This window comes from Lethenteron reissneri, chromosome 63, assembly GCF_015708825.2.
Source record: "Lethenteron reissneri isolate LAM-NWPU_2019-01 chromosome 63, ASM1570882v1, whole genome shotgun sequence".
Taxonomy (NCBI): domain Eukaryota; kingdom Metazoa; phylum Chordata; class Hyperoartia; order Petromyzontiformes; family Petromyzontidae; genus Lethenteron; species Lethenteron reissneri.
The window spans coordinates 7,927,109-8,069,874 of NC_083841.1; the positions used below are offsets into that span (position 1 = coordinate 7,927,109).

General features: G+C 44.7%; 1 protein-coding gene and 39 non-coding genes across 42 annotated transcripts; 1 reads left to right on the forward strand and 39 right to left on the reverse strand.

The window, feature by feature from the left end:
- Positions 1-39,533: 39,533 nt before the first annotated feature.
- TRNAC-GCA (transfer RNA cysteine (anticodon GCA)) lies at positions 39,534-39,605 on the reverse strand. Its single transcript has one exon. It is a non-coding gene; the product is annotated as a tRNA-Cys (tRNA).
- Positions 39,606-40,089: 484 nt separating this feature from the next.
- Positions 40,090-40,161, reverse strand: TRNAC-GCA (transfer RNA cysteine (anticodon GCA)). The gene has a single exon. It is a non-coding gene; the product is annotated as a tRNA-Cys (tRNA).
- Positions 40,162-41,288: 1,127 nt separating this feature from the next.
- TRNAC-GCA (transfer RNA cysteine (anticodon GCA)) lies at positions 41,289-41,360 on the reverse strand. Its single transcript has one exon. It is a non-coding gene; the product is annotated as a tRNA-Cys (tRNA).
- A 1,194-nt stretch (positions 41,361-42,554) lies between these two features.
- TRNAC-GCA (transfer RNA cysteine (anticodon GCA)) lies at positions 42,555-42,626 on the reverse strand. Its single transcript has one exon. It is a non-coding gene; the product is annotated as a tRNA-Cys (tRNA).
- Positions 42,627-43,111: 485 nt separating this feature from the next.
- On the reverse strand, positions 43,112-43,183 carry TRNAC-GCA (transfer RNA cysteine (anticodon GCA)). Its single transcript has one exon. It is a non-coding gene; the product is annotated as a tRNA-Cys (tRNA).
- A 570-nt stretch (positions 43,184-43,753) lies between these two features.
- TRNAC-GCA (transfer RNA cysteine (anticodon GCA)) lies at positions 43,754-43,825 on the reverse strand. The gene has a single exon. It is a non-coding gene; the product is annotated as a tRNA-Cys (tRNA).
- A 485-nt stretch (positions 43,826-44,310) lies between these two features.
- Positions 44,311-44,382, reverse strand: TRNAC-GCA (transfer RNA cysteine (anticodon GCA)). The gene has a single exon. It is a non-coding gene; the product is annotated as a tRNA-Cys (tRNA).
- A 1,125-nt stretch (positions 44,383-45,507) lies between these two features.
- TRNAC-GCA (transfer RNA cysteine (anticodon GCA)) lies at positions 45,508-45,579 on the reverse strand. Its single transcript has one exon. It is a non-coding gene; the product is annotated as a tRNA-Cys (tRNA).
- A 540-nt stretch (positions 45,580-46,119) lies between these two features.
- TRNAC-GCA (transfer RNA cysteine (anticodon GCA)) lies at positions 46,120-46,191 on the reverse strand. The gene has a single exon. It is a non-coding gene; the product is annotated as a tRNA-Cys (tRNA).
- A 1,299-nt stretch (positions 46,192-47,490) lies between these two features.
- On the reverse strand, positions 47,491-47,562 carry TRNAC-GCA (transfer RNA cysteine (anticodon GCA)). The gene has a single exon. It is a non-coding gene; the product is annotated as a tRNA-Cys (tRNA).
- A 541-nt stretch (positions 47,563-48,103) lies between these two features.
- Positions 48,104-48,175, reverse strand: TRNAC-GCA (transfer RNA cysteine (anticodon GCA)). Its single transcript has one exon. It is a non-coding gene; the product is annotated as a tRNA-Cys (tRNA).
- Positions 48,176-48,660: 485 nt separating this feature from the next.
- On the reverse strand, positions 48,661-48,732 carry TRNAC-GCA (transfer RNA cysteine (anticodon GCA)). The gene has a single exon. It is a non-coding gene; the product is annotated as a tRNA-Cys (tRNA).
- Positions 48,733-49,302: 570 nt separating this feature from the next.
- TRNAC-GCA (transfer RNA cysteine (anticodon GCA)) lies at positions 49,303-49,374 on the reverse strand. Its single transcript has one exon. It is a non-coding gene; the product is annotated as a tRNA-Cys (tRNA).
- Positions 49,375-49,859: 485 nt separating this feature from the next.
- TRNAC-GCA (transfer RNA cysteine (anticodon GCA)) lies at positions 49,860-49,931 on the reverse strand. The gene has a single exon. It is a non-coding gene; the product is annotated as a tRNA-Cys (tRNA).
- A 1,098-nt stretch (positions 49,932-51,029) lies between these two features.
- TRNAC-GCA (transfer RNA cysteine (anticodon GCA)) lies at positions 51,030-51,101 on the reverse strand. Its single transcript has one exon. It is a non-coding gene; the product is annotated as a tRNA-Cys (tRNA).
- A 570-nt stretch (positions 51,102-51,671) lies between these two features.
- On the reverse strand, positions 51,672-51,743 carry TRNAC-GCA (transfer RNA cysteine (anticodon GCA)). Its single transcript has one exon. It is a non-coding gene; the product is annotated as a tRNA-Cys (tRNA).
- A 485-nt stretch (positions 51,744-52,228) lies between these two features.
- On the reverse strand, positions 52,229-52,300 carry TRNAC-GCA (transfer RNA cysteine (anticodon GCA)). Its single transcript has one exon. It is a non-coding gene; the product is annotated as a tRNA-Cys (tRNA).
- A 570-nt stretch (positions 52,301-52,870) lies between these two features.
- On the reverse strand, positions 52,871-52,942 carry TRNAC-GCA (transfer RNA cysteine (anticodon GCA)). The gene has a single exon. It is a non-coding gene; the product is annotated as a tRNA-Cys (tRNA).
- A 485-nt stretch (positions 52,943-53,427) lies between these two features.
- TRNAC-GCA (transfer RNA cysteine (anticodon GCA)) lies at positions 53,428-53,499 on the reverse strand. Its single transcript has one exon. It is a non-coding gene; the product is annotated as a tRNA-Cys (tRNA).
- A 1,127-nt stretch (positions 53,500-54,626) lies between these two features.
- On the reverse strand, positions 54,627-54,698 carry TRNAC-GCA (transfer RNA cysteine (anticodon GCA)). The gene has a single exon. It is a non-coding gene; the product is annotated as a tRNA-Cys (tRNA).
- Positions 54,699-55,183: 485 nt separating this feature from the next.
- On the reverse strand, positions 55,184-55,255 carry TRNAC-GCA (transfer RNA cysteine (anticodon GCA)). Its single transcript has one exon. It is a non-coding gene; the product is annotated as a tRNA-Cys (tRNA).
- Positions 55,256-56,449: 1,194 nt separating this feature from the next.
- On the reverse strand, positions 56,450-56,521 carry TRNAC-GCA (transfer RNA cysteine (anticodon GCA)). The gene has a single exon. It is a non-coding gene; the product is annotated as a tRNA-Cys (tRNA).
- Positions 56,522-57,006: 485 nt separating this feature from the next.
- On the reverse strand, positions 57,007-57,078 carry TRNAC-GCA (transfer RNA cysteine (anticodon GCA)). Its single transcript has one exon. It is a non-coding gene; the product is annotated as a tRNA-Cys (tRNA).
- A 1,194-nt stretch (positions 57,079-58,272) lies between these two features.
- TRNAC-GCA (transfer RNA cysteine (anticodon GCA)) lies at positions 58,273-58,344 on the reverse strand. The gene has a single exon. It is a non-coding gene; the product is annotated as a tRNA-Cys (tRNA).
- A 485-nt stretch (positions 58,345-58,829) lies between these two features.
- On the reverse strand, positions 58,830-58,901 carry TRNAC-GCA (transfer RNA cysteine (anticodon GCA)). The gene has a single exon. It is a non-coding gene; the product is annotated as a tRNA-Cys (tRNA).
- Positions 58,902-59,470: 569 nt separating this feature from the next.
- On the reverse strand, positions 59,471-59,542 carry TRNAC-GCA (transfer RNA cysteine (anticodon GCA)). The gene has a single exon. It is a non-coding gene; the product is annotated as a tRNA-Cys (tRNA).
- Positions 59,543-68,332: 8,790 nt separating this feature from the next.
- TRNAC-GCA (transfer RNA cysteine (anticodon GCA)) lies at positions 68,333-68,404 on the reverse strand. The gene has a single exon. It is a non-coding gene; the product is annotated as a tRNA-Cys (tRNA).
- Positions 68,405-69,586: 1,182 nt separating this feature from the next.
- On the reverse strand, positions 69,587-69,658 carry TRNAC-GCA (transfer RNA cysteine (anticodon GCA)). The gene has a single exon. It is a non-coding gene; the product is annotated as a tRNA-Cys (tRNA).
- Positions 69,659-70,143: 485 nt separating this feature from the next.
- TRNAC-GCA (transfer RNA cysteine (anticodon GCA)) lies at positions 70,144-70,215 on the reverse strand. The gene has a single exon. It is a non-coding gene; the product is annotated as a tRNA-Cys (tRNA).
- Positions 70,216-70,756: 541 nt separating this feature from the next.
- TRNAC-GCA (transfer RNA cysteine (anticodon GCA)) lies at positions 70,757-70,828 on the reverse strand. The gene has a single exon. It is a non-coding gene; the product is annotated as a tRNA-Cys (tRNA).
- A 1,127-nt stretch (positions 70,829-71,955) lies between these two features.
- On the reverse strand, positions 71,956-72,027 carry TRNAC-GCA (transfer RNA cysteine (anticodon GCA)). Its single transcript has one exon. It is a non-coding gene; the product is annotated as a tRNA-Cys (tRNA).
- A 484-nt stretch (positions 72,028-72,511) lies between these two features.
- TRNAC-GCA (transfer RNA cysteine (anticodon GCA)) lies at positions 72,512-72,583 on the reverse strand. Its single transcript has one exon. It is a non-coding gene; the product is annotated as a tRNA-Cys (tRNA).
- A 1,769-nt stretch (positions 72,584-74,352) lies between these two features.
- Positions 74,353-74,424, reverse strand: TRNAC-GCA (transfer RNA cysteine (anticodon GCA)). The gene has a single exon. It is a non-coding gene; the product is annotated as a tRNA-Cys (tRNA).
- Positions 74,425-74,909: 485 nt separating this feature from the next.
- On the reverse strand, positions 74,910-74,981 carry TRNAC-GCA (transfer RNA cysteine (anticodon GCA)). The gene has a single exon. It is a non-coding gene; the product is annotated as a tRNA-Cys (tRNA).
- Positions 74,982-76,079: 1,098 nt separating this feature from the next.
- Positions 76,080-76,151, reverse strand: TRNAC-GCA (transfer RNA cysteine (anticodon GCA)). Its single transcript has one exon. It is a non-coding gene; the product is annotated as a tRNA-Cys (tRNA).
- A 570-nt stretch (positions 76,152-76,721) lies between these two features.
- TRNAC-GCA (transfer RNA cysteine (anticodon GCA)) lies at positions 76,722-76,793 on the reverse strand. The gene has a single exon. It is a non-coding gene; the product is annotated as a tRNA-Cys (tRNA).
- Positions 76,794-77,363: 570 nt separating this feature from the next.
- On the reverse strand, positions 77,364-77,435 carry TRNAC-GCA (transfer RNA cysteine (anticodon GCA)). Its single transcript has one exon. It is a non-coding gene; the product is annotated as a tRNA-Cys (tRNA).
- Positions 77,436-78,432: 997 nt separating this feature from the next.
- TRNAC-GCA (transfer RNA cysteine (anticodon GCA)) lies at positions 78,433-78,504 on the reverse strand. Its single transcript has one exon. It is a non-coding gene; the product is annotated as a tRNA-Cys (tRNA).
- Positions 78,505-79,500: 996 nt separating this feature from the next.
- TRNAC-GCA (transfer RNA cysteine (anticodon GCA)) lies at positions 79,501-79,572 on the reverse strand. The gene has a single exon. It is a non-coding gene; the product is annotated as a tRNA-Cys (tRNA).
- Positions 79,573-110,092: 30,520 nt separating this feature from the next.
- Positions 110,093-113,582, forward strand: LOC133358646 (uncharacterized). 3 transcript variants are annotated; one of them, XM_061577037.1, is made up of 3 exons: positions 110,093-110,262; positions 110,869-111,007; positions 112,796-113,582. In XM_061577037.1, the coding sequence occupies exons 2-3, from the start codon at positions 110,880-110,882 to the stop codon at positions 113,316-113,318; spliced, it is 651 nt and encodes a 216-aa protein (XP_061433021.1). In that variant the 5' UTR covers positions 110,093-110,262; positions 110,869-110,879; the 3' UTR covers positions 113,319-113,582. The 3 variants fall into 3 exon arrangements, with proteins under 3 accessions (XP_061433021.1, XP_061433020.1, XP_061433022.1); XM_061577036.1 differs by having other exon boundaries at positions 110,872-111,007; XM_061577038.1 differs by lacking the exons at positions 110,093-110,262; positions 110,869-111,007 and adding an exon at positions 111,507-111,600.
- Positions 113,583-142,766: the final 29,184 nt, after the last annotated feature.

Consider the following 142,766-nt stretch of genomic DNA (forward strand, 5'->3'; position numbering starts at 1 on the left):
AGTGTTTTCACTGAGCACGCGCATTGATCGGTCGATCGCTCCTATTTGTTCTCAATTTGTTCAACTTAAACATAATTGACTTAAAGCTTTCGTGACTGCAGGAATTCATATTATTTCGGTTTTTAGGTAAAGCCACGTAGATAGAAAAAATAATAAAAATATCACGACGTTTCGATCGCAACGCAAGCAATCGTCATCAGGTGAAAGATGTATTAAAGGTTTGAGATGGGTGTAGCCCAAGGGGCTAGTGAAGAAATTTGCATGTAAATATAAGATCGGAGAGAGCTGGGCAACCTCCATAACGACGATGCTGCGGGGGTGGCCATTGTATTGTGTATGAGCGAAGTGGGCCGGGCTAGTGATGAAATTTGCATGTAAATGTAAGATCGGAGAGAGCTTGGCTACCTCCACGCCGACAAAGCTGCGGGGGTGACCCTTGTATTGTGAGAGACAGCATGTCAATTTAAGATCGTAGATCTACCGCCACATCAAGGAAAACGAGCAACGGTGGCTGTGTTAGTGAGACATTTAACCTGTTAATATAAAGACATTTAACCTGTTAATGTAACACCAGAGAGTCGAAAATAACTACTAAACATCACAGCCAGTTATTACTTAACCTGGTTAATAACGTCCTTCCAATGATTTCTCTGTTTGTACCCATCTTCTCGATCTTACATTTACATGCAAATTTCTTCACTAGCCCAGCCCACTTCGCGTATGACCCTCGGGCTACACCCATCTCAAACCTCAGCAGCTATTTTTTCACCTGATGACGATTGTTTGCGTTGCGATCGAAACGTCGTGATATTTGTATTAGTTTTTCTATCTACGTGGCTTTACCGAAATACCCAAATAATATTTAAACATAATTGATATCTATGTTAGATTTGAAATTATCTGCGGCCATTCTCCCCGTCATGAGCGCGGACAATCAAGATTATACTCCATATATGCTGACCCAGCCACGGGTAGCCTCTAAACCCTGTATATGCACGCATGGAACTTCTGGAGTTTTCGAGGCTGTTGAAATGAACCTGGAGTGTAATATGAATTTTGAACGACAAAATGCAATTTTATCTCGGCCACGGAGGCCACGTAGGTGAAGCGAGCGACTTCTTGGTCGGAAGGTTGCGAGCTCAAGTCCTGGATCGCCAGTTCACCCAGTCTGGGGTTGATTAAATGAGTACCACCTTGTGGGGAACGTCAACGGTGGTAGTCCTATGGACAAACTCGTCCCCGTCATAGGAAATGGGAATGCCTATCCAAGGACATATTCTTGGTTCTTTCGGTTAAGTCACGTAAATAAAAAAATATATAAATTATAAAATAGACGTAAACAAAATTGTGTATTCAAATGTTTATTTTCTTGTTTTATATTTACGTGACTTAACCGAAAGAACCACGAATATGAATGATTGCAGTCACGAAAGTTTTAAGTCAAAATTTATCTAGTGACATTTGCGTAATGAGTATGTGTGCAATGCGGCTTTTGTTGTGTTCAACGAGATCGCGAATTTCTATATTTTTTACGTGGAGAGCTCGTGCCAACAACAGCTCGGTTTAACGAGTCTGACTACTGCTGCTGCTGATGATACCCAGGAGGGTCGACAGCGGTCCTGAGTTTCATTGCTGTTGTTGTTGCTACAAATAAAACGCCGCTCAGTAATTCCGAGTCTGAGTGAGCATTCATCGTGTGGGGAGGTTGAGTGCAGGACCCAGAGAAACACGACGACGGACTGGAGAGATCTCTCTCTCTCTGACTAGGGGCTTTCTCCGGGTCCTGCATCTCATCTCCCAACACACACAAACTATCCAAACAGCCCATCGCAGGAGCCTCCTGGGATGCATAGGCAAAGATCCCCCCTCCCCGTATAGCCTTTAACAGACTCTTGGGACAAGTGATGTTAGCGAGTAGCACTTATGAAGCCTGCAAGGCATACGAGGCGGTGGGTGACCATCACCACGCCCGACCGCCTTTGTCTCCCTAGTGGCGATGGACGTTACGACAAACAATATTTCGCCGAGTAGCGGTGGTGGTGGCGACGCTGCACATGCCTGCCTGTAATCCAGCGCTGTGGAGGCAGCAGCGAGGGTTGGTGGCTCACCGGGTACTGGTGTCGGCATCCTGATGGTGTCAGTGGCTTGCTAAGGTGGGTCGGCAACATTCATAGCAATGAATCGTCGACCTGAGCCGGAATTCACCGACAAAAACGCAAATAAAGTGAAGAGATACACGGGCGGTCAGTACTTCGTGGAACCAGACAGGGTAACATGCACTGGAGGTTCCTCCCCTAAGTGTTTACTCAGAGTTCTCTCGGTCACCGATCACAAACCAAAGAGCATGCACCTGGCTATACAATTGATCATCATCAGCCCTTTGCCAATACCATCAGCACCAGCCCCATTCCATCATCATTATCCTCAGTCCTTCATTATCACCAGGGGTCGGCAACCAAAATAACAAGAAGGAACATTTTTTTTTTATTCGGGACGAAATTAAATATATAAAGAGACGCACGGCACGTGCATTCATTACATCACGTCACGAAGCCGCAGGTTGACAACCCCTGATCATCACCGACCATTTGCCATCATCATCAGTCGTTTCTTATCACCACCTCCATCATCGTCTTGGGTACTCAAACTGACATTCGCAACATTTAAAGGTCCATTCGGACACGGAAAGAAAGCGCAGCCTAGTATCGTGGAGCAAACTCATCACGCGTAACCTCAAGAACGTTCAGTGTTTGCTGGAGCTGCGCTGCTTCTGTAGAGCCACGTGCAGCCCGGCCACGTGGCACTACAGCGGCATTATGCGAGCGACGGCCAATCGCAAGGATGCGAGTTCGAATCCTGGCTGGGATGTTTGGGATTGGGTTGAAACCAGGCCATCATTCCTCCTGGGTCAAATGTAAAATCGTTACCAATGCATGTGAGGGGGTGAGGGGGGGGTAAGAGGAAAGTCAGCAGTGTGTATCCTATGGTTTAGACTCCCTCGCCATAGGAGTGTAGAATTTCCACAAGTGGCACCAGGGCCGTGAACATGAGATGTATTTGAACTTCTTTAGCTCCGTACGTAGCAACCATGCTAATCGGACGTGTGGGGGTGAAGGAAACAAACTAAACAAACTAAACACAAAACAATTCTCATCGAATGCTTATTTGAGCAGGAAACTACTTCTGATTTTTTTACACCATGAAACGATCACGCGCAACTCGCTAATTAGGAGCCAGGACCTACCATGCACGCACGGAACATGTTACCACGTCTGGCTGCGGGGTATCGTCGAGAGCGTTCACTTTCACCTTGTTCGCGTTCGTCTTGATCCACTCGGCGAGGTACAGGATTCCATCACCATAAATCATCAGTCGTGAAAATTGACCGTGAAAATGCTGCTTATTCTTCTTCATCGTCGTGTTCTCCTGTCCAACCTATCAGTCGTTTTCCCAACATTCTGCACAGGCCACCACTTCTGGTGTTGGCATTGCCAAATCTTGAGGAGTGCATTGTGGTTGCTGCAGGGCATGTCAAGGTATGATCCATGGTTTGCTTCTCCTGAGAAGCACATTGGTCAGTTGTGGATAAACCGCCCCCCTCGTCCTCATTGATTTCATGAGAGAGTTGCATTTACTGAAACTCACTCTCATTCTGTTTAGGCTCTGCCATGCGAGCCATTTGGAATACGAGCCTGAGGCGAGCTCCTCATTCCATTCAGCAGTTTTAGCTTGGTTTTTCCCATTCTTTTTTTGCCAGAGGGAAGTTCTGGCCGATTCCAGTGATGATGTGGTCAGTGGTCTCAGAATAATAATGAGAATGTGTCAACTATATTAACTATGTAAAAACATTTAATACACTGGAGTTGCACATAAATCTGTAATAAAAAAAAACTATATTACCTATGCAAAAACATGTGTAGTGCGTCCAACTGAGTCGCAGACGTTCTTTAGAGGCAACACATTTATTTGTAACATCAACACGTAACACAAAGGGGTAACTGCCCCTTCACCAGATACAGCCTAGGGTAGTGGCCACCCAACTAACTACCCTATACGGAGGAGTTACAGCAACGAAGGGTCTGACCCTCACTCGGGTCCCGACCACGTGTTGATGCCTATAGAGCTTCCAGCGTGTAGGACGACGAGCTTCAGCTTGTAGAATGCAGCGACCCCGGTCCCTCTCGGGGACCAGCCTTCTATCCCCCCAGAGGTCGGGGCTGCTCCGCCCTCAGCCCTGCCCACCTTCTGGAACCTTCTAGCTCCCCCTCGATCCATCTCGAGAGCTCTCTCCGGACACGTGATCACCCCTAGTCCCCCCACATGGGTGTCTCTCTGTGGACACTCCAGATCACGTGTCTGCGAGGTCAACCAGAGTGCCATGGCCCAGGGCAACCCTGCCCCTGGGCTGACACTCTCCTACTCCCCCCTGTGGGAGCCCGCACGACACGCTATGCATGGTGCCCGCGCTATCCCAGCGCACGCCAAGCCCTGCGAGGGCTGGTACTCCACCCGCCTATGGGGTGAACGCGATTGCAGTGCATCGCGTGCCGTGGCCCTCTCAGGCCGGCACCATACAGTGACATCCCCGATGTCACTACACATGTAATATACTGTAGTTAAAGAGCAATCTGTAATGACAATTTATATCAATTGCACGATTTTAAGATGACGATGGAGGATACATGTACACGCCGAGACCTTGCATTTTTAATAAAGGCGCATTTTAAATAATTAAAATTTCATCGATTTAATTTACGTATTTAAATTGCGCAATGCGATATATATGACTGACGTGGACTCTGGAGTCTTAAGGACGCATAACAACCCTCACCTGGGCTCTGCCAAAGCAAGGACTTGACCTCCGTTCCACCTGGGATTCCCGCGGACACCAAGTCCCTGGACCTTAAGTACAACGCGTTCACCCAACTCCCCTCCAGTGCGGTTCCAGAGCCGCCACCGCGCACGCTCTAGCCCAGCGGTCGGGAACCTATGGCTCGCGAACCATATATGGCTCTTCCGGTGACGGCATATGGCTCCCAGACAATTTTGAGTTGAAAAAAATAAATAATAAAAAAATAGTAATAAAATCAGTTTGGAACTGATTTTAAAATATTTGTGATATTGCTTAATAATACTGTGTCATTTTAAAGTAAACAGAAATTAGTTTTGAAGATAAATTTCACGGGTCACGGGTCCCGTGACCAGAAGTCGCATTAAAAGTAAGACATTTAATTCATTATACGTTAAAAATACTATATGGCTCTCAATGAAAGATATTTAGAAATATTTGGCTTTTATGGCTTTCCCAGTCAAAAAGGTTCCCGACCCCTGCTCTAGCCGTTGCCTCTTGCTGGCGAGCGACTGCTGTGCTTAACAATGCCGGCGAGACATACATTATAATAATAACATTTTATAGAGCGTCATTCATGCAATTGCATCCCACAACGCCGCACATTGATTATCCAGTTCCGTACACATAATATAAAACAAAACCCCATAACATAGCAAAAACTAAATAATGAATACATAAATAACGAGAAAAAATGCACATAACAAGAAAATATAATCGCAGAGAAAATGTATAAACATATATAAACACACAGTAGACTCTCAATTATCCGCACATAGATTACCCGATTTGCGGATTAACCACGCACCTGATATTTTGACGTAAATCAACTCATGGATTTTCTCGGAGGCCCAATTCAATAAAAAAAACAGTCATACATTTGTAATGACAATAGAGCTGGAATGCGGTGTGAGGGGACTAGTGGCCACGGGAGGCAATGACAGGGAAATCAGCCTACAGGACGAGTGCACTAGTAGCCAGGGGATGTATTAACGGGGGTATAAATTGTGAGTATAAAGGGACTGGTGGCTATGGGAATGTTCGAGAAGGCAGGTGACGGAAGAGTATGCCGGTGGAGTGAGCGTCTAGAGTCGGCGAGAATGATCGAGAAGGGGGCGTGGCCTCGGTTTGTATATAAGGGAGATGTGCGGGAGACTCGACGCTGTTGCAGTAGGATCTCTGCCTGACGTCAAGTGAACGTGTCTTCAATAAAGTGCATCGCAAGAGAAGTGTGTCAAGTCGTCATTACACATTGTTATTCTCGGAAACGTGCTTAAACCGAACAAATGTGTGCTCCAGTTAATGCGAAATCCACACGATCGACTCTACATTGCAGTAGTTGCATTTCTTTATAGTAGTTTGATTGATGTCGATTGGCGTGGCACTGCTGCCCATTTAGTGGGCGGGCTCATTTGCACGGGAGCAGGAAAGTGTTTTCACTGAGCATGTGCATCGATCGGTCGCTTCTATTTGTTCTCAATTTTCTAAACTTAAACATAATCGATACCTATATGAGCGGTTTATGGCATAAATATCCACTGAAAATGTATATATTTTTGGATTATCCGCGATTTTGAATTATCCTTGGTCGTCCTTCGTATCATTAGCGCAGACAATCGAGAATCTACTCTATAGAGGCTGACAAAGCCACGGGTAGCCTCTGACACCTGTACATGCACGGGTGTAGCATCTGGAATTGTCGAGGCTGTTGAAATAAATGTGGAGTGTAATAGGAATTTTGAACGAGAAAATGCAATTTTATCTCAGCCACGGTGGCCACGTCCGTGGAGTGAGCGACTTCGCGGTCAGAAGGTTTCGAGCTCAAGTCCTGGTCGCGGGTTCACCCAGTCTGGGGTTGACTAAATGAGTACCACCTCGTGGGGAACGTCAACGGTGGTAGTCCTATGGACACAGTCGCCCCCGTCATAGGAAATGCGAATGCCTATCCAAGGACATATTCTTGGTTCTTTCGATAAAGTCACGTAAATAGAAAAAAAAATACGTAAACAAAAACTGTCATAAAATGTTTAACTTTTTATTATTACACGCTTTTATTTAACTCACTCTGTCTGTTGTTGTTGTCGTATCCTCAAAACTTGTAACTCAATTTTAACCCACTTCCCAATGTGGTCTCGACTGCAAACTTGGTATACTTATATCATACTGATGGCAATACTATAGTCTATCATTCAAAATAAAAATAAAACATTTAAACCATATTTTTTAGAGGTTATGTTTCGCCTTGGGTCTAATTGTCCACGCTTAACTGACGTTGGCTGTAAATCACCACTGTCCCTTACGTTATGCCAAGACTCGGGGCCACTTCCTGGAGTCGTAGAGTTCAGCCTTTACGAGTACGGTACATTTCATTAAAGCGTGTTTAAAAAAAAGTATTTTTAAATATTACTTATTTGTTTTATTTGTACGTGACTTAACCAAAAGAAGCAAGAATATGAATTACTGCAGTCACGAAACAACACACACACACATGCACATGCCTGCCTGTAATCCAGCGCTCTGGAGGCAGCAGCGAGGGTTGGTGGCTCACCTGGCACTGGTGTCGGCATCCTGATGGTGTCAGTGGCTTGCTAAGGTGGGCCGTCAACATTCATAGCAATGAATCGTCTATCTGAGCCGGAATTCATCGACAAAAACGCAAATAAAGTGAAGAGATACTCGGGCGGTCAGTACTTCGTGGAACCAGACAGAGTAACATGCACTGGAGGTGCCTCCCCTAAGTGTTTGGTCAGAGTTTTCTCGGTCACCGATCACGGAGCAAATAGCATGCACCTGGCTATACAACTGATCATCATCAGCCCTTTGCTATTACTACTCTTAGTTATTTCGGTAAAGTCACGTAGGTAAAAAATTAAATTAAAATTAATACAAATAATACAATTAAAATCACGACGTTTTGGAGGCAACACAAGTCTCCGTCATCAGGTGGGACCGTCACAGCCAGATTTGCTGCATCAAGGGAGGGAGGGATTCAAGATGTAAGCTCTTAAGTACCAGTTAAGGTGGGAGGGGCTTATCAGAATGTGGTAGCCAATGAATCCCTCCCTCACTTGATGCAGCAAATCTGGCTGTGACGGTCCCACCTGATGACGGAGACTTGTGTTGCCTCCGAAACGTCGTGATTTTTATTGTTTTATTTTTATTAACTTTAATTTCATTTTTTACCTACGTGACTTTACCGAAAGAACTAAGAGTATGAATCCTTGCAGTCACGAAAGCTTCAAATCTTTGCCATTACCATCACCACCAGCCCCATGCCATCATCATTATCCTCAGTCCATTTTTACCAGGGGTCGGCAACCAAAATAACAAGAAGAACCATTCTTTTTTCATTCGGTACGAAACTAAATATTTCAAGAGACGCAATGCACGTGCACGATTTACAGTTCTATTTAGATGTGGTGGTGATGTTGGAACACGCACACACCAAACCGGGCGACTTACAATACTTACCGGTGTGGGTGATTGTGTCATCCCTGACCAGGCCTCCTGAGGGGAGGGGGCTGTGGGGTGTGTGTGATCCCACAGAACTCCGCCCCTCGGTGGGAAGCTGTACAAACCCGTTCAGGGCGGTTGTGTTATCAAGCACCAGGGCCTCCTGAGGGGAGGGGGCTGGGGTTTGCGTGTGATCCCACAGAAACCTGCCCCTCGGTGGGAAATCGTATAAAAGATGGGACCCTGAGAGCAGAGAGGCACTTCGGCCAAGTCAAGACGAAGAACCAGCTGAAGACTGAAGTCCAGCTCGATAGACCCTGAGACACCTCTGACCTGCTGCCCTTCTCAGGGCCGGGCAAAGTAAGCCAGTGGTGCGACCCCAGAGCCGCGAAGGCCGATGTCCTTTTCAGGGCCGGATTCGTGTGGCTGTTGGTCGAGACCTGTGCCGAAGCTGGGCCAGGTCAGTTAGCCTCCTTGAGAGGAGGTCGTAGAATAGAGGGAAGTGGAGGAGTTTACTTGGGGTGTTAGCTGGGGAAATACTTCCCTCGGTAGAACGGGTGAAGAGGCCGTTACCTCTTCAAGTGTCAGGGTCGCTACGTGCTGTATTGAAGTTATTGTTAATACATACGTGTTGCCTTAAGTCAACCGTCTCTGTCGTCAAGCAAGCCACTACATAGACACGGAGAGCAAGCGCAGCCTAGTATCGTGGAGCAAACTCATCACGCCCAACCTCAAGAACGTTCAGTGTTTGCTGGAGCTGCGCTGCTTCTGTAGAGCCACGTGCAGCCCGGCCACGTGGCACTACAGCGGCATTATGCGAGCGATAGCCAATCGCAAGGATGCGAGTTCGAATCCTGGCTGGGATGTTTGGGGTTGGGTTTAAACCAGGCCATCATTCTTCCTGGATCAAATGTAAAATCGGTACCAATGCATGTGCGGGGGTGAGGGGGGGTAAGAGGAAAGTCAGCAGTGTTTATCCTATGGTTTAGACTCCCTCGCCATAGGAGTGTAGAATTTACACAAGTGGCACCAAGGCGGTGAACATGAGATGTATGTATTAGAACTTCTTTCGCGCCGTACGTACCAACCATGCTGATCGAACGTATGTGGGGGGGGGGGGGGTGCGGGAAGGAAAAAGAATAAACAAACCAAACACAAAAAATTCTCATCGAATGCTTATTTGAGCAGGAAATCGCTTCTGAAATGTTGACACCGTGAGCGAGGACCTGCTCGGCACACGTGGAGCATGTTACCACGTCTGGCTGCGGGGTATCGTCGACGTCATTCGCTTTCACTTTGTTCGCGTTCATCTTGATCCACTCGGCGAGGTACAGAATTCCATCATCATCAAGCGTGAAAATTAACCGTGAAAATATATTTCTCTTCGTCGTCGCCATGTTCTTCCGTCCAACCTATATGCGGTCTTTTCCCCAATATTCTGCACAGACCACCGCTTCTGGTGTTGGCATTGCCAAATCTTGAAAAGTGCACTGTGGGTGCTGCAGGGCATCTAAGGAGATTATCCATGGTCTGCTTCCCCTGACAAACACATTGGTCGGTTGTGTAGAAACCCCCCCCCCCCGCCCCCTATTATTTAATTAGAGAGTTGCCTCTGCTGAAACTCCCTCTCTCCAGTCTGTTCATGGTCCGCCATGCGAGTAATTTGTAATAGGAGCCAGATGCGAGCTCCTCATTCCATTCAGCAGCTATGTCGCTTGTTTTTTTCCCATTGTTTTTTTTGCCAGAGGGAAGTTCTGGCCGATTCCGGTGATGATGTGGTCAGTGGTCTCAGAAAATACTGAGAATGTGTCAACTGCAGTGTCCCTCACCCCCCCAGTGTGTCACTGCGTTTTGGTGTCACTTGTAGTTGCCACTGCTACTGTCACTATCTGAGCGTTTTCGTGACATTGCGATACCACGATAGATCATGTGATGGCACGATACATCACACCATACCATGATACATGGCGCGATATATTTTATTCTCAAATTGCCCATGGCGAGATTTTCAGGTTTTGCTGTTCCTCTTCATTCTCCTCCTCCTCTGTTGGAGAAGCACAGGTGACAGTGGTTTATCCAGAGTAGAGATTTTTATTTTGGGTTAGATAGCGTACGCATAAATCTGTAGTTAAACTCGCCACCACCCTGACACAGCCAATCAGTAATGTTTATCACTTAACAAAACGTGCCAATTCGTGACTAGTTCAGCACACCGTTGTAGTTGGAGAGTAAAACCAGCATTTATATGTAAACACACATTTATATTTACGCAATCTAACCCAAACAAACTCTATTATGGATAATATTGGTCGCGAAACCCTACTACGTTTGACAGTGGTTTACTCCATGAAACTATAAATACAATATATATTTACCCACCGAAGTCGAAAGACAACATTGCAATTGTCGTGATTTATTAAATTTATTTACAGCTTTTTGTTGTTGTTTACATTCTCGGTACAGGTTTGTAGTCACAATGACGCAAATAAAGTGAAGAGAGCAGCGGGCAGTGATTACATAAATGATGCAGACAGTGTAACATGCCCAGGAGGTCTGCCCGCTGTGATTGCTCGAGACCCTCACAGAGCTCTGGGTCATTCAACACAAATCAGCAGCTTGAACCTGCCTGAAATAAAACACAATGCATCATCGTCATCATCAGCAGTAGCAGCAGCAGCCCGAGCGTTTACACCATGAATGTCAGAAGATGTCTACAGGTTTCCCTCAATTATGCGGTGGTAGTAGATGCGTTCCAAAACAAGGGCACATGAAGCAAAACCGCACGAGACACGAAGCTGCCTGCCAAGTAGCGTACACATAGTTACACACACACACACTACACACGCAATGTTGTCCCACGTCCGACCACATAGCCGCATGTATTAGTGAATCCCAACCCGCATAGCGGAGCGAATTTAGGGTCGAAATAGCTTAGCCACAAACACAGCGCAAAATCGCACAAACCGAATCTGCGTAAAATAAGGAAAACCAGTATATGTATAACGAATCGTAATTGTGGTGCCACGACTGCGGAGCAACTCCGCAAGCACCGTGACTTCTTCCCGGCCCCCACACTAAACACACACCCGCACGCAGCGCACCCATGTAGTGTCCTGGTGGGGGGTTGCCTGGCACATCGGGTTTTAATCCGAAGGGCCCCTAGGGGGAGAGTCCCATGGTTTCCTGGTGCCAGGAGATTGGCCGACCCCTACAGGACAGGTTACATTGCAGTGCCCCTAAATTGGCTTAAAATTGTATGGGCGCAAAAAGAAAAGGTTTCCTGGGCCAACCGCAATGAGTTACACACAACATTGGGGAGGATGGAGGGTGGAATATTAGGCATAAAGAGCAGACCCGAAGACGCGAACTACTGGGCACGGGAAAATGATGAGGGAGCAAGGCCCCCTGAGGAAGGAACCCTGAGCAAGGGACAATGAGTGGGGGCGTAACGGACGCTCCAGGTGAGGGCGGGGCATCAGTTGTGAATTGAAAGGTAGACGCGTGATTGGCTGCGCGGCGCGATGCCCCCCGGGCCTTTGAAGTTGAGAGTATAAAGGTGGAAGCCCCGGGACGTCACGACCCACTCCATGCCTGCCGTCCTGACTCTTCAAGCCGCTCACAGCATCCGTGTGATGCCAGCGAGTGCTGCTGCGAGACAGTGATTGGGCAAGTCTTCTGTCGTCCTTCTCCCTCCGATTCTCTCAGCGTCTGTGGGACGCCGCGAGTCCAGTTTCAAGCTACAGTACTTGGTAGGACGTTTGAGTAGCTGGGTTCATAGGCAGAGTTACGCTAGGCTCTCCTCGTGAAATATTCCTCCTCCGGGTAATGTGTATTGGCGCCAATAATAAACTCTAATACAGAATATCGGTGTAGTGTGATTTCTGTGTGTGTGGGCAGAAGCTCGGCATAGCGTCTGTGATCTGTGTGTCGTATGTCTGTGTGGAGAGACTGTGTGCCTGGCGCGAGCGCAGGGCTGCAGCGTGGGGGTGGTGAGTGATTAGAGCGTGAGGCGCGTGAGGCGCATGTACTGCAGCATATACGGCCGCCGTCGCTTGCGCTCGCGTGCGTGTTTACACAGCGCGCTTTACACAGCGCGCTTTACACAGTAGAAAGCATTAACGGTGAGGAGTGTCCCATAGCCCTATCCCTGCCGTTCCTTTTCTGCTTGCATTAGCCTCTGTTTTCACATGCTTATTCACGGGGGGAGGGGGTGTGGGTGTGCATATTCATACCGCCGCCGTTCCGGTTGATTAGCGCTCGGCGGGTGCGGGATAACCTCGGCGGTGGTAAGCCGGCGGTTCAGCCATGTCCCTAAGAGAGGGCGCTGGCGCGGGGGGGCCGATCACCCGATCGGTGCGGGCCCGGCGAGAGACGGCCGAAGAGGAGGAGGTGGGAGTGGAGGGGTGGATGTCGCGCCCTGCCCGCTCACGGGGAGCGGGGAGGTGGACGTCGGCCGCCACATATTTTATTTTGATCAGTATTATTTACTGTAGGCACAGGTGTTGATGCATGTTTTAGGTCTGCGGTTGGATCTGAAACAACGTGGACTAAGTTGAAAAACGGACGGATGCGAACGTGTTGTACGTGGATCCAGACAGCGTAGATAGCCGCAGCAGCCTCCACCGTGGCTGGGACACCACGTGTCCTGGTCAGATTGCTTAATGGGCACAGAAATCACTTCCAGGTGACTTTCATTCACATTCCGTTGACGTCGCTTGGGGAGCGACTGCTGTGACGTTACTGCAAGTTGACGTCACGACAGCGCGCATCTGAAACGTCATTTGAACGTGCTTTACATAGTATTTATTTGGTCATGAAGGACGCTTCACGCTCGACCCGGGGGTCGGTTTGTGGGTGGCAAGTGCCCAGATTGAGTACGACTCGCGGTTACCAACTGGGAGATGGGTTCCCGAGGCATTAACATTGTGGGGAGGATATCTGTGTCCCAGTGGGCTCCCTGACATGGTGCAGACACAGATGTCACCTATCGTGCTTAAAGTTATTCACCTGGCTATAGGCCCCGTGATTTTTTTGTATTGGTTGTTTATGGAACCTTTATTGCCAGTATCAAAGTATGAAACATAATAACAGATTTAACTTTTTCTGGTAATTTAACAGGAGGTGTTAAGATGTTCAAACACCAAATAAATAACTTTTGCAAGGCATGAATGGAGCTCATTCATCCACCAATCTTTCCCGCCTCCCTTGGCTCCGTGTGCCGTTAGGAACTCTCTGCAGCTTATTCTGATACAGATTCAGAGTCTGCAGGTTTCTAAGCTCATCAAAGGCTCCTTTAGGAATACTCTGCAGCTGATTATTATCCAGCTAGGAATGTCTTGTACAAACAAACAGGCTCCCGTGTATTTGTATCAAACATTTATGTTTGGTCAGCCCCAGTTCCACGTACTAGATGATGCTGGAAATGTAAATGGCAGGATAAGTAAAAGGTACGAAACTTGGAAGTTGGAAAATCAACGTGGCAAGACTGTGTTGTCGACCGAGCTGCGGAATAGCAGCTGTGATGAGGTGGGGCGCGTGTGCAGACGGAGATGAGTTAAGTGTCATCAAAGATAACGTCTGCATGTATCAGCGTTAAAATTATGCTATTGCATTGTTGGTAACCGAATTTACAAAAAAGCACTTGCAAATATATTTCCAGTTTGGAGTACAAAGCAATAATGCCTCCAGCTGCAAACGTAACATTTTGACCATTTGAACTGAGCCAAGGAACTTGCAGTGCAGAGGTCGCCAGTTCGATTCCATCCCCTGGCATGGAAGTTTAAACAATGCCACAAAATTATGAAATACAAGAAAAGTTTCCACCATTTCTTATATATTTAGCAAGGAATCACATCTGCATTAACCACACGTACTTTTGGTGAACATTAAAACAACCATGCTTTGATAGTATATACATTGTCTTTTAAACTGATTGTCCGACACCAGGAGCAGCCTTCTTTATGGCCTTGTCTCACCAGTGACAGACCATAAATGCCAAAACGCAAACAGTGGAAAGACAATGCACGTATCAGAGCATTTATATCTGGGGTTGAGTTGTGATATCTTTGGGACCTTTTTTGCCAGTATCAACGTATGAAAAATGAGATGAGGTTTTACCCTTTCTGGAAATAAAACAGGAGGTGTTAAGATGTTCAAACACCAATTATAAATCTTTTTCAAGGAATCATGGCTGCATTAACTAAACATACTTGCGGTGAACATGCAAACAAACATGCTCTGATAAGATATATCCATTGTCCTTGTGGGTCAATCAGTTTGAATATCTTGTAGGCCAATCAGTTTTTTACCGGGAAAGATCAAACATATTATTTTTCATGTATTGTTTGTTGTTGTAACTTGCTGTACATACGTTGAACTTATTTCGCACTGTACGAAGCCAACCGTGCAAATCGAAGGTGCGGGGGAAGGACAACAGCACTAAACACAAAAAGCATTTCGCAAGAAATGAGTTTTCAATTTCAATTTAAAAGTGGATAGCTCCAGCGACTTATTAATATCGAAGGGAAGAGCCTTCCAGATGGCCGCAGAAGCGCATGTGAAAGTGCGCGATGCAGTGACCTTCTTCGATGGTTAGCCAAAAGCCATTGCGAGGATGAATGGAGTTTGCGTGATGTTTATGCTTTTTGACAAGATCTTGCTGATCCGCCCCTACTGGACATCTGTGAAAAAGAGCGTCATAGCTCATCGGATTCCTCCAGGATAGGGTGGCCAGATGTTAACTACCTCGCCTCGTATACAGGATGTCGTGGGCTCGATCCCGACCCTGACGCATGCTGTATATATTTGTAGCGTGCGTGTCTCTCTCCCCGTGGTCGCGTGTATTTTTCTCCTGGTCCTCTGGTTTTTTCCTCCACATTTAGCATCATCACACATTTAGAATAGTTGGCGGCTATAAATTTCCATGCGATGAGCCACTTCCTTAAGCTTTCATTTGTGGCCAGGCGGCTTCTGAAAAGGAGCTACATAGCTCAGTGGACCCTACACGGTAAAATAAAATAGTTATATAGTCCATATAAAATATTATAATTCAGATGGTTGGCCAGGAGACACGGCACACAGCAGCGCAGCAACAGCGCCACTGATATTCTTGGTTCTTTCGGTAAAGTCAGGTAGAAGGGAAATAATAAAATAATATAAATATAAAACAATAAAAATTCTCACGACGTTTCGACTGCAACACAAGCAATCATGAGGTGTAAAATCCACAGCAAGAAAATTTGAAAACAAGTGATGTTGTTGCGCGTGATGAGGTTGCTCCCACGAGGAGGCTGCGCTTGTTTACGTGTCTGAATAAACGTCTAAATCCTGCGAATGTCCATTTTAATATTCTTGATGATGGTGATGGAAAATGAATTATGACGATGCCAAAGGGTTGATGATAATGATGGAAAAGGGCTGAGGAGGATGATGACAAAGGGCTGGTGATGATGATGGCATAGTGCTGATGATGAAGATAGAAAAGAGCTGATGAAGATGATGACAAAGGGGTGATGATGACGGCATAGGACAGTTTGTAAATGTTGTAGCTCTCCAACACACCGGTGTGCTGTACTAGTGACGAAAAAGGGAATTGGCACATTTTGTTTACGCGAAAACCCTTACTAGTTGGCTGTGTCGGTGGTGGCGGGTTATAACGACACACTTATATATTTACAGGTTCTACCCTAAAAACCTCTTATGACATAGGACTGATGATAATAATAATATCGGGCTGTTTATGGTAAAGGGCTGATGAGGATGATGACAAAGGGGCTGCTGGTGATGATGACATAGGGCTGATAATGATGTTGATGGTGAAATAGGGCTGATGAGGATGATGGCAAAGGGCTGATAACGATGATGATAATATAAGGCTGATAATGATTATTGCATAGGGCTGATGGTGATGGGCAAGGGATGATGATCACAAAGGGCTGATACTGATGGAAAATGGCTGATGGAAATGATGACAAAGGGCTGATGATAATGATGATGGTGGCATAGGGCTGATGATGATGATAGAAAAGGGCTATTGAATATAATAATCAGTTGTCTAGTATTGTAGTCAGGCCTGTTGCATGCTCTTGGTCTGTGATGGGTGACCGAGAGCTCTGAGCCAACACAGTGAGGCGCCTTCAGGGCATGTTACCCTGTCTGGTTCCTCTACGTACTCACCGCCTGCTAATCTCTTCACTTTATTTGCGTTTTTGTTGATGAATTCGCTCAGGTATAGTATTATATATATTATTTTGGTCTTTGGGTTAAGCCACGTAGATAGAAATTTAATAGAATTATCACGACGTTTAGATCGCAACACAAGCAATCGTCATCAGGTTAAAAATATATCGAGATTCTCCTGCCTCGGCAGCTCTGTCGCTATATATTTTTTACCTGATGACGATTGCTTGTGTTGCGATTGAAACGTGATCATTTTATTATTTTTCTATGTGGCTTTACCGAAAGACCCAAAGAATATGAATTCCTGCAGTCACATGTTTTGTCAATATTTGGCCCGTCACGTGACCCTACGGTACGAACTAATACATTTGAAATGGAGCACCCCCAGTGTCAGCTGCCTCTGTGCTGCCACAAGGTGACCCAGAACCTGGCCTTGCAGACTGGCATTAATCTACCAGGATAGGGGGAGATATTTGCTATGTATTGTTCAATCCCTATGATCAACATGACATATATACGTATGTACATTTGAGTAATTTGTGCTTCATTTTTGTACTTGACAAATTTGCACCATGGCTCCGGCACACAATGGCCTACTCTTGCCAATGACATCACGGGGTCTTTAACGTTCACTGTGAATTAAACGGTGCATGCTTTTTTTTTTATGATCACTGGACTCGAACTGTGTACATCTGCAACAAGCGGCCAAAGTGCACTTACTACAAGGCCATGTGACGGGCCAAATATTTACCAAAACGAATATATATATATAATCCTATATCTGAGCGAATTTATCAACGAAAACGCGAATAAAGTGAAGAGATTAGTGAGCTGTGCTAGAAGCGCCTCGCTGTGTGGGCCCAGAGCTCTCTTGGTCACCCATCACAGACCAAGAGCATGCACCTGGTCTGACTACATACTAGAGAACCAATCATCATCAGTCATCATCAGCCCTTTTTGATCATCATCATCATCATCAGACCGATGCCATCGTCATTATCAGCCCTTTGTCATCACCATCATCAGCCCTATGCCATCGTCAGCCCTTTGTCATCATCTTCATCAGCTCTTTTCCATCACCATCCGTTCTATTCTATCATCATCCGCCCTATGCCATCATCATCATTAGCCCTTTGTCATCATCCTCATCAGCCCTTTTCCATCATCATTAGTCCTATGCCAGTATAATTTTCGGTGGGGCCTAAGAACTCAGGGGCCAGGCATAAAGAGAAAGGAGGCGGTACCTGCAGTGGATGAATGTCGTTATTGGTGATGTCAGGTAATGGAAATGTGGAAAAAACACGTGCAGGAGGCCACAGGCCGACTCCGTTTATAGGCCACGAGCAGGAAGTACCCGGCGTTGCCCGGGTCTTACAAATATTTCACAACTACTCTTAAAAATGTAACAGCAGTGCGTACTGACTGTGGTGGTACCTGCTATGATGACAGCAGTGCATATTGTGGTGGTACCTGCTATGATTGCAGCAGTACATACTGTGGTGGTACCTGCTATGATGACAGCAGTGTGTACTGACTGTGGTGGTACCTGCTATGATTACAGCAGTACATACTGTGGTTGTGGTACCTGCTATGATTACAGCAGTGCGTACTGACTGTGGTGGTACCTGCTATGATTACAGCAGTGCATACTGTGGTGGTACCTGCTATGATTACAGCAGTGCATACTGTGGTGGTACTTGCTATGATTAGAGCAGTGCATACCGACTGTGGTGGTACCTGCTATCACTACAGTAGTTCATGCTGACCCTAGAGCAGTATTTATCGACTCTACAGCACAAAGTACTCACCTGACAGAGTGGCGTGGTGAGGTCTAGTCCCGTGCAGTGGTACCTGCTATGATTACAACGGTGCATACTGTGGTGGTACCTGCTTTCACTGTAGCAATATATACTGTGTTGATAGCTGCTATGATTACAGCAATGCATACCGACTGTGGTGGTACCTGCTATGATTACAGCAGTGCATACTGTGGTGGTACCTATGATAACAGCAGTGCATACTGTGGTGGTACTTGCTATGATTACAGCAGTGCATACTGACTGCAGTGGTACCTGCTATGATTACAGCAGTGCATACCGACTGTGGTGGTACATACTATCACTACAGTAGTACATTCTAACTCTATAGCAGTATTTATCGACTCTATAGCACAAAGTACTCACCTGACAGAGTGGCGTGGTGAGGTCTAGTCCCGTGCAGAGCTTTCGGCCTTGCCTAGATTGTCCAGCCGGCCGTGGTGGCACCTTGGCAGTGTGGGGCTGGGCTGCTGCCCCTCCCCCCCCAAGGCACGATGTCTCCGGCCGCTCTGCAGTAATATCTACGGCCTATAGTGGTAGCATCTATCGACTGTATAGTAGTAATAACTGCATGCATCGTGGTGGGGGGAACATGAGACAGTGAAGAATTTACCTGAGCGTTTAGTGTATTTTTATCGGATTTTTTACACGACCCTCACTCCAACCGAAGGCATGTGACTTGGCATGGCCATCCTCCCCACCAAAGGCACATGAGTGGGTATGGTCGTGCACGCATCATAAATAAATAAAAACGAAGCGCACAAAAATCCCAGTAAATCGCTAATTAAACTAATTGAAAGTTGATGGATGTGAAAAAGGTATAGCGCTTGCTGACCGTGGGGCTTACGGCGTGGTGCCTGGCTATTTTTTTTTATGTAAACCCCGCCGTTGGTGAGCCAAGCGCGCGATCACACAAACCCACAATTTTTGACTTTTATGAAAATAGAGAAGAAGAAGATAGATTTCCAACTTATTTTTGTTCACTCAAAAATAAAAGAGCGTCACTACCGCAGCTTGAGCTGCACACAACATATCCTTCCTCTCGTGAATAAATTAATGAATAATGATGATGGTGATGTGAATATAGTCATGCGGTTCATGAACATAGTCACAAGGTTTCCTAGAGGACGCATTAATCAACTTACCGTATTATTGCCATCGATGTGGTGGTCCCTGTCTATCTCTCCCGCCCGGAGTGTTTGACCAGTTGACTAAACTCACCTGGCTGAGCCTGAGTAACAATCAGCTGCAGAGTTGTGGCTGAGCGTGGAGAGAATGCGCCTCTCGAACTAAAAACCATCGCAGTGGTGCCATGACAAACAGCGGGCGCAGAGCGGAGCCGAAGGATGGATGGTGACACACAGTGTCCACAGTGCCTCCCTCAGGGTCCACAATGCCTCCCTCAGTGTCCACGGTGCCTCCCTCAGTGTCCACGGTGCCTCCCTCAGTGTCCACGGTGCCTCCCTCAGTGTCCACGGTGCCTCCCTCAGTGTCCACAGTGCCTCCTTCAGTGTCCACGGTGCCTCCCTCAGTGTCCACGGTGCCTCCCTCAGTGTCCACGGTGCCTCCTTCAGTGTCCACAGTGCCTCCCTCAGTGTCCACGGTGCCTCCCTCAGTGTCCACGGTGCCTCCCTCAGTGTCCACGGTGCCTCCCTCAGTGTCCACGGTGCCTCCCTCAGTGTCCACGGTGCCTCCTTCAGTGTCCACAGTGCCTCCCTCAGTGTCCACAGTGCCTCCTTCAGTGTCCACGGTGCCTCCCTCAGTGTCCACAGTGCCTCCCTCAGTGTCCACGGTGCCTCCCTCAGTGTTCACGGTGCCTCCCTCAGGGTCCACAGTGCCTCCCTCAGTGTCCACGGTGCCTCCCTCAGTGTCCACAGTGCCTCCCTCAGGGTCCACAGTGCCTCCCTCAGTCTCAACCACGTGGTCGTCGATCTCTGGGCGCCACTGCAATTCTCCCATCTCGTGTAACGTGTCCCTCCTCCACCCGGCCCAACGCGTGTCCCACCCCCATCGCGACCACCATTCTCCCCTCGTTACATCCACAACGTTCTCTCGCCACATTCTCTTTCTGAACCTCCGAGTTACTTAACTGTTCTAAAAATCCCCATCGGATCCTCTGCAGGCAACTGCAGGCAGAGGCCACGCGTTGTGCAAATCAATTGATTGACTGCACTGTGTGCATTTGGCTGATGTCTCATGGGGATGTGAGCTGGTAGGAGGTGGTCGGCTTTCCCTGTGTGGGGCAGAACGCACAGCGTTGCTGTACCGAGACAGAGTCTGCAGGCTGCCAAGGCTGTCAAACTCTCCCTTAGAATCAAAACAAATAAGCAATGTCTCATACACGTGCCCGTCTTTTTACATAATATTATATATATTTCTTACACAATCCAGTAGCTGCATGTACGGCCTCATCCTGACAGCGCATCAGCAGTATTGGTATCAAGATAAGATGCATACAGCGTCTACACAAGTCGCTGGTACGCGTCGTGACGGGTCCTGCAAGATCCGACCGAGTCCGTCCGGTGCTCGCTGAGCTGCATTGGCTTCCGGTTGCTGAACGAATTCATTCTAAGGTCGTGCTCATTACACACAAAGTGATTGCCATAAATCAACCAAAATACCTTGCTGATCTCGTCAAGCAGCATAAACCACCACGCAGCTGCTTTTGGCTAACCATCAACAAAGACGATCACCGCATCATGCACTTTCAGATGCGCATTTGCGGCCGTCTGGAAGATGTCACTTCTGATATTAGGAAACCGCTTGAGCTATGTACTTTTAAATTATCTAGATTGACAAACTAATTTCTTCAGAACTGATTTTTTGTGTTTAGTTTGTTGTCCTCCCCGCACCTCCGCATTAGTACGGCTGTCTACGTACGTTGCGAAAGAAGTTAAACGTACACACTTACAATTGACTATACACTACACTATACATTATACTATACACTTGTAATATGAGGATGGGCCATGGTGATAGGCTCTGCCGGCCTCAGCCTGCAGCCAATGGGACGTCGAGCCAGGGGCGTAGCCCTGTGGCTGCACAGCAACATCTGGAAGGTTTCAGGGGGCAAGGCTGATGATTGGCTGCGTGGTATCACGTGGGCCAGGTGTTATAAGGGGTGGAGAGAGACAGCTCCGGGTCAGTGTGGAGAGGGGCTGAGGAGGGACCACGTCTGTGCCACCGGCACGCCAGCGGCCACGTGGCAGGCCGGAGGCTGTCTCCCACACACACCGTCAACCAGCGGTGTGAGGGAGCGAGGCAGCGAGCGAACGCCACGTTCCGGGAATGGAGTAACGGGGGAAAGAGGAAGAGAAAGAGGAACCCAGCATGTGAGGGAGCTGTGGAATGAGGAACGAATAAAGAAAAGACAAAAGACACGATATCGTGTCTTTTGTCTTATATCGTCCGGAGCGGATTTCTTACACACTACACTATTATACACCACACTATCTACTAGACTATACACTCTAATACTACACATTGCGATTAACACGGTTGGTTACGTATGTAATGCGGGCGTAAATGGGCGGGGCGGATATGACGATCCGAGAGGGAGGAGTCAGGGTCACGTGGGGGAGAAGTTATAGCGGGGAGACAGGAAGCCATCTGGGTCAGTCGGGGGAGTAAAGGGTGGTGAACACGTTGGGTGGTCGCCGTGCCTCAGCCTGGTGGCTGAGGGGCTCATGACGGCGCCAGCCAGCGGGGTGGAAGAGAGAGTTGGGGATAGAGACAGAGAGTGGCGAGATAGCCACAGAGGCCACGCAGGGCTGAGGTTGGAGATGGCGAGATAGCCACAGAGGCCACGGGGTCTGAGATTGGGGAGTGCCGAGATCGCCACACACGGTAAGACTCGGCACCGCCGGCCAGCGGTGACCGAGCACGGAGGAACAGGGAGCAGCGGTGGAGCTGCTGTGAGAGCAGCTGGAGGGCTGCACCAAGAGCCTGCAGCGGAGCTGCAGGAGCGCGGAAGGCTACGGGAGCGAAGGCAGCTGTGGAGCTGCCAAGCAGAGAGTCTCAGGAGGAGAGCCGTGTGGGAAAGAGAACGCGAACCCAAATAAAGGACACGGAGACAGAACCAGGGTCGAGTCCTTTATTACACTGGTGTCAGAAGTGAAACGGCATCTCAAAACAACTGAGAGGAAGAAAAAAAGAATATTCCTGCGCCATCATCTGCTACATCATCCGACGACGACGACCTTCCTCAGACGGTGGACCTGCCTGCGATGGAAGAAGAGATCCGTGCTGGAACGAGTACGGGTCCGGGTGAGCAAGGTGTCGCCACGTCGGTGGACCTGTCTGTGCCGGAGGACGCCAACTTACGATGGAGACAGATGGCGGCGCAGATGGAGACCTTGAAAATCGTGCTGGCGCAACTGTGTGAGTTCACCACGCCGAGGACGGCGTCGGGGAGGCCCGGTGGTGATCCGCAGGCCTCCGCCTTTCCTGCGCTGCCAGCGCCATCTGCCACGTGGCACGAAGCCGCCATCTTGTCTTCACCGCGGCGGGAAGACGCCGCCATCTTCAACATCGCGGCGGAGAGGCAGCCTTGCGCTGCCATCTGGAGGTGCCGCGGGGTGAGCAGCCTGCTGTGAGCTGCGGTTTATCGAGGAGGAGCTGCGAGGAGAGGACGCCGACGCTGCAGCTGCTGGGACGGGAGCTCTCCTGTCCTGGCTCGGGTGCGAGACGACGGAGCAGTCAAGTTGCCGAACGAGTTCTGCGAGGCGTCTCAAGTTACCACCCTGCGTCCTCTGCTTGCTGCAGCCCCGGGCGAGTCGTAACGATACGCACCCGGCCTTAACACACACCTCACCCATCTAGCGTGTGCCGGGGGGGCGATTTTTGCATGTCTCGGCCGTGTGGAGCGTGGTTCGGGCTGTGTGTGTGTGTGTGTTCTGGATGAACGCGCTAATTGTTGTTGCTCGGTGTCAATTAGTGTGTATGAGTGTGTGTTGAGGATGGAAGGAGAGTCTGCTGTGCTTGCTGAGTGTCAAATAGTGTGTGTGCGCTGCTGCGTGGAGTTGTTATCTTGATGGTGAAGTTAATTATTAACTCGGGAGCGTCGGGTATCCTGCGCTGTACCATCTCGTGGGTTACCGTGTGCGACGGGCTTAATTTAAAAAAGAAAATATTTTTTTTTTGGTGTATTGTGCTGCGAGGTGCTGTGTGCGATGCGGTTGTTGCAAGAGAGAAAATAATTGTGTTGTTGCTGCAAAGTTACGACAGGATTAATGGTGTGTTGGTTGCCTGCAGATCTGCTTGCTATTGTGCTTAAATGTACGCGTGTGATCGCGATATGCTGACTGCATGTGCTGTTACACCGTTCTGTACGGTTATGGGGTGCGATGCAGTGGTTGACTATTGGAATTGGGATTGTTATTATTTGTGCGTACCTGTTGGAAATTGGTAACAAATTCGAGGGGGACCCAAAAATTTGGTTGTATGGGTGTTGTGCACACGAGATTGCGTGTATATTATAGAGGGGGACCCAAATATTTGGTTGTATGGGTGTTGTGCACACGAGATTGCGTGTATATTATAGGGATAATTGAGCTTTTTGAAAATGAGGGTGCGCGATGACGCCGTTGTGGGTGGCTCAGATGTTAAGGGTGATGGGACCGTAAATTGGCGCCAAATGGCGTCGCTCATTCGGTTGATTGCATGCAGCCAGGAGTTGCTTGCGGGTTGGTGTGTGTAACCAATGTGTTTTGGTAAAATATTGGTTAAAATTTCCACGATATGACTGCTGTGCGCAGCAAGCTGGGGCTGTGCGTCTATCGTTGGTGGGGTTGTTATAACGTGACGGGGGATGCGTCTTGTGACCCCCAGCAAAGGGCAGCTGGGGTGCACGCACGGAGAAAACTGGCCACGTGTTCGCACGTTGGGCCGCCATTTTGCGTGCACGCGGGGTATGGCGACGATGCGCTTTGCGCAAGGGGCCGCCATTTTGAGCGCGCGGGAAAAACCGCGGTGGGGCAAATATTCCATCTGTTATGCCTGCCATTGTTGATTGGGTGATGCACGAGTTGTGGTCACATCGGCCTATGGCTGATGGCTGACCTGACAGCCCAGAGGCGAAACCTCCGTGGTATGTCTTAAACTAATGGGCCATGTGCTCATATGGCTCGGGGAGTCATGGTTCAGTTGTGCGGTGGCAGACTGAACCTGGTGTGCCGGGGGCTCACGGGATCTGGGTTAGGGTGTTATTGTCTCTATAAGAGAACATTGCCCCGTGGGGGGAGTCCATGGGGTCTGGCATTGCCGGGGGATGAACCTTCCCTGGGCTATAAAGCATCAGACTATACGAGGCTGGTGTGTGTCCATCTCTGATGGGATAGTAAGGGAGGAGCATGGCCGAGTTGCTGCTCATCCCCGAAATTGCACTAGCCAAGAGTATGGTCAGTGGATGTTGCTGTGGGTTGACGACCACGGTGGGGGTTAGGGCGAGTTAAACGTTACCGCTGGGGAGCGTGGCTCTCTCCACGCGAGGGTGTGCGACTGGGGGCTTTGCTGAGAGTGACCGTGGGTACATGCTGTGTACGTGCGATGTCTGTGCTAGTCCTCAAGGGAGGATTGCTGGTGGGCAAGAGCAGGAAATTTTGTTGTTGTTGTTGTCACGTGTAAATAATATTGTTGTTAAAATGTAAATACTGGGGCATCCATCGCGTCTATTTTGGGTATTTATTGGGGGTTTTATTAAGCCGGCCGGTTTTACATCATCTCCACTACCCTGGGGCCGGGTGGCTGTCGTGTACGACATGTGGATGTGCGTTGTTGTGCTGTGCCTCAGGGGATTGGATTCTCCTTCTCGTCACAGATCTTCAGTGCCTGCCACACTGGGTGTTACCTGGTGTGCTAACTGGATGAGGACTTGAAGGAGTGATTGAGCGCCCGTTCGTCATTCCTGCTCTACCACTTTCTCCTTGACGTTGGACTTGAGCCGAGCGGATGGAACTGCAACATGGACACGCACTAAAACATCACATTCCTGGGTTGTGCGCGTCGGCCGTTCTTGCGTGTCAGTTGCCATTGTTGTGCATTGTGCCATTCTTATTCTTGTTGTTGTTGCGCGGAGGACAGGCCGGTGTTCTGTTCCAGTTCCTGATACCTCCCCTTTCGTTACTTGTGTTGTTGTTCTTATAATCTCCGTTGTGTCTGGGGGACTCCTGATTGTGATGCCTTCGCCCGCATTATTTTGTTCTGTTTCAGCCGAGGATGGCTGGAATTTTCTCTACGGGGGAGGGTGGTGTAATGCGGGCGTAAATGGGCGGGGCGGATATGACGATCCGAGAGGGAGGAGTCAGGGTCACGTGGGGGAGAAGTTATAGCGGGGAGACAGGAAGCCATCTGGGTCAGTCGGGGGAGTAAAGGGTGGTGAACACGTTGGGTGGTCGCCGTGCCTCAGCCTGGTGGCTGAGGGGCTCATGACGGCGCCAGCCAGCGGGGTGGAAGAGAGAGTTGGGGATAGAGACAGAGAGTGGCGAGATAGCCACAGAGGCCACGCAGGGCTGAGGTTGGAGATGGCGAGATAGCCACAGAGGCCACGGAGGTCTGAGATTGGGGAGTGCCGAGATCGCCACACACGGTAAGACTCGGCACCGCCGGCCAGCGGTGACCGAGCACGGAGGAACAGGGAGCAGCGGTGGAGCTGCTGTGAGAGCAGCCGGAGGGCTGCACCAAGAGCCTGCAGCGGAGCTGCAGGAGCACGGAAGGCTACGGGAGCGAAGGCAGCTGTGGAGCTGCCAAGCAGAGAGTCTCAGGAGGAGAGCCGTGTGGGAAAGAGAACGCGAACCCAAATAAAGGACACGGAGACAGAACCAGGGTCGAGTCCTTTATTACACGTATGCTGTGAAATAATTTCAACGTACACGCGTGGTTCTCAGAGGCCGGAAACCACAAGCAATCACGGCAGAGAGGTGCGCTGCTATGTCGAGTCACCCGACAACTGGAACTGCGTCAGCTGTGACATCCTTTACGTGAGCGGCTGGATCCGAGAGAACTCGAACAAAGTAAAACCAACCAGGCACAAGGCGGAGTGGTGCAATTCTGATGAGCGAGCAGAAACGTTTTACGTGTTGCGTGAAACTGGGTGCGATCCGTTGCACGCCACCGCATCATTCTCGTACCGTACCGTTTCTGCGTCCGGTTGCGGACCCGTTGCACGTGGCACCCAGGTTACGCGCATGTTGCAATCATCGATCGATCCGCTCGCGATTTCGAGCATGTCATTTGTTCGTTATGATCATGGAAAAAAAAACTGAACGCGCCGTGTAACTGCCTTGTGTGTTGTGTGTTTGTGGCGCAACCGCTCGCTCACAAGTGGACGCGTGTGGAGTGCAGCGCTTTGAAGGCATGGGGCTGTGGGATCTCGGCCGTCGCCTCCGTTCTTGCCAAAAAACAAAAAGCGGCTCCCTGCCGCAAAAGCGCCACGTGGCAACTCGCGCGCTGCTGCCGTCAGAGCCGTGGGCTGGCTGCACCCGTGCAGAAGCACCATTAGGGGCCGTCCATAAATGACGTCACGCACCTTGGGGGGGGGGGGCGGGTCAGACATTTGTGGCGATGTTTGACGAGGGGGAGAAATGTGACGTCACATTAAAATGCTTAACTTTAAATAAATATCGACAACACGTTTTACTTAATTAAATAGACTTTATAATACATGTTTTCTCCTACAACATCAGAGTACAGCGCCAGATTTAATACGTACTACAATGACAATAGTTTAAAGCAATTTGAAGCATGTTTAAACAAATTTGGGGGGGGGGCAGAGCTTTGTGACGTCATATTTGAGGGGGGTCTGACTTTTTGTGACTTCGTGTGACGACGGGGGGGGGAGGTCAAAAATCGTCCAAAATTGCGTGACGTCATTTATGGACGGCCCCTTAAGCAGAACTCTTGCAGCGCGTCGGTGTTCAGGAACAGCTGCTCCAGACGAGCGAGCTAATCAAAACACTCCTTTAGGGATCACTCTGGGCATACTACTGCTGTCAATCACAACACTCGTTAAAATGGCCGATAGCACCTCAATATAAAGAGGAGCACAGAGCTTCGGCAATCGTTTTAGCGTCGGTTCCTCCACCCTGTGGCTGCTGCTACATCCCCACTCCTCGTATGTGATTCGTCCTCCTGGCGCCTCTGAGTCGTCCCCTCTCGACGGGAGTGAGCGAACACTGTGTGTGGGACATTACAAGTTGAGATTACTCTCACGTTGTTACTCTTGATTCCGAGATCGTGATAATCACCTTCATTCGGAACAGAGAGAAGAAGAGTTGTCTTCTCGTAATCCTTGCGCCCAATCGATCCCAGGGTTGAGTCGCATTAGCGCTCACATTCGAGATGAGCAGCTGGTCACAGTGCATGTAGCACAACCCATTGTTGCACGTTACCCCAATAGTCTTGACCAGCGGTCGGGAACCTATGGCTCGCGAGCCATATATGGCTCTTCCGGTGACGGCATATGGCTCCCAGACAATTTTGAGTTGAAAAAAAGAATAATAAAAAAATCAGTTTGGAACTCATTTTAAAATACTTGTGATATTGCTTAATAATACTGTGTCATTTTAAAGTAAACAGAAATTAGTTTTGAAGATAAAATTTCTCGGGTCACGGCACCCGTGACCAGAAGTCGCATTAAAAGTAAGGCATATTTAATTTATTATACGTTAAAAATACTATATGGCTCTCAATGAAATATATTTAGAAATATTTGGCTTTTATGGCTCTCCCAGTCAAAAAGGTTCCCGACCCCTGGTCTTGACCCTATTTCAAGTCGACAATGTTATTATTACTAACAACGCGCAATAACTCTCCTCGACTGGAATCAATCACCCCGGAGTGTGGCGGAATGTTCGTGAGAGTTCCGCAGTCGAGCTGGTTTAACCCCACACGATGCACACCGTGCACACGAGGTGGCTACTCGCTGCTCCTGGGTTGTGCCACGTGGCTGTGCAGCAGAGCGGCGGTGCGGCGAGTTCCAACATTGTAGTACAATTACTCTTCACTTAATCCCAACCCGCATTAGCTAGCCCCGGTGGCGAGATGTTATTTGCCTCACCTGGTTATACAAGAGGTTGTGGGTTCGATCCCAACCCTGACGCCTGCTGGATATTTGGAGGTTGTGTCTGTTTTTCTCTGTGGTCGCGTGTATTTGTCTGCGGGTCCTCTGGGTGTTTCCCTCCACATTTGGAATCAACGTGCGTTCAGAGTATTTGGCTGCTACAAATTATTTCCACGTGACAAGCCACTTCGTTAAGCTATCATTTGTTATAGCCAGGTTGCTTTTGAAAAAGAGCTACATAGCTCTTACCTGGCAAAATAAAATAAAAGCACGTTGAAGTAGCAACGTACGGACCGACACGATCGTGGAGAGGCACCTCATCCATCAGTGGATTGACACGAGCACTCTTGGAGCAGGCTGCTGGCTGGCAAGGCCGGTGATGGAATCTCAGTCAAATGAGGGAATTGCGTCCGAGGCGGAGATGGAACCAATGGGATCAGTCCACGTCCAGGAATGAGAATGCACTTGTTTTTCCCTCTACGATTTGCACATACAGCAGCTGCTACTCGGCTGGCGTGAAGCACACGTGGAGCTGTTTGAGATAAATGCAACGTGCATACAGCTCTTTACATCATTCCTCTGCTCGGCGATTTGGTGCACCATTGAAGAACAGCACAACGATGATCTGTCTGCATTGCCCCCTGCTGCCAAGAACGTAGCCCCGCAGCCTATAACACCTGTTATGCACAGTCTGTATTTATGTTTAACTTCTTTCGCGCCGTACGTAGAAAACACAACAAACTAAACACAAAAAGTTGTGTTAAGGAAATGTTTTCAATCTTGATTTAAAAGTGTGTAGCTTCCTGTATCTTCCTAATATCGGATGAAGAGCGTTCCAGAAGTGCATCTGAAGGCGCGTTATGCACTGACCATCTTTGTCCGACGGGCAAGCCAAACGCCGCTGCGAGGATTACTAGAGTTCCCGTGATGGTTTAGTGAGTACGATGTCACTATTCACGTGCTATTTAAAAAAAAATGGTCATCATTATCCACGCTATCCCTCTTGCTTTTCTCTTAATGTGCTATTAAGAAGGGTCATTGCCCGAAACGTCGTCTATTGTAAGGTTATCGTGTTGACGTTTTGAGTTTTGTTGTAATGCACAGTGGTGGCCAATCCAAGAGCATTATCCAGGTTCAAAAACTGTAACAGTCCAGAACACGCTTCGAGGAATTACTTTGGCCGTGCCACATCCATCTCGCCTCATTTTCTCCTAAATCTGTTCATATGAATATCTGGATATGCCTACCTTCTCGTGGCCAGCAGACCTCAACATTGCATAAAATTCACACGTATGAATTGACGAGTGTGGTGAAGTATGGTCGCATAAACCCCCGCACACTTGCAGGGCATGGGAAGGCCCTTGTCATGCAGTGGATTGACACGAAGTCTGCACTTGTATATGTATGCTCCCTGTTGTCTCGAGACACACAAAGACACCCACTCCCTGTTCATGGAAACGCAGCGTTATCAGCAGTCACGATCTATCCACGGCTGGATGAAGGCCTCCCTCCGTCTCCTGAAGCCCAAGGCAGACCTTGACATTTGAAATTAGATCCTGACCATATTTACACGCACAAGAAGATAATATAATTTCACTAAATTGTGTAAAGACATGGACATACACATCACGGAACTGTGAAATGCTTCACTTTACAAATAAAGTATAACGATATAAGATAACGATAAACGTTATTGCCAAATGTTCCCACAGGAAATCACAATCAGCTGCAGAGTATTCCCGAAAAGGTCTTTGATAAGCTCACACAGCTACAGCAGCTGTACCTGTATAACAATCAACTGCAGAGCGTTGGTACGGGCCCACAATGTGCCAAACTGCCCAGGCTTGCAGAGATCAACCGGCAGATTAATTGTGACTGCTGCTGCTGCATCGCAAAGACCACGGGACTCTATTACGTCAGACGGTAAGAACGTCTGTCACCACGTGCAATGCTGCAGGCATCATTGTCGGTCATACTCAATCCACTGCTGGATGAAAGCCTCTCCAATCTGTCACTACGTCTTGTGGACTCGCGATGCAGCACTATGCGCGCGTAGCTCCTGCGCACTCAAGCTGATGTCATTGCTACATCTCCTCCCTGGACATCATATCAGACAAGTTCTATTCCTTGGCTGCCACTCCGTCATTATGCTTGACCACCGGCCATCGTTCCTTCTAGTTGTGATGTGTCCTGCCCAAAGTCACTGACCTGTCTTCATAATTTGGATGCTGCAATTAACCTGCATACGTTCTCAAATTCCAAGCGAGAATTTGGCTTTGCTGACTTCCATAGTCAAAGTTATTTCCTGCTTAAATGAGCGTTAAAGCGGTGCTCATCTTCGCCAGTGATGGGGACGCCACCTTTTTATGATGGGCAACAGTATGTCCGTAGAAAACTTCCTCACAAGTGTGTTATTACATGTATCGACGCCGGAGGAATGATGGGTGGAGTCAACATCCAATATTGATTTGAACTCGCTCGCTCTACCACTGTATCTATCTCTATGAAGGTGAATGGCAGAGCCTTGCGTCTCGATGAAGGTGAGTGGCAGGGCTTTGAGTCTCTATGAAGGTGAGTGGCAGAGCCTTGATTCTCCATGGACGTGAGTGGAAGAAACTTGAGTCTCGATGCAGGTGAGTGGAACTCGTTAAGCCACCAATCTTCCCCGCCTACCTTGACGCCGTCTCCCGTTAGGAACGCCCTGCAGCCCATTATGATACAGATGCAGAGTCTGCAGGATTCTAAGCTTATCAAATGATCCTTTAGGAATACTCTGCAGCTGGTTATTTTCCAGCTAGGAATGTCTTGTATGAAAACCCTCGCTTACAAATAGACTTCCGTGTATTTGTATCAAACAGTTATGTTTGCTGAGCCCCAATTTCACGTACTAGATGATGCTGGAAATGTAATGGCAGGATAAGTATGAGGTACGAAACTTGGAAGTTGGGATATCAACGTGGCAAGACTGGGTTGTTGACCGAGCTGCGGAATAGCAGCCGTGAGGAGGTGGAGCACATGTGCAGACGGAGATTAGTTAAGTGTCATCAAAGATAACGTCCAGTTTTAACGCGTGTTCGGGATAAACCTGTGAGATGTGTCTTCGTGCCATCTACAGTTATCAGCGTTAACATCATCTTATTGCATTGTTGGTAACCGCATTAAAAAACACTTTATAATCTGTTTCCAGTTTGGCGTACAAGAGCAATAATGCCTCCAGATGCAAACGTAACATTTTGACCATTTGAACTTAGCCAAGGAAGGGAACTCCCGCCGTTCTACAATGGGCAGTACACCGGGACCTGCAATGCAGAGGTCGCCAGTTCGATCCCATCTCTCGGCGCGGAAGTTAAAACAATGGTACAAAATGATGAAAAATAATGAAAAATTATGAAAAATAAGAAAAGGTTGACCATTTCTTGAACACAGTCGGTGTTAAGATGTTCAAACACCAAATAGATATCTTTAGTAAGGAATCACGTGTGCATTAACCACACGTACTTGTGGTGAACATGCAAACAACCATGCTCTGAGAGTATATTCATTGTCTTTGGAACGGATTGGCCTACATCAAAGACAGCCTTCTTCATGGCCTAATCTCACCAGTGTGAGACCAGAGGACATCAAAAGGCGAACAGTAAAAAGACAATGCAAGCATCAGAACACTTAAAGCTTGGGTCGAGCGGTTGTATCTATGGTACCTTAAGCCAGTATCCAAAATTATGAAAAATAAGAAAAGGTTTTACCCTTTCTGGCAATAAAACAGGATGTGTTAAATCTAGATTTTAAGTTTTCGTGACTGCAGGGAGTGGAGAAGTGCAAGCTCCAACACCGAGTACAACACAATGCCGGGGCTGGGTTGGAGCTTGCACTACCCAGCCCCGGCATTGTGTTGTACTCGGTGTTGGAGCTTGCACTACTCCCCCTACCCCACACCCCCACCCTCTCTGTCTCTCCTCCCTGGCTCCCCCCCCACCCCCTCTCTTACTTATATGGCCTCTTGTTGCAAGCAGCCCCTTTTTCCCACTTCAGCAATTGTTTTTTGCTGTGGTTGTCCCACCTGATGACGGCACTTGTGTTGCGCCCGAAACGTCGTGATTTTATTTATTTTATTTCATACCTACGTGACTTTACCGAAAGAACCTAAGAGTAAGGAGGCATAAAGTTTGAAAGACAATGCAAAATTATCTGAGCATATTTTTTTGCTTGCATGTTTTGCCACAAGTAAATGTCGTTAATACAGACTTGATGCCTTGCAAAAGGTATCGATTCGGCGTTTGAACATTTTACAACCTGTTTCATTGCCAGAAAGGTTAAAAGATATTCTGTGGGTACTCCCACCTTTTTCAAGACGTCTGTTCAGCGTAGAAGAGCAGACCAAATAGCCATAATAGTTTTTAGGGGGTTATATCGCGTAAATGTAAATATGTCGTTAAAACCCACCACCGCCCGACAAAGCCAATTAGAAAGGTTTGTCAGGTAAACAAAACGTTACAATTAGCACTCGCGTACTCGAATTCTAAATGTTGTGGGGTTAGTCTCCAACACACCGTTGTGCTGAACTAGTAACGACTTGGACCGTTTTGTTTTCGTGACAAACATTTTCTAATTTGCTGTGTCGGTTGGTGGGCGGCTTTAGCGACACATTTATATTTACACAATCTAACCCAACAAAACCCCTCCATTATGGATAATATTGGTCGCGACAGCCTATGACTACGTGTTAAACTGACCAAATGCCCCACTAGAACACATTCCGCCAGCAGTGATGCGAGTGAGTGAGCGAGCAATCGCAGGGCTCCACCTTTATCTCTTTAACATTCTTTAACGGCGTTCACATGTGTAAAAAACTGCATCGGCCTCAAACATGTGCACATTTTAATTGATACATATTTAAATCAGCGTTGTCTAGATGTGTGGAGTGGTAGTGCGGTGGTTAGCGAACTGCACCACTAATCTGGCGACCTGAACTTAGTGGCAAGTGATATCTGAACTGATTCCAAGTCTCCTCCCTTTTCAACCCCATAACCAACCCGCACCAACCATCGTGGTGAAGTATTGTCCAATATACTCCCACGAGCTGCACGGCGTGGGAAGCCTTTCATCCAGCAGTTGATTGGCACTATTGAAGTCCGCACGTGCTCACGAGATTGCACGAGTCGCGATGCCGACCGTTAGGAACGCTCTGCAACTCGTTCTGAAACAGATTCAGAGTCTGCAGGTTCGTGAGTTTATCGAAGGCTCCACTAGGAATACTCTGCAGCTGATTGTTATCCAGGCGCCATTTGATGAGGATATCATCGTTAACATCCGCCATATATGATTATCGTTACTGCTCTGGGCGTGAAGCGCACAACTGTAATGCAGCACCATAGCTTTGCACGGCAGATGCGCTTCTGAATGTAGCCATGAGAGGACACGTGCATTGTGCTCAGGTGGAGAATCGCATGTGTACCGCTCTGCCAACCGCAGCTGTGGAAGGCAACGCAGCTGTACACGACTGGTTGAACGTTGAGTGATACCGCGAAGGAATGTACCCTCTAAATGGGTTGATGTCAATCAGCTGCAGAGTATTCCTAAAGGCGTCTTCGACAAGCTCACCAACCTGGAAATGCTGGACCTGTAACTCAATCAGTTACACTGTTTCTGCGGGTCCACACAACACTCACCTTTGCCATACGGGCGCTGTTAAAATGGCACCTCAACCACTGACTGCAGATGCATTGCACAGGGTGGTCCAGATGTATAGTAATCCTCAATTAATTGACCCCTCATGTTTTTCCTTTGCATATTTATTTCTGTTATAAATTAACCTTACTTTTAAAATGTTAAGTTTTAGAGAATTGCATGGGGGACACAAGACGACTAAACCAGGTTACGAAGTATTGTGTATGAAAGTTAGATGGTTTGGAAAATTGTCCACGTGACTTAAAAAAGCATACAGATTTATCTAAAAAATCGGAAAGAATCTAATTACACTTATGCGGTTTTCTTTTGAAAAATAACCTCTCGTCATGACGTTAATGCGAAGTAGAAACGTGCGTGTTCTTAAAGGTATATCCATGTGCATGTCCTTACACTCAGGAAGAGTCTTCTTGGTTCTTTCGGTAAAGTCACGTAGGATGGAAAAAATTATATATATATTTTTTTTATTACTTTATTATTTCCATTTTACGTGACTTTACCGAAAGAACCAAGAAGATGAATCCCTGCAGTCACGAAAGCTTTAAATCGAAACTCAGGAAGAGGTTCTGCCAATGACATAATTCACTTTGAAGAAAAGAGGGGGCTTGGATTTTAACCCAGGAACTCTTGAAATGTTGTGCCCATGAGCTACACCCCTTGGCTTACGGTTTCGCATTGACGCGAGGCTGAATCTTTATTTTTTAGAACATTTTCTCATGATAAAATTCTCGACTTCACCAGTACACAATCACCATAAACAAAGCTTTTTGAGGATATAATTGGGCCTCAGTCCAATTATTTTACGTGATTTTCAAGATGGCATTCAGAACATCAACATTAGGGAAATTGTTATGCATTTTAATACAAGTGGAGTGACATTGAATGAGTCACTGTAGCGCGTGGCGCTGGGAGATTGGAAGACAATGGAATTAGGGGTATCAGCCCGTTCTACCAGTTGGACCCGTGGGCCAAGCCCGGACCCTTCTGGAGGATCCAGAAGGGTGCGTGGCCGAGGGCGGAGCCTGGCCACGCTGGGGAATATAAAAGGCGAGCTCCAACTCCCAGTCAGGGCCGGCTGCCATTGGGAATGTAACTCGTCATGCTGCTGTTGTCATGGTCTTTGCCTCTTCAAGCTGTGGGTCTGGAAGCATGTTGGCTGTCCCGACCTGGTATGGAGTTATCCCCTATGGTTGTGTAGGGCTGTTACAGAGGGGCTGTATGTGTAGGGCTGTATGCATAGGATCACACGGGTAACAAACACAGTGGGCGGGGCTCCGTGAGTACACGGGGAGGTGCCCGCAACGACGTTCGCACCGGGCGGCCTGGGGGGCTGCCCGGGGGGTTGTGATCCTCCGGGGGGTATAAATGGGGATGAGCCGGAGAGCTCGGGGTTGAGTTTAGAGTAAAAGGAGGGAAGACAGAAGATCGACTAGCTAGAGCCCTGGACTCCCCTGGGACGCCGCCCTTGTCAGGGCCGCGCAGGACCGAGCCAGTGGCGTGGTCCCGTGAACCAGAGTTAGTACTCTGGGACTCCGGGTACCGTAGCCCGACTGACCAGTGTCGGGCCAGATAGCCTCCCCTAGCCCATTAGTGGAGGACCAGGAGGTAGGTCAGGGGTAGCTAGTAGAGTATTCCCAGCTATCCGGGTGATGGGGCCGATACACCCCTCTAGTATTGTATGTCCGCAGTGTGACTACTTGTACGAATAAACACGTGTGCCTTACAACGGTGTCCAAGCGTCATCAACGGTACTTCAGTTGTGAGTGCCGGAATAAACAAGAGGGATAACGCCTCCTATTAGTGTCTCTGAATAAGTACACTACACAATATATATATAAAAAATACCCCAAAAACCTCAATACTTGTAATGACAGGATGAAACTTGCCGGCCTGGAAGGGGAATCACGGGTATGGGCACGGTTAAATAACAACTAATCAGAGAATGAGGTGTATCTGGGGCAAAGGTAAAAGGTGGGGCTTGCCGAGATACTCCGGGAACCTGCTAGAAGGTTCCACGAGAAGGTGTGGCTCGAAGTAGGACTTAGCCACACCTGGGGGGAAAAACGGGGGTGGTCCCAGGGCTCGGGGCTCGTTTGTGGGGTCTTGGGTCCTGGCTGCGTCGCTGCTCGCCAGCATCTTTCTCCGTTGTCTGGCTACGTGGAAGAACTCCTGAGTAGTTTCCATCGCCGTCATCATCACGCCGCCAGCCAGTGGCATAGCTGAGTGAGGACTATGGGACCACGCCGAGTGATCGGCTGTGTGTAGCCAGTACAGACGTTAATTCTGAGTGTTGTTCTCAGTGTGGGAAAGGATAAGTGTAACCCTGTGTTGTGCCCAGTGTGAGTAATAAAGAAGAAGTACCCTCTACACGACGTGTCACGGAAGTCGCTCATTACACATGTGTAGTGACATAAATGGAGTCACTATTGTGTTTAGCACCAGCTACTGTTAGAAAAGTGGAACTGTATGGCTTTATCCTTTCTCTGGCACCAGAGTGGGTATGGCATGCAAGCGGGCCCTAGGGGGCATAGTTCTAGTGATGGTCTGAGAGAGGGCAAGTAAGGACGTGACGGTCTGGGTGAACCCAAGAGGGCACGTGACTCGGACAGGGTAGTGGGGGAGCAAGGATATGCTCAGGAGCAGAAAAGGGAAGTCCCGAGAGTGATCTCTGCTGTCTACTGGAATCAACCCGCTACGTCTCCACGATCGTTTGTCTTCGGTCGTCACGCTCGGCATCGTGGGTCAGGCAGTATGTTACTGGCCGGACCCAGTTATGTAGTTACCCTGTTGGGGTCTAGTTAACTATTGTTGTGCGTTATGTAGTTTCCCTGTTGGGGTTGGAGAATAAACGTGTTGCCTCCAAGTTCAACTGTGCGTCTCCATTAAATACACTACACATGTATAATGTTGTCTTTAAGAAATAATTCCTCTAATGATGAACTGAATGCAAAGTAGAAATATATGACGAATTTTTAAAGGTGGAGTGGTTTATCTTTAGTTAAACTGCTTTCCTCGTGCATGTGTAGGACCTGAGATGACACGCGCCACGCATTTGGTTGCGGTGCAAGCGTGCAGCGTACAGTGGGGGCAACTGAGGATATACAGTTGTTGTTGCGCCAATTAAGGGGGAGGTCATTAAGAGGCACCACAGGTGTTAAGGGTAACTGAGGACTCAGGCCGGTTATTGGTCAAGAGGGTGAGTGGCTGATGACTGGTGCCGGGTTGGCAACGATAACAGGATCACGTGAGGCTGGGGGGCCTAGGGGCGAGTAGTGAAGCGGGGGATGACATAATTAATTGGGGCTGATTGGTTCGGGGATAAAGGAGTGAGCATATGGAGATACGGGAGTCTGAGTCTTGGTGAGTGTTGGAGTCGGAGCTGGAGACGGTGCCTGGGACAGAGACGGAGCAACAGAGAGTATAGTATAAGGTAGCAGTGGATAAGAGAGTATAGTATAAGGTAGCAGTTGATAAGAGAGTATAGTATAAGGTAGCAGTGGATAAGAGTGTGTAGTATAAGGTAGCAGTGGACAAGAGTGTATCGTATAGAGTAGCAGTGGATATAGAGAGTACGGACAGAGTAGCAAGGACGGAGCGAGTACAGCGTAGCGAGCAGCAGAGTATCGGACCTGAGTGGAGAGAGAGAGAGAGCGAGCGAAGCGGAGCGAGCGAACGGAGGAACATTGAACGATGCTGTCGGAGATGTGAACTATATGCGGAATAAAAGGAACGAGAAAGACAAATAAGTTGTCGCGTCAGTAACAGTTCTATACATGTCTCTACACTCCATGAACGAATAAGCCAATGACAAAATTCACGAACAAGAAAAGCGGGCGCTTGGATTTGAACCAAGGACCTATTGATCTGCAGTCAATTGCTCTACCCCTGAGCTACACCCCCATGGCATATGCTTAGCTTTGACGCAGGTTTGAATCTCACATTGAGCAAATTTTCCCAAAATTAAACCCTCGACTTCACCATAACACAACCAAAATTGACAAAGCAATTGTGAGTATAATTTGGCATCATTCCCATTATTTAATTAGATTTTCAGAATGGCATTCAAAAAATAATAGAAAGTGATATTCTTTTGTAAGACAAGTAAAATAGTTTTGTGTGTTAAGTGTGATGGTTAGGAAAAGTTTCTGCGTGACATAAATAAGTGAAGATTTTTTATTAAAAGTCAAAAAGAACCTAAAGACAATTATGGTAGTAAAAACATTTAATCGCATAATAACGTAAATGTTAAGTAGAAATGTGCGTGTTCTTAAAAGAGGAGCTATTTCTTGTATTTTTTAACTGGTACCCCTAAGCATGTCTTTGCACTCCAGCAGAGGTCATGCCAATGACAAAATTCACTAGCTAGAAAAGGGAGCGCTTGGATTTGACGCAATTTTGAATCTATTTTTTGAGATCATTTTGCCAGCAAACAAATTCTCGACATCACCAGTCCACAACCACAATGAACAAGTCTTTTAGAGGATATAATTGCACCTCAGTTACATTATTTTATCTGATTTTCAGAATGGCATTCATTACGTAACAATTTGGGATAGTGAAATGTATTTAGATACAAGTTGCAGAGAATTGTGTATATAAGTTAGATGCTTTGGAAAAGTCTTCACGTGACTTAAAATGCGTACGTATTTTTCTTTTTCATCTCAAAGAAACTGAAGACATGCATGGGTGTTTTCTTTAAAAAAAACTTCTCTAGTGATGAAGGCAAAGCAAAGTAGAAATATTCGATGTATTCTTAAAGGTGGAGCGATTTCTCTGTCGTCAAATTGATATCCTCGTGCATGTCGTTGCTCTATATAAATGGTTCTACCAAAATAAATTTCCCAAAAAAGGCAAAGGGGGCGCTCGGATTTGAACCAAGGACCTCTTGAGCTGCAGTCAAATGCTCTACCTCTGAGCTACACCCCCCATGCAATACTACAAATTTTGACGCAATCTTGAATCTATTTTTTAGCTCATTTTCCCAGCAAACAAATTATCGACTTCACCGGTCCACAACCACCAGGAACAAGTCTTTTAGAGTATATAATTACACTTGAATCTCACACTTTGAGCACATTTTCCCAAAATTTAACTTTCTACTTCGACATTACACAACCAAAATGAAAAAGGGTTTTGCGTGAATATTATTCGGCCTCATTCCCATTATCTAATATGATTTTCAGAATGGGACTCAACACATCATATTTGTGGAAAGTGAGATTATTTGGTAAGATAAGTTAAAAAGTTTTGTGTGTTAAGTGTGATGGTTTTGACAAGTCTCTGCGTGACGTAAATAAGCGTGAAGATTGCTTTTAATTAAAAGTCGAAAAGAAACTAAAGACAAGTATGTAAGATGAAAAAAGAAAATTCTCGCATCATAACGTAAATGTCAAGCAAAAGAGGTGCAATTTTTCTTCTTTATTTAAACTGAAACTTCTATGCATGATTTTGCACTCTTGCAGAGGTCCTGCCAATGACAAAATTCACGAACAAGAAAAGGGGGCGCTTGGATTTGAACCAAGGACCTCTTGATCTGCAGTCAAATGCTCTACCTCTGAGCTACACCCCCATCCAATACTACAAATTTTGACACAATCTTGAATAAATATTTAGCTCATTTTCCCAGCAAACAAATTCTCGACTTCACCAGACCACAACCACTATGAACAATTCTTTTAGAGGATGTAATTGGACCTCAGTTACATTATTTCATCTGATTTTCAGATTGGCATTCATTACATCAACATTCGGGGATGTGAAATGTATTTTGATACAAGTTGCAGAGTATTGTGTATGTAAGTTAGATGCTTTGGAAAAGTCTTCACATGACTTAAAATGCGTAAATATTTTTCTTTTCATCTCAAAGAAACTGAAGACTTTCATGGGTGTTTTCTTTCAAAAATACTTCTCTAGTGATGAAGGGAAAGCAAATTAGAAATATTCGATGTATTCTTAAAGGTGGAGCGATTTCTCTTTCGTCAAATTGATATCCTCGTGCATGTCGTTGCTCTATATAAATGGTTCTACCAAAATAAATTTCCCAATAAAGACAAAGGGGGCGCTTGGATTTGAACCAAGGGCCTCTTGATCTGCAGTCAAATGCTCTACCTCTGAGCTACACCCCCATGCAATACTACAAATTTTGACACAATCTTGAATCTATTTTTTAGCTCATTTTCCCAGCAAACAAATGATCGACTTCACCGGTCCACAACCACCAGGAACAAGTCTTTTAGAGTATATAATTACACTTGAATCTCACACTTTGAGCACATTTTCCCAAAATTAAACTTTCGACTTCGACATTACACAACCAAAATGAAAAAGGGTTTTGCGTGAATATAATTCGGCCTCATTCCCATTATCTAATATGATTTTCAGAATGGGACTCAAAACATAATATTTGGGGAAAGTGAGATTATTTGGTAAGATAACTTAAAAAGTTGCGTGTGTTAAGTGTGATGGTTTGGACAAGTCTCCGCGTGACATAAATAAGCGTGAAGATTGCTTTAAATTAAAAGTCGAAAAGAAACTAAAGACAAGTATCTAAGATGAAAAAAGAAAATTCTCGCATCATAACGTAAATGTCAAGCAAAAGAGGTGCAATTTTTCTTCTTTATTTAAACTGAAACTTCTATGCATGATTTTGCACTCGAGCAGAGGTCCTGCCAATGACAAAATTCACGAACAAGAAAAACGGGCGCTTGGATTTTAACTAAGGACCTCTTGATCTGCAGTCAAATGCTCTACCTCTGAGCTACACCCCCATCCAATACTACAAATTTTGACACAATCTTGAATAAATATTTAGCTCTTTTCCCAGCAAACAAATTCTCGACTTCACCATACCACAACCACTATGAACAAGTCTTTTAGAGGATATAATTTGACCTCAGTCACATTATTTAATCTGATTTTCAGAATGGCATTCATTACATACAAATTTGGGAAAGTGAAATGTATTTTGATGCAAGTTGCAGATAATTGTGTATGTAAGTTAGATGCTTTGGAAAAGTCTTCACGTGACTTAAAATGCATAATAATTTTTCTTTTTCATCTCAAAGAAACTGAAGACATTCATGGGGGTTTTCTTTCAAAAATACTTCTCTAGTGATGAAGGGAAAGCAAAGTAGAAATATTCGATGTATTCTTAAAGGTGGAGCGATTTCTCTTTCGTCAAATTGATATCCTCGTGCATGTCGTTGCTCTATATAAATGGTTCTACCAAAATAAATTTCCCAAAAAAAGACAAAGGGGGCGCTTGGATTTGAACCAAGGACCTCTTGATCTGCAGTCAAATGCTCTACCTCTGAGCTACACCCCCATACAATACTACAAATTTTAACGCAATCTTGAATCTATTTTTTAGCTCATTTTCCCAGCATACAAATTATCAACCACCATGAACAAGTCTTTTAGAGTATATAATGACACTTGAATCTCACACTTTGAGCACATTTTCCCAAAATTAAACTTTCGACTTCGACATTACACAACCAAAATGAAAAAGGGTTTTGCGTGAATATAATTCGGCCTCATTCCCATTATCTAATATGATTTTCAGAATGGGACTCAAAACATCATTTTTGGGGAAAGTGAGATTATTTGATAAGATAAGTTAAACAGTTGCGTGTGATAAGTGTGATGGTTTGGACAAGTCTCCGCGTGACATAAATAAGCGTGAAGATTTATTCTTATTAAAAGTCGAAAAGAAACTAAAGACAAGTATGTAAGATGAAAAAATAAAATTCTCGCATCATAACGTAAATGTCAAGCAAAAGAAGTGCAATTTTTCTTCTTTTTTTAAACTGAAACTTCAATGCATGTTTTTGCACTCTTGCAGAGGTCCTGCCAATGACAAAATTCACGAATAAGAAAAGGGGGCGCATGGATTTGAACCAAGGACCTCTTGATCTGCAGTCAAATGCTCTACCTCTGAGCTACACCCCCATGCAATACTACAAATTTTGACGCAATCTTGAATATAATTTTTAGCTCATTTTCCCAGCAAACAAATGATCGACTTCACCGGTCCACAACCACCATGAACAAGTCTTTTAGAGTATATAATTACACTTAATCTCACACTTTGAGCACATTTTCTCAAAATTAAACATTCGACGTCGACATTACACAACCAAAATGAAAAAGGGTTTTGCGTGAATATAATTCGACCTCCTTCCCAATATCTAATATGATTTTCAGAATGGGACTCAAAACATCATTTTTGGGGAACGTGAGATTATTTGGTAAGATAAGTTAAACAGTTGCGTGTGTTAAGTGTGATCGTTTGGACAAGTCTCCGTGTGACATAAATAAGCGTGAAGATTGCTTTTAATTAAAAGTCGAAAAGAAACTAAAGACAAGTATGTAAGATGGAAAAGAAAATTCTCGCATCATAACGTAAATGTGACGCAAAAGAGGTGCAATTTTTCTTCTTTATTTCAACTGAAACTTCTATGCATATTTTTGCACTCTTGCAGAGGTCCTGCCAATGACAAAATTCACGAACAAGAAAAGGGGGCGCTTGGATTTGAACCAAGGACCTCTTGATCTGCAGTCAAATGCTCTACCTCTGAGCTACACCCCCATCCAAAACTACAAATTTTGACACAATCTTGAATGAATATTTAGCTCATTTTCCCAGCAAACAAATTCTAGACTTCACCAGACCACAACCACGATGAACAAGTCTTTTAGAGGATATAATTGGACCTCAGTCACATTATTTAATCTGATTTTCAGAATGGCATTCATTACATACAAATTTGGGAAAGTGAAATGTATTTTGATGCAAGTTGCAGATAATTGTGTATGTAAGTTAGATGCTTTGGAAAAGTCTTCACGTGACTTAAAATGCGTACAAAAATTTCTTTTTCATCTCAAAGAAACTGAAGACATTCATGAGTGTTTTCTTTCAAAAATACTTCTCTAGTGATGAAGGGAAAGCAAAGTAAAAATATTCGATGTATTCTTAAAGGTGGAGCGATTTCTCTTTCGTCAAATCGATATCCTCGTGCATGTCGTTGCTCTATATAAATGGTTCTACCAAAATAAATTTCCCAATAAAGACAAAGGGGGCGCTTGGATTTGAACCAAGGACCTCTTGATCTGCAGTCAAATGCTCTACCTCTGAGCTACACCCCCATGCAATACTACAAATTTTGACGCAATCTTGAATCTAAATTTTAGCTCATTTTCCCAGCAAACAAATGATCGACTTCACCAGTCCACAACCACCATGAACAAGTCTTTTAGAGTATATAATTACACTTGAATCTCACACTTTGAGCACATTTTCCCAAAATTAAACTTTCGACTTCGACATTACACAACCAAAATGAAAAAGGGTTTTGCGTGAATATAATTCGGCCTCATTCCCATTATCTAATATGATTTTCAGAATGGGACTCAAAACATCATATTTGTGGAAAGTGAGATTATTTGGTAATATAAGTTAAACAGTTGCGTGTGTTAAGTGTGATGGTTTGGACAAGTCTCCGCGTGACATAAATAAGCGTGAAGATTGCTTTAAATTAAAAGTCGAAAAGAAACTAAAGACAAGTATGTAAGATGAAAAAAGAAAATTCTCGCATCATAACGTAAATGTCAAGCAAAAGAGGTGCAATTTTTCTTCTTTATTTAAACTGAAACTTCTATTCATGATTTTGCACTCTTGCAGAGGTCCTGCCAATGACAAAATTCACGAACAAGAAAAGGGGGCGCTTGGATTTGAACCAAGGACCTCTTGATCTGCAGTCAAATGCTCTACCTCTGAGCTACACCCCCATCCAATGCTACAAATTTTGACACAATCTTGATTAAATATTTAGCTCATTTTCCCAGCAAACAAATTCTAGACTTCACCAGACCACAACCACGATGAACAAGTCTTTTAGAAGATATAATTGGACCTCTACCACATTATTTCATCTGATTTTCAGAATGGCATTCATTACATACAAATTTGGGAAAGTGAAATGTATTTTGATGCAAAATGCAGATAATTGTGTATGTAAGTTAGATGCTTTGGAAAAGTCTTCACGTGACTTAAAATGCGTAAATATTTTTCTTTTTCATCTCAAAGAAACTGAAGACATTCATGGGGGTTTTCTTTCAAAAATACTTCTTTAGTGATGAAGGGAAAGCAAAGTAGAAATAGACGATGTTTTCTTAAAGGTGGAGCGATTTCTCTTTCGTCAAATTGATATCCTCGTGCATGTCGTTGCTCTATATAAATGGTTCTACCAAAATAAATTTCCCGAAAAAGACAAAGGGGGCGCTTGGATTTGAACCAAGGACCTCTTGATCTGCAGTCAAATGCTCTACCTCTGAGCTACACCCCCATGCATTGCTACAAATTTTGACGCAATCTTGAATCTATTTTTTAGCTCATTTTCCCAGCAAACAAATGATCGACTTCACCGGTCCACAACCACCAGGAACAAGTCTTTTAGAGTATATAATTACACTTGAATCTCACACTTTGAGCACATTTTCCCAAAATTAAACTTTCGACTTCAACATTACACAACCAAAATGAAAAAGGGTTTTGCGTGAATATAATTCGGCCTCATTCCCATTATCTAATATGATTCTCAGAATGGGACTCAAAACATCATTTTTGGGGAAAGTGAGATTATTTGGTAAGATAAGTTAAACAGTTGCATGTGTTAAGTGTGATGGTTTGGACAAGTCTCCGCGTGACATAAATAAGCGTGAAGATTGCTTTAAATTAAAAGTCGAAAAGAAACTAAAGACAAGTATGTAAGATGAAAAAATAAAATTCTCGCATCATAACGTAAATGTCAAGCAAAAGAGGTGCAATTTTCTTCTTTATTTAAACTGAAACTTCTATGCATGTTTTTGCACTCTAGCAGAGGTCCTGCCAATGACAAAATTCACGAACAGGAAAAGGGTGCGCTTGGATTTGAACCAAGGACCTCTTGATCTGCAGTCAAATGCTCTACCTCTGAGCTACACCCCCATCCAATACTACAAATTTTGACGCAATCTTGAATCTAATATTTAGCTCTTTTCCCAGCAAACAAATTCTCGACGTAACCAGACCACAACCACTATCAACAAGTCTTTTAGAGGATATATTTGGACCTCAGTCACATTATTTCATCAGATTTTCAGAATGGCATTCATTACATACAAATTTGGGAAAGTGAAATGTATTTTGATGCAAGTTGCAGAGTATTGTGTATGTAAGTTAGATGCTTTGGAAAAGTCTCCACCTGACTTAAAATGCGTAAATATTTTTCTTTTTATCTCAAAGAAACTGAAGACATTCATGGGTGTTTTCTTTCAAAAATACTTCTCTAGTGATGTAGGGAAAGCAAAGTAGAAATATTCGATGTATTCTTAAAGGTAGAGCGATTTCTCTTTCGTCAAATTGATATCCTCGTGCATGTCGTTGCTCTATATAAATGGTTCTACCAAAATAAATTTCCCAATAAAGACAAAGGGGGCGCTTGGATTTGAACCAAGGACCTCTTGATCTGCAGTCAAATGCTCTACCTCTGAGCTACACCCCCATGCATTGCTACAAATTTTGACGCAATCTTTAATCTATTTTTAGCTCATTTTCCCAGCAAACAAATGATCGACTTCACCGGTCCACAACCACCATGAACAAGTCTTTTAGAGTATATAATTACACTTGAATCTCACACTTTGAGCACATTTTCCCAAAATTAAACTTTCGACTTCGACATTACACAACCAAAATGAAAAAGGGTTTTGCGTGAATATAATTCGGCCTCATTCCCATTATCTAATATGATTTTCAGAATGGGACTCAAAACATCATATTTGTGGAAAGTGAGATTATTTGGTAAGATAAGTTAAACAGTTGCGTGTGTTAAGTGTGATGGTTTGGACAAGTCTCCGCGTGATATAAATAAGAGTGAAGATTGCTTTTTATTAAAAGTCGAAAAGAAACTAAAGACAAGTATGTAACGTAAATGTCAAGCAAAAGAGGTGCAATTTTTCTTCTTTATTTAAACTGAAACTTCTTTGCATGATTTTGCACTCTTGCAGAGGTCCTGCCAATGACAAAATTCACGAACAAGAAAAGGGGGCGCTTGGATTTGAACCAAGGACCTCTTGATCTGCAGTCAAATGCTCTACCTCTGAGCTACACCCCCATCCAATACTACAAATTTTGACACAATCTTGAATAAATATTTAGCTCATTTTCCCAGCAAACAAATTCTCGACTTCACCAGACCACAACCACTATGAACAATTCTTTTAGAGGATGTAATTGGACCTCAGTTACATTATTTCATCTGATTTTCAGATTGGCATTCATTACATCAACATTCGGGGATGTGAAATGTATTTTGATACAAGTTGCAGAGTATTGTGTATGTAAGTTAGATGCTTTGGAAAAGTCTTCACATGACTTAAAATGCGTAAATATTTTTCTTTTTATCTCAAAGAAACTGAAGACTTTCATGGGTGTTTTCTTTCAAAAATACTTCTCTATCTTAATTATGGAGCTTTCGTGACTGCAGGAATTAATATTTGGTTCTTTCGGTTAAGTCACGTCTAAAGATAAAATAATAAATTAAAATAAAAGCATATTGCGACGTTTCGATTGCAACACAAGCAATCATCATCAGGCAAAAAAGAAATAGCAACAAAAATCTAACTAGAAAACTATAGACAGACATACAAGCAGACAGACATCACAAGGACACACAGAGAGAGGACACATATCGGCACAAAGAGAGGGGTCGTTTCTGTGACGGTCCCTTAAATATAGAGAGGGGGGCAGGGACGGAGAGAGGGAGGGGGCAGAGAAAATTAGCATATCAATGAGTGGACGGCAAAGTGTGTTGACCGACTCTCTGTGTTGTATTACATCACATTTCGATATTTTGCGAGGTTATTTAATTTTAGTGTGCCTTTCTCCTAATTTACAAGCTTGCGTGCCGTTCCACGTCGCCATCTTACTTGCGCAGCAGCAGCACTTTGCCGTCCACTCATTGATATGCTAATTTTCTCTGCCCCCTCCCTCTCTCCGTCCCTGCCCCCCTCTCTATATTTAAGGGACCGTCACAGAAACGATCCCTCTCTTTGTGCCGATATGTGTCCTCTCTCTGTGTGTCCTTGTGATGTCTGTCTGCTTGTATGTCTGTCTATAGTTTTCTAGTTAGATTTTTGTTGCTATTTCTTTTTTGCCTGATGATGATTGCTTGTGTTGCAATCGAAACGTCGCAATATGCTTTTATTTTAATTTATTATTTTATCTTTAGACGTGACTTAACCGAAAGAACCAAAGATTAATACTTCTCTAGTGATGAAGGGAAAGCAAATTAGAAATATTCGATGTATTCTTAAAGGTGGAGCGATTTCTCTTTCGTCAAATTGATATCCTTCGTGCATGTCGTTGCTCTATATAAATGGTTCTACCAAAATAAATTTCACAATAAAGACAAAGGGGGCGCTTGGATTTGAACCAAGGACCTCTTGATCTGCAGTCAAATGCTCTACCTCTGAGCTACACCCCCATGCAATACTGCAAATTTTGACACAATCTTGAATCTATTTTTTAGCTCATTTTCCCAGCAAACAAATGATCGACTTCACCGGTCCACAACCACCAGGAACAAGTCTTTTAGAGTATATAATTACACTTGAATCTCACACTTTGAGCACATTTTCCCAAAATTAAACTTTCGACTTCGACATTACACAACCAAAATGAAAAAGGGTTTTGCGTGAATATAATTCGGCCTCATTCCCATTATCTAATATGATTTTCAGAATGGGACTCAAAACATCATATTTGGGGAAAGTGAGATTATTTGGTAAGATAAGTTAAACAGTTGCGTGTGTTAAGTGTGATGGTTTGGACAAGTCTCCGCGTGACATAAATAAGCGTGAAGATTTCTTTTTATTAAAAGTCGAAAATAAACTAAAGACAAGTATGTAACTTAAATGTCAAGCAAAAGAGGTGCAATTTTTCTTCTTTATTTAAACTGAAACTTCTATGCATGATTTTGCACTCTTGCAGAGATCCTGCCAATGACAAAATTCACGAACAAGAAAAGGGGGCGCTTGGATTTGAACCAAGGACCTCTTGATCTGCAGTCAAATGCTCTACCTCTGAGCTACACCCCCATCCAATACTACAAATTTTGACACAATCTTGAATAAATATTTAGCTCATTTTCCCAGCAAACAAATTCTCGACTTCACCAGACCACAACCACTATGAACAATTCTTTTAGAGGATGTAATTGGACCTCAGTTACATTATTTAATCTGATTTTCAGAATGGCATTCATTACATACAAATTTGGGAAAGTGAAATGTATTTTGATGCAACCTGCAGATAATTGTGTACGTAAGTTAGATGCTTTGGAAAAATCTTCACGTGACTTAAAATGCGTAAAAAAATTTATTTTTCATCTCAAAGAAACTGAAGACATTCATGGGTGTTTTCTTTCAAAAATACTTCTCTAGTGATGAAGGGAAAGCAAAGTAGAAATATTCGATGTATTCTTAAAGGTGGAGCGATTTCTCTTTCGTCAAATTGATATCCTCGTGCATGTCGTTGCTCTATATAAATGGTTCTACCAAAATAAATTTCCCAAAAAAGACAAAGGGGGCGCTTGGATTTGAACCAAGGGCCTCTTGATCTGCAGTCAAATGCTCTACCTCTGAGCTACACCCCCATGCAATACTACAAATTTTGACACAATCTTGAATCTATTTTTTAGCTCATTTTCCCAGCAAACAAATGATCGACTTCACCGGTCCACAACCACCAGGAACAAGTCTTTTAGAGTATATAATTACACTTGAATCTCACACTTTGAGCACATTTTCCCAAAATTAAACTTTCGACTTCGACATTACACAACCAAAATGAAAAAGGGTTTTGCGTGAATATAATTCGGCCTCATTCCCATTATCTAATATGATTTTCAGAATGGGACTCAAAACATCATATTTGGGGAAAGTGAGATTATTTGGTAAGATAAGTTAAAGAGTTGCGTGTGTTAAGTGTGATGGTTTGGACAAGTCTCCGCGTGACATAAATAAGCGTGAAGATTGCTTTTAATTTAAAGTCGAAAAGAAACTAAAGACAAGTATGTAAGATGAAAAAAGAAAATTCTCGCATCATAACGTAAATGTCAAGCAAAAGAGGTGCAATTTTTCTTCTTTATTTAAACTGAAACTTCTATGCATGATTTTGCACTCTTGCAGAGGTCCTGCCAATGACAAAATTCACGAACAAGAAAAGGGGGCGCTTGGATTTGAACCAAGGACCTCTTGATCTGCAGTCAAATGCTCTACCTCTGAGCTACACCCCCATCCAATACTGCAAAATTTGACACAATCTTGAATAAATATTTAGCTCATTTTCCCAGCAAACAAATTTTAGACTTCACCAGACCACAACCACGATGAACAAGTCTTTTAGAGGATATAATTGGACCTCAGTCACATTATTTCATCTGATTTTCAGAATGGCATTCATTACATACAAATTTGGGAAAGTGAAATGTATTTTGATGCAAAATGCAGATAATTGTGTATGTAAGTTAAATGCTTTGGAAAAGTCTTCACGTGACTTAAAATGCGTAAATATTTTTCTTTTTCATCTCAAAGAAACTGAAGACATTCATGGGTGTTTTCTTTCAAAAATACTTCTCTAGTGATGAAGGGAAAGCAAAGTAGAAATATTCGATGTATTCTTAAAGGTGGAGCGATTTCTCTTTCGTCAAATTGATATCCTCGTGCATGTCGTTGCTCTATATAAATGGTTCTACCAAAATAAATTTCCCAAAAAAGACAAAGGGGGCGCTTGGATTTGAACCAAGGCCCTCTTGATCTGCAGTCAAATGCTCTACCTCTGAGCTACACCCCCATGCAATACTACAAATTTTAACGCAATCTTGAATCTATTTTTTAGCTCATTTTCCCAGCAAATAAATGATCGACTTCACCGGTCCACAACCACCATGAACAAGTCTTTTAGAGTATATAATTACACTTGAATCTCACACTTTGAGCACATTTTCCCAAAATTAAACTTTCGACTTCGACATTACACAACCAAAATGAAAAAGGGTTTTGCGTGAATATAATTCGGCCTCATTCCCATTATCTAATATGATTTTCAGAATGGGACTCAAAACATCATATTTGGGGAAAGTGAGATTATTTGGTAAGATAAGTTAAACAGTTGCGTGTGTTAAGTGTGATGGTTTGGACAAGTCTCCGCGTGACATAAATAAGCGTGAAGATTTCTTTTTATTAAAAGTCGAAAATAAACTAAAGACAAGTATGTAACTTAAATGTCAAGCAAAAGAGGTGCAATTTTTCTTCTTTATTTAAACTGAAACTTCTATGCATGATTTTGCACTCTTGCAGAGGTCCTGCCAATGACAAAATTCACGAACAAGAAAAGGGGGCGCTTGGATTTGAACCAAGGACCTCTTGATCTGCAGTCAAATGCTCCACCTCTGAGCTACACCCCCATCCAATACTGCAAAATTTGACACAATCTTGAATAAATATTTAGCTCATTTTCACAGCAAACAAATTCTCGACTTCACCAGACCACAACCACTATGAACAATTCTTTTAGAGGATGTAATTGGACCTCAGTCACATTATTTAATCTGATTTTCAGAATGGCATTCATTACATACAAATTTGGGAAAGTGAAATGTATTTTGATGCAACCTGCAGATAATTGTGTACGTAAGTTAGATGCTTTGGAAAAATCTTCACGTGACTTAAAATGCGTAAACAAATGTCTTTTTCATCTCAAAGAAACTGAAGACATTCATGGGTGTTTTCTTTCAAAAATACTTCTCTAGTGATGAAGGGAAAGCAAAGTAGAAATATTCGATGTATTCTTAAAGGTGGAGCGATTTCTCTTTCGTCAAATTGATATCCTCGTGCATGTCGTTGCTCTATATAAATGGTTCTACCAAAATAAATTTCCCAAAAAAGACAAAGGGGGCGCTTGGATTTGAACCAAGGGCCTCTTGATCTGCAGTCAAATGCTCTACCTCTGAGCTACACCCCCATGCAATACTACAAATTTTGACACAATCTTGAATCTATTTTTTAGCTCATTTTCCCAGCAAACAAATGATCGACTTCACCGGTCCACAACCACCATGAACAAGTCTTTTAGAGTATATAATTACATTTGAATCTCACACTTTGAGCACATTTTCCCAAAATTAAACTTTCGACTTCGACATTACACAACCAAAATGAAAAAGGGTTTTGCGTGAATATAATTCGGCCTCATTCCCATTATCTAATATGATTTTCAGAATGGGACTCAAAACATCATATTTGGGGAAAGTGAGATTATTTGGTAAGATAAGTTAAACAGTTGCGTGTGTTAAGTGTGATGGTTTGGACAAGTCTCCGCGTGACATAAACAAGCGTGAAGATTGCTTTTAATTTAAAGTCGAAAAGAAACTAAAGACAAGTATGTAAGATGAAAAAAGAAAATTCTCGCATCATAACGTAAATGTCAAGCAAAAGAGGTGCAATTTTTCTTCTTTATTTAAACTGAAACTTCTATGCATGATTTTGCACTCTTGCAGAGGTCCTGCCAATGACAAAATTCACGAACAAGAAAAGGGGGCGCTTGGATTTGAACCAAGGACCTCTTGATCTGCAGTCAAATGCTCTACCTCTGAGCTACACCCCCATCCAATACTACAAATTTTGACACAATCTTGAATAAATATTTAGCTCATTTTCCCAGCAAACAAATTCTCGACTTCACCAGACCACAACCACTATGAACAATTCTTTTAGAGGATGTAATTGGACCTCAGTTACATTATTTAATCTGATTTTCAGAATGGCATTCATTACATACAAATTTGGGAAAGTGAAATGTATTTTGATGCAACCTGCAGATAATTGTGTACGTAAGTTAGATGCTTTGGAAAAATCTTCACGTGACTTAAAATGCGTAAAAAAATGTCTTTTTCATCTCAAAGAAACTGAAGACATTCATGGGTGTTTTCTTTCAAAAATACTTCTCTAGTGATGAAGGGAAAGCAAAGTAGAAATATTCGATGTATTCTTAAAGGTGGAGCGATTTCTCTTTCGTCAAATTGATATCCTCGTGCATGTCGTTGCTCTATATAAATGGTTCTACCAAAATAAATTTCCCAAAAAAGACAAAGGGGGCGCTTGGATTTGAACCAAGGGCCTCTTGATCTGCAGTCAAATGCTCTACCTCTGAGCTACACCCCCATGCAATACTACAAATTTTGACACAATCTTGAATCTATTTTTTAGCTCATTTTCCCAGCAAACAAATGATCGACTTCACCGGTCCACAACCACCATGAACAAGTCTTTTAGAGTATATAATTACATTTGAATCTCACACTTTGAGCACATTTTCCCAAAATTAAACTTTCGACTTCGACATTACACAACCAAAATGAAAAAGGGTTTTGCGTGAATATAATTCGGCCTCATTCCCATTATCTAATATGATTTTCAGAATGGGACTCAAAACATCATATTTGGGGAAAGTGAGATTATTTGGTAAGATAAGTTAAACAGTTGCGTGTGTTAAGTGTGATGGTTTGGACAAGTCTCCGCGTGACATAAACAAGCGTGAAGATTGCTTTTAATTTAAAGTCGAAAAGAAACTAAAGACAAGTATGTAAGATGAAAAAAGAAAATTCTCGCATCATAACGTAAATGTCAAGCAAAAGAGGTGCAATTTTTCTTCTTTATTTAAACTGAAACTTCTATGCATGATTTTGCACTCTTGCAGAGGTCCTGCCAATGACAAAATTCACGAACAAGAAAAGGGGGCGCTTGGATTTGAACCAAGGACCTCTTGATCTGCAGTCAAATGCTCTACCTCTGAGCTACACCCCCATCCAATACTACAAATTTTGACACAATCTTGAATAAATATTTAGCTCATTTTCCCAGCAAACAAATTCTCGACTTCACCAGACCACAACCACTATGAACAATTCTTTTAGAGGATGTAATTGGACCTCAGTTACATTATTTAATCTGATTTTCAGAATGGCATTCATTACATACAAATTTGGGAAAGTGAAATGTATTTTGATGCAACCTGCAGATAATTGTGTACGTAAGTTAGATGCTTTGGAAAAATCTTCACGTGACTTAAAATGCGTAAAAAAATGTCTTTTTCATCTCAAAGAAACTGAAGACATTCATGGGTGTTTTCTTTCAAAAATACTTCTCTAGTGATGAAGGGAAAGCAAAGTAGAAATATTCGATGTATTCTTAAAGGTGGAGCGATTTCTCTTTCGTCAAATTGATATCCTCGTGCATGTCGTTGCTCTATATAAATGGTTCTACCAAAATAAATTTCCCAAAAAAGACAAAGGGGGCGCTTGGATTTGAACCAAGGGCCTCTTGATCTGCAGTCAAATGCTCTACCTCTGAGCTACACCCCCATGCAATACTACAAATTTTGACACAATCTTGAATCTAAATTTTAGCTCATTTTCCCAGCAAACAAATGATCGACTTCACCGGTCCACAACCACCAGGAACAAGTCTTTTAGAGTATATAATTACACTTGAATCTCACACTTTGAGCACATTTTCCCAAAATTAAACTTTCGACTTCGACATTACACAACCAAAATGAAAAAGGGTTTTGCGTGAATATAATTCGGCCTCATTCCCATTATCTAATATGATTTTCAGAATGGGACTCAAAACATCATATTTGGGGAAAGTGAGATTATTTGGTAAGATAAGTTAAAGAGTTGCGTGTGTTAAGTGTGATCGTTTGGACAAGTCTCCGCGTGACATAAATAAGCGTGAAGATTGCTTTTAATTTAAAGTCGAAAAGAAACTAAAGACAAGTATGTAAGATGAAAAAAGAAAATTCTCGCATCATAACGTAAATGTCAAGCAAAAGAGGTGCAATTTTTCTTCTTTATTTAAACTGAAACTTCTATGCATGATTTTGCACTCTTGCAGAGGTCCTGCCAATGACAAAATTCACGAACAAGAAAAGGGGGCGCTTGGATTTGAACCAAGGACCTCTTGATCTGCAGTCAAATGCTCTACGTCTGAGCTACACCCCCATCCAATACTGCAAAATTTGACACAATCTTGAATAAATATTTAGCTCATTTTCCCAGCAAACAAATTTTAGACTTCACCAGACCACAACCACGATGAACAAGTCTTTTAGAGGATATAATTGGACCTCAGTCACATTATTTCATCTGATTTTCAGAATGGCATTCATTACATACAAATTTGGGAAAGTGAAATGTATTTTGATGCAAAATGCAGATAATTGTGTATGTAAGTTAGATGCTTTGGAAAAGTCTTCACGTGACTTAAAATGCGTAAATATTTTTCTTTTTCATCTCAAAGAAACTGAAGACATTCATGGGTGTTTTCTTTCAAAAATACTTCTCTAGTGATGAAGGGAAAGCAAAGTAGAAATATTCGATGTATTCTTAAAGGTGGAGCGATTTCTCTTTCGTCAAATTGATATCCTCGTGCATGTCGTTGCTCTATATAAATGGTTCTACCAAAATAAATTTCCCAAAAAAGACAAAGGGGGCGCTTGGATTTGAACCAAGGACCTCTTGATCTGCAGTCAAATGCTCTACCTCTGAGCTACACCCCCATCCAATACTACAAATTTTGACGCAATCTTGAATCTAATTTTTAGCTCATTTTCCCAGCAAACAAATTCTCGACTTCACCAGACCACAACCACTATCAACAAGTCTTTTAGAGGATATAATTGGACCTCAGTCACATTATTTCATCTGATTTTCAAAATGGCATTCATTACATACAAATTTGAGAAAGTGAAATGTATTTTGATGCAAGTTGCAGAGTATTGTGTATGTAAGTTAGATGCTTTGGAAAAGTCTTCACCTGACTTAAAATGCGTAAATATTTTTCTTTTTATCTCAAAGAAACTGAAGACATTCATGGGTGTTTGCTTTCAAAAATACTTCTCTAGTGATGAAGGGAAAGCAAAGTAGAAATATTAGATGTATTCTTAAAGGTGGAGCGATTTCTCTTTCGTCAAATTGATATCCTCGTGCATGTCGTTGCTTTATATAAATGGTTCTACCAAAATAAATTTCCCAAAAAAGACAAAGGGGGCGCTTGGATTTGAACCAAGGACCTCTTGATCTGCAGTCAAATGCTCTACCTCTGAGCTACACCCCCATACAATACTACAAATTTTAACGCAATCTTGAATCTATTTTTTAGCTCATTTTCCCAGCATACAAATTATCAACCACCATGAACAAGTCTTTTAGAGTATATAATGACACTTGAATCTCACACTTTGAGCACATTTTCCCAAAATTAAACTTTCGACTTCGACATTACACAACCAAAATGAAAAAGGGTTTTGCGTGAATATAATTCGGCCTCATTCCCATTATCTAATATGATTTTCAGAATGGGACTCAAAACATCATTTTTGGGGAAAGTGAGATTATTTGATAAGATAAGTTAAACAGTTGCGTGTGATAAGTGTGATGGTTTGGACAAGTCTCCGCGTGACATAAACAAGCGTGAAGATTTATTCTTATTAAAAGTCGAAAAGAAACTAAAGACAAGTATGTAAGATGAAAAAATAAAATTCTCGCATCATAACGTAAATGTCAAGCAAAAGAAGTGCAATTTTTCTTCTTTTTTTAAACTGAAACTTCAATGCATGTTTTTGCACTCTTGCAGAGGTCCTGCCAATGACAAAATTCACGAATAAGAAAAGGGGGCGCATGGATTTGAACCAAGGACCTCTTGATCTGCAGTCAAATGCTCTACCTCTGAGCTACACCCCCATGCAATACTACAAATTTTGACGCAATCTTGAATATAATTTTTAGCTCATTTTCCCAGCAAACAAATGATCGACTTCACCGGTCCACAACCACCATGAACAAGTCTTTTAGAGTATATAATTACACTTAATCTCACACTTTGAGCACATTTTCTCAAAATTAAACATTCGACGTCGACATTACACAACCAAAATGAAAAAGGGTTTTGCGTGAATATAATTCGACCTCCTTCCCAATATCTAATATGATTTTCAGAATGGGACTCAAGACATCATTTTTGGGGAAAGTGAGATTATTTGGTAAGATAAGTTAAACAGTTGCGTGTGTTAAGTGTGATGGTTTGGACAAGTCTCCGTGTGACATAAATAAGCGTGAAGATTGCTTTTAATTAAAAGTCGAAAAGAAACTAAAGACAAGTATGTAAGATGGAAAAGAAAATTCTCGCATCATAACGTAAATGTGACGCAAAAGAGGTGCAATTTTTCTTCTTTATTTCAACTGAAACTTCTATGCATATTTTTGCACTCTTGCAGAGGTCCTGCCAATGACAAAATTCACGAACAAGAAAAGGGGGCGCTTGGATTTGAACCAAGGACCTCTTGATCTGCAGTCAAATGCTCTACCTCTGAGCTACACCCCCATCCAAAACTACAAATTTTGACACAATCTTGAATGAATATTTAGCTCATTTTCCCAGCAAACAAATTCTAGACTTCACCAGACCACAACCACGATGAACAAGTCTTTTAGAGGATATAATTGGACCTCAGTCACATTATTTAATCTGATTTTCAGAATGGCATTCATTACATACAAATTTGGGAAAGTGAAATGTATTTTGATGCAAGTTGCAGATAATTGTGTATGTAAGTTAGATGCTTTGGAAAAGTCTTCACGTGACTTAAAATGCGTACAAAATTTATTTTTCATCTCAAAGAAACTGAAGACATTCATGAGTGTTTTCTTTCAAAAATACTTCTCTAGTGATGAAGGGAAAGCAAAGTAAAAATATTCGATGTATTCTTAAAGGTGGAGCGATTTCTCTTTCGTCAAATTGATATCCTCGTGCATGTCGTTGCTCTATATAAATGGTTCTACCAAAATAAATTTCCCAAAAAAAGACAAAGGGGGCGCTTGGATTTGAACCAAGGACCTCTTGATCTGCAGTCAAATGCTCTACCTCTGAGCTACACCCCCATACAATACTACAAATTTTAACGCAATCTTGAATCTATTTTTTAGCTCATTTTCCCAGCATACAAATTATCAACCACCATGAACAAGTCTTTTAGAGTATATAATGACACTTGAATCTCACACTTTGAGCACATTTTCCCAAAATTAAACTTTCGACTTCGACATTACACAACCAAAATGAAAAAGGGTTTTGCGTGAATATAATTCGGCCTCATTCCCATTATCTAATATGATTTTCAGAATGGGACTCAAAACATCATTTTTGGGGAAAGTGAGATTATTTGATAAGATAAGTTAAACAGTTGCGTGTGATAAGTGTGATGGTTTGGACAAGTCTCCGCGTGACATAAATAAGCGTGAAGATTTATTCTTATTAAAAGTCGAAAAGAAACTAAAGACAAGTATGTAAGATGAAAAAATAAAATTCTCGCATCATAACGTAAATGTCAAGCAAAAGAAGTGCAATTTTTCTTCTTTTTTTAAACTGAAACTTCAATGCATGTTTTTGCACTCTTGCAGAGGTCCTGCCAATGACAAAATTCACGAATAAGAAAAGGGGGCGCATGGATTTGAACCAAGGACCTCTTGATCTGCAGTCAAATGCTCTACCTCTGAGCTACACCCCCATGCAATACTACAAATTTTGACGCAATCTTGAATATAATTTTTAGCTCATTTTCCCAGCAAACAAATGATCGACTTCACCGGTCCACAACCACCATGAACAAGTCTTTTAGATTATATAATTACACTTAATCTCACACTTTGAGCACATTTTCTCAAAATTAAACATTCGACGTCGACATTACACAACCAAAATGAAAAAGGGTTTTGCGTGAATATAATTCGACCTCCTTCCCAATATCTAATATGATTTTCAGAATGGGACTCAAAACATCATTTTTGGGGAAAGTGAGATTATTTGGTAAGATAAGTTAAACAGTTGCGTGTGTTAAGTGTGATGGTTTGGACAAGTCTCCGTGTGACATAAATAAGCGTGAAGATTGCTTTTAATTAAAAGTCGAAAAGAAACTAAAGACAAGTATGTAAGATGGAAAAGAAAATTCTCGCATCATAACGTAAATGTGACGCAAAAGAGGTGCAATTTTTCTTCTTCATTTCAACTGAAACTTCTATGCATATTTTTGCACTCTTGCAGAGGTCCTGCCAATGACAAAATTCACGAACAAGAAAAGGGGGCGCTTGGATTTGAACCAAGGACCTCTTGATCTGCAGTCAAATGCTCTACCTCTGAGCTACACCCCCATCCAAAACTACAAATTTTGACACAATCTTGAATGAATATTTAGCTCATTTTCCCAGCAAACAAATTCTAGACTTCACCAGACCACAACCACGATGAACAAGTCTTTTAGAGGATATAATTGGACCTCAGTCACATTATTTAATCTGATTTTCAGAATGGCATTCATTACATACAAATTTGGGAAAGTGAAATGTATTTTGATGCAAGTTGCAGATAATTGTGTATGTAAGTTAGATGCTTTGGAAAAGTCTTCACGTGACTTAAAATGCGTACCAAAATTTCTTTTTCATCTCAAAGAAACTGAAGACATTCATGAGTGTTTTCTTTCAAAAATACTTCTCTAGTGATGAAGGGAAAGCAAAGTAAAAATATTCGATGTATTCTTAAAGGTGGAGCGATTTCTCTTTCGTCAAATCGATATCCTCGTGCATGTCGTTGCTCTATATAAATGGTTCTACCAAAATAAATTTCCCGAAAAAGACAAAGGGGGCGCTTGGATTTGAACCAAGGACCTCTTGATCTGCAGTCAAATGCTCTACCTCTGAGCTACACCCCCATGCATTGCTACAAATTTTGACGCAATCTTGAATCTATTTTTTAGCTCATTTTCCCAGCAAACAAATGATCGACTTCACCGGTCCACAACCACCATGAACAAGTCTTTTAGAGTATATAATTACACTTGAATCTCACACTTTGAGCACATTTTCCCAAAATTAAACTTTCGACTTCGACATTACACAACCAAAATGAAAAAGGGTTTTGCGTGAATATAATTCGGCTTCATTCCCATTATCTAATATGATTTTCAGAATGGGACTCAAAACATCATTTTTGGGGAAAGTGAGATTATTTGGTAAGATAAGTTAAACAGTTGCATGTGTTAAGTGTGATGGTTTGGACAAGTCTCCGCGTGACATAAATAAGCGTGAAGATTGCTTTTAATTAAAAGTCGAAAAGAAACTAAAGACAAGTATCTAAGATGAAAAAAGAAAATTCTCGCATCATAACGTAAATGTCAAGCAAAAGAAGTGCAATTTTTCTTCTTTGTTGAAACTGAAACTTCTATGCATGTTTTTGCACTCTTGCAGAGGTCCTGCCAATGACAAAATTCACGAACAAGAAAGGGGGCGCTTGGATTTGAACCAAGGACCTCTTGATCTGCAGTCAAATGCTCTACCTCTGAGCTACACCCCCATCCAATACTACAAATTTTGACGCAATCTTGAATAAATATTTTGCTCATTTTCCCAGCAAACAAATTCTCGACTTCACCAGACCACAACCACTATCAACAAGTCTTTTAGAGGATATAATTGGACCTCAGTCACATTATTTCATCAGATTTTCAGAATGGCATTCATTACATACAAATTTGGGAAAGTGAAATGTATTTTGATGCAAAATGCAGATAATTGTGTATGTAAGTTAGATGCTTTGGAAAAGTCTTCACGTGACTTAAAATGCGTACCAAAATTTCTTTTTCATCTCAAAGAAACTGAAGACATTCATGAGTGTTTTCTTTCAAAAATACTTCTCTAGTGATGAAGGGAAAGCAAAGTAGAAATATTCGATGTATTCTTAAAGGTGGAGCGATTTCTCTTTCGTCAAATCGATATCCTCGTGCATGTCGTTGCTCTATATAAATGGTTCTACCAAAATAAATTTCCCAAAAAAGACAAAGGGGGCGCTTGGATTTGAACCAAGGGCCTCTTGATCTGCAGTCAAATGCGCTACCTCTGAGCTACACCCCCATGCAATACTACAAATTTTGACACAATCTTGAATCTATTTTTTAGCTCATTTTCCCAGCAAACAAATGATCGACTTCACCGGTCCACAACCACCATGAACAAGTCTTTTAGAGTATATAATTACACTTGAATCTCACACTTTGAGCACATTTTCCCAAAATTAAACTTTCGACTTCGACATTACACAACCAAAATGAAAAAGGGTTTTGCGTGAATATAATTCGGCCTCATTCCCATTATCTAATATGATTTTCAGAATGGGACTCAAAACATCATATTTGGGGAAAGTGAGATTATTTGGTAAGATAAGTTAAACAGTTGCGTGTGTTAAGTGTGATGGTTTGGACAAGTCTCCGCGTGACATAAATAAGCGTGAAGATTGCTTTAAATTAAAAGTCGAAAAGAAACTAAAGACAAGTATGTAACTTAAATGTCAAGCAAAAGAGGTGCAATTTTTCTTCTTTATTTAAACTGAAACTTCTATGCATGATTTTGCACTCTTGCAGAGGTCCTGCCAATGACAAAATTCACGAACAAGAAAAGGGGGCGCTTGGATTTGAACCAAGGACCTCTTGATCTGCAGTCACATGCTCTACCTCTGAGCTACACCCCCATCCAATACTACAAATTTTGACACAATCTTGAATAAATATTTAGCTCATTTTCCCAGCAAACAAATTCTCGACTTCACCAGACCACAACCACTATGAACAATTCTTTTAGAGGATGTAATTGGACCTCAGTCACATTATTTAATCTGATTTTCAGAATGGCATTCATTACATACAAATTTGGGAAAGTGAAATGTATTTTGATGCAACCTGCAGATAATTGTGTACGTTAGTTAGATGCTTTGGAAAAATCTTCACGTGACTTAAAATGCGTAAAAAATTTTCTTTTTCATCTCAAAGAAACTGAAGACATTCATGGGTGTTTTCTTTCAAAAATACTTCTCTAGTGATGAAGGGAAAGCAAAGTAGAAATATTCGATGTATTCTTAAAGGTGGAGCGATTTCTCTTTCGTCAAATTGATATCCTCGTGCATGTCGTTGCTCTATATAAATGGTTCTACCAAAATAAATTTCCCAAAAAAGACAAAGGGGGCGCTTGGATTTGAACCAAGGGCCTCTTGATCTGCAGTCAAATGCGCTACCTCTGAGCTACACCCCCATGCAATACTACAAATTTTGACACAATCTTGAATCTATTTTTTAGCTCATTTTCCCAGCAAACAAATGATCGACTTCACCGGTCCACAACCACCATGAACAAGTCTTTTAGAGTATATAATTACACTTGAATCTCACACTTTGAGCACATTTTCCCAAAATTAAACTTTCGTCTTCGACATTACACAACCAAAATGAAAAAGGGTTTTGCGTGAATATAATTCGGCCTCATTCCCATTATCTAATATGATTTTCAGAATGGGACTCAAAACATCATATTTGGGGAAAGTGAGATTATTTGGTAAGATAAGTTAAACAGTTGCGTGTGTTAAGTGTGATGGTTTGGACAAGTCTCCGCGTGACATAAACAAGCGTGAAGATTGCTTTTAATTTAAAGTCGAAAAGAAACTAAAGACAAGTATGTAAGATGAAAAAAGAAAATTCTCGCATCATAACGTAAATGTCAAGCAAAAGAGGTGCAATTTTTCTTCTTTATTTAAACTGAAACTTCCATACATGATTTTGCACTCTTGCAGAGGTCCTGCCAATGACAAAATTCACGAACAAGAAAAGGGGGCGCTTGGATTTGAACCAAGGACCTCTTGATCTGCAGTCAAATGCTCTATCTCTGAGCTACACCCCCATCCAATACTACAAATTTTGACACAATCTTGAATAAATATTTAGCTCATTTTCCCAGCAAACAAATTCTCGACTTCACCAGACCACAACCACTATGAACAATTCTTTTAGAGGATGTAATTGGACCTCAGTTACATTATTTAATCTGATTTTCAGAATGGCATTCATTACATACAAATTTGGGAAAGTGAAATGTATTTTGATGCAACCTGCAGATAATTGTGTACGTAAGTTAGATGCTTTGGAAAAATCTTCACGTGACTTAAAATGCGTAAAAAATTTATTTTTCATCTCAAAGAAACTGAAGACATTCATGGGTGTTTTCTTTCAAAAATACTTCTCTAGTGATGAAGGGAAAGCAAAGTAGAAATATTCGATGTATTCTTAAAGGTGGAGCGATTTCTCTTTCGTCAAATTGATATCCTCGTGCATGTCGTTGCTCTATATAAATGGTTCTACCAAAATAAATTTCCCAAAAAAGACAAAGGGGGCGCTTGGATTTGAACCAAGGACCTCTTGATCTGCAGTCGAATGCTCTACCTCTGAGCTACACCCCCATGCAATACCACAAATTTTGACACAATCTTGAATCTATTTTTTAGCTCATTTTCCCAGCAAACAAATGATCGACTTCACTGGTCCACAACCACCAGGAACAAGTCTTTTAGAGTATATAATTACACTTGAATCTCACACTTTGAGCACATTTTCCCAAAATTAAACTTTCGACTTCGACATTACACAACCAAAATGAAAAAGGGTTTTGCGTGAATATAATTCGGCCTCATTCCCATTATCTAATATGATTTTCAGAATGGGACTCAAAACATCATATTTGGGGAAAGTGAGATTATTTGGTAAGATAAGTTAAAGAGTTGCGTGTGTTAAGTGTGATGGTTTGGACAAGTCTCCGCGTGACATAAATAAGCGTGAAGATTGCTTTTAATTTAAAGTCGAAAAGAAACTAAAGACAAGTATGTAAGATGAAAAAAGAAAATTCTCGCATCATAACGTAAATGTCAAGCAAAAGAGGTGCAATTTTTCTTCTTTATTTAAACTGAAACTTCTATGCATGATTTTGCACTCTTGCAGAGGTCCTGCCAATGACAAAATTCACGAACAAGAAAAGGGGGCGCTTGGATTTGAACCAAGGACCTCTTGATCTGCAGTCAAATGCTCCACCTCTGAGCTACACCCCCATCCAATACTGCAAAATTTGACACAATCTTGAATAAATATTTAGCTCATTTTCCCAGCAAACAAATTTTAGACTTCACCAGACCACAACCACGATGAACAAGTCTTTTAGAGGATATAATTGGACCTCAGTCACATTATTTCATCTGATTTTCAGAATGGCATTCATTACATACAAATTTGGGAAAGTGAAATGTATTTTGATGCAAAATGCAGATAATTGTGTATGTAAGTTAGATGCTTTGGAAAAGTCTTCACGTGACTTAAAATGCGTAAATATTTTTCTTTTTCATCTCAAAGAAACTGAAGACATTCATGGGTGTTTTCTTTCAAAAATACTTCTCTAGTGATGAAGGGAAAGCAAAGTAGAAATATTCGATGTATTCTTAAAGGTGGAGCGATTTCTCTTTCGTCAAATTGATATCCTCGTGCATGTCGTTGCTCTATATAAATGGTTCTACCAAAATAAATTTCCCAAAAAAGACAAAGGGGGCGCTTGGATTTGAACCAAGGACCTCTTGATCTGCAGCCAAATGCTCTACCTCTGAGCTACACCCCCATGCAATACTACAAATTTTAACGCAATCTTGAATCTATTTTTTAGCTCATTTTCCCAGCAAATAAATGATCGACTTCACCGGTCCACAACCACCATGAACAAGTCTTTTAGAGTATATAATTACACTTGAATCTCACACTTTGAGCACATTTTCCCAAAATTAAACTTTCGACTTCGACATTACACAACCAAAATGAAAAAGGGTTTTGCGTGAATATAATTCGGCCTCATTCCCATTATCTAATATGATTTTCAGAATGGGACTCAAAACATCATATTTGGGGAAAGTGAGATTATTTGGTAAGATAAGTTAAACAGTTGCGTGTGTTAAGTGTGATGGTTTGGACAAGTCTCCGCGTGACATAAATAAGCGTGAAGATTTCTTTTTATTAAAAGTCGAAAATAAACTAAAGACAAGTATGTAACTTAAATGTCAAGCAAAAGAGGTGCAATTTTTCTTCTTTATTTAAACTGAAACTTCTATGCATGATTTTGCACTCTTGCAGAGGTCCTGCCAATGACAAAATTCACGAACAAGAAAAGGGGGCGCTTGGATTTGAACCAAGGACCTCTTGATCTGCAGTCAAATGCTCCACCTCTGAGCTACACCCCCATCCAATACTGCAAAATTTGACACAATCTTGAATAAATATTTAGCTCATTTTCCCAGCAAACAAATTTTAGACTTCACCAGACCACAACCACGATGAACAAGTCTTTTAGAGGATATAATTGGACCTCAGTCACATTATTTCATCTGATTTTCAGAATGGCATTCATTACATACAAATTTGGGAAAGTGAAATGTATTTTGATGCAAAATGCAGATAATTGTGTATGTAAGTTAGATGCTTTGGAAAAGTCTTCACGTGACTTAAAATGCGTAAATATTTTTCTTTTTCATCTCAAAGAAACTGAAGACATTCATGGGTGTTTTCTTTCAAAAATACTTCTCTAGTGATGAAGGGAAAGCAAAGTAGAAATATTCGATGTATTCTTAAAGGTGGAGCGATTTCTCTTTCGTCAAATTGATATCCTCGTGCATGTCGTTGCTCTATATAAATGGTTCTACCAAAATAAATTTCCCAAAAAAGACAAAGGGGGCGCTTGGATTTGAACCAAGGGCCTCTTGATCTGCAGTCAAATGCGCTACCTCTGAGCTACACCCCCATGCAATACTACAAATTTTGACACAATCTTGAATCTATTTTTTAGCTCATTTTCCCAGCAAACAAATGATCGACTTCACCGGTCCACAACCACCATGAACAAGTCTTTTAGAGTATATAATTACACTTGAATCTCACACTTTGAGCACATTTTCCCAAAATTAAACTTTCGTCTTCGACATTACACAACCAAAATGAAAAAGGGTTTTGCGTGAATATAATTCGGCCTCATTCCCATTATCTAATATGATTTTCAGAATGGGACTCAAAACATCATATTTGGGGAAAGTGAGATTATTTGGTAAGATAAGTTAAACAGTTGCGTGTGTTAAGTGTGATGGTTTGGACAAGTCTCCGCGTGACATAAACAAGCGTGAAGATTGCTTTTAATTTAAAGTCGAAAAGAAACTAAAGACAAGTATGTAAGATGAAAAAAGAAAATTCTCGCATCATAACGTAAATGTCAAGCAAAAGAGGTGCAATTTTTCTTCTTTATTTAAACTGAAACTTCCATGCATGATTTTGCACTCTTGCAGAGGTCCTGCCAATGACAAAATTCACGAACAAGAAAAGGGGGCGCTTGGATTTGAACCAAGGACCTCTTGATCTGCAGTCAAATGCTCTATCTCTGAGCTACACCCCCATCCAATACTACAAATTTTGACACAATCTTGAATAAATATTTAGCTCATTTTCCCAGCAAACAAATTCTCGACTTCACCAGACCACAACCACTATGAACAATTCTTTTAGAGGATGTAATTGGACCTCAGTTACATTATTTAATCTGATTTTCAGAATGGCATTCATTACATACAAATTTGGGAAAGTGAAATGTATTTTGATGCAACCTGCAGATAATTGTGTACGTAAGTTAGATGCTTTGGAAAAATCTTCACGTGACTTAAAATGCGTAAAAAAATTTATTTTTCATCTCAAAGAAACTGAAGACATTCATGGGTGTTTTCTTTCAAAAATACTTCTCTAGTGATGAAGGGAAAGCAAAGTAGAAATATTCGATGTATTCTTAAAGGTGGAGCGATTTCTCTTTCGTCAAATTGATATCCTCGTGCATGTCGTTGCTCTATATAAATGGTTCTACCAAAATAAATTTCCCAAAAAAGACAAAGGGGGCGCTTGGATTTGAACCAAGGACCTCTTGATCTGCAGTCGAATGCTCTACCTCTGAGCTACACCCCCATGCAATACCACAAATTTTGACACAATCTTGAATCTATTTTTTAGCTCATTTTCCCAGCAAACAAATGATCGACTTCACTGGTCCACAACCACCAGGAACAAGTCTTTTAGAGTATATAATTACACTTGAATCTCACACTTTGAGCACATTTTCCCAAAATTAAACTTTCGACTTCGACATTACACAACCAAAATGAAAAAGGGTTTTGCGTGAATATAATTCGGCCTCATTCCCATTATCTAATATGATTTTCAGAATGGGACTCAAAACATCATATTTGGGGAAAGTGAGATTATTTGGTAAGATAAGTTAAAGAGTTGCGTGTGTTAAGTGTGATGGTTTGGACAAGTCTCCGCGTGACATAAATAAGCGTGAAGATTGCTTTTAATTTAAAGTCGAAAAGAAACTAAAGACAAGTATGTAAGATGAAAAAAGAAAATTCTCGCATCATAACGTAAATGTCAAGCAAAAGAGGTGCAATTTTTCTTCTTTATTTAAACTGAAACTTCTATGCATGATTTTGCACTCTTGCAGAGGTCCTGCCAATGACAAAATTCACGAACAAGAAAAGGGGGCGCTTGGATTTGAACCAAGGACCTCTTGATCTGCAGTCAAATGCTCCACCTCTGAGCTACACCCCCATCCAATACTGCAAAATTTGACACAATCTTGAATAAATATTTAGCTCATTTTCCCAGCAAACAAATTTTAGACTTCACCAGACCACAACCACGATGAACAAGTCTTTTAGAGGATATAATTGGACCTCAGTCACATTATTTCATCTGATTTTCAGAATGGCATTCATTACATACAAATTTGGGAAAGTGAAATGTATTTTGATGCAAAATGCAGATAATTGTGTATGTAAGTTAGATGCTTTGGAAAAGTCTTCACGTGACTTAAAATGCGTAAATATTTTTCTTTTTCATCTCAAAGAAACTGAAGACATTCATGGGTGTTTTCTTTCAAAAATACTTCTCTAGTGATGAAGGGAAAGCAAAGTAGAAATATTCGATGTATTCTTAAAGGTGGAGCGATTTCTCTTTCGTCAAATTGATATCCTCGTGCATGTCGTTGCTCTATATAAATGGTTCTACCAAAATAAATTTCCCAAAAAAGACAAAGGGGGCGCTTGGATTTGAACCAAGGACCTCTTGATCTGCAGCCAAATGCTCTACCTCTGAGCTACACCCCCATGCAATACTACAAATTTTAACGCAATCTTGAATCTATTTTTTAGCTCATTTTCCCAGCAAATAAATGATCGACTTCACCGGTCCACAACCACCATGAACAAGTCTTTTAGAGTATATAATTACACTTGAATCTCACACTTTGAGCACATTTTCCCAAAATTAAACTTTCGACTTCGACATTACACAACCAAAATGAAAAAGGGTTTTGCGTGAATATAATTCGGCCTCATTCCCATTATCTAATATGATTTTCAGAATGGGACTCAAAACATCATATTTGGGGAAAGTGAGATTATTTGGTAAGATAAGTTAAACAGTTGCGTGTGTTAAGTGTGATGGTTTGGACAAGTCTCCGCGTGACATAAATAAGCGTGAAGATTTCTTTTTATTAAAAGTCGAAAATAAACTAAAGACAAGTATGTAACTTAAATGTCAAGCAAAAGAGGTGCAATTTTTCTTCTTTATTTAAACTGAAACTTCTATGCATGATTTTGCACTCTTGCAGAGGTCCTGCCAATGACAAAATTCACGAACAAGAAAAGGGGGCGCTTGGATTTGAACCAAGGACCTCTTGATCTGCAGTCAAATGCTCCACCTCTGAGCTACACCCCCATCCAATACTGCAAAATTTGACACAATCTTGAATAAATATTTAGCTCATTTTCCCAGCAAACAAATTTTAGACTTCACCAGACCACAACCACGATGAACAAGTCTTTTAGAGGATATAATTGGACCTCAGTCACATTATTTCATCTGATTTTCAGAATGGCATTCATTACATACAAATTTGGGAAAGTGAAATGTATTTTGATGCAAAATGCAGATAATTGTGTATGTAAGTTAGATGCTTTGGAAAAGTCTTCACGTGACTTAAAATGCGTAAATATTTTTCTTTTTCATCTCAAAGAAACTGAAGACATTCATGGGTGTTTTCTTTCAAAAATACTTCTCTAGTGATGAAGGGAAAGCAAAGTAGAAATATTCGATGTATTCTTAAAGGTGGAGCGATTTCTCTTTCGTCAAATTGATATCCTCGTGCATGTCGTTGCTCTATATAAATGGTTCTACCAAAATAAATTTCCCAAAAAAGACAAAGGGGGCGCTTGGATTTGAACCAAGGACCTCTTGATCTGCAGTCAAATGCTCTACCTCTGAGCTACACCCCCATGCAATACTACAAATTTTAACGCAATCTTGAATCTATTTTTTAGCTCATTTTCCCAGCAAATAAATGATCGACTTCACCGGTCCACAACCACCATGAACAAGTCTTTTAGAGTATATAATTACACTTGAATCTCACACTTTGAGCACATTTTCCCAAAATTAAACTTTCGACTTCGACATTACACAACCAAAATGAAAAGGGTTTTGCGTGAATATAATTCGGCCTCATTCCCATTATCTAATATGATTTTCAGAATGGGACTCAAAACATCATATTTGGGGAAAGTGAGATTATTTGGTAAGATAAGTTAAACAGTTGCGTGTGTTAAGTGTGATGGTTTGGACAAGTCTCCGCGTGACATAAATAAGCGTGAAGATTTCTTTTTATTAAAAGTCGAAAATAAACTAAAGACAAGTATGTAACTTAAATGTCAAGCAAAAGAGGTGCAATTTTTCTTCTTTATTTAAACTGAAACTTCTATGCATGATTTTGCACTCTTGCAGAGGTCCTGCCAATGACAAAATTCACGAACAAGAAAAGGGGGCGCTTGGATTTGAACCAAGGACCTCTTGATCTGCAGTCCAATGCTCTACCTCTGAGCTACACCCCCATGCAATACTACAAATTTTGACACAATCTTGAATCTATTTTTTAGCTCATTTTCCCAGCAAACAAATGATCGACTTCACCGGTCCACAACCACCAGGAACAAGTCTTTTAGAGTATATAATTACACTTGAATCTCACACTTTGAGCACATTTTCCCAAAATTAAACTTTCGACTTCGACATTACACAACCAAAATGAAAAAGGGTTTTGCGTGAATATAATTCGGCCTCATTCCCATTATCTAATATGATTTTCAGAATGGGACTCAAAACATCATATTTGGGGAAAGTGAGATTATTTGGTAAGATAAGTTAAAGAGTTGCGTGTGTTAAGTGTGATGGTTTGGACAAGTCTCCGCGTGACATAAATAAGCGTGAAGATTGCTTTTAATTTAAAGTCGAAAAGAAACTAAAGACAAGTATGTAAGATGAAAAAAGAAAATTCTCGCATCATAACGTAAATGTCACGCAAAAGAGGTGCAATTTTTCTTCTTTATTTAAACTGAAACTTCTATGCATGATTTTGCACTCTTGCAGAGGTCCTGCCAATGACAAAATTCACGAACAAGAAAAGGGGGCGCTTGGATTTGAACCAAGGACCTCTTGATCTGCAGTCAAATGCTCTACCTCTGAGCTACACCCCCATCCAATACTGCAAAATTTGACACAATCTTGAATAAATATTTAGCTAATTTTCCCAGCAAACAAATTCTCGACGTCACCAGACCACAACCACTATCAACAAGTCTTTTAGAGGATATAATTGGACCTCAGTCACATTATTTAATCTGATTTTCAGAATGGCATTCATTACATACAAATTTGGGAAAGTGAAATGTATTTTGATGCAAAATGCAGATAATTGTGTATGTAAGTTAGATGCTTTGGAAAAGTCTTCACGTGACTTAAAATGCGTAAATATTTTTCTTTTTCATCTCAAAGAAACTGAAGACATTCATGGGTGTTTTCTTTCAAAAATACTTCTCTAGTGATGAAGGGAAAGCAAAGTAGAAATATTCGATGTATTCTTAAAGGTGGAGCGATTTCTCTTTCGTCAAATTGATATCCTCGTGCATGTCGTTGCTCTATATAAATGGTTCTACCAAAATAAATTTCCCAAAAAAGACAAAGGGGGCGCTTGGATTTGAACCAAGGACCTCTTGATCTGCAGTCAAATGCTCTACCTCTGAGCTACACCCCCATGCAATACTACAAATTTTAACGCAATCTTGAATCTATTTTTTAGCTCATTTTCCCAGCAAATAAATGATCGACTTCACCGGTCCACAACCACCATGAACAAGTCTTTTAGAGTATATAATTACACTTGAATCTCACACTTTGAGCACATTTTCCCAAAATTAAACTTTCGACTTCGACATTACACAACCAAAATGAAAAAGGGTTTTGCGTGAATATAATTCGGCCTCATTCCCATTATCTAATATGATTTTCAGAATGGGACTCAAAACATCATATTTGGGGAAAGTGAGATTATTTGGTAAGATAAGTTAAACAGTTGCGTGTGTTAAGTGTGATGGTTTGGACAAGTCTCCGCGTGACATAAATAAGCGTGAAGATTTCTTTTTATTAAAAGTCGAAAATAAACTAAAGACAAGTATGTAACTTAAATGTCAAGCAAAAGAGGTGCAATTTTTCTTCTTTATTTAAACTGAAACTTCTATGCATGATTTTGCACTCTTGCAGAGGTCCTGCCAATGACAAAATTCACGAACAAGAAAAGGGGGCGCTTGGATTTGAACCAAGGACCTCTTGATCTGCAGTCAAATGCTCTACCTCTGAGCTACACCCCCATCCAATACTACAAATTTTGACACAATCTTGAATAAATATTTAGCTCATTTTCCCAGCAAACAAATTCTCGACTTCACCAGACCACAACCACTATGAACAATTCTTTTAGAGGATGTAATTGGACCTCAGTCACATTATTTAATCTGATTTTCAGAATGGCATTCATTACATACAAATTTGAGAAAGTGAAATGTATTTTGATGCAACCTGCAGATAATTGTGTACGTAAGTTAGATGCTTTGGAAAAATCTTCACGTGACTTAAAATGCGTAAAAAATTTTCTTTTTCATCTCAAAGAAACTGAAGACATTCATGGGTGTTTTCTTTCAAAAATACTTCTCTAGTGATGAAGGGAAAGCAAAGTAGAAATATTCGATGTATTCTTAAAGGTGGAGCGATTTCTCTTTCGTCAAATTGATATCCTCGTGCATGTCGTTGCTCTATATAAATGGTTCTACCAAAATAAATTTCCCAAAAAAGACAAAGGGGGCGCTTGGATTTGAACCAAGGGCCCCTTGATCTGCAGTCAAATACTCTACCTCTGAGCTACACCCCCATGCAATACTACAAATTTTGACACAATCTTGAATCTATTTTTTAGCTCATTTTCCCAGCAAACAAATGATCGACTTCACCGGTCCACAACCACCATGAACAAGTCTTTTAGAGTATATAATTACACTTGAATCTCACACTTTGAGCACATTTTCCCAAAATTAAACTTTCGACTTCGACATTACACAACCAAAATGAAAAAGGGTTTTGCGTGAATATAATTCGGCCTCATTCCCATTATCTAATATGATTTTCAGAATGGGACTCAAAACATCATATTTGGGGAAAGTGAGATTATTTGGTAAGATAAGTTAAACAGTTGCGTGTGTTAAGTGTGATGGTTTGGACAAGTCTCCGCGTGACATAAACAAGCGTGAAGATTGCTTTTAATTTAAAGTCGAAAAGAAACTAAAGACAAGTATGTAAGATGAAAAAAGAAAATTCTCGCATCATAGCGTAAATGTCAAGCAAAAGAGGTGCAATTTTTCTTCTTTATTTAAACTGAAACTTCTATGCATGATTTTGCACTCTTGCAGAGGTCCTGCCAATGACAAAATTCACGAACAAGAAAAGGGGGCGCTTGGATTTGAACCAAGGACCTCTTGATCTGCAGTCAAATGCTCTACCTCTGAGCTACACCCCCATCCAATACTACAAATTTTGACACAATCTTGAATAAATATTTAGCTAATTTTCCCAGCAAACAAATTCTCGACGTCACCAGACCACAACCACTATCAACAAGTCTTTTAGAGGATATAATTGGACCTCAGTCACATTATTTAATCTGATTTTCAGAATGGCATTCATTACATACAAATTTGGGAAAGTGAAATGTATTTTGATGCAAGTTGCAGATAATTGTGTATGTAAGTTAGATGCTTTGGAAAAGTCTTCACCTGACTTAAAATGCGTAATTTTTTTCTTTTTCATCTCAAAGAAACTGAAGACATTCATGGATGTTTTCTTTCAAAAATACTTCTCTAGTGATGAAGGGAAAGCAAAGTAGAAATATTCGATGTATTCTTAAAGGTGGAGCGATTTCTCTTTCGTCAAATTGATATCTTCGTGCATGTCGTTGCTCTATATAAATGGTTCTACCAAAATAAATTTCACAATAAAGACAAAGGGGGCGCTTGGATTTGAACCAAGGACCTCTTGATCTGCAGTCAAATGCTCTACCCCTGAGCTACACCCCCATGCAATACTACAAATTTTGACACAATCTTGAATCTATTTTTTAGCTCATTTTCCCAGCAAACAAATGATCGACTTCACCGGTCCACAACCACCATGAACAAGTCTTTTAGAGTATATAATTACACTTGAATCTCACACTTTGAGCACATTTTCCCAAAATTAAACTTTCGTCTTCGACATTACACAACCAAAATGAAAAAGGGTTTTGCGTGAATATAATTCGGCCTCATTCCCATTATCTAATATGATTTTCAGAATGGGACTCAAAACATCATATTTGGGGAAAGTGAGATTATTTGGTAAGATAAGTTAAACAGTTGCGTGTGTTAAGTGTGATGGTTTGGACAAGTCTCCGCGTGACATAAACAAGCGTGAAGATTGCTTTTAATTTAAAGTCGAAAAGAAACTAAAGACAAGTATGTAAGATGAAAAAAGAAAATTCTCGCATCATAACGTAAATGTCAAGCAAAAGAGGTGCAATTTTTCTTCTTTATTTAAACTGAAACTTCCATGCATGATTTTGCACTCTTGCAGAGGTCCTGCCAATGACAAAATTCACGAACAAGAAAAGGGGGCACTTGGATTTGAACCAAGGACCTCTTGATCTGCAGTCAAATGCTCTATCTCTGAGCTACACCCCCATCCAATACTACAAATTTTGACACAATCTTGAATAAATATTTAGCTCATTTTCCCAGCAAACAAATTCTCGACTTCACCAGACCACAACCACTATGAACAATTCTTTTAGAGGATGTAATTGGACCTCAGTTACATTATTTAATCTGATTTTCAGAATGGCATTCATTACATACAAATTTGGGAAAGTGAAATGTATTTTGATGCAACCTGCAGATAATTGTGTACGTAAGTTAGATGCTTTGGAAAAATCTTCACGTGACTTAAAATGCGTAAAAAAATTTATTTTTCATCTCAAAGAAACTGAAGACATTCATGGGTGTTTTCTTTCAAAAATACTTCTCTAGTGATGAAGGGAAAGCAAAGTAGAAATATTCGATGTATTCTTAAAGGTGGAGCGATTTCTCTTTCGTCAAATTGATATCCTCGTGCATGTCGTTGCTCTATATAAATGGTTCTACCAAAATAAATTTCCCAAAAAAGACAAAGGGGGCGCTTGGATTTGAACCAAGGACCTCTTGATCTGCAGTCGAATGCTCTACCTCTGAGCTACACCCCCATGCAATACTACAAATTTTGACACAATCTTGAATCTATTTTTTAGCTCATTTTCCCAGCAAACAAATGATCGACTTCACTGGTCCACAACCACCAGGAACAAGTCTTTTAGAGTATATAATTACACTTGAATCTCACACTTTGAGCACATTTTCCCAAAATTAAACTTTCGACTTCGACATTACACAACCAAAATGAAAAAGGGTTTTGCGTGAATATAATTCGGCCTCATTCCCATTATCTAATATGATTTTCAGAATGGGACTCAAAACATCATATTTGGGGAAAGTGAGATTATTTGGTAAGATAAGTTAAAGAGTTGCGTGTGTTAAGTGTGATGGTTTGGACAAGTCTCCGCGTGACATAAATAAGCGTGAAGATTGCTTTTAATTTAAAGTCGAAAAGAAACTAAAGACAAGTATGTAAGATGAAAAAAGAAAATTCTCGCATCATAACGTAAATGTCAAGCAAAAGAGGTGCAATTTTTCTTCTTTATTTAAACTGAAACTTCTATGCATGATTTTGCACTCTTGCAGAGGTCCTGCCAATGACAAAATTCACGAACAAGAAAAGGGGGCGCTTGGATTTGAACCAAGGACCTCTTGATCTGCAGTCAAATGCTCTACCTCTGAGCTACACCCCCATCCAATACTGCAAAATTTGACACAATCTTGAATAAATATTTAGCTCATTTTCCCAGCAAACAAATTTTAGACTTCACCAGACCACAACCACGATGAACAAGTCTTTTAGAGGATATAATTGGACCTCAGTCACATTATTTCATCTGATTTTCAGAATGGCATTCATTACATACAAATTTGGGAAAGTGAAATGTATTTTGATGCAAAATGCAGATAATTGTGTATGTAAGTTAGATGCTTTGGAAAAGTCTTCACGTGACTTAAAATGCGTAAATATTTTTCTTTTTCATCTCAAAGAAACTGAAGACATTCATGGGTGTTTTCTTTCAAAAATACTTCTCTAGTGATGAAGGGAAAGCAAAGTAGAAATATTCGATGTATTCTTAAAGGTGGAGCGATTTCTCTTTCGTCAAATTGATATCCTCGTGCATGTCGTTGCTCTATATAAATGGTTCTACCAAAATAAATTTCCCAAAAAAGACAAAGGGGGCGCTTGGATTTGAACCAAGGACCTCTTGATCTGCAGTCAAATGCTCTACCTCTGAGCTACACCCCCATGCAATACTACAAATTTTAACGCAATCTTGAATCTATTTTTTAGCTCATTTTCCCAGCAAATAAATGATCGACTTCACCGGTCCACAACCACCATGAACAAGTCTTTTAGAGTATATAATTACACTTGAATCTCACACTTTGAGCACATTTTCCCAAAATTAAACTTTCGACTTCGACATTACACAACCAAAATGAAAAAGGGTTTTGCGTGAATATAATTCGGCCTCATTCCCATTATCTAATATGATTTTCAGAATGGGACTCAAAACATCATATTTGGGGAAAGTGAGATTATTTGGTAAGATAAGTTAAACAGTTGCGTGTGTTAAGTGTGATGGTTTGGACAAGTCTCCGCGTGACATAAATAAGCGTGAAGATTTCTTTTTATTAAAAGTCGAAAATAAACTAAAGACAAGTATGTAACTTAAATGTCAAGCAAAAGAGGTGCAATTTTTCTTCTTTATTTAAACTGAAACTTCTATGCATGATTTTGCACTCTTGCAGAGGTCCTGCCAATGACAAAATTCACGAACAAGAAAAGGGGGCGCTTGGATTTGAACCAAGGACCTCTTGATCTGCAGTCAAATGCTCCACCTCTGAGCTACACCCCCATCCAATACTGCAAAATTTGACACAATCTTGAATAAATATTTAGCTCATTTTCCCAGCAAACAAATTTTAGACTTCACCAGACCACAACCACGATGAACAAGTCTTTTAGAGGATATAATTGGACCTCAGTCACATTATTTCATCTGATTTTCAGAATGGCATTCATTACATACAAATTTGGGAAAGTGAAATGTATTTTGATGCAAAATGCAGATAATTGTGTATGTAAGTTAGATGCTTTGGAAAAGTCTTCACGTGACTTAAAATGCGTAAATATTTTTCTTTTTCATCTCAAAGAAACTGAAGACATTCATGGGTGTTTTCTTTCAAAAATACTTCTCTAGTGATGAAGGGAAAGCAAAGTAGAAATATTCGATGTATTCTTAAAGGTGGAGCGATTTCTCTTTCGTCAAATTGATATCCTCGTGCATGTCGTTGCTCTATATAAATGGTTCTACCAAAATAAATTTCCCAAAAAAGACAAAGGGGGCGCTTGGATTTGAACCAAGGACCTCTTGATCTGCAGTCAAATGCTCTACCTCTGAGCTACACCCCCATGCAATACTACAAATTTTAACGCAATCTTGAATCTATTTTTTAGCTCATTTTCCCAGCAAATAAATGATCGACTTCACCGGTCCACAACCACCATGAACAAGTCTTTTAGAGTATATAATTACACTTGAATCTCACACTTTGAGCACATTTTCCCAAAATTAAACTTTCGACTTCGACATTACACAACCAAAATGAAAAAGGGTTTTGCGTGAATATAATTCGGCCTCATTCCCATTATCTAATATGATTTTCAGAATGGGACTGAAAACATCATATTTGTGGAAAGTGAGATTATTTTGTAAGATAAGTTAAACAGTTGCGTGTGATAAGTGTGATAGTTTGGACAAGTCTCCGCGTGACATAAATAAGCGTGAAGATTGCTTTAAATTAAAAGTCGAAAAGAAACTAAAGACAAGTATGTAAGATGAAAAAAGAAAATTCTCGCATCATAACGTAAATGTCAAGCAAAAGAGGTGCAATTTTTCTTCTTTATTTAAACTGAAATTTGTATGCATGTTTTTGCACTCTTGCAGAGGTCCTGCCAATAACAAAATTCACGAACAAGAAAAGGGGGCGCTTGGATTTGAACCAAGGACCTCTTGATCTGCAGTCAAATGCTCTACCTCTGAGCTACACCCCCATGCAATGCTCCAAATTTTGATGTAATCTTGAATCTATTTTTTAGCTCATTTTCCCAGCAAACAAATGATCGACTTCACCGGTCCACAACCACCATGAACAAGTCTTTTAGAGTATATAATTACACTTGAATCTCACACTTTGAGCACATTTTCCCAAAATTAAACTTTCGACTTCGACATTACACAACCAAAATGAAAAAGGGTTTTGTGTGAATATAATTCGGCCTCATTCCCATTATCTAATATGATTTTCAGAAATGAACTCAAAACATAATATTTGGGGAAAGTGAGATTATTTGGTAAGATAAGTTAAACAGTTGCGTGTGTTAAGGGTGATGGTTTGGACAAGTCTCCGCGTGACATAAATAAGCGTGAAGATTGCTTTTAAATTAAAAGTCGAAAAGAAACTAAAGACAAGTATGTAAGATGAAAAAGAAAATTCTCGCATCATAACGTAAATGTCAAGCAAAAGAGGTGCAATTTTTCTTCTTTATTTAAACTGAAACTTCTATGCATATTTTTGCACTCTTGCAGAGGTCCTGCCAATGACAAAATTCACGAACAAGAAAAGGGGGCGCTTGGATTTGAACCAAGGACCTCTTGATCTGCAGTCAAATGCTCTACCTCTGAGCTACACCCCCATCCAATACTACAAATTTTGACACAATCTTGAATAAATATTTAGCTCATTTTCCCAGCAAACAAATTCTAGACTTCACCAGACCACAACCACGATGAACAAGTCTTTTAGAGGATATAATTGGACGTCAGTCACATTATTTAATCTGATTTTCAGAATGGCATTCATTACATACAAATTTGGGAAAGTGAAATGTATTTTGATGCAAGTTGCAGATAATTGTGTATGTAAGTTAGATGCTTTGGAAAAGTCTTCACGTGACTTAAAATGCGTAAAGATTTTTTTTATAAATCACAAAGAAACTGAAGACATTCATGGGTGTTTTCTTTCAAAAATACTTCTCTAGTGATGAAGGGAAAGCAAATTAGAAATATTCGATGTATTCTTAAAGGTGGAACGATTTCTCTATCGTCAAATTGATATCCTCGTGCATGTCTTTGCACTAGATAAATTGTTCTGCCAAGATACATTTCACAAAAAAGACAAAAGGGTCGTTTGGATTTGAACTAAGGACCTCGATGATCTACAGTCAAACACTCTACCTGAAAGCGACACTTGAATTTCACACTTTGAGCACATTTACCCAAAATCAAACTCTCGAATTCACCATTACACAACCGAATGTCCAAGGCTTTGGGTGAATATCATTCGGTTGCAGTCCCATTATCTAATATGATTTTCAGAATGGGATTCAAAACATCAGATTTGGGGAAAGTGATATTCTTTCATAAGACAAGTTAAACAGTTTTGTGTGTTAAGTGTAATAGTTTGGACAGGTCTCAACGTGTGACGTAAATAAGCGTGAAGATTTTTTTTTATTAAAAGTCGAAAAAGAAACTAAAGACAATTATGGAAGCTTCATAACAACTTCTCGCATCATAACGTAAATGTCAAGCAAAAGAGGTGCGATTTCTTTTCTTTGTTTAAACTGATAGTTCTATGCATGTCTTTGCACTCCAGCAGAGGTCCTGCCAATGACAAAATTCACTAACAAGAAAAGGGGGCGCTTGGATTTGAACCAAGGACCTCTTGATCTGCAGTCAAATGCTCTACCTCTGAGCTACACCCCCATCCAATACTACAAATTTTGACACAATCTTGAATCTATTATTAGGTCATTTTCCCAGCAAACAAATTATCGACTTCACCGGTCCACAACCACGATGAACAAGTCTTTTAGAGGATATAATTGGACGTCAGTCACATTATTTAATCTGATTTTCAGAATGGCATTCATTACATACAAATTTGGGAAAGTGAAATGTATTTTGATGCAAGTTGCAGATAATTGTGTATGTAAGTTAGATGCTTTGGAAAAGTCTTCACGTGACTTAAAATGCGTAAAGATTTTTTTTATAAATCACAAAGAAACTGAAGACATTCATGGGTGTTTTCTTTCAAAAATACTTCTCTAGTGATGAAGGGAAAGCAAATTAGAAATATTCGATGTATTCTTAAAGGTGGAGCGATTTCTCTATCGTCAAATTGATATCCTCGTGCATGTCTTTGCACTAGATAAATTGTTCTGCCAAGATACATTTCACAAAAAAGACAAAAGGGTCGTTTGGATTTGAACTAAGGACCTCGATGATCTACAGTCAAACACTCTACCTGAAAGCGACACTTGAATTTCACACTTTGAGCACATTTACCCAAAATCAAACTCTCGAATTCACCATTACACAACCGAATGTCCAAGGCTTTTTATGAATATCATTCGGTTGCAGTCGCATTATCTAATATGATTTTCAGAATGGGATTCAAAACATCAGATTTGGGGAAAGTGATATTCTTTCATAAGACAAGTTAAACAGTTTTGTGTGTTAAGTGTAATAGTTTGGACAGGTCTCAACGTGTGACGTAAATAAGCGTGAAGATTTTTTTTATTAAAAGTCGAAAAAGAAACTAAAGACAATTATGGAAGCTTCATAACAACTTCTCGCATCATAACGTAAATGTCAAGCAAAAGAGGTGCGATTTATTTTCTTTATTTAAACTGATAGTTCTATGTATGTCTTTGCACTCCAGCAGAGGTCCTGCCAATGACAAAATTCACTAACAACAAAAGGGGGCGCTTGGATTTGAACCAAGGGCCTCTTGATCTGCAGTCAAATGCTCTACCTCTGAGCTACACCCCCATGCACTACTACAAATTTTTACGCAATCTTGAATCTATTCTTTCAGCTTATTTTCCCAGCAAACAAATTCTCGACATCACCAGTTCACAACCACCATGAACAAGTCTTTTAGAGGATATAATGGGAACTGAGTCACATTATCTGATCTGATTTTCAGAATTGCATTCATTACATCAACCTTTGGGAAAGTGAAATGTATTTTTATACAAGTTGCAGAGTATTGTGTATGTAAGTTAGATGCTTAGAAAAAGCCTTCACGTAACTTAAAATGCGTAATGATTTTTTTTAAATCACAAAGAAACTGAAGACATTCATGGGTGTTTTCTTTCAAAAATACTTCTCTAGTGATGAAGGGAAAGTACGTCCCAAAAGAATGCACCGTTACACCACTCTGCGTCTGAACAGACAATTGTGTGAATAACAAATCGAACTTAACATCTTTAATGTTTTGCAATTATTCCATGCGAAAGAATGAGAAATTGCGAATGGCGTGTATTGGTAAAGGATTATTGTCATCAGTATTTATACCACAATTACATTTCACAATAAAAAAAAATGTTCCCGTTTCCTCGCAATACCTCGTGGAGGCCTGCGGGACAGAATGCTCCGCTACGCGCTAAGCAAAAAGCCTGCGTGCTCTCGCCCTAAGACACACACGAGCACGTGAATAATATCAGATCCATAAAAAAGTTTATTTTTTTATTTTTGGGTTAGAGCGCGTAAATATGAACTTGTTGAAGCGGCCACCACCCGATATACCAATTAGCAAGGTTTTGTCGTGTAAACAAAACGTGCCAATTATTTGCTATTTCAGCCCACCCGCTTGTGCGTTTGGAGAATAAACAAACGACATGGACGATTCGAGGACCTCGTGAAGTTTCGCTGGTGATGACAGCAACCAGCTTTATTAGGCGATGAGCCAGGATTGTCAGAATAAGTCTTCCTTTTTCGGTCTTTAATAGAGGGAGTAAAAGTAGCAACTAAACGTGCCAATAAGTAACTAATTGGAAGATTTTGTTTACGTGACAAACCTGATTTGGATGTCGCGTGGTGGCAGGTTTAACGAAACATTATTCTTACTAATCTAATCTAATCCAAAAAACCTTTATTATGGATATTGGTTGGGAAAGCCTTCTATTACGCGTTCAACCGAGTGAACAACAATGCAGGAGGCCTACGGTTTACAACCTTCCCACATTTGCAGCGTTTATATAAAGCCACGTGAATCGGTTTACGACGATTAAACTTGATTTACGACACATCTGGTTTCTGATGTGACTTAGCGTGAAGCATTTGTTATTCTCAAGTACGTTTGTAGATTTTTTTGTCACCTATTAAACCTTGATAAACGTGACTGATAAAAGGAAACCACATTGGCCAAGCAGTATTTTTTTCTATTTCTGCTGTCTATTGGAAAATATGGTCTGATTTACAACAATCCGATTTACGACGGGGTTTCCAGGAACGTATTGTGTCTTACAAGCGGTGACCAGCCGTACGGCTGTAGGGGAGCTTGTGAAGTACCGGTGAGGACGCTTGACGCCGAGGTTGAGGCACACGTATATTTATTCACAATACGACAGTGGGCATATACACACTCGAGGGGGTATCGGCCCCCTCACCCGTATAACTCGGGATACACCCCTAGCTAACTCTGTCCTAGCCCCGAATCCTCCACTAATGGGCTAGGGGAGGCTAAATGGCCCGACACTGGTAAGTCGGGCCCGGTACCCGGAGTTCCAGACCAGCTCTTACAAGAGCACCGGCTCTGGCTTTCGGGACCACGCCGCTGGCTCAGTCCTGTCCGGCCCTGAAAAGGACATCGAACCAGGGGAGTCCAGGGCTCTATCTAAGACGTCTTCAGTCTTCTTCCCTTAGCTTAAACATAACTGACTTGAGCCCTTTGAACATCCCCTTTTATACCCAACCCCTCCCTGAGGGGTGGGGCCCCGGGGGATCATAACGTTCGAACCAGCCCCCCCCCCAGGGTGTCTGGCTCGGACGTCGTAGAGGGCACCTCCTCGTGCACTTACGTAGCCCCGCCCACTGTGTTTGTTTTCCATAGGCTGCCATGCATAACGGGCCCTCTCTTTAACACCCCTACACTTGCATAAGTGAAATAAAAAAACTGATCCGGAAATTACATTTTTTACATGGCAGAGAAATGCCCACTCTACTGAATCGAATGCATTTTCTCCATGAAGGGTTGCTACATGCATGTGCTGTTTGAGAAGATGTTTAAGTTCAAAGGATTGCAGCGACGAGTCTTCTTTCGTAAGGATAAATAGCCTTCAGATCGAAGATGTCATTGTAAATATTGTTATCCACTCGATTTTCTGCTCAGAAGCAAAGTGGATCTCGTTCGCTCCTATTTAAAGGAGTGAAGACAACAGATGAGTAACTGAAAATAACATGTGATGTCCCGCCCTCTTGCATGAATGTATGTATGTTGAACTTCTTTCTTACCGTACGTAGCCAACCGTGATAATCGGATGAGCGAAATTAAATCAGATGGAATTAAGTCACATGGTAAGGAGTCCAGTCTCAGCGAGAAAGGGCTTTCGTCCACATTTTGAAATCGGTATTCAACAGCGAGGTTAGCCTCTCGCCTCCACACTGGTGGGATCCGCACGTCCACCTTGGATCAGTGTCGTTACCCCACAATCCCCCTCGCCCCTCCACACACAGAACTGGACCGTTCCAACTAAGCCTGAGTGCATGGGAAATGATGGACGTCATAATTGTACATATTTATGATTGATTAATAAGTTCACATTTGTTCGTTGTTTCAACATGTGCATTATGATAACAATGTTTATTCGCAGACCTTTGACACATTTGTGTGCAAGTTATCCTCCCACGCGACGTTTAGGAAATCTACAGCGTACCGGATGGACACTTGTGAATTATACATATAATAGATGTGTATAGACTGCCTGCTACTATAATTGTCCCTGGCTACTGCCGTAACGAAACAGTCTGGCTCAGACTTTCACTCCTACCAACCACGGAGCTCCGGCTCGCTTCTGGCCCATTACAAGACGAAGCGGTGATCTCGCCTCCAGTCGACTGGAGTAACGGCACCAGTTCTCCTGGCTTCTTCGCTCGGTAACACAGATTTAGAATGATGCACAGAGCCCATGTGTGGGAAATTGAGGAGGAATAGCTTAATTTTCTGTTGGTTCCTTATCCATTCACTCTTTACGAGTCATGGAGAGAGAGGGAAAACAAAGAGAAAGGCAAATGGTGAGAGAGAAAGAGAGACATAGAGATAAAGGGCAAGAATGGGAGAAACGGAGACAGAAGGGCACAGATACACGGAGGGAGACGGCGCTACTTTTCATTGTTCAAGAGAAATAACTAAAATAAATTTTCTATAAAATGTATTAATCTTACATGTATCACATTTTACAAGATAATATGAGGTATGCAATGTATATATGTAATGAATTAAGCAACTGATCTAGGTTGATACATTATTCTTAACAATGTGAAGATTGTAATACACTATCTAGTCATTATCTACACACTCCACATTGGAGTGATGGGCAACCTATTGCTGAGTGGGGAATTGACCTATGGTGCACGCCAATGTGCTTCCGTTTGTAAATTGTTGACATCCACTCTGCTGATGTCAGCCATGTCAGTGATGGCGAGGAAACTGAACTCAGTTTTAGTTAGCTTAACACTTAGGCTTTTCTTCTTATTCTGTACTCAGGCCTCCCCCAGCGCTGACACCTCAGAGTTGTGGGATCTGCTCCTGCAGAAATGAAGACCTCGCTACTGCTGCTCGTGGTGGCAGCGCTGCTGTCATCCTCATCCGCCCGTTGCCCCGCTGCAGTGGGCGAATTGAAATCACCATCGGCTGACGATGACTCCGCGTTCATTAACGGGACCCGGCTGTGCGCGAGGCTCTTCGCCGACGACTGCGCCACGCAGGTCACGGTGCTGGGTGATTCTGAGAGCGTCGTTTTCAGCCGCACGGTGGGGCTGCACCGCGTCTCCCACGTGGTCGTGATGAGCGGCTGCCAGCTCGAGATGACGGCCGCACGTGGGGCCGGTAGCACGGAGGAGTCGCGGCTCGTCGGGGAGGGTGTCCACAGTGCCGTGGGGTTGGAGGGGACGCGCCTTCAATGCGAGTGCATGGACCACCCGGGGAGTCGCGCTCTGCGGTACAGGGCAACCTACGACTTTTTAATAAGACACGTCGTTGATCCAGCGCAAGCCCCGAATACAGTTGCATGATGGATCAACCTTTTGTACAGCCGTCGTGGGTACAATCCACCGCGTCTCGACACGTTCATATATTTGATTAACAGTGCTGTTCTTCCTACATTCAGGAATGTTATAAGATACCCTAAATATCCCTATCTGTATTGGACTAAGAACAGATTGACAAAAACGAATGTCCGCTTAAATGGACATCGCGTTGGAACGATCAGCAGAGGACAACTCTACGTGTGTGTTGATTTGGATAATAATGGTCAGACAATACATTTACATACAACTAAACGATAAAAATGTGTCGGTCCTCTTCAGGATTATTCTTCTAGTCTCTTGGCCTTTTGGGAAATTGAACCATGACCGTTTCTTTCACCAACATCTCCTTGCAGTGCTCTTTCATCAGTGGACGGGAAGGTCCCTTCCCATCCAGTGGTTGATGTCTGCAAAGTCCAGTCCAACCGTGGCCTTCCCCTTCACCCCACTTGCACCCTCGAGTGACCTTTCCAGCACCGTCCTTGCGTGTCACCATGCTAGTCGTGTGTCCGAGATATCGCCGTGTCCTCTACTTGACCCGAATTCGTAGCCTCGATTCTTTGTCCATTTCTATGCTTCGCAGGATGTGCTTTGGACGTTGGTATGAACGATTACATGCCTATAATCTGTACTGTGATTTACAATGAATATAATATAATTCATGCAGACAATGATGATTACTGTCGTGCGTGTGAGTTAAGCTCTTCTCGAAGGTGGGTAGACAAATTTGTTTGTTTTTATTTGACCAGGTAAGGCTCCACTGAGCAACGTGGCTCTTTTTTCAGAAGCGACCTGGCCGTCACAAATGATAGCTCAACGAAGTGGCTTATCACGTGGAAATGTATAGCAGCCAAATACTCTAAACGCATGTTGATGAATGTGGAGAAAAAAAACCATGTGGCCACGGGGAGAGAGATCTGCAACTTAAAAATATACAGCGGGCGTCAGTCGGGATGAAACCCACGACCTCCTGTATACTAGGCGAGGTAGTTAACATCACACCAGCACGGCACCCTTCCTCAATGATTCAGCTGAATCGGACTACTTTCTTAGCAAGATTATACACCTTAAAATGTAATTAGTTTTGTTTTACTTGCTTTAACAGATGCATTCTAGAAGCATTACCATATCCAAACGACAAAGATAATATTTCACAAACAGGATATCATCATAAGCTGGTTTTCATCCATGACGGTTTCGTTTAACTTATAACCTCTTGTCAATTAATGTTTGTATATAACAAAATAACAACCCAGTGTTCATAAAATCTTTTAAAATTAAACCACTACCATATCCAAAAACAAAGATCTCCCTATAGCCTTACCATACTGTTGGGGCACGTGCTGTAAGCGAGCATCTATGAAAGCCGGAAAGACACACGAGGGGGTGGGTGACCAGCACCACGCTCGGCCGCCTTTGTCTCCCCAGTGGCGATGTTTACACATCGCACCAGGTACTCATTTGAGGCTGAATCGACCTAGGGGAGGCTCAGAAACGGTTCACATAATCGTCACTGGTGTTGGCCGTGAGCGAGAATATAACTCGGTTCGCCAGGTTCGTAGCGCAGCGCGCTAACCGTTACTACACTAGGGTTCCCAATGCTGCCTCCCCCACAACCACCGCCATCACCACCACGCCGCGTGGGTCGCGCGGGTTATTTATCTTCACGCTGCTCTGTGGGGGTCGTTGGTGCAGGCGGGAGAGCAAGCAGTGAGTGCGCCAACAACATCAATGCATGTTGCTGAATTGTCCGCTGCTACCCACGACGTAGCCCTGCTGACTTATATGGAAAAAAACTGTGCTGAGCGGGCACTCAGCCAAGTACCATCCCGGCTAAACTCTTGCTCAGCTTCCGAGATTCGAGATCTGTCGCATTCTGACTGATTTGGTCACGGTGTCAAAATTGGGATTTAAAAATCTGACAAAAACTATTTCATCTCTCAGCCTAGAGGTCTTCAGTCAAGACTGCAGTCCGAAAATAGGGATACTGACACAAATAGCTCATCACTGAGCCTCATCACAGAGTCACCGCCAGCAAGATACGGTCCGAACGAGCTATGGCTCATCACTGAGTCTCCTCACTGAGTTTCATCACTGAGCCTCATCCCAAAGCGACACCCAGCAGGAGACGGCCCTATGAGCCGAGCTGCGCGTTCAGTCCATCAAACACTCCAGGTGGCAGAACAGTCAAGGCATTTGAATTCAGTCCCAGCGTTTTCAGTTCAGTGAGAAGATTAAAGACATCAGCTGGAAGAGTCTGCAATTGGTTTCCTGGCAGGTTTATGTGCATTATATGTAGTGGGTCCAACTGAGTCGCAGACGTTTCTTTTCGAGGCAACACTTTTATTTGTAACACCGTAACGCCGTAACACAAAGGGGTAACTGCCCCTTTACCAGACTACAGCGAGTTACCGCTACGAAGGCTCGATCTCTCACTCGGGTCTCCGACCACGTGGTTGCCTCGTAAGACGGAGAGCTTCAGCTTGAGACGTAGAGCTTCCTGCTTGTAAATGTTGAGCTTCCAGCTTACAGAATGCAGCGACCCCGGTCCCTCTCAGGGAACTGCCTCCGGGTCGGGGCCGCTCAGCCCTCGGTCCCACCCACCCTCCCGAACATTCTCGTTCCCTCTCCAGCCTTTTCAAGAGCTCTCTCCGGACACGTGATCACCCCCTAGTCCCCCCACCTGGGGCCCCCTGCATGGACATTCCGGATCACGTGTTTACGGGGTCAACCAGAGTGCCATGGTCCTGGGCAACCCTGCCCCTAGGCTTACACTCACCCCCTCTCCCTCGGGAGAGGCCGCACCACACGCTGTGCATGGTGCCCGCGCTATCCCAGTGCTCGCCAAGCCCCGCTAGGGATGGTATTACACACAGCCACCCACACGGCGCTGTCCACGATGTAGGAACATCAAACGGCACGACCCTTCTGGGCCGGCACCATACAGTGACATCCCCGATGTCACTACATATGCATAAACATAAAAAAAAACTTATGAAATGAAAAAGCGTTGAAGATGTAACAACAAATAAAGGTACAAGGTAAGGTTTTCACATTTTCCACAGACCAAACCCGGACATTTTTCAGTCAGGCTATGTCTATGAAAACTGTGCAGTTTACTGAAATAAAGTTCAACACAACGCAATGTATCAGATCTCGGTACAAATTAATTCCTGCCGACCGAACACACATGCTAAGTTTTTTGTTCTGACCGTCCAGGGCCAAACCCCGAAAAGGTGGCAACCAACCATACTCTGCACCGTGAGTGATAAATCCCAGAGTCGGAGACGGCCCCTGCCCAGCTACGGAGTCGAGCTGCGCACTCAGTCCATCAAACACTCCAGGTGGTAGAGCGGTCAACGCGTTTCTGTTCAGTCCCAGCGTTTTTAGTTCAACGAGAGCATTAAAGACATCAGCCGGAAGAGTCTGCAATTGGTTCTCTTGTAGGTTGATGTGCTTACATATTAATGAAATATATATAATGCACGTCTAATACAATGCAGATGTGTTTAACGTTCGTTTTATTGGCTTTAAATGTACACTACACGTGATTGTCTAGCAATATAAATGGCACTCACTGAACATGTGCTGGTAGTTTATACGTTAAAGTCAACGACAGCTTTAACACCATCCATGTGTGATGGATAGATGCGTGATAGGCCTTCCAATACGTTGTTTTTGTTTAGACCCACGCTGCAGTAGTTTTATGCCACGTGTCTTGTCGTTATCCCTCCACGACCGCACGAAATTTTGTCACGTTTACACACGGATATGATTTACTCTTTGCCTGTGTGTGGATTCAACTTGTGACCAATGCAGTTCCTCCTTCCCCTCCGCACTGCCGGTGGCTTAGAGACTTCTCACGACCGAACTCAACATCAGCGCGCAGAAGTCCTCACCCCTTATGGATGGCCAGGTTGCTTCTGAAAAAGATATATACAGTTCAGTAGGCCTTACCTGATAAAAGAAAACGTACGTTTAGTTTAATAGTTTTCGTTTCGGGTAGTCCTAAGCTGGGCTTGAAAAACGTGGCGGCCTACTGGGTAGAGATAAAGAGGGCATGGTAAGGAGATGTTCAGAAATTCCGTGAACTTCTCTTTCACAGCCGTTTGCTGATACACAGGCTGAACTAGTCTGCAAGGTTTCCTAATTGATTCTTGACGTGACAAGATAATGATAGTGCCCTTTGTACAGCATTGGACTAGAATATGTAACCATACAAACACATCCACAATAGAGGTTTTTGGGTTAGATCGCGTAAATATAGAAATGTGTCGTTAAAACCCCGCCACCACCCGACACAGCCAATTAGTAAGGGTTGTCACGTGAACAGAACATGCCAATTCGTCACTAGTACAGCACACCGGTGTGTTGGAGAGCCAAGCCGCAACATTTACAAACTACGTACAACGTATCGCCAGTAATTACAACTAGCTTCATCAGGCAACAGCGCAGAAGGGTGGTAAACACATCTACGCCTCTATATAAGGAACGAAACAGTAAGACTTCTCCACAAAGCTGGCTGTCACCTGATGAAGCTAGTTGTAATTACTGGCAAAACGTCGTACTCAGTTTGTAAATGTTTTGGATTGGTTCTCCAACACACCGGTGTGCTGTACGAGTGACGAATTAGCATGTTCTGTTTACGTGACAACCCTTACTAGTTGGCTGTGTCGTTTGGTGGCAGGTTTTAACGACACATTTATATATTTACGTGATGATATAACCCAAAAACCTCTATTATGGATGATATTGGTCGTGAAGGCCGACGTGTTAAACATGCAAACACAATATTTTAAAAATTGTTCTCGAAAAAACGTACATGTATTCATTGAGACATCCTCGTATATAAAATAAAATTGGACTGATTAGCTTTCATCGCTCACCCTACAGGTCTTCAAGAACGGCAATGGCTAACAGACACGTCATGCGCTCACTCTGGCTCATCACTGAGCCTTACAGAGCCACCCCCAGCATTTATTTCTTGAGAACTGCTTTTTGTGTTTAGTTTGTTTTCCTTCCCCCGCACACCTCTGATTCACACGGTTGGATAGGCTAGGAGTGAAATAAATTCAACATCACTTCAATATACATAATATATGGGCATACCGAGCTACGGCTCATCATTGAGTCTCACAAAGCCACTCCCTTCATGAACGAATCTTTGTTGATAGCCAGTAGGCTTGCAAAGTACCATCATCTTAGAGAAATGCATTTCGTGTGAGCCAGCCGAATTAAAAAAATAATCAGCCACGGCAGGAGTATAGGTCCAAACCATGTTTCAAATCGGCCTTATGTTCACGGATACGGTCCCAGACATGTCGCTTAGCTTCCCCAATGTAACTGCTGCCGCAGATACAGCTTATTTTGTAGACGCCGGGATATTGCATGTCAGGAAGCCATCCATATATATAGACACATAGACAATTTCAACTGAGAGGAATGTTATAGATTCAGCAATCATTGGAAAGATGTCATAAACCACTTTGGGTTATGACTTGATTTGTGTTTTCTTGTCAACCTCCACCATGAGCAGTGTAGGTGTGTGAAGCGAGGTGCAATGCTTTGATTGGTGTAAACCTACTGCCGGTGTCGGAGCTTTCTCCACCATTAACATTTGCTGCCCCGCCCATCTCTAAACCATAGAGGCTAACCTCCCTGTTCCTGATGCCGACTGCTTGTGTTGCGATAGAAACGTCGTGATATTTTTATTCACCTAATTATTATTATTTTATTGTTATTTTTTCTATCTACGTGACTTTACCGAAAGGACCATAGAATATTAATTCCTGCAGTCACGAAAGTTTTAAGTCGAATTTTTTTTATTTATTTGATCAATTTCCAGGTTCTTTGTAAAGGTGTAGTGGGTTTGTATGGAGACGGAGTCTTCATAGGAGGCAACACGTTTATTTTATAACGTAACAGTAACACAACACTAGGTCCCTAACACGAAGGGGTAATGGCCCCTTCCACCCACAACCTAGGGAGGTACAGCCTCCGGGCTAACATACCCTAGCCATTGGGGCTAGGGTATGGGATCTTCAGGGTCCTAGCCTATTGACCACTGGCCTGACTGAGCCTCGGCCCTGAGAAGTACGTTGGGGCTTGGGGTCCAGGGTCCTATCTTCAGGCGGCTTCTTGACTTCAGCTTGAGGTGAACTCCCTCAGCCACTCTGGGGTCCGGCTTTTATGGGGCTCCCAGGGTCACCCCTCCCCTGGCCACGCCCCCCATCTGGAACCTTCTCGAGGGACCTGGATTGTTGCGCAATCCCCCCCAGCCTTCCATCCGGGGTCCTGGGGTGTCTCCCTCCGGTTCCCAACCATCCCCCACGGGATGCCTGACCCAAGAGTCCTGCTTGTCACTGGTCGGACTCGCTATTGCCCCCTGTTGGGCCCTGTCTGGAAGTACCAGCTCAACCACAGTGGTGGTGGCGTATTATGCCCAACAATTACCCACCACATTACCCCCCCCCCCCTCGTAGTACACAGCCGTCCCGGCTGTCAGCCCCTCCCCCCCTTTTAAAAACAACATCAACAACGCAAGCACATGTGCCTCAACGGATAACACAACGAGGAAGACTCCTATAAATACCCCAGTCCACCTATACAAATGTACACTAATGAACAATGTACACAAGGGGACGCGAGCCCGCACGCACGCACGCATGCCGGCGCACGATAAGGGTCAGGAGAACCACCCCCCGGCATATCGGGCATCTCACGCGTCTGGCCCCTGTGAGATGAAGGTGAGGTGACAGTGAGCGGCGCGATGTAGGGCTTCAGGCGTGACAGGTGTACATACCAAGAGCGCCGTCCACATGCGACTCGAACACACTGGGCCCGAACAACCTTAACAATGCCCACTGGACACCGCCATGGGATGAGCAGTTTTGACGACGTCGCCAAGGGCACTTGGGGGCAGTGCAGCCATGCTTTGTCTCCCACAGACCACGATGTTTACGGATACGCGGCGGCTGTGCAGACGTTCATTTGCCCGTTGCCTCACCCCGGAATTCTCTCTCGCAGCTTCCCGTGCCTCGACCAACTTTTGTATATTGAAACGAATGTGGTCAGACAGTTTCGACCGCGATGCAGCTGGTTTAACCTGCAATTGTACGTTCATGGGGCGGTCAATTTCCCTGCCATACATCAAGTAAAAAGGTAAGTAACCGTGAGGCGCCAATCGGTATCCAGCCAGAACCCCGGGTATACGGAGGTCCCAGTGAAGCTGCACATCATGCACTTGATGGCACAACATAGAGGTGATTGTCCAGTGCAGGCGCTCAACCATATCATCAGTCTGTGGATGGTAGGGGGAAGTGCACACCTTCTGAGTACCTAGAAGGTCACAGACCTTCCGCAGAAGGGTAGATGAAAAGTTATTTCCCTGGTCGGTCAACAGCCGTTCCGGGGCGCCCTTATCCAGGACATAGCCCTGGAGAAAGGCCTCCGCAATGGCTGCCGCCGACTGATTGAGGAGCGGGCAGGCCATGGGCCAGCGGGTGAAATACTCCACCCCAACCAGCAGGTACTTATTACCGCGAGTCGTGACTAAAAAAGGTCCGAGCATGTCCAGCACCACCAGTTCGTTGACGCGGGACACCCGAATCTATTGTAATGGCGGGCAAGCTGGCCTAGCTGGTTGCTTACGCCTTGCACACTTGGTGCAGCTTTTTAACAAATCCGCAACATCATAGGCCATCCCTGGCCAAAAGAAATCCAACTGCAGAGTAGCGAGCGTCTTATGGATGCGCAAGTGTAAGAGCCGTTCATGCGTGGCCCATACGGCCCTACCCCGCAGGGCGGTAGGGACAACAATCTTGTAGCGGCGAGAGCTGGCGTCCCAAGACATGAGGAGGCCATTGCGCAAAATGACTGCCCCGACAGTTTCCCGGCCTTTTGAGTCCTCAGCACGTATGGCACGGTGGCACAATCTCAGGAGGGAGGCATCCTCCATCTGGAGGCGTCCCCATTCATCAAGACCCAGATTGAGCAGCGAGTCACGGGCGACCAATTCATGCGGCCCATCAGGGGAGACATTCCCTGGGCCAATCTCCCCAGCCCCTGCAGCAAGGGGAGATGGAAGCACATTGACAGCGGTCAACTTGCACATCCCTGAACCCGTAAAACACGCGCACCTCTCCCCCGGGGGAAGGCGCGGTAAGCCATTAGCGTTTGAATGCCGTGTGCCCTTGTGGTAAATTACCATGAATGCATAGTCCTGTAGGACTTCCAACAACTGGCCGGACGGCTGGACAACCTTCAGTGTGTATTGTAACGCCGCGTAGTCAGAGCGATAATAGGATGCGTTGGCCATGTCAGTACGCAATTCGTTTTCTCAGGGTCGGTGGAGATGCCCGTACGGCTGAGAATGTGTCCGAGATACCGTACTGATTCACGCAAGAATAAACACTTCTGGGGTTTAAATTTGAGATTCGCAGCACGCATTTTGACAAACACAGCCCTCAACCTATCCAGGTGTTCCTCAAATGTATGACTGAAAACGATCACGTCGTCAAGATAGATGAGGCATGAGTCCCACTGGAGCCCAGCAAGAACCAGCTCCATGAGTTGCTGGAACGTCGCTGGGGCCGAGTGCAGACCCATGGGCAACCGATTAAATTCAAAAAGGCCCTGTGGCGTGCAGAACGCAGTCTTAGGTTTGGACACCTCGTCCAAGGGCAGTTGCCAAAATCTGGACAAAAGGTCCAAGGTGGAAAAGTACCGCGCCCCCACCAAGGCATCGTCCATACGAGGAAGTGGATATGTGTCTGCTAGCGAAATTTTGTTGAGTTTCCGAAAATCAACGCAAAACCGTAAATTGCCATCATGTTTTTTGACTAGTACAATCGGGGCCCCCCACGGGCTGGTGGATGGAGAGATGATGTCCGCGGCCAGCATGTCAGTGACAGCCAACCGGACATGTTCCTTCTCAGCCGGGCTCAGCCGAAACGGATTCTGCCAAATGGGGGCGGCATTGCCCATATCAATGTGATGGTTCAGCAGGTTAGTGCGTCCGATATCGAATGTGTGTTTACTGAAGACATTGGCGAATTCATGGAGCAATGCACGCAATTTAGATCGCTGGGAAAAGAGAGTTTGCCAGCCGCCAAACAGAGGGAGTCTATCCATCCCTCATCGAGATTAGAATGCGTGTCTGACCGAGGCGTATCATCTACATGACCCACAACGAAGTCACTGCAGAATGCTGGTGATGCGTGAGCAATCACGGCCCCCTGGGGCACGACCCTCGTTCGCAACCCCGCATTTAACACCTGGATGAAGGGTTGGCCCTCACTAGGCACGAGCGTCTGTGCACCCACTAGCTCCAATCCCCGTACCGCAGTGTTGGATGGAGCCAGTAAAATTCCAGACGCCGCTCCCAACTCGAGTGGTTTACGCAGCCGAAGCAGAATCAGCATTTGTGTGCCCGGTGGAATCCAAACCGTCTGGGCCACCAGCGCTTGAACAGTCGTGCAGGCCGTGCGTAACCGGGTGAGCGAGGGCAGGAACGACATACGGTGACCAGAGGGAAGCTCAATGCAGCTTTTGTTGATCAGGATTTTAATGGGAATTTTAACGAGAAAATCTGTTCCCAGCAAACATGGAACAGCAAGGGTTTCCGAAACCCAAATGGGACCCGTCAATTTAATGTAACCAATACAAAGTTGGGCATTGATTTGACCAATTATTTATAGGGACCCACCGTTCGCAGCGAAGCAAGGAATTGTAACAGGGGTAAGTGACTGACATTTTTTAGGCAGCACGTTGTAGATGAGGTCTGAAATTATGGTTGTTGAGGCCCCTGTATCGACCAGTAATCTTAATTCAATCCCTTCAATGGAGTCGATAATAACGGAGGTTTCCGCAGTCGTGGCAACGACCCTATGGGCTGACTGGTTGGAGAGCCCAACCAGGGTCAACATCATTCCGCCCCCGAACCCCCGGCGTGGCGCGATCGAAGGACGCAGCTAACTGAGGTGTATAAGATGAGGGCAGGGGCTGAACGCGTGAGGTGTCGCGACTTGGCTGTGGCCCCTGTGAAGCTGGAGATGTGTGAGGAGGCGGTGGCGGATGTCCCGGAGCGCAGCGTCGGGGAGCCAGACAGCCAGACAATAGATGTCCTTGCTGACCGCAGTTGTAGCATGTGACACAACCCCCAGTCCGCGGGGAAGCTTGTTTTCCCCACCAGGAATCACCCTGGCGAGGTCAGTCGCCCGCCCTCCAACCCGAGGCCTGATGTGATGCAAAGGCCTGGTTGGTCTGGGCCTCCTCCACCGAAGCGTCCGTGTGTGTAGCACATGCCCTCACTGCCGTGTCGCGCTCGAGGAGCAGCTGCGTGTGCAGGTAGCGCACGGCACGCAGGGAGGTGAGATCGCCTTTGTCAATGACGTGGATAGCAATTCGCAACTCACGTGCAAGCATCAACAGCTTGTCCAGCACGACGGCGTCGATCCCCTCGTCGTTAGCCAAGGCAGCCTACCCAGGTAGGCTGCCTTGGCTAACGCCAACTGCACGCTTCGGAAGCGAGGGGGGTCTCGTCAGCATCCTTCTTCCGGGCTGCGAAGCGATGCCTGGTTTCTGATGGGGGCCCGTACACCATAGCCATCTGGTCGAGGGCCTGATTCAACGTCAAACGATTACCCCGTGGAATCGTGAGAAAGGTGGCCAGAGAGTCATCGTCAAGAGCGTAAGGGAGAGCCCGAAGTGCCACGTCCACTGTCCACCCTGCCGTCTCGCTGTTGGAGACAAATCAGCATGCAAAAGCTGGCCAGTCACCACCCTTCGCCGAGAATACCTGAAGGGCTGGTAGACCCTGTTGTAACGCAGGCATCCAGCTTGTCATGGAATATTCTTCTGCAGCAGTTGCAGCGTTTACAGAAGCGCCGTACACGGGAATGTTCACCAGAAACGTCAGTCGCATCGCTGATGACGTGGCCGCGTCTGATTGGTGGGCACCGTGAGCAGAAGTGACGTGCTGTCCATGGCGCACGTGACTTCCGGTACGGATGACGTCATTTCCAGTGGAAGTGACGGCACTTTCCGGCGAAAGTGACGTCACCTCCGGCGGCGGCCGCGCTTCCGGCGGCAGTGATGTAATCTCAGGCGGAAGTGACGTCACTGCCAGCGGCATTCTCTGAACTGTGCGTGGGAACCGCCGAGGCAATGGCAGGAGCAGCACCCGTCTGCCGGTCTGGCCCCGCACCCTCTGCCACTGGTCCACCCCGTGTGATCTCGTTGAGGATTGAAGCGGCGGCATGCAGGAGGTCAAACTACGCTTGTGCCGGAGGCCCCGGGGAGAATGGAGCCTATGATGTATCCTGGTCAAACTCCATTTGGCGGAGCCAGGAGACTTAAAAAGCACCTTTGGGGCTCCTCCAGAAATGGCAAAAAAATCCCTGGCGAGTGGCTACTTGCAATGTTCGAATGCTCACTTCGGAGGAGAGGCTACCACTCCTCTGTCGGAGACTGGACTGGTACCGCCTGGATCTCTGTAGTATTCAGGAGGTCTTGTGGACCAGTTCTGGCTCCATTCATTGTGAGAGGTGGACAGTCCTCTCCTCGGGGCAGGAAACTGCCAAATAACAGGAAGTCGCTTTTCTCCTGAACAAAAGAATGAAGGGGGTGTGGGAGCATGGCGGTGAGGTGTGGGGAGCTGTAAGTCCCAGGCTACTGTAGGCTTGCCTCCCCATCAACGGGAGGTGAGGAATGATGGTGGTGGTGGATTACGACGCCACCGAAAATGAACATCAATGGAGAGCAGCAGGCAAGGCCTCTATGGCCTCCTGTCACAGATGCTGGCAAAAGTAACCCCACGGGATAGAGTCATCCTGTTGGGTGACTTTAATTCCTGAGTGGGTCATGACGCAGACACCTGGGCTGGTGGAATTGAAAGGCATGGGCCAGATCAACTCAATAACAATCGTGGGAGGCTGCTAGACTTCTGTGCAGCCCATGGGCTTTTAAATACCAACACACTGTTCCTGCACCGGCGCATCCACATAACAAGATGGATACACACCAGGTCCAAGCAAGAACATCTGCTGGATTATATAGTTACAGAAAAGTAGATTCGGGCCCATGTCCTTGAAAACATGGAGCTGATCTGGTCACTGGCCATCGGCTTGTCATGAGCAAAATGCACCTATCAAAATTCCACTCCAGTGGTGGGTGTCCATTTAGGACCCCATTTACACCCACAGTGGCTTGATCTCAGCTAAATGAAGAACGTTGCAAGCAAGACTTTCATCTTCGCTTGTAGCTGCGGTTGGTATCATCCCCCAACCCTCCTCCCTATGCCGAGGGGAAATAGGTGAGCTCTAGGACTGTGGCTAAAGTAGCTGCAATGGCTGCTTTGGGTACCTGGTCCAGACCACTCAATGATGCCCTGGCTGACAGAAGAGGTATTCAGGAAAGCTGAGTGACATGCCCACTCCCACCGTCTACAACATCCCAAATCAAAGAATGAGGAGGCTTACCGCAGCCTTCGCTCAGAGGTTTAGAGAGCCGTGCAGTACTGTAAAGACGAGTAGTGGTCGTGGGTTGCTGAGGAGTTGAAATCTCAAATCACTCTTTAATTTTATTTTTTTAAATAACTTGCAGTGCCACACCTATCACCATCTGATCTCTGACTCCCAGGAACTGCTGAGGAAGGGCTGCGTTTATATGAAGCATTCTCTATATGTATTATTACAAGTCTGTTCTATTGAACGGGTTCCATAGTATTGGAAGGATACTCTGGTGGTCCTCATCTTTAAGAAGGGGATTCGCACAGACTGTAACAACTAGAGAGGGATCTTCCTCTACAATGTCGAGAAATGTCCTGGCAAGGATTATTCAACATCACCATGCCAGACGCTCTGAGGAAAGACCTGCAGAGCCCAAATGTGGTTTCAGGCCAGGCGGTCCTTCACAGACACACTATTCTCTGTCCGTCTGCGACAGTGGATGTGTAAGGAATTCCAACAAGACTTTCAACTCTGCTTTATTGACTTGGTCATGACCTATGATAGCATTGTTCTTTGTGCTTTGTAGTCCCTGATTCTCTACTCACAATCATTGAGGACCTTCATGATGGTGGGCAGGCCCAAGTAAAGACTATATTATCTAATATATTTTTGGACCACGTAGTTCGAGAAGCCTCCCATGACTCTACCAGAAGAATTTCCATCTGGTACAGATACAATGGGAGGCTGATCAATGCCCATGTACGGTAAAGGAATGGCTCCCTATTGATAAACCATGGTATGCATGCTGATGATTTGGTGATTGCTGTTTACTCTGAGAATGATTTGGAGGCGCTGCTGCTGAATCTGGAGCTTGCTACTAATAGGTGAGGTTTACTATCAGCCCCACTAAAACTAAGTACCTTCCTGGGTACTTTGTGTCATCAAACACTACACCCCCTCAACTCCCGATTGGTAATGGGGCAGTTATCGAGAGAGTGGAGAGGTTTCCATACATGGGCAATGTGCTTATGAGCAGATCCATTTTGACAGCAGAGGTTTCTCTCCTAATCAAATGGGTCGCATTATCTTTTCACTAGCTGCATAACGTTGTGTGGAAGCGACATTGTATATCGCTCCACACGAAGCTCCGGGTCTTCTCGGCCACGGTCATGCCCTCCATTCTCTATGCTTGCGAAATATGGAACTCCCTCATGTAGAATCTGCACCTTTTTATAAATAATCAGGCTGGCCTGCCTACGATCCATCCTAGGTTTAACCAGGTTAGATTGTGTGAGGAGCTCATATATCCTTGAAAAACTTGACAGTCACATCGGTGAGCTCCTCACAGATGTGACTCGCATGCCAAGCCACCACATGCCCATATAACTTTTGTTTGGCTTGATAGAAGGGGCAAAAAGAGCGTGGCACGGGCTATAAAAGAGATGGACTGATGTGATATTCCAGGATATGGAGCTCGGTGGACGTGCCAATGACTGGTATCAGCGGCGTCAAGATCAGCTTCTGTGAAGGAGGCTCGTGAAGGATGCTATTGGGCAGTTGGAGGATGTCGCCCTCCAACACCAGTGGAGGGCAGAAGAGTGACGCTCACAGCAACGAGCTGAGTGCCAGTCGGCTAAAACACAGCATGTTGGTATAGTAGGGGGCACAGATGGTGCATCAGTCAGTCAACCCATAGCACCTGTGTCTGTCCCGTGACCACCTGCAAGTGAACCTTCGACATTTCCCGTGGCCTCAAAGTGCACCAAGCATGGCATAAGCGCCATGGTGATGTCATTGCCACGAAGTGGAAAATTGCGGTTGTCGTTGTTGGGCTTACAATACATCACGACCTGTTGGTTCATTGGTATAAAACATGAACATCCTTGTCCTTTAAATTACTTTTGGACCTCAGATTTACTTTTGATTGTACATGTGTAGTAGGTTAGATTCAGGTACACACTGGACTTTGGAAGCAACACTCTTTATTAGCTAACACAACAGGTAACACTTAACATAACGACTTAGGGTGATAGCCACCGTTTCTAACTTAGCTAACCCACAGGGGTACTACATCAGTGGACCAGGATAGCCCAACACGATGCCTGGTCCACTAGTGGAGACTGGAGAGCTTCATCCCAGAGATGACCCAGCAGAACAGCACAGAACAGCCCAGCTCTCCGTCCACGCCCCGCTTATAACCACTCTGGCATGGCCGGCTCCGCCCCAGGCCTCGCCCCCCTTCCTGATCCTTCGGGAAGGCCTGAACCCCAACAAAGTGACCCCCCTGGGGCCCCTGGCCCCCCTTTATCCGGTCACGTGTCCTGTTGGGTTCACGCAGAGTGTCACGGCCTGACATGATCCCTGTGACACCTGTCTACAGCCCCCATACTGAGCCAATACAGTAGTGTCGTTCTACTACACTACACATGCAATTGGTCACTCTGCTTTGTTCACACTTCAAGTTATAAATGTATTTGTTTTTTGTTCAAGTGATCCATTCTATTAGCTTTGCATTTTTTATGCTAGTCGAACCAGGTTGATGCACGACCTTGCCATTCCGGATTGTTTTGTTCACCCTATTTTGTACTGTAACCAGGTTTCTCTAACCAGGTCCCCGTCGAAAATGAGCATTTGTTGGTCATTGGGGTTCACCTGTGCCAAAATTAACCTATGATATACAGTGAGGGAAAAAAGTATTTGATCCCCTGCTGATTTTGTACGTTTGCCCACTGACAAAGAAATGATCAGTCTATAATTTTAATGGTAGGTTTATTTGAACAGTGAGAGACAGAATAACAACAACAAAATCCAGAAAAACGCATGTTAAAAATGTTATAAATTGATTAGCATTTTAATGAGGGAAATAAGTATTTGACCTTCTCTCAATCTGAAAGATTTCTGGCTCCCAGGTGTCTTTTATACAGGTAACGAGCTGAGATTAGGAGCACACTCTTAAAGGGAGTGCTCCAAATATCAGCTTGTTACCTGTATAAAAGACACCTGTTCACAGAAGCAATCAATCAATCAGTTTCCAAACTCTCCACCATGGCCAAGACCAAAGAGCTCTCCAAGGATGTCAGGGACAAGATTATAGACCTACACAAGGCTGGAATGGGCTACAAGACCATCGCCAAGCAGGTTGGTGAGAAGGTGACAACAGTTGGTACGATTATTCGCAAATGGAAGAAACACAAAAGAACTGTCGATCTCCCTCGGCCTGGGGCTCCATGCAAGATCTCACCTCGTGGAGTTGCAATGATCATGAGAACGGTGAGGAATCAGCCCAGAACTACACGGGAGGATCTTGTCAATGATCTCAAGGCAGCTGGGACCATAGTCACCAAGAAAACAGTTGGTAACACACTACGACGTGAAGGACTGAAATCCTGCAGCGCCCACAAGGTCCCCCTGCTCAAGAAAGCACATATACATGCCCGTCTGAAGTTTGCCAATGAACATCTGAATGATTCAGAGGACAACTGGGTGAAAGTGTTGTGGTCAGATGAGACCAAAATGGAGCTCAAGGCATCAACTCAACTCGCCGTGTTTGGAGGAGAAGGAATGCTGCCTGTGACCCCAAGAACACCATTTCCACCGTCAAACATGAAGGTGGAAACATTATGCTTTGTGGGTGTTTTTCTGCTTAGGGGACATGTACCGTCAAATCTTGGGTGAGAACCTCCTTCCCTCAGCCAGGGCATTTAAAATGGGTCGTGGATGGGTATTCCAGCATGAAAATGACCCAAAACACACGGCCAAGGCAACAACGGAGTGGCTCAAGAAGAAGCACATTAAGGTCCTGGAGTGGACTAGCCAGTCTCTAGACCTTTAATTCTAGATTTGAAGCTTTCGTGACTGCAAGGATTCATATTCTTAGGTTTTTTCGGTAAAGTCACGTAGATAAAAAAATTAAAATTAATGAAAGTAAAATAAAATAAAAATTTAAGTTAAAATCACTACGTTTCGGAGGCAACACAAGCTTCCGTCTTCAGGTGGAACCGTCACAGCACGCTTGTTGTATCAAGTAAATGAGAGATTCTAAGAGATACTACCCCGTATATATACTGGTTGAGGGGGGGGGGGATGGGCTAGGATAGGTCCCTTTTTATTACTATGGTAAGGTGCGGATTGAGACTATGGCTGAGAGGGGGGGGGGGTGCGAGAGTTGTTAAAGTGCAACTGCTGCTAATGAGACCGAGCCTCTGCCATGTAGATGGTAAAAGCACAAAAGCAGGTCAGGAAGAAACAGCCTCGTGCTGTGTTGCTTGGTGGGTTAAACTTATAGCAGGAAACCAGTGTGTGAAAAAAGAAGCTAAACATGGTAAAACAAAACCGGCTGTCTATCAGTAAACTGTACAGTAACTCAAAAATAGTTGTCTGTCAAATAAGAAGGTTCAAATATGTGTAGTAATTTTTTTTTTGCATGGTTAATCACATCTTTCCAATGATTACTCCGTTTGTACCCATCATCACGGTTGAAATTATGTCTGTGTTTGTATATTTGTATGGCTTCGTGTACAAACCGTTGATAGTAGCCAGGAGTTTTGCAGAGCACCTTGGTCTCGTAAAAGACAATAAGTCTCCAGACCTTAATCCCATAGAAAATCTGTGGAGGGAGCTGAAGGTTCGAGATGCCAAACGTCAGCCTCGAAACCTTAATGACTTGGAGAAGATCTGCAAAGAGGAGTGGGACAAAATCCCTCCTGAGATGTGTGCAAACCTGGTGGCCAACTACAAGAAACTTCTGACCTCTGTGATTGTCAACAAGGGTTTTGCCACCAAGTACGAAGTCATGTTTTGCAGAGAGGCAAATACTTATTTCCCTCATTAAAATGCAAATAAATTTATAAAATTTTTGACATGCGTTTTCTGGATTTTGTTGTTGTTATTCTGTCTCTCACTGTTCAAATAAACCTACCATTCAAATTATGAACTGATCATTTCTTTGTCAGTGGGCAAACGTACAAAATCAGCAGGGGATAAAATACTTTTTTCCCTCACTGTATCGCTACATCTCAGATGAATTAGCTGAAATCTCTCCCACCTGGTACGTTCAGCCACCTAACTAAACTCACGCGATTGGACCTGAATGTCAATCAGCTGCAGGGAGGAATTCTGCCGGGCCTCTTGCTTGTGACAATTCGGCCTCCAGACCACCGGTTTCTTTGAATTGAACGTCTTTCTAATGGAGGGGGGGGGGGAGATACTGAATGTATAAACCTATCCAGTTAGGCTTGCTTCAACTGATGCAGGTGAACTGTCATATGTTAAGGGGAGTTGTCACGTAATTATATTTGTGTTCCTTATATTTTCCGTCACGATGGTTTTGGGCTAGTCTACGTTGTGTATCACAGAGTTTTGAATCCAACTGTCCCACATTTAACAGATAAAGGTCTTGCCTATGATCATCTGACAGTTCGCCAGAATTTATTCAAGCAAGCCTCATTCTGGTGATAAGACAACGAATGTCGAAATAAATCCAAAGTATGCTGGTATTGATGCTATGTTTCTGAAATTATGCACTCCCATGAGGCCAAGGCGCTGATTGAATCTGTAAAAAAAACATTTATGTTTATGTAGAGGGACAAATATGTATGTTTGCTGAACCTCTTTCACACCGTACATAGCTAACGGTGCTGATATAGGAAGGAGGCAGAGTGTCTGTGTATCTATTTTGTTTGTTGAAAGTTCATGTTAGACCACAAGGAAGTGCCAGATCCAAAAGGCACAAAGCCCCTTGCAGATAATTAACTCGCGTCTCTTGACAGAGCGAAGACCCATTTGAATGTTGCTAAATTATAAAGCAATAACTCATGCCAGCAAGACTGAACACAAACACCAAATTAGGGTATCGTTTCGATCCCGACCCTGATGCCTGTATATTTGGAGTTTGCATGTTCTCCCCGTGGTCGCATGGGTTTTCTCTGGGTCATCCGGTTTTTCCCTCCACATTTAGAAACATGCGTGTAAAGTATTTGGCTGACATACATTTCGATACGATAAGCCACTTCATTGGGCTATCACTGCATCGCGCACTTTTTGATACGCTTCTGCGGCTGTCTTGAAGGCTTTTCCTTCCGATGTTAGGAAGCCACTGGAGCTAAGCATTTTTTTATGCAGATTGAAAACTAATTTCTGACGAGCTGCTGTGTTTTTAGTTTGTTATCCTATCCCGAATCTCTGATTAGCATGGTTGGCTGCGTACGGTGCAAAAGAAGTGCAACATACATACCAACATTTGTAGCCAGGTCGATTCTGAATGCGAGCTATATACCTTTGGGTCTCACCTGATATTAAAGCAACATGTTTAGTTTAAATAATTATTACAAAAACATGTTATATTATGGAAATCAAGTATAACATTGTTAAGTCGAACCCAGACCAGAATAAAGGGATATAGAAGCGAGTGAGAGCCAAAGGAAATGCTTCTGGAAATGCTTAATGCTTACTTGACAATGAAGAGCAAGTTATCACCCCTGGATTGGACACCTAGGGAAGGACAAAGAGTGTGACTCAAAAGCTGAGATGTACTGAGAGAGAGAAAAATAAGCGTGGCAAGTTGCACTCTGAGAAGGAGAAAGGGAACATAATCTACATTTCTTGTGCATCCAAACCATGGCCAGCTCTACCTGCAGACTAACCAACTAAAATCTCTCCCAGCCACGCTGTTTGATCGTCTGACGGAGCTGAACAAAATTGTGGGCATGGCTGTCAAACGATCGCCGAATGCTACCTTCACGTATCAAATACACTGATCACATTTAAGTTATAGATTTGAATCTTCATCTCAATACGCTATGGCTGACAATGAGTATGAATCCATATTTATATTCAGGCAGCCGCTAAATCTGTTTGGTTTACATGTCCGTGCCATGAGCTGCCTTGCTTTGTAGTGCTTACTGAAATAAAGGTTGATATTCATTGGCAAGGTAACTCGTGCAAATTTCTACATTGGAATACACATATTTAACAAATTGGTGACACTGATCAAAGATTCGGAATCATTCGTCTGTGAATTGAGGCACCGGGTAATTCAGTGGCGAGTTCAACCCAGGTCTTGAGAAGTGAGACTGGAGCTCTTAGGCATAATGGTCCAGCCAGTTGAGGAAGTAAGCAATTATTATTTTTATTATTGTTTATGGATTGTCCAAAGGGACGTGTATATGTTCGTATTAATACAATTAATGTATTGGAATATATAAAATGATCCCCGCTATAGTAATATGCAATTTGATGCACCAAGGTCTTTATGTCTCCAGAACCTGATGTACCCAATTCTTGAGGTTTCCAAGTCTTGAAGTTCCCAGGTGATGATGTACCCAGGTGAAGATGTACCCAGGTGTTGATGCACCCAGGTGTTGATGTACCCAGGTGTTGATGTACCCAGGTCTTGATGTACCCAGGTGATGATGTACCCAGGTTTTGATGTACCCAGGTGTTGATGTACCCAGGTCATGATGTACCAAGGTGTTGATGTACCCAGGTGATGATGTACGCAGGTGTTGGTGTACCCAGGTGTTGATGTACCCAGGTGTTGATGTACCCAGGTGGTGATGTACCCAGGTGTTGATGTAAACAGGTGATGATGTACCCAGGTAATGATGTACCCACCTGTTGATGTACCCAGGGGTTGGTGTACCCAGGTGTTGGTGTACCCAGGTGTTGATGTACCCAGGTGGTGATGTACACAGGTGTTGATGTACACAGATGATGATGTACCCAGGTGATGATGTACCCAGGCGTTGATGTACCCAGGTGGTGATGTACCCAGGTGATGATGTACTCAGGTGATGATGTACCCAGGTGTTGGTGTACCCAGGTGTTGATGTACCCAGGCGATGATGTACCCAGGTGATGATGTACCCAAGTGTTGATGTACCCAGGCGTTGATGTACCCAGGTCATGATGTACCAAGGTGTTGATGTACCCAGGTGATGATGTACGCAGGTGTTGATGTACCCAGGTGGTGATGTACTCAGGTGATGATGTACTCAGGTGTTGGTGTACCCAGGTGTTGATGTATCCAGGTGTTGTTGTAACCAGGCGATGATGTACACAGGTGTTGATGTACCCAGGTGTTGATGTCCACAGATGTTGGTGTACCCAGATGTTGATGTACGCAGGTGATGATGTACACAGGTGGTGATGTACCCGGGCGATGATGTACCCAGGTGATGATGTACCCAGATGATGTACCCAAGTGTTGATGTACCCAGGTGTTGGTGTACACAGGTGTTGATGTACCCAGATGTTGATGTACCCAGGTGGTGATGTACCCAGGTGTTGATGTACACAGGTGATGATGTACCCAGGTGATGATGTACCCAGGTGTTGATGTGTAGTGACATAAGAAGGGAGGGGCTGCTGGGGGCTCTGGGACCCTGGGTGGGCCAGACGCTTAAGCCTCTTGGCACCAGGCGTTGGGTTCTCAGGCGGGGCCAGACGCTTAAGCCTCTTGGCACCAGGCGTTGGGTTCTCAGGCGCTTAAGCCTCTTGGCGCCGCCAACGGGGGGGGGGGGGCTGTGTGTGCTCTGTGGGATGTCTGGTGGCGCACACGGCCCACCCCTCGTTGGACCAGGCATAAAAGGAGAGCTCCCTGGACGATCAGGGCCCAGTTGTAACTCAAGACCCAAGACCCACGACCAACCATCTGAAGACCCTGGGATGCTGTGAGAGCCAGTGGTGGGACTCTGGAACTCCCGACTCTACGACCTTGTGAGGGCGAGTTCCAGAGCGTAGCCAGAGTAGAGTATCTAGGCTGTGTACCTAGGCTGTAACAGAGTATCAGGAGTGTTGGAGAGTTGGAGTGTTGGAGTACTGTTGGAGTGTTGTATTATAATAAAGAAGTTACCTCTACAAGTGTCACCGGAACCCGTTACATTTGGTGTCAGAAGTGGGGTGCATGTTGTGCAGGGAGTGAACGATGGGTCGTCTCAGCTCGGTCGGTACAGCTATATGCTGCGGGTTCTGGAGACACTTGTAGAGGTAACTTCTTTATTATAATACAACACTCCAACAGTACTCCAACACTCCAACTCTCCAACACTCCTGATACTCTGTTACAGCCTAGGTACACAGCGTAGATACTCTACTCTGGCTACGCTCTGGAACTTGCCCTCACAAGGTCGTATAGTCGGGAGTTCCAGAGTCCCAGCGTCGTTGGGTTGAGTCGGGAGTTCCAGAGTCCCACCACTGGATCTCACAGCATCCCAGGGTCTTCAGATGGTTCGTCGTGGGTCTTGGGTCTTGAGTTACAACTGGGCTCTGATCGTCCAGGGAGCACTCCTTTTATGCCTGGTCCAACGAGGGGTGGGGCCGTGTGCGCCACCAGACATCCCACAGAGCACACACAGCCCCCTCCCCCCATTGGCGGCGCCAAGAGGCTTAAGCGCCTGAGAACCCATGCCTGGTGCTAAGAGGCTTAAGCGTCTGGCCCCGCCTGAGAACCCAACGCCTGGTGCTAAGAGGCTTAAGCGTCTGGCCCACCCAGGGTCCCAGAGCCCCCAGCAGCCCCTCCCTTCTTATGTCACTACATTACCCCCCTCTACGTAGCCTCCAGCCATCCCGGCTGTCAATAATTAGAAAGTTTAAATTAACGAAAGGGAGAGAGAGAAAAAAAATACGCGAGCCTCAACAGGAAAAGAAAAGAGAACAAGAAAGCAACCATAATTACCATAACCAACCTGTACAACTCTACACTATATACAAGCATCAATCAACAAAAAGGTGAAGCAATGACACGTGAACAAACGACCCGCGGCACACCTAGCCCTCCTCGGGATCCGCATAGAAAACGGGGAATTAACAATAACAAATATACAGATTTCGACGCGTTGGATGCACAACCACCGCATGGATGGCAGGGTTCCACACCACCCTGCCAGCCTCCCATCCGTCAGGTGGAGAGAAGGCGAAGACGAACATGTCGAGCATCCCTCTACACACACTAATCTGGACGTCTGTCTACGTCCCGGGTCGAGAAGTCGTACTTCAGGGCCGACCTATGTACTGGGCAAAGAAATCGCACTTCAGGGCTGCTCCAGTATCTACATTTTAAAATCTATATAAAATTTACATGACACAAACAAAATAAATCTGCCTGCTCCTGTCCAGAAATGGTGGCCGCACGCGCGAACCGCATCTCCAAAAGGCATCCCGTGCTTGCGTCCCAGCAGCCGTCAATGAGGACCACCACCGACATTACATGTCAACCGTTAGCACCCCCCGCCTTTCCAACGTGGCGTCTCCATCCTAAAACCGCGCACGTCGGCCATATCGGGGGGCTTCAACCCAGTCTCTCTCCAAGACTCGCATCGCAGCATATAGCTGTACCGACCGAGCTGAGACCCAATCTCTCTCCAAGACTCGCATCGCAGCATATAGCTGTACCGACCGAGCTGAGAACCAATCTCTCTCCAAGACTCGCATGGCAGCATATAGCTGTACCGACCAAGCTGAGACGACCCAATCTCTCTCCAAGACTCGCATCGCAGCATATAGCTGTGCCGACCGAGCTGAGACGACCCATCGTTCACTCCCTGCACAACATGCACCCTAACAACTGAGGGATACAGTCCCAACGTAACAGGACAACTACACATGAACACCACGAATCTCCAGCCCACTGTTTCAACGCGCCTCGCAGTGTTTCAATCTCCGGGCTGTCAGGTCAAGCCGTCAGCCATAGCATGACGGGACCACACTCTCCGAGCCATGTGAGCACACAGCCCACTAGGCTAGACATGCCACGGAGTGTCTCTATCTCCGGGCTGTCAGGTCAAGCCGTCAGTCATAGCATGACGGGACTACACTCTCTGAGCCATGTGAGCACACAGCCCAGTAGGCTTGACATGCCACGGAGTGACTCTATCTCCGGGCTGTCAGGTCAAGCCGTCAGCCATAGCATGACGGGACCACAACTCTCGTGTTAGACATGCAACACCCGCTGGCCCATCCTGGTCAGGATCTGCATCCCAAGATATTTGAGAGCCAGCCTGACAATTCCAAATCCTTGGCAGCATGTCATCATCTCAAGATAAATGCCCCATACAGTCTATACATCGTTAACAATTACAGCACAAGCTATACATTAACAATCACGAACAAAGCTCAATACAAACCATACATTGTTAACAATCACAAGCAAAGTTTCGCACACACATTGACAACACTCACGAGCGAAGCTCCACACAGTTTACTCAACAACAGTCACGACTCCCCGACGACAACGAAGAAAATGTCAACAAGGAAATCATTCATCCGGAGCGTGTAAATGTACGAAATGTCAGGGGCCTGGTCTCCCGACCTCCAACCTTTGGCCAGAGCAGCACAGGCGGCGACCAGCGTGTCGGTCTATGTGCTGGCCCTGGCGCTGGTTACAGTAAGAATGGCGCCTCACTGTCCGGTCGCAGCGCTGATGACGCGGTATGCTAGGTTGAAGCCAGCTGTCGTCCGGCAGTGAAGGTCGCAGCGCTGATGACACGGCGTTGCTAGGTTGCAAACAGCTGTCACCCGGCGGTGAGGGACGCAGCGTTGATGACGCGGCGTCGTCGGGTTGGCCCACGCTGGGCCCGGAAGTGACGTCGCTCCCAGCGGTCATTGCTCCCCCGGCAGAAGTGACGACACACCCGGATGTATTTGCGGCGGGAACGGCTGCCATCTTTGTGTGGGAGCCGGCGGGATGGCGCGGCCGCTACGCCGCCTCTCTCCCTGCTGTCTCCGCCTGTGAGCGACGCATGTCGTCCAGGATGGAGACGGTGGCGTGGAGCAGCTCGGTGAGGCGAAGCAGCGTTTCCTCCATTGCTGCTCCCGACGCTGGAGGAGGATCGGCAGGTGTGGTGGACGACTGCTCAGCCGGCGGTGCAGCGTCGTTGTCGGCCCGAGTTGGCTGCCCCGTCCCCGCTTGCTCTTCAACATCGCTGTCAGGTACGTGGCTCCCTTCTTTGCCACTTCTGACGCCAAATGTAACGGGTTCTGGAGACACATGTAGAGGTAACTTATTTATTATAATACAACACTCCAACAGTACTCCAACAGTACTCCAACACTCCAACTCTCCAACACTCCTGATACTCTGTTACAGCCTAGGTACACAGCCTAGATACTCTACTCTGGCTACGCTGTGGAACTCGCCCTCACAAGGTCGTAGAGTCGGGAGTTCCAGAGTCCCAGCGTCGTCGGGTTGAGTCGGGAGTTCCAGAGTCCCACCACTGGCTCTCACAGCATCCCAGGGTCTTCAGATGGCTGGTCGTGGGTCTTGGGTCTTGAGTTACAACTGGGCCCTGATCGTCCAGGGAGCTCTCCTTTTATGCCTGGTCCAACGAGGGGTGGGGCCGTGTGCGCCACCAGACATCCCACAGAGCACACACAGCCCCCCCCCCCGTTGGCGGCGCCAAGAGGCTTAAGCGCCTGAGAACCCAATGCCTGGTGCCAAGAGGCTTAAGCGTCTGGCCCACCCAGGGTCCCAGAGCCCCCAGCAGCCCCTCCCTTCTTATGTCACTACAGATGTACCCCAATGTTTCCTTTTGCATTATGACTGCAGGTATTGTGGTCTATGCAAACATGACTCCTTGTAAAAAGGTGTCAGTTTTGTTGCCAGATAGAAGGGTAAAAAACAATTATCATATTTTTACTGGCAAATGAGGTTCCCATAGTGTAGATGCTTGCCCCGAGCTCTCATACTCTGATGGTGCATTGTCTTTGAGTTGTGCGCCTTTTGGCGTCATCTGGTCCAACCCATGTGAGACTAGGCTCTAAGGAAAGCTGTCTCGGGTGTGGACCAATCAACTTCAAGGACAGTGCACATTATCAGAGTTGTGTTTTTTGTTTGCATTATGACTGCAGGTATTGTGGTCTATGCAAACATGACGCCTTGTAAAAAGGTGTCAGTTTTGTTGCCAGATAGAAGGGTAAAAAACCAATTATCGTTTGCGTTTATTTGTGACCATTAACTCCCTCATTTGTGACTTTTGCAATATTCCTTAAACACTTTCTCCTCGTTCTCCGCAATATTAACTTTTGTCAGTATTTTTTTGTTGCTGTTCCCACGCACCATGGATCTTCCTTTTAAAATAGTTGAGAATGTTTTGTGTCTTATACATGGGCTAGCGATGTCTAGTAGTTCTAAGGCTATTTAAGAGATCAATTGTGGCGATTAACAACCCATTGTCTTATTTATTAAGCGCTCGGGAGTGGTGGGAATTGGCCTGCATGTGGCAGAATGCTGCACCACAACGACCCAACAAGCCCGGCCATAACACTCGGAGAGCTTAAATGGAGAAACACATGAAAGGGGACATATTAGGCAATGTAGGTGCTATAGAGAAGGGCCATTGCCTGAAACGTCACATTTAAGTTTCCATTAAAGGCCGCGCACAGTGGTGATATAGTGAACGAATGTGCTGGGCGTTTTTTTTTATTTTATTAGTACCTGGTGCGGTCTGTAAACATTGCCACTAGGGAGACAAAGGCGGTCGGGCGTGGTGCTGGCCACTCACCCTTGTGTCCCATTCTGACCTTCATAGGTGCTTGCTAACAGCATTTGCCCCAACAGTCTCTTATGACTATACTTGGGATATTTGTCTTTGGGGGGGGCGGGGGGGCTTTATCCAGCAGTGGATAGACCGTGGATTATCATGATGATGGTGTTCATGATAATGATGGACAACTGTTCAAAAACAGAATCTTTATTTAGTCTGGAGGAATGTGATGACCTTTTACGCTTTTTTCTCACATATTTCCACTCAGGGTGTGTCAGCAAGATAAACACGCACGCGTGTCTTGTTACACATATTCTGTGTGTGCGTGTACCACACAGGGCCCCCACAATACCTGCACATGTGACTCGCCTCTCCCGTCGGCCAATCCGGGACAAGGAAGCGCGTGGGCGAGAGGTGAGGTCGCCTTTAACGCGTCTTTGGAGAGCCCTCCAATGCGCATAACCCCACGGACCGAGAGCACAGAGTCAAGACAGCGTCACTGCCAGGTGAGATATCTTTAATTTCACAGTTTCAATATCAACTGAATCGGTTTTAAAACAACAACAATAATAATAACCAACGTTCGCCAATGAGTCGGGGTGACGTCACGACGGCGCCTGTGCCAGGCTCGACGCACTTAGAAATGAGATGGGTTTACGTGGTACAGGAGGATGTGGAGCTGAGTGGACTTGCCGATGACCGGTGCGAGCAGTGTCTAGATCGGTTTCTATGGATGATGAAGCCCGAAAAGGTCGCTTCTGTGCAGTTGGAGGCAGTCATCCTCCAACAATAGGCAGGACTAAGGAGTGACACTCATTACGAGCGGAGCAGCAGGCAACAAAAACACAAAAATTTGGTACGGTTGGTGCATTTGCCAGTCATCTCAGTCAGTCAACCCATGACACCTTGGTCTGTTCCCTGACCTGCCAGTGAGCCTTAGACACTTTACGTGGCCTCGAAGTGCACATAGTTTTAAGACATACTATTCCACCATTCAGCCATTACTTCACTTGTTCTTCTACTGACGTAGAGAGAGTGGATACAAATTATATTCGTGATCTAGGCGTATTCCATCCAAACCCAACATTTTCTTCGTTGCTATTTTGCTCTAGCAGGAACCCAGATGGCAGAAACCGGGACGTTGGAGTGCAAGGGGGTGGACGTGGAGGCCGTCATCGCTGGGACTCCCACGAGCTGCAAGGTGGCCGTGGAGATCTCAAACTTCTCCGGCCGCATGCTGTATGCGCCCGTGTGAGTCGTGGTGAAATGCTATCTCAGTCAGTCAACCCACATCTGTGTGCGTGTGCGACAATTTAAAGCACTCAACAAGCGCAAACGGCTTAACGCAAATTGTCCACCACATTGCTGCGTGCAACTAACCGTCTTGCTCGTTGAGGACCTGAGTCATACACGGACGCCTAGATGGCGAATCATCAACGTTTAAGTGACAGTGTTAGGAGAGAGCTTGGGAATGCAGTGCCAACGTGCAGGAAGAGGAATGGAGACGGGGGTTTTGTGTTGACGTGAGATTTAAAAATAGTGTACACACACACACAAGAACTGGAGAACGATTCAGCATTATTTAGTGCAATAACAAGCGCGGTAGTCTTATATAATTCGTCAAACGAAGAGGCAGGGGGTGATCATTTCGGACCCAGGAACACGCAACCCTAGTTTTACCTCGGAGGTTTATTGTTTGTTGAACGCAGTTTTGCCCAACACGGAATTTTTCAGGAATGTAACCCACGCCCGTTTGGCGAGGTCCGTCTGTATAAGTGCTACGGCACAAGACCACGCCTGGCCGCCTTTGTCTACTCAATGGTGATGTTCGCACAGCACACCAGGTACTGGTGTTGGTCGTAAGAGAAAAAAAATTCGGGTCACTGCTTTCGTAACGCAGCGCAAACTGCAACACTACCGCACCCAACACACTCACTCAGTGGCGGCTCATAACATTTCCACGAGGTGGGGCTGTTGTGAGTGACCTCTGAAAAGATGGTGTTCTAATTAAGAAAAACCTCGTCATGTTATTGGCCTTCCCGTGAAAGTAATATAACTGCGTTATCTACCAGCTGCAATAATTTATAAATACGAAACAAAACAACAAAGTACTCAAATGCTGCCCCCATGACCCTCAAATCAATACTACACAACCCGTTTGACACTGCCCAAAGCCTAAACAACAATTAATGATCAGCTGACACGACTCAACCAAAACACCGCATACTATACATTAACAGCCACATACCGTCGTACACCCACCGACAGAAAAAGCTTTGATCTGCATTCACTGACGACGTTAATACCATGTACAAAGGCCTCACTATTTACTTCACTTCCATGAGAGCTTGTGTCGTTGTGTGGTCACTGATGATCTCACTGTTATCCGTGGCAACCGTAACATCATTTTACACCGACTACATTTTCTAATGGAAAGATATGCCTATTGTGACATTCGACTACACATTGCTGTCGTTTCCTCTTAGAGCGTGTAGGCCGTGACCTGCTATATTTGCACAGTGCAACCTTGCGTTGTGACATCGTCATTACAGCCATGGGCGTCTTTTTCACCGCCCTGAATGGGCATCAAACGGCGTGGCTAAAATGCGAAGCTAATCGCAATGAATCAGGGGTAAATCTCTCACTCGGACGCATTCACAGCCGCCCCGAGACCTCCCCGAGGCACAAATTAGACTGTGTTGCAGCCGTTTCTAATATGAACTTAAAATGTTTTCCTCTTTAGGCAATTCACGTCGAAAGAACCATTACATTAAAAAAAACACAACAAAATAATTTATAGAAAAGTTTTTTTATTATAAAAGTTATTTCTCATCTCCAGCTGCTTGGTGGGGCGGCGCCCCAAAACCCTTAGTCGACGAACCATGCATGCACTCACTTTCACACACACGTGCACGTGCACACACACAAATCAAAGTAGATTTTTTTAAATATACGGGCGTTCGTAAGTCGGGCGTTCATAAGTCGAGGACTGTATATATAATGCAGCCACATTTAATGAATGAACCACATTCTCCACAGATGGTACATGGAAAGCGGCACGGTGGAGTACAGTATCCCCAGCGAGATTTTCCCGAACGAGAAACGGGCGTGCGGATTCCGCAAGGTGAAGACCGGCTTCTTTGGCTGCACCGGTATACTCATCTACCGCATCAAGGATTCCGACAAATGCCTGTGCCTTATGTTCAGCAACCCTTTCACAATGGCCTTCAGTAGGCAGTTCGCGATCTCCTTGCAGAACTGGGTACCTGAGAACACACCGGCAAGGCTCTACGACGAGATGATGAAACGAGATTTGAAGAATGCAAGAACGACGTTCGCGAAGTCCATGGCACGAGGGTCGGATTTGACGGCCGAGTGCTCCTCGACCGCGCTCAAAGTTAAGGCCAAGATGCTCGACGAGTCGGCCTCCATCGTGTGGCTGAAAGTGATGGATCTGCCTGTGCAGGCACCGCAGTCTGCGATTAATTCCAATGACAGGTTCTACCCGAACTTTGCTCAGAATCCAAATTTTGTATTAAAAAAAGGAGAATACAATGGGTAAATTTGTAGAGGGTTGAATTTAGATTTCAACAGAAAGTCGGTCATTTGTGCGGTCGTGTACACATGTGCGTGCATGCACCAAACACACACACACTCGTGTAAGAAAGAAAAATATCCCCTGTATAGCCTACAAATGTAGAGGCAAGAGCTGTTAACAATCAGATATTCAGGCAGAGTTTCCCAAACTGCACTCTTCGCGATCAACCACGCTAGTCTTTCCGTATTTGCCAATTTACTCCTCACTAATAAATTGCAAATTAACTCATTCCACGTCGCACTCGCCTGATGATTGTTAAACACGTCTCACGTGAGGTGCTAAGGAATTATTGCTGTCTGCGTCACTTGGACCACTTGTACACACACACCTGGAACAGGTGTACACATACACAGAACACCTTTACACACACATTGAACACCTATTTACACACACACGGAACACGTGTATATATACACGTGGAACACGTATTTACACACACACACGTACACCGAGATATACATTTTTATTTTAATCACTTCGATTGGCGTGTTCCTTGTCCATTGCGTAACCCTCACACTCAACCCGAACTTATCCCCACACAAACTCTACACACACACACATCTGAAATGTCCTCGAATTAGGCGCACTCACAACTGCTTGGGAGGCAACACTGTTTATTGTTAACTGAACGTAACACTTTAATATAGGGTGGTGACCACCGACCTATTCTCGCTAACACACACTATCACTCACTAACACTGACTCTCGGATAAATCGAGCATGACCAAGCCAGGAGGGCTATTGATTGGCCACGCTGACTTGAGCCTTGACTCGTATTCACGAGGCGTCTTCACGAGGCATCTTCTTCCTTGACATGAGCAGCCTCGAACCCGATGCGGAGGCCGCTTATATGCGCCTCGGCGTGTCCGGGCCACACCCCGGCCACGCCCACCTTCGAGAACTCTCGAGAAGCTCCTCTCCTTCTAGATTTGAAGCTTTCGTGACTGCAATGATTCATACTCTTAGGTTTTTTCGGTAAAGTCACGTAGGTAAAAAATAAAATAAAAAAATTACTAAAAGTAATAATAGAAATAAAATAAAATAATAAATCACGACGTTTCGGAGGCAACACAAGTCTCCGTCATCAGGTACGGCAATTCTAGCTGTGACGGTCCCACCTGATGACGGAGACTTGTGTTGCCTCCGAAACGTCGTAATTTATTATTTTATTTCTATGATTACTTTTAGTAATTTTTTATTTTATTTTTTACCTACGTGACTTTACCGAAAAAACCTAAGAGTATAAGCTCCTCTCCTGTCCACGTGGCCCCCAAGGTGCCCCCGGGGCTCCTGGCCCCCGCCTTGATCCGGTCACGTGTCCAGCCGGGTTCACTCAGAGGGCCACGGCCTCACGCAACCCCCGCGGCACTCACCCACGGCTTCCAGATCCCCTGAACCGGCCGTGGCGTTATTCCCGCCTCCAGACGGGATGACGTCATGTGTGTGTGTAGACCCGCATGGTAGTGACGCTCCCCCCGCATAGTGACGTCAAACACGTGTGTGTGTGCCCACAGTAGTGACGTTACAAGTCACTACAAAAGTAATTGCATTGCAATGTGTAAATGACACTGTGTAACAAAAAAAAATTGTTCCTGGGTAGTGTTATTTTCTAATTGCTTATGCCTCAAAAGTATAGAAAATGGTTATTTCCGCACAGACTTTGCTTTTGTGACCAGGACAGTGATATTTTGAAATTGACCTATTTTAAATGAGAAAACGTGCGCATTTGAGTCATTCCTTCACGTAAAATCCTGCTCACAAAAGCGAAGTTTGGGCGGAATAATAACCATTTTTTATACTATTGAGGCATAAGCAATTAGAAAATAACACTTACTACCCAGGAACAAAAATCGTGTTACATAGTGTTATTCTTATGATTCAAGATGGGAGATAACGACTCGTTAAGAAAGTATACATAAGTTGACATTTCGCCTGCGACCCATATCTTCCCTCATCATAAAAATAAAAGTATTTTTTACACATCCCATCAGCCAAACGACCCTCTGGGAGTGCATACACGTATCATATCTGTCTTGTTTTGCGTGCCACTTTCTTACTAGTCACCACGCTTGTGTTGCCTTTGCTCTGCCTGCAGGTGTAAACACCGTGTGTGCAGGTGTAAACACCGTGCGTGCAGGTGTAAATACCGTGCGTGCAGGTGTAAACACTGTGGGTGGGTCTGAGACGGTATATTACCGCAGGATGAAACGCGTCTAGTAAGCGTCAGCATTGACATCAACACGTGTGTGTGTGAATCTGTTCTCAAGGTAAGTGTGAACAGTGCCGTGTATGGTAGCTCACTTCACGGTCTGCACCAATCTCTCCATCGCAGTCATGCAGTTTGCACGAACATTTGCAACGCGCAGCTGTGTTTTGCTCGACAGCAGATACACTGTAGATCCCATGCTGGTGGTATATGCCATGGAGTCCATATCGCCTGTGTTGCTAGGAGAGGTCTGGTCAGTTTCATTTCATTTATTTCGTATAGCCCTGTGAGCCATTCGGCTCTTGAATCGGGTGCAACCGCAACAAACAAAACACCAAAACATGAACAAGAAAACATCTTAAAGTGACTATGCGCAAACAGAAAAATCCAGGAAAAAACAGCAAAATCTTCCAGAAAAAGCATCGTACACCAACGCTGTGTGCAAAAATCCCAGTGGGATGCAAGTCAAACAACCACAACCACAAGACAACTTAGATTAAAGCCATCAGTTTAACTCCGTACTACAACAAACAAACATGGCCAAACCAAAAAACTTTCGAAATCACCAAAATAAAGCCATAAAAGCAATGTAACAGTGATCATAGGAACTGTGACCGAAATTTCACAATAAACGGCATAAACAAAATGTACCACCAAACCCTGCAGCCATAGCTACTGTAGCTGCATGAGTCACTCCACAACAGCATCAGTAGGAGTATCAAATGTTTCAAATGCACCTTTAAAGATCAGCACATCAAATCAAAACACAAGATCATACTTTGCAGCGTTCATCCGGAGCGAAACATTTGATTTTAGGCCACTGAATAGCAGTGACAACTAGGGGTGTACAACTCCTCTAGAGCAGTTTTGAGTGAAGATCTCGTAGGTAGTGATTCAATTTGCAGTTTATTAGCAATAGCATTCCAGACCCTGGGGGCATCAATAGCAAAGGCCCTTCCATTCGAGACGTGCGTAAACAGCCTTCGCAATGTCTTTCTCACATCATTCCGCCCTTGCGTCTGTCACAGTGAAGGCCCGTGCTGGCGAAACGGTGAGTGGTGAGCGAGTGTTGAGTGTCAGGTGAGTTGTGAGTAGGTAGGGTTGCCACAGTGGCCACATATCAGCCCTACTATGTTTATTATCAAGACTATGCTGTTATACTGTTACTAGCTTGTTTGCCCGTCCGAGGACGGAAGCTGTAATATTTACGAAAAAATTGAGCAGAGTATAATTGTTCTTATGTAAATTTATTGCCAGTGAATCTTGAACAAAAGTACATCATCAAACACTTCACTGCGTTGTACTGTAGTACTATATTAATAGAAGTGATTCTTGCACAAAACTATGTCATAACACACATCACTTCATGTCACTGTAGTACTGTGTATAGCTGACCTTCAATTTGTTCAAATTCACTGCTCTGATAGTTTATTCTCTTCTGCTTTCGGTCGCTGGGGTTGAAATAAATTGGAATTAGATACAATATCTGGAAAATCACCGAGAAAGTGGATTTTTACATTCACGCAGAAGGTCGAGCGGAATAAAAAAAAATGTATACTCTACGCGAGTGTAAAAATCCACCCGCTCATGAACATTAATGACGGGGGGGGGGGGGGGTGCGGCATGTGGAGTGACGTCACGCGCGTTACACACAAACATACATTATTGGCTCATTATAGTATGGGGCCGTCCATAAATTACGTCACGCACCTGGGGGGGGGGGGGGGTCAGACATTTGTGACGATGTGTGACGAGGGGGGGGGTTTGAGAAATGTGACGTCACATCAAAATGCGCAACATTAAATAAATATAGACAACACGTTCTACTTAATTAAATCTACTTTTTAATAAATGTTTTCGCCTACAACATCAGAGTGCAGCGCCACATTAAATATGAGCTGAAATTCAATTATTTCATTTAAAAAAATGGTCTAGGTCCCGCTAATCCTGGCCCTATTCGTGTTTTGTGACTTAATTGTAATAATGAATACTATACTCTTTGGTTCTTTCGGTAAAGTCACTTAGGTATAAAATAAAATAAATCACGAAAGAAAGAAAGAACAGGAGAGTATGGATTCCTGCAGTCAGGAAAGCTTCAAATCAAGATAATGAATAGACTTACAGTCCCCCCTATTTTAAATCACAAAAGGTTGCGCCCAGCTACGAGGAAAAACGTATTATCCAATCAGAGCAGCTGCTGTTGTTGAGGCTCTTCTGACCAATGAGAGGCACGCTTACGATGCCGCTCGTCATGGCGCCGTAGCCGCTGCTGTGGTTCCCTCATAACGCGAGACCAACAATTACAATAATTACTGCTATTGCTAATTATGATTTGAAGCTTTCGTGACTGCAGGAATCCATACCCTTTGGTTCTTTCGGTAAAGTCACGTAGGTAGAAAAATAATAGATCACGACGTTTCGATCGCAACACAAGCAATCGTCATCAGGTGGGACAACCACGGCAAGAAAAAATTGCTGAAGTAGGCGAGAGATCTGCTGTGGCACGAGGTTATATAGGTCTCGGCAGTATGGGGGGAGAGAGAAGGGGGGGGAGGAGGCGGGGCAGAAAGTAGACCCCACAGCAGCACCCGGGTCACTGGAGTAAAGTGGACCACCGCGGCAGCACTGGAGAGATCGGCTGCAGGGGGGAGAGAGAAGGGGGGAGGGGGGGGAGGCACGGGAAGAAAGTGGACCCCGCGGCAGCACCTGGGTCACTGGAGTAGAGATCGAAGAGAGATGCACAGAGAGAGAAAGACACACAGAGAGTCGGAAATAACATCTGACATAGGTAGGATGGAAACATCTCAGTCAGTTAAGACTTTACCTGGTTAATAACGTCCTTCCCATGATTGCTCAGTTTGTACCCATCTTCTCGGTTGAAGTTGTGTCTGTATTTATATATCTGGATGGCTGCATGAACAAATCTCTGGTAATAGCTGGTGGGTTTGCAGAGTACCTTCTTCTTGGAAAAGTCAATTTCGTGTGAGCCCACTGCGTTAAGACAATGATCAGCAACAGCAGAGGTATTGGTCCTACCGTGTTTCAGATCTGTCTTGTGTTCGCGAACGCGGTCCGAGACATGTCATTTTGTTTCCCCAATGTAACTGCTGCCGCAGTCCCAGATAAGTTTGTAGACACCCGGGTATTGCATATTAGGAATCACATCCTTTACAGATGGGATCAAATCACGGATTTTGTGTACTATGTTGAAACGAACCTGGATCTTGTGTTTAAGATTTTGGAAATATTTTTGGTAACTCCTGCTATGTATGGCAAAGTGATGGTAATGGTTGGATCCTCAGATGGTTGTCTCCCCATGGCTGGGGAGACAGCTTTGCGGATTGTACAGTCAGAATATCCGTTCATCCTGAGGGCTTGGTGTACGTGCTCCAACTCACTGGCTAGGTGATGCTGGTCGGAGATGCAACGGGCCCTATGGTGTGGTGTTTTGATGAGGGAATTCTTCTGGGCTGGATGGTGGTGGGAGTCAGGCTTTAGATATTTATCCGTGCGGATGGCTTTCCTGTAGACAGTGTCCCAACGAGCCATCATGTCTCTTGTCGATCAAAACATCCAGGAATGGTAGCTTGCCATCCTTTTCCACTTCCCAGGTGAATTTGATAGATGGGTGTATGGAATTTATGTGGTTGAGAAATTAGTTCAGAGCTGGAAGGCCATGTGGCCAGATGACAAACGTGTCATCTACGTATCTCTTCCACAAGGAAGGACGTAGGGTGGATGTTTGTATGGCATCTGACTCAAATTTCTCCATAAAAACATTCGCTACCACTGGCAATAAGGGATAACCCATTGGGGTACCCTCATTTTGTTTGTAGAATATACCATTCCAGGTGAAGTAAGTGTTGGTAAGGCTGTGTCTTACCAAAGTTGGTATATCTGGATTCAGTCCCTGTTGGACCAATTTTTCAATTATTGCAATGGTATCAGGTACAGGTACCTTGGTGAACAGGGAGACTACATCGAACCTTACAAGTAAATAATCTGAAGACAGTGAGATGTCCTTGATTAGGGAAACCAAGTGAGCTGAGTTAAATATAGCTGAGGTGGTCTTGCCCGTGAAAGGAAGCAGGGTCTCGGACATAAATCGGGCCAGTTTGTAGGTGGGTAAGTTAATGGTGGAGACAATAGGATGGGGCGGGGTACCTTCTTTGTTGATCTTTGGAAGGCCATAAAATCTGGGTGGTCGAGCAGCCGAAGGTTTTAGAGAGCGCTGCTTGGTCGAATCGATAAGAGAATTCGAATTAGTGATGATATTGTTTTTGTAACTAGGCGGCTGGTGGGATCTCTGTTGATTTTGGTATAGCTGCCATCATTAAGAAGGTCCTGAGTTTTGTTGTAAGTGGTTTTAACCATGATGACAGTGGCATTGCCCTTGTCGGCTGAGAGGATGACTATGTCATCTCTGTTTTTTTAATTGAGAGAGTTCAAAACGTTCGTCCTTGCTGATGTTGCTAATGGGTTTCTTAGCGTTTTTGAGGATAACAGCGATTTCAGATCTAGCAACGTCTGCCGGGATGTGTCCCAAGCCTTTGAGGGCTACATCGACCTGGGCAATGATATCATCCACTGGGATGTGTTTAGGGGTGATTGCGAAATTCAACCCTTTAGCTCGTATCGATTTTAGGCTGTCAGAAATTGGGATGTTACTATGATTGATGACAATCTTGTTAACATCTAACTTTTTAGCGTGTGGCTCTGGTTTATTTTTTGACAGGAGGTGTAATTTAGTAATCAAGTTAACTTTACATTTGGTTAACATTGAAGTAGCTGAAGAAACTGTTACGTTATCTACATGGTCTCAATCAGATGTGCACATTTTATCTGTTAATTATAAGTGTGATGGTAAGAGAATCTTGCGTAAATTATCAAGTTCAAATCGGAGAAATCTTATTCTCTCTGAGATTAGCGCTAGTAGGCTCTCTCGCCTACTTCAGCAGTTTTTTTCTTGCTGTGGTTGTCCCACCTGATGACGATTGCTTGTGTTGCGATCGAAATGTCGTGATCTATTATTTTTCTACCTACGTGACTTTACCGAAAGAACCAAAGAGAATTGCTAATTACTTTACGTAGTTATAATCGTAATGAATTGTATTATTGTTTGCTTTGTCACGGCCCTTCCGACGTGGTGAGTGCAAAATGGTTATGCTCAAGTTGAACGAGCAGGTGAGAACCGTGGTTTATAATGAAATGCCGTAATGTTACCCCTAATTTGAATGGAAAACAATAATAATTATGATTCTTGATATAAATGCTTTCCATTAAAGTGCTGAATCTGTGCATGTTGAATACTATGTCGCGATATGCACTATTGTGCATATGCGAGCGTTGTTATAATATTGAAGTTTATATGTGTTTTACCATCTTTCATACAGTACAGTACTTAATGGTTGCAAATACGACAATTAAACGTCTTATACAGGTGTAATAACCCTTCTCGAGACGGCTTCTGGAATCAGTTCCTTTTATTTTCCACTTCCACAGTTACACACACTCCCCGTTGCTGACAGACAACGGGAAGCGGGCAGACAACCAGCTAAGTCGCCCCGCGCACGTGGCACCCAGAGCCCCGCACGCGCGTGGCTCCTGCTCTCTTCGTTCCCAGGTCTGCCCCCGACCCCTCCGTCTCTCCTGCTCTTAATCCCTGGGTCACGTGGTCTCCTAAGCCAATCCTCCGTAGTCAGCCTTGACCGTTCCAGATCATTCCCCGTCAACTCCCGGGACCACGCCTCTGATCCGGCTTCCCATTAGCTGAGGCCCAGATCGGCCAAGCCAATCACCCTAGCTAACATGCCTTGATCACGCTGAGGCGATGCTCCCTGGCTCTCCCCTCATTGGCTACAAAGCGGGACCGGCAAGCCGATCGCCAAGTGAGCCATACATGGCTCTTATTACATCACCCCCCCCCCCCCCCCCGGTGAAAAAATCAGCCATCTCGGCTGGGAAAAAGGGTGATCAACCGATTCCATAAAATTGCTTATTAGGGCACCAAGGCGCATTTAACAATAAAGGGTGAAACGGCGTCCATGCGCCAAACAACACTTAAAAACAGAATCACCCATGAACAACCAGACATACATTAGGGCGCCCCTGCAGCGCGGTAACGACAGGGAAGGGACAGCAAGACAATCAGACGCTAACGAAACGGGAGAGATTTAGATTGCGTACGCGACGCGGGACCCTCTCCACTTCCTGCGCATGGTCGCCTTGCCGCCGGTTCGACAGGAGGTGGTAGGCGTGAAGAAGAATATTGTTCGTTTTCGGTCATGTCCAGGGCAGGTCCCGTTGGAGGGGGGACAGCGGGGGCTTCCTCAGCCCTCAGAATCTGTTCATCTGCAAGAGGCACAACACAGTCCCCCTGGGGATCAACGGGCGAGGCAAGCGGCGTATTCGGCACAGCAGATCCCGGCAGGTCAACTAGTGGGGATGAGGGATCAACACGCGTACTAACATAGGGTTTGAGCCGCGACGAATGGACGTACCACCGACGTTTTCCGTACTGGATGCGAACACTCTGTGGGTTCCGAATGTCCACCAACGTCACAGGCCCCCGCCACTGCCTGTGCAGTTTAGGGGATGTGCCTACCGGCACCTGAGGGCAGTGGAGCCATGCCAGGTCGCCCACCGACCAGGGCATGTGAGTACGCGATCGATGCGCATACCTCTCGTTCCTTGCCTGCGCACGGGCCGTCGCACACCTGGCAGCCTCTCGCGCCTCCGTAACGCGTTCAAGCGAGTCCCGTATGTGATCAGGCAAGGAACGGGACGGTTGTTTACTCGGCGTACCCAGTTGCACATCAATGGGTGGTACGTTTTCACGGCCATACATCAGAAAAAATGGTGAATATCCCAAGGACGCTTGTGGAACCATGCGGTATGCCGCTAAGACGCCCGGTATGTGCATGTCCCAATCGGTTTGCTTTTTACTCACCGTGTGACAAAGCATAGCCGAGAGTGTGCGGTTGAATCGTTCAACCATGCCATCCGTTTGCGGATGGTACGGGGAAGTGCAGACCTTCTTTGTGCCCAGCGCCTCGCAAACCTCCTTGAGCAATTTGGAGGAGAAGTTACGTCCCTGATCTGTGAGCAACCTCTCGGGCGCCCCCTTATCCATGACGTACCCGTTCAGGAAAGCATCGGTGATGGACGCGGCCGTTTGGTAGGGCAGAGGCCAGGCCATCGGCCATCGAGAAAAATATTCCACTCCGACCAGAAGGTATTTATTGCCCCTAGCCGATGGGGGGAACGGGCCGAGAATGTCCAGAGCAACCAATTCGTTGATGCGGGACACCTCAATGGAACGTAACGGCGGCACATACTGTTTCCGAGGCGGTTTCCTCTTCGCACAATCATGGCATGAGCGGACAAAGTTATTGACGTCTGCCGTCATGCCGGGCCAGAAGAAATATTTTTGCATCGCGGCCAAAGTTTTCTGCACGCCGAGGTGCATCAATTTGTCAGCGTGCAGAGCACGAAGCAGGTCATAGCGAAGGGAAGTAGGCACGACCAAGCGTGGTCGGTCAGGCACCCCGTCGGTACACATTAATAGTCCCGCCTTGCCTCGGAACATCCGCCACTTCCATCCCGCCAATTGAGCTTTCTATTTCCCGATCAATTTCCGCAGCGGAGTCAGCGAGGTATCAGCCTCCTGCTCGCGTAGCCAGACCGAGTGCGGCAGTCGTAGGGTATCATCAGTGTCTACCGACACCGCCTGGTCGTCCTCGTTTGCTATCACCCCCATAACTGGGCAGGGCGAGGTGAGCGGCGCCGCGCAGCGGTGCATGCCCGTCAGACAAGTGCACGGGGGAACGGGTGGCAGCCTGGAGGGCGCGTCCGCGTTCGCGTGGCGGGCCCCCTTGCGGTACGTGATATCGAAGGAATATTCCTGTATTGATTCCAACCACCGAGCCAATTGGCCTGACGGCTGGTCCAACTTTAAGGAGTATTGCAAAGCCGCATGATCAGTGCGAACGAGGAATTTCCTTCCATACAGGTACGGCCGGTACAGGCGGACAAAATGCACAATCGCCAAAAGTTCCCGCCTCGTCACACAATATCGTGTTTCCGCAGGGGACAGAACTCTGCTGCCGTACGCAACCACTCGCTCAACCCCGTCTTTACGTTGCGATAAAACGGCCCCGATGCCGATATCGCTAGCATCCGTGTCAAGGATGAACGGCTGGGAAAAATCCGGGTAATCGAGCGTAGGCGCTGTGGCGAGGTGATCCCGAAGCGATTGAAAAGAGCTTTCCTCCTCTGGCCCCCATTTAAACCTTTGATTTTTGCCCGTCAGAACATGCAATGGTTTAGCCAATGTTGCAAAGTTTTTAACGAAACGGCGATAATAGGATGCGAACCCAATAAACCTCCGAACATCGCCCACGGAAGTGGGTGTGGGCCACTCTCGGACACATTTCGTTTTCTGAGGGTCAGTGGACACGCCATCCGAACTGACGATATGACCCAAGTAACGGACGGAGTGTTGCAAAAGGTGACATTTCCTAGGTTTAAACTTTAGGTCAGCCGACCGCATCCTTTGAAAAACCGTCTCCAGGCGTTGGAGGTGTTCCTCGAACGTGCGGCTAAAAACAATGATATCGTCCAAATATATGAGGCACGTTTCCCACTGTAACCCAGCCAGCACCAATTCCATGAGTCGTTTAAACGTCGCCGGAGCCGCATTCAAGCCCATAGGCAACCGATTAAATTCAAAGAGACCTTGCGGCGTGCGGAATGCCGTCTTGGGTTTTGACTCATCATCGAGGGGAAGCTGCCAAAAGCCCGAGGACAGATCGAGGGTGGAAAAGAATTTAGCACCCGATAAAGCATCCAATGAGTCATCCATCCTCGGTAAAGGGTACGCATCCGCCACGGAAATTTTATTTAACCGGCGGAAATCTATGCAAAATCTTGTCCCACCATCCTTTTTTTTAACCAGAACCACGGGCGCGCCCCAAGGGCTGTTGGACGGCGAAATAATATCCGCCGGCAACAACTCGTCTACTGCGCCGCGCACATGTTCTCTTTCTGCCGGGCTCATGCGATGCGGATGCATACAGATGGGAGGTGTCGCACCGGTGTCAATAAGGTGTGACAAAAGTAACGTGCGACCGAGATCCAAGTCATTCTTGCTGAAAACATCAGCGTACCGTAGGAACAATGAATGCAGAGCAGTTCTTTGCTCGTTCGACAAGGATGAATTTTCCCCACACAAATCCGCGATCCACCGTTCGTGCGAACGATCGCGTGGAGGTCCACCCGTGGGCATTCGGGCGTGCGGTTTTTCGTCAAAAGTGGCGAAATCGGTAGTGGCGTGAGCCAACACCGATCCCTCCGGGACAACAACCCGGTCAGGCCCCCCATTCAACACCTGTATGAACGGTGCCTGACCTGGTCATACGATCGTTTGGGCCGCCGCCAAGGAGAAAGATTTAGCCACCGAATTAGACGGGGACAATAGCACGCCCATTGCACCATTTTTAACTTAAAGGGGTTTCCGGTAACGCAGCGGAATGAGCATTTGTGCGCCTGATGGGACATCTACCGTAGCAGCGACCACGGCGGTAACTGCGCTACCCGGAGGCGTACTGGCCAGCAGGGAAGGCAGGAACGACATCCTACGACCCCCCGGCATTTCCAAACAATCCTGGTCGACCCGTATTTTTAGTGGCATTCGGCGCAAGAAATCTGTACCTAGCAAACATGGGACAGCTAACGAGCGCGAGATCAACACAGATCCCTTAGCGGTAATATTCCCGATAGCGATACACACATCGACCTGAACTCAGATACCCATGCTACCCCCATTTGCGGCTACACACGCATCATTAACCCGACATATTCGTGACGTGGGAATGGACAAAAGATGAAAAATTACATCGGAAACAATGGTGGCAGATGCGCCAGTGTCCACCAAAATACGGACGTCGACGCCCTCGATGGTACCCCGTACCGTCGATGAGCCCGATGCCGCAGCCACAACCCTACGAGCCAATTTTTTCCATTGTGTAGCAGAGCGTGGAAATGATGCAAAAGAAGGACAATTATCATCAGGAGTGCAACAATGAGTGCGAGTGGATGAATGATGTGACACGACCTGCCGGGTGTCCGATTTGTGCCGACTCGCCCGAGGGTGTTGCGGCTCCGCGCCCGGCGGAGGAGATGGAGGCCCCCTCAGCGGAAGTGGCGAAGGCAGAGGTCGGCAGCGGCAGTCGCGGGCGAAATGGCCTCGTCGGCCGCACTTGAAACACGTGGCCGTCGTCGGCCGGCGGTCGGACGACTCGGCCCTCGCACGTGGATGGCTCGCGTAGTCACCACGCTGGTCGCGCAGCCGCCGTCCCGGAATCCTGTGCGGAACAGCAGCAGCCAGCACGTCGTCGTCGCCAGAGTCGTCGGAGCAGTGGACGACCCGTCGTGGAGACCATCCCAAGGGTGGCCCGTCGATTTCGGGTTTCCCCGTCCACGCCGCCATCTGGTCCCAGCGCTTGATGTTAAACTTAGTGTCCAGGCAGTGCGCCACCCATCGCGATGTGAGCGGCTCGTGGCCGCATACCGGCAGCGAAATGTTGAGCTCCTGGGACAGCTCCAGCATACGGGAAAGGATGAGAGGATCCAGATGATCGGCTGTCGCGTCGGGGTAAGCGGCCATGGCCAGCGCCATCAACGCCCCCCGATAAGCCAAAGGCGACTCCTCCGATCCTCGGCGACGCGACATAAATTTTCTCGTGGCTGCTTAATCTGTGGAAGGCGATGTCCGTGGTGGCAGGCATACGCCGCGGGCGCCTCCGACTTCGTTTCCCGCGCTCCCCCCGTCGCAGGCAAAATGGCGTCCGGCGGCCGCGTGGTGGCAGCCTCGCACAAAATGGCGCCCAACGGCTCCGGTGCTGCCGCCCCGCCCAAGATGTCGGCCCCTTCCCGTGTGGCAGGAGCAATGGCGGACGCAGATTCCTGGGCAGGATCTCTATCCGCGGCGTTAAGCTGGTCCGCTATCTGGCGACCCACGGCTGGTGAGGACGCCACCGCAGTCACCAAACTCAGCAGAATTGCGTGTAATGACTCGATCTACTCCGCCATCAGCCGCCATCCGTCCTTCGCCCCTGAGGTGGTCGTATCTTCACCCTGTCGGCGTTGAGAGATGTCGAGGAGAGTAGTAGCAGCCGGCGGCAGAGGAGCTGTAGCGCCCAACAGATCATCTTCGTCCGTCTCGACCTCTTCCTCCGATGGAGGCTCGGGTGGGTTCTTCTTTCTGAGGTGCTTGGACATCTTGAAGATCGTCCAAACGGTCCCAGAAGAACTTCTGACACCAATGTAATAACCCTTCTCGAGACGGCTTCTGGAATCAGTTCCTTTTATTTTCCACTTCCACAGTTACACACACTCCCCGTTGCTGACAGACAACGGGAAGCGGGCAGACAACCAGCTAAGTCGCCCCGCGCACGTGGCACCCAGAGCCCCGTACGCGCGTGGCTCCTGCTCTCTTCGTTCCCAGGTCTGCCCCCGACCCCTCCGTCTCTCCTCCTCTTAATCCCTGGGTCACGTGGTCTCCTAAGCCAATCCTCCGTAGTCAGCCTTGACCGCTCCAGATCATTCCCCGTCAACTCCCGGGACCACGCCTCTGATCCGGCTTCCCATTAGCTGAGGCCCAGATCGGCCAAGCCAATCACCCTAGCTAACATGCCGTGATCACGCCGAGGCCATGCTCCCTGGCTCTCCCCTCATTGGCTACAAAGCGGGACGGGCAAGCCGATCGCCACGTGAGCCATACATGGCTCTTATTACACAGGTGACCCCCGACTTAATTTCGGCTTGACTTGTGACCCTTCACTTTTACGACCTTTCTTATAGTCAGTAAGACCCCCACAGTAACTACCTAAACTCGTATTTACGACCGCCTAATGACTGCTACCGACGCCGAGTCGATTGGCGACGAGTTTGCGCATGCCATGTGCAGACTCGTAGTATAGTGTATATTGTAACGTACAGTAGTGTATAGTAGTGTAGTGTACAGGCGATTCGTCATGCGCACAGTTGTCGCCAGATGGCGCTGCTTTGCCCTTCCACCGTGTGGGTATGTACAGTATAGCCCTACAGCCTGCAGCTGTGCCGAAAGCGAACGAATCTCTTTTGCAACGCTCTTCACTTTTTTGTAAGTTTTCTTAAAAATATATATTTTAACATTTTTGCTTTTCACTATGTCTGAGAAGAGGAAATGTGATGCTCATGCAGAAAAGCACTTCAGGATTTTAAAATGCAAGTGTTTATACTTAATAATTGTTTGTAAAAGTTATGTTAAGTTACAATAAATGTTAAGATTATTTTCATTTATTTTCGTGGTCAATTTTAGTATTTTAGTGGTATGTAATGTGTTTCCTGGAACGGAATCCCAATTTGTAACATTGTGCCTTGATAAATAAGGGTTTGTCTTACAATTAGGTCATACGTATCGCATTTATGGTGGGGTCAAGGGTTAACATTGGAAGGCCATCATTGTCATCTCTACATGATCATAAAATAGCTACTATTTTGTGCGAAGTCGTCAGTGGTTGTGGAATTTCCACTGGTCGAGATGAGCGCTGCACACTGCCCATAAGCGCTTAATGACATTTTATCAATCCACTGCTGAATGATGGCCTCCCCACGCCGTACTGGTGATGGCGGCCATTTTACCAGACTTCACTCCGGCTGGTCAGTGTGGATTGATAAATGCGGGCAGCATAGACGTACAGTACAACTGCATTCATATCCAGTTGTACTCTACATCTATAGGGCTGCGGGGCCACGTTATGTTGAAACATAACGTGACGTTGTGTTTATACACAACTTGACCCCGCAGCCCTATGACAACTATTTGTGCACTATGGGCACCCATCCAGGCACTATCCAAGCTCATATCTGCTTGGCTTTCGAGGTCTGACCAGTCGGGCACATTCCAAGTCCGGGTGATTTGTTCATAGGTGGATTATAGTGATTCTGTTCTTAACAGTTAATATCTCGCTGTGGCGAGATGTTAACTACTTCACCTAGTACACAGGAGGTTGTGGTTTCGATTTTGACCCTCACGCCTGTATATTCATTCGGAGTTTGCATGTTCTCCCCGTGGTCGTATGGATGTTTTTCTCTGGGTCCTCTGGCTTTTCCTTCTAGATTTATAAACATATGCGAGTATTTGGTTGCTATAAATGTCCACATGATAAGCCACTTAATTGGGCTATGATTTGTGGCCAGGTCGCTTATGGAAAAGAGCTCTATAGCTCAAGTGGGCCTCACCTGGTAAAATAAAATAATTAAATAGTTAAAATAGTTTTCATGATAATTTTTTTTAGCTAAATATACGTTTTTCAATGCACACACTTTTATTTTCACTCACAAGTAGAAAATAAATTATTTGTGTTTTTTATTCAGCACATCAAATTTGATCAATTCTGGGGTGAAAATAATGTATTTTCTACTTTTAGTGCAAATAAAAGTGCGTGCATTGGAAGAATTGTTTTTTTACCTCTATTTTTCTTTAGTTTAACTCGGTGACAACTCAAGAGAGCAGGATATAGTTTATTGATAAGACTCACTGAACCTGGATGACCAAGATGACAAGAAGACAAACACAAGTACAGCAATGAGGATAATAGAAAGCAGAGCCACGTAACCAAAGAGAAGTCAGAACAAAAACAAACAAATATATTTCGATTTAAAGCTTTCGTGACTGCATGGATTAATATTATTGGTTTATTCGGTAAAGTCACGTAGAAGGGAAATAAAATAATAAAAATCAAACATAATAAGATAAAATTATCACGACGTTTCGAGACTGTCTTTCCAACAGCTCTGTTCTTGACCTGAGGACAGCTGCTTGCGTTGTGGCCGAAACGTCGTGAGAATTTTATCTTATTATGTTTTATTTTTATTATTTTATTTTTCCATTCGACGTGACTTTACCAAAAGAACCAAGAATATGAAACAAATATATACAAAAACTACTCCATTATAGAAGAAATCGAAAACGTAAATAAATATTAAATAACATGGGGAATGGCCCTGACAGATTCCTTTACACATTCATTATAAACGTTAATTATATAAATATAATGAATTTAGGATGATTATCAGAATCAGAATCTTTATTTGTACTAGAGGAATCCGATGAGCTCTAAAGCTCTATTTTAAATGTCCAGTAGACTTGTATGAAAACAGACATTGTTACATGTCAATCAACTGCTTGCCTGTTTAACAAATAAACGTGCCCTGTATGAACTACTCCACAGTTGTCAAGCGCATGTCACCACTGTTGCCTGCCTTGTAGGTATGTATGTTGCACTTATTTCGCACCGTACGTAGCCTTCGCAGTGACATGCAATTTGCTATCGTTTGGTTTGCAGGATTACAGTTGTTCCGGTCTGACCAAGAAACAAGGCAGTAAGTGCACACACATGGCATGAACCCAAATACCAAACCGTAAATGCGAATTGTTGGCGATTCCTGAACCAAGTGCTAAAACCAATAACAACCACCACCACAATGAAGCCTCTGTATACATTATGGATTTTGATGTAATGCGGGTGATGTTTGCATTATCTGCTCGCCTTTTAGCGGCCTTTGGTCTATATTATTGGTGAGTTAAAGCCTTCAAATATGTCTTTGTTACAAGCTGATCCGTTTCAAGGACAGGGCATACAGCATCGCTGCATTAATATTTGAATTTTTTTACCACGAGTATCTGTGGTTGATGCAGACTTGATGCTTTGTAATGTGTGTCAATTTGGTGTTTGAAAATAGCATAACTCCTCCGGTATTTATGCCTTTTTTTATCATTTATTACATTTGTTGAGGTGTAGAATCACGCGGTTGCTACTCCTCAACATATTGATACTGGCAAAAGGGTCCCGTAGATAGACGTTTGTGTGTGTGAGTGAAAACCGGAGCAGTCAGAGGAAACCCACACGTGCTAGAGGACAGTAATAGCTCTTACAGATGGAACAGATGGATATTAGCCCACACTTTAATGTTCCACATTCCCCTATCAAGAAGGGGTATGACAGCGATTAATCAAGAATAAAAAAAAACTATTTTTGTTGAACAAAAAAACTTAAAAGGTAAAAAGGTTACACCATACAATCACAGCTGTACACCACAAGGGCATGGTGGCGTGATGGTAACTCCCTCGCCTGATCCCGACCAAACATGGCTGCAGTATATTTGGAGTTTGCATGTTCTCTCTCCCTGTGGTTGCGTGGATTTTTCTACGGTTCCTCCAGAGTATTTGACTTCTATTAATTTCCACATGATATGCAACTTAGTTTAGTTGTTATTTCTGGCCAGATCGTTTATGAACAGAGCTCTATTGCTCAGTTGGGCCTTACTTGGGAAAATCCAAATAGTGTTTTTACAAACATGAAAATGTACACAATTGATACTGCACAATTGATACTGCACTAATTGCCAAAGCAGACATGATACACCTCTAGCTGCCATTAAAACATGTCAAACATGCCTCTGATAATGGCCCACTTATTGGGCGCAATTTAGATATCTGCTCTACACAACTGTAAATGCTTATCCTGGTGCTGTGACAGTGAGCACAGAAATAACTGGTGAACTCCGCATACCAAGTTTTTCTTATCTACTATCTTGCATTTTTGCAGTTTAGTAATCCATATTACGAAGCATGTGCAAAGGTACATTGTCTAGATGCTACTGCTGATGCCATTTTTTTATGTATAGAGCACTGGACTTGCAACCCATGGGTCACTGGTAAAAAAATTCCGAAACAACGAGCACGTTCCTTATACCTCAGCCTCTGTCGAGCCAGCATGGAATAATCGGTTAATTACCCTCTAGATAGGCTCTCTATAGCTCCTTATAGTGGAGGCTTTTCTACCAGGAGTGGCTTGAGCAACTAATTTCAGGACTGCACCTTCACCTTTTGCTATAGACACATTTAGGTTAACATCCCTGACAACATGGATGCTGATTATGCATGGAATATCATAAGTGTACCGACTCTAACCTCTTCGGAATGTTTTTGGGTAATGCAACGTATGTAGGGACATTGTGAAACACTTCCCAAATTAAATTTAATAATTCCTGATGTACAGACAAAGACACAAAGGGACAGTTGATGGTGAACCGACTGAATTGCGTTTCGCTTCTTCCCGAAGGGTTGCTGGCTTTCCACGTCGATTGCATCACCAGTGGACGTCGTCAGTCTGGCTTGTCAATACACCACTATTGGGGGCGGTGCATAAGCACGGAGGTCATTTGCAAAGACTCGCAGACAGAGGCGCTACTATAGGTGGGGTGGGGGGAGCTATGTGGCAACGTTATGCCACGCATAGGGGCCCAGTCGGCCACAAGGGGGCCTTGAATCAACAGAAAAACAAGTAACAAATGTTAAGAAAAGTTATTCTATTTTTTTAATTCATTAAAAATTACCTGCGGTCTATCATGGACCTAGCCCAATTAACGCATCTGGCTATCGCATCAATCGAGCAGCAGAAAGTTGCGCGATCCACCCCCTTTGAGGAAATCGTAGGCCGATGGGGCCGGCATCAAAGCAATACCCATGATAACTTAATTGTGAATATTCTACCTTTAAATATTTGTATTAATACTATTACGGTAAGACTGTTTTCCTCTTAACCCAATACGCTGTGCAAATAAAATAATATAGAGAGTTATAGATTATCACCACCCACATTACATCAGGGATGGCTGTTTAGCTGATCAGGAACAGCTACTGCTCACCTGCGTAGGTGAAGATTAACTTAAACTTTTTATTTTACCAGGTAAGACCCACTGAGCTAGTTAGCTCTTTTTCAGAAGCAACCTCACCACAAATGATAGCTGAACGAAATTGCTGATCATGTGGACATTTATATCAGCCAAATACTCGAAGAAAATGTTTCTAAATGTGGAGGGAAAAACCCAAGGCCGTAGCCATGGAGTCAACATTGGGGGGGACCAAATCTTCCAGGGGGTCTGGGGGTCCCCCCCCCAGGAAAAAAAAGAAAGCGAATTTCCTGCCTAAAATATAAAAAAAATTCACTAACACATATGATGGACTTTTTATTAATGTTTTACAATAATGTCTAATAGTGTATTGTATTACATTGCTCTGTTTTTACCTTTTCTTGTTTAACCACAATCATGTAAACATAAATGTATTTTATAGCAATATATGGGGGGGGGGGGCATTTTGAACATATTTGAATATTGCTGGGGTAACGGTCCCACTCAATATATATTATAATTACGGCCTTGGAAAAACCGTAGAACCTGGATAAAAATGCATGCGACCATGGGGAGAACATGCAAACTCCAATATGCAGCAGGCGTCAGGGTCGGGATTGAACCCACGACCTGCTTTATATCAGGTGGGGGCGATAACATCTCATGATTGGCCAGGAGGGTTTAAGGGGAAAGGCAGGAAAGTGTGAAAAGAAAAGTGGAGAGCAGGATCGGGCATATGCCTGTTGACATTCTAGGCATGTGAAGGTCTGTTCAATAAACAACTATAAAAACAACAACCATACAAATGGCACGTTTCTATACTTTTTGAATATCTGAAGTAGGCCTTTCGGGTGTGGCGCTCCTGCGTATGAACAAATACGCATTGTTTGCTCTCTGTTATTTCTCTGATATCAGTTTTACCTGGTTTTCTTCTTCTCTGTGTTTGACCAGTTTGTAATTGTATCAACAGTATTGTGTTCAGATCGGGATGTTGCAACTGTAATTGTGAATTGTGGTGTTGCGTTAAGGTGTTTGCACTGTACCGACTGGCCTGACTGGAAGATCAGCACGGAGATTTCTCAGCAGCTGATCACAGCAAACCAGGCATGGCATCAGCAACTACAGTTCTACAACTACAGTTCTATTGCAACAACAGCAACCACGATTACAGCAACACTACAATGACCATAGCAGCAGCTGCAACTGTGGTAACACCAGCAACCTATACTAATACTACTACAGCAGCAACATGGACAACTACTACAGAGTTAACTACCAACACAGAAAATCTACAACTATAACAGCAATTGCAATTATATAATGAATAGCAACTACCACAGCCTTAAGCAGAAAAATATACTATAGCAACTACAACTTTTGATGCTGAACTACACACGTGAGCGATAAACTGACATGATGTCACCCCGCTGAGATCAGCCCGCAAGACTATTTTTTGCTCCACCTATGCCAGCCACTCGACCAGCACAAACGTATTCGGAGCACGGCGCCGTCTGCTTCAATTTCCTTTTGCAACACCACAGCATCGACTGGCTGCAAACCAAACGGCCATGGTACTACTGCCAGCTGGCCAGTCAGCCATGCTCTGATACACCACTGTCGGGTTGCCTCGAACCTGACGGTCAACCAAGGGATCTTTGCTGCAATTTATGTAATTTGGCCTCCTGAATACACGGTCAATTGGAAACAAGTCCACCAAGGTTTCCAGTGCAATTGTTGGGAGCGTTCTACTCCATTCCAGCTGAGGATCGGGTGACGTTGGCACAAGCTCTCACACAGATGGCGGGGATTTTCGACCCACCATCTAACATGCGCCATAGGTTTGCTACGCAGAGATGAGTGGATGCCGAAACGCCTCTTGTTTTCAGCAGTGTGCTCATCTCGCTGGCCCAGGCTGCGTACCCAAAGATGGACAAAGACAGCCTGGACACTTTGGTCCTGGATCACATGCTCGGCCTGGCCCGGTACCTCGACAAAGTGCTACCAGCCTCCGACGAAGATGACTTGACGTCGCTGAAAATCGCGAGGTGCCTTCAGGCCCACCTTCATATCAAGTGCCACTTAACGGTGGTGGCGTGCATAGGTCGACACCAGCAGGTGGAGGAGGGCCGAGAGGTTCCTGGATATTTCTGTTTGCGCATAGCCACTTTAAGATGTTTTCTTGTTCATGTTTTTTGTTTGTTGCGGATGCACCCGATTCAAGAGCCGAATGGCTCACAGGGCTATACCAATTAATTTCAACTGAAACTGAGGGACAACCGGGATCGACGGACGGAGGTCTCCTCCGGACCTGGATCTTCCCCCGTCGTTTTCTTCAAGTGTGGCTTTCCGGCCCACATCTCCAAAGGGTGCCGGACCGAGCACGGGAGACCCTCCAGGACGTCGTCTTCCTCTGGCCGACCATCGTCTGCTTTACAGGACCCTCAGGCAAGGCGGACTACACCGCACACCCGGCCCTCGCACTCACGTCACTCATCCGATTCGTGCGTCGGTCTTGGTTCACATGTGGGGCTGTCTGCTCGGGGAGCAGGGCAGGTAGTTCAGAATTTGGTGGCTAACGGATGGCCACGGCGACCTGGTCAGTGGTCGGCATTGGGAAAACGCATTGTGGCCGCGGCCATGGCATCATCAGGCCGTTATTGGCACCATGCAAGGTGTGGAGGTGAGGATGCTTATTGACAGGGGGGCATCCGCCACCATCATATCTCAAATGATTTTTGACTGTTTACCTGCTAAATTGGCTAACCTCCGTCCGGTCGATGTCCCATGCTTTGCGGCCAACGGCGGTTCGTTGGGCATTAAGGGGCAAATGTCAGTGACCGTGGCCATTGGCAATATTTAAATAACTGGCCCGTTATTAGTTTCCAAACCGTTGGCTGTGCCCTGGGGAAAATGCCCATTGAAAGCCTAGTTGACCAGGAGTGCCTGGTGTTGCCGTCAGGCTGTAGAATAGCCTTTTTGCCCTCCCCGACTCGGCTGTGTAAAGCGAACGCTGTGATCCAGGCTCTTGCTTGGGAAACGGTTAAAATCCCACCTGGAGCGCAAATGCTGGTGCCTTTGCACCTCAGGAAGTAGCTCGATCGGTATGCCACTGAGGGAGGTGTTCTTCTAACACCATCCAACAAAGTCAGCTGTGGCCTTATGTTGGTAGGGCCCCAAACTATTATCAGGAATGATCAGCAGCCTTTTATTCAAATTTTAAACGCTGGTCTTGGGCCCACGGTCATACAGGCAGGCACGGTCCTAGCTCGCGCATCGGCAGCAGATGATGTGGTAGGGACGGAACCCGTCAAGATGGTCGCAGCTGCAGAGCAGGGGGAGAGTTACGATGACGCGTGGTTGGACGCACTCTGCGCCGAGAGCGCTGACTTGTCCGAGGTGCAGAGGTCCGCATTGCGTGCACGGATTCAGAAATTTTCAAACGTTTTCAGAAAATCCAAAGATGACATTGGCCGCACGTCATTGGTACACCGACATGGGCAATGCGGCCCCCATTCGGCAGAATCCGTACAGGCTGAGCCCGACTGACAAGGAGCATGTCCACATGTCATCGGGGAGATGCTAGCCGCGGATATTATCGCCCCTTCTAACAGACCATGGGGGGCTCAATTTGTCCTTGTCAAAAAGCAGGATGGCTCCTTGCGGTTTTGTGTGGATTATCTGTTGCCGACGCGTACCCACTTCCGTGGATGGATGATTCCCTGGATGCCCTGTCAGGGGCATGGTTCTTTTCAACCCTTGACTTGCTTTCCATCTTTTGGTAGTTGCCCTTAGACGATAGCTCAAAGCCCAAAATGGCATGTACTGGTGACAATGACAATAAACGATCTATCAATAAACGATCTATCTAAAAATGGCATTTCATACTCCCCAGGGCTTGTTTGAATTTAATTGGCTTCCCCGGGTCCCCAATTCCAGCCCAGCCACATTCCAACAGCTTATGGAATTGGTTTTAGCAGGGCTCCAGTAAGACTCGTGCTTCATTTATCTCGATGACGTCATTCTCTTTGCATGTACATTCTAGAAACACCTACAACGGTTGTGAGCCATCTTTCTCAAAATGCAGGCAGCTAATTTTTTATTCAAACCACAAAAATGCCATTTTTTGCAGAAGTTGGTCCGATATCTCAGCCACATTATGAGTGAATCCGAAATAGCGACAGACCCCGACAAAACGGCATGTTTACGGTACTGCGTGATGCAACTAGAATTGTTGACCGTCGTCTATTTCATCCAATTGTATCGTCCATACCTCTATGGGAGGGCGTTTGAGGTGCGTTCGGATCACGCAGCTCTTCAGTATGCACTGCGCGTGGAACAGCCGTCCGGGCAGCTCTCACAGTGGCTAGAGGTCCTTCAGAACTAAACCTTTTCAGTTTTGTACAGAAAGGGCGTTCACTATCGTAACGTGGATGCGCTCTCTAGACTGCCACCTCAAGACTCATGTGCGTGCTTCTCGGGAACAGGACGCTGCAAACCCCATGCTGGGGAGTTGCCTCCGGCTATGGCGGCGTCCACGGATGCTCTGCCTCCGGACACAGTTCACATGCATGATAGGACGCTCTGCCTCACGCATGATGAATGGGGGCGACTCCAGATGGAGGACGCCTCCCTGCTCAAGTTGCGGTGCCGTATCGGTAAGGCAGGGGGCCAGGGTAACAGACGAGGGGTTGCTTCGGTCATCCTAGACGGGGGATTGCTGATGAAATGGGACGAGAAATCCCATCGATACGCCATGGTGGTGCCATGTGTTCTTCGGGGGAAGGTTATACGTGCGGAGCACGAGTGGATAATGCACCTTGGTGTCCAACATTTTTTGGCTACTTTAAAAATAAAACATTTCTGGCCGGGCATGGCCGACCACGTTTGCATTCGCCACAAACCTCTGCCGAGAGCAGATCACCCACCGCTAAAATCCATATGCGTTTCCCGGGCGAACGAACTCATCGCATTCGACGTTCTTGGTTCATTCCCCACCACTCCGTGGGGGAATAAATACTTATTGGTGGGGGTGGAGTATTTGTCGCATTGGCCAATGGCCTGGCCGTTACCAAACTAGTCAGCTGAGACCATTACAGATGCGTTCCTTCATGGCTACGTATTAGATAAAGTCGCCCCTGAATGTCTCTTGACAGACCAAGGCAAGAAAAATTCGTCCAAGCTGTTGAAGGCGGTTTGCGAGCAATTGGGTACCAAAAATGTGCGCACATCCCCTTATTACCCCCAGACCGATGGTATGGTGGAGTGGTTACACAGAACCCTGATTTCAATGTTGTGCCAACAAGTTAATGAAGTCTGGTTTGACTGGGACACGTTCTAGGCGTGCTCGCAGCATACAGTTCCGCCTCGCACGCTTCTACCGGGTTTTCACCATTCTTTTTATTGTATGGAAGGAAGCATGACTCACAAATTGATGTGCAGCTCAAACCACTGGAGAAGTGTACTAGGATATCAGACCCCATGCAGCTTACCCTACAACAATTGGCTGAAGCTAAGGAGGCGTCTCGGGGGAACTCGGCCTTGCGGCAGGCGGCCAATAGATGGCTCGTCAAGCCTCGCCAGTCCACTACCGTATGGACGCCAGGGAACAAAGCATGGCTCCACTGCCCCCATGTCCCGATGGGTACCTCCCCGAAATTACATAAACCATGGTAGGAGCCAGTCGAAGTGGTGGAGGTGAGGAGTTCACAATGCATGCAGATTCAGTGTGGTCTCCGCCGCTAGTTTGTGTCCCCGTCACGGCTAAAACGTTTTTTTACACCTGTCGTTAGTCTTTCATCTCCACTTCCCAAGGGCCAGGTGTCTGGTCAGCCCGATGAACTGGGGCGCGCGTCAGCTGACGTCCTTCCTCAGCACAGTTCTATTATTCTGCCCGCAGGGTCCAAGCGCCTAACGAGACCATCCTCACCGGTCAGACCGGCCCGGGGGGAATGTGGGAGTCCCGAGCCGCCATCACCCAACCCCCTACCACATGGGGGTTCTTCGGCTCAGGAGATACCGTGCTCGTTGAGCCATCTTCTGGCTGCCCCCGAGGCCTCCAGAGGACCCGCACCTTCCTCGCTTGACAGGCTGGCATCAAAGACTCGGGCAAAGATGGCTCGAATTAAATGACCATCTGCGGCCGCCACTTGAGCCAGATGGGTCAATGGCTGACCCGGGCTCATCTTGTGCTCGACTGCGGTGTTGCATGTGCGAGGTGTAGTTGTGGCCTGTCCAAGGGGTGGCTCGTCCATTGTAAATAGTTGCAACTAAGTTTTTTTTTTTCTCCCTTCCTCCCACTCTTCTTCTATCCCTGGTCCTGTATATAGTGTATATATTGGTTCTTCCTCGTTTGGAATTATTTATTGTTGTTGTTCTCTTGTTCCATTTTAAATTGGAGGCCCACACATTACGTTGCTTATATGTCGGTCAGCCGAGACGGCTGAGTTTCATAAAGGGGGGGGTGATGTAGAGACATAAATAGCATCTCTACGGCGTATATGCCGACTACAACTACAAATGGTAAAGGAGTATGCAGGTTCCTCTTGAGGGAGCCGAGGGAGACGTGGCGGAGAAGCAGGCCCTACATAGCAGGGTCCCGTCGCAAAGAGAGAGAGGGGATGTGCCAACTCAGGGGAGTAAAGGGGGCCCGAAAATGGGGGCCCTGGAGGACATGTGATGCTGGCTCCGGTTACATCTCGAGAGACAGAGGAGGGGGCATGGCCGGAGGCAGAGCGAGGCCACGCTCCGGAGGATAAGAGGGATGGGGGCGGAGCGATCATGGTTGTCTGGCGGGGGAACTGATTGTGCGGCGTTGCTTCGGGGGTCTGAGAGGGTCGGTCGTCAGGAACACAGACCCCTTTAGGGGTCTAGAGTAACCCCGAGTATTGTTAACCCGTAGCCCGGTTCAGTTGTTAATAAATCGTGATGCCTCCAGACTTCTGTGTGTGCCTCGTGAGACACACTACAAGTCGATAAGGAAGTTGGTGATTATTCCATCAGGAGGGTGGTAAATAATGATCAGGATGAAAGTGGAAGCCTGGGTGACAAGTAACAGACTGCATCTCAAAGTTGGAAGGAATATCTGGTAATTAAAGCGGTTTAAGACTGAGGTTTTTAGCATAGACGACTGCAAGGCCTCCACCGCGATGGTGATTTGCACGGGGAAGGTAGAGATCCTTGTAGCCATAGGGCGTGACTTCAGCTGTAACTGCAGGAGTATCATAATTGGTTCTTTACCCTTCTATCTGGCAACAAAACTGACACCTTTTTGCAAGGAGTCATGTTTGCATAGACCGCAATACCTGCAGTCATAATACAAACAAAAGAACATAACTCTGATAATGTGCACTGTCCTTGAAGTTGATTGGTCCACACCCGAGACAGCTTTCCTTAGAGCCTAGTCTCACATGGGTTGGACCAGATGACGCCAAAACGCGCTTTGGCGTCATCTGGTCCAACCCATGTGAGACTAGGCTCTAAGGAAAGCTGTCTCGGGTGTGGACCAATCAACTTCAAGGACAGTGCACATCAGAGTTATGTTTTTTGTTTGCATTATGACTGCAGGTATTGCGGTCTATGCAAACATGACTCCTTGCAAAAAGGTGTCAGTTTTGTTGCCAGATAGAAGGGTAAAGAACCAATTATCATATTTTTACTGGCAAATGAGGTCCCCATAGTGCAGGAGTATCGTCGGGCCTGAACCAAGTCTCGGTGATGAGGAGGTCTAGGCTATGGTCCAAGATGGTGTCATGGATGAGGGTGGAATTGTAATTGATGGAGCGAGAGTTGAGGAGACCCAGCAGGATGGCTGGTAACCCAGATGTCAGTCTGAGTGGACGAAGTAATGGCGGTTGACCCTGAACGATCTGTCAGATGTTGGTGCGTCCCCTGCTACTGCGACAAGCATGGCGCCAATGATGCCAGTGGAGGCCATAGAGTAGATGGAGGACAAACAGAGTCGCGAGTATAGATCAGTACAGTTGGAGACCATGGACAGATGCAGCATGGCAGGACAGCAGGTATGCCCTTGAGGCATGGGTCATGCTGTTGGGTGGGCTAGGATTTGGGTAGATGCTGACCAGAAGCAGCACTCGTTGTAGAAGCGATGATGGTGAAGGAACAGGTGGACGATGCCAAAGTTGAAGAGATGGACAAGGAGGCGACGCTGGTAATGGCAGTATACAGATGGCCCAGGTAGCAGCACCTGCGCGAGGTGCCCAGTGAGTGGTGCCTGCACCAGAAGCCCGGGGCTGAACAGTCAAGAACCACACCAGGGGAAACACTGCCCCATCGACAGGAGTGTGAGCCACAGCATCAGGGGCCGGTGACACATTGCCGATGGCTACTGTTCCGACTGTGCAGCGTTAGCTTGTGAAGTCCTCCTGGCAAACAGCTCGTGTATAGTGGGTTGGATGCTTGCGCAATCCAACCCAGGCAGTTGGCCCCGGAGGCAGCCGTGAGGCGATGGCGAAGTGAGGAGCAACCCCTGTTGAGGAAGAAGCCCCCAACATGGGATGAGCTGCCATTTCAACAGTGCACTGGAGGCAGCACTGGGGGCGCACGTAGTGGCAGCGATGCAGCAGTAGGGGTCGCAATTTGCCAGCACAGGCAGTAGAAACCCGGATTCATGGACGGTCGGGCCACGCCCGATTTGCCCAGGGACGCCGACCACACCTGGCCAGAGGTGGACGCTGGCAGTGCAGAGGCTGCAGGCTGACAAAAGACATGAGAAGTCATGGAAAAGCACCCTAGCCTGTACAGACTCCATACCCGGACGCCGAGGCCAGCAGCTCCATGCGTCCGAGAAAATAACAAAATAGATTAATAAACAGATGAAAATTAAACAGGTAAATAAATACTGGGGAGCGGTGATTAGAAAAGGGAAGGGGGGACTGGATAACTAAATTCGATTGGAAGGAGAAGACATGATGCTGAAGCAGTCGGACGGCAGCCAGCTAGTGCGGCGCCATCTTGAAAGTAAGCAGTCGCTGTGGCTGATTACTTATATTTCCATACTTTCATATTTCAATTCCGCACTGGAGACTGCTCGCCAATCCTATTTTCTATCCCTAATTTTTTCCCTTTCTGTGCACCCTGCTCTCAGCTACGTCAACTGCTATTTCTTATTCTGCCCCCCCCCCCCCCACTAGCGTTCTGCAAATATTTCTTGGAGATTTCTCAAAATCGTTCTACCCTCCTCACGACTTCCCTTCGTGCCAGCATAATACCTACCTGCCTTTCTCCTCCCTCCAATTAGTCATCTACTTTAAATATATTTTCCCCTGCATCCCTCCTGGAGCTGTCAAACATCATCTCCAAAATTGACCCCAACTTTTCCTCCCTTGAGCCCCTTCCACTTTCCTTGCTTCTATCTGTCATGTCTAACATCCTCCCGTTCCTCCTATATATCTTCAACTGTTCTCTATAATCTTGCTTCTTCCGTAACTCCTTCAACGCCGCGCTCATTCTACCCATTCTCAAAAAAACCTTCACTAGATCCTTCCATCCATGCACACGATCGCCCTGTTTCCCTGCTTTCTTACTTATCTAAACTCGTCAAACGCGTAGTTCACACCCGACGCACCTCCTACATCTCTTCTCTTTCTATCCCCTCTACCAGTCTGGTTTATGTCCGCTCCATTCCACCGAAATCCGCTCTCCTCCACATGCACAACTACTTTGCTAACTCACGCCACTCGGGCCTTTCATCTGTCCTAACTTTGCTTGATCTGTCTGGCTTTTTACACCCTTGATCACTTTCTCCTCTTATCCACTCTATCTAACCTCAGTATCTCTGGCATCCTACTTCATTGGCTCCGCTCTTACCTCATTTCTCATTCATCCACTATCTTCTTTAACTATTCTTCTTCCTCCCCCTCCCCCATCATGGTTGGCATCTCCCAGGGTTCTGTTCTTGGTCCTCCTCTTCTATTCTCCCTCTCCATGTCCCCTCTCGAGCGCATCCTTTGTTCTTTCAATCTCTGGTATCACATATTTGCCGACGACATCAAATATTATTTTCCTTTAAGGATTTTACCCCTGACCTTTCCGACCACATCTCATCCTGCCTAATGGACATCCAAGCATGAATGACACAATGTCCTTTCCCTTAACCCCTAACTCTGGTCGCTTCCATCCAAATTCTTAACATCACCTTTGATTTCTCATTTTCCTTCACTTCCCACATCGCCAACATCAAACGCACGTGCTGCTTTCATCTTTTCAATATAAAAAAAAGGTTGCCCCCTGATCACAATCACTGCTGCCAAATTTATTGTGCACTTCCTCGTCTTTATTCGTCTGGATTATTGTAATTCGCTCCTAGTTGGTCTCCCTGCCTATGCTCCTGCCCCTCTACCATCTTTAACCTCCCTTTCACCACTCATTGCTCCTCTCTCCTTTAACAACTTCACTGGATTTCTATCAGCGCTGCCTCTTTAACTAACTTACCTTAGTTTATAGCATTA

What these genes read in the sequence shown, in the direction of transcription:
- LOC133358646 (XM_061577037.1), top strand. Translation starts at nt 110,880, where the DNA reads ATGGCAGAAACCGGGACGTTGGAGTGCAAGGGGGTGGACGTGGAGGCC. An exon ending in CGCATGCTGTATGCGCCCGT is followed by an intron (nt 111,008 to 112,795) that starts GTGAGTCGTGGT and finishes CATTCTCCACAG; the next exon opens with ATGGTACATGGAAAGCGGCA.